The sequence below is a fragment of the Crassostrea angulata genome, chromosome 1, assembly GCF_025612915.1.
Source record: "Crassostrea angulata isolate pt1a10 chromosome 1, ASM2561291v2, whole genome shotgun sequence".
Taxonomy (NCBI): Eukaryota; Metazoa; Mollusca; class Bivalvia; order Ostreida; family Ostreidae; genus Magallana; species Magallana angulata.
The window spans coordinates 42340557-42484735 of NC_069111.1; the positions used below are offsets into that span (position 1 = coordinate 42340557).

Consider the following 144179-nt stretch of genomic DNA (forward strand, 5'->3'; position numbering starts at 1 on the left):
GTTCTGAGTCAAGTTACACGTATAAAGTTCATCAAATAGCTGTCTTTTGCAAGGTTACCGAGATTGGATGTTGATTTGAAATGAGTCGGTCTTCCAATGCTTGACTGAACTGCTTCTGTATAAGACTCCAATACCTTACATTTCTTAAAGCTGACATGAATTCATTAAAGCACTTGGTCGCCATAATACTTTCGATAGCTCCTGAACTGCCACTGGGGTATATATACCGGTTGAGAAAGTTGCGGTCTGTTGCTTTCCGAGCGAGGCATTCAGGTTGCACGGACTTCTAAATTCATGAACTACACATAGCAGTAAATTGTCTGTAATAAAGAATAAAGGAAACAACAATTAATAAAATACAAAATATATTTATTCTGTGAAAGTATTTTCCAAGGTACTATAGTATCCGTATTATTTTGCACAGATAGTGCTGCCTTACTTCACATGCACATCGAACACGTGTGTCGTTGATAGAGTGCACAACGTCCGTATCTTTTTGAAAACCCCGTCGGCACTACATCCAACCTAGTAGCTAAATGATAGTAAATCCAAGAAAGTAACAACGTAACAGCGACCCTTTTCCATCGGTTCTATAAAAACACTCCGTTTCCATGCAATCACTGTCATTGCTCGATCACTCACAGTGTGTGGTTGCGCATGTGCAATGTTATAAGATAAACAGGAAATGGGTCTACAATTATCGAGGATTTTTTAAGTTTATGTGCCTGGATTTCAGTCTGTCTTGTTTCGTCGTTCATTGGATATATTCCTTGTCAATGCAGTAGTTGTCATATTATTTTTGTTCAAAACGCGATTCTACACGTATTTTCGTCCAAGGTAACGTGTTCGGGTGTATGAAATTCCTGAATGCGGTGAAGCATGAATTGTGCTCTCGGCCTTATATAGGGGGTGTGAAGCGATGAGCAGAACAATAGAAATAGACAACTAATATGGCGGTAGTCGGAGATAATAGGAAAATAATACGCATTTATGAATTCATGTCAGCTTTAAGGTCTGGTGCAGACACTCTAGCCTTTTGAGAGAAGGTTTTGTGTCAGATTCAGTACAGACACTTAAAGGTGCATGGTCACGATTTTGGTCAAACTTCTTTTTCCGATTAAAATATTTACAATACTTCAGAAAGGCATCTTTAATAGGCAACCAAAATTTGATTGCTATTTGTTGAGTTATAAGCGAGTTACAGAGCTTGAAATTCTTCGCTATGTAAACAAAGCGTTTGTTTACATTTTGAACGTTGAAGTAATAATTTCAGTTTTAAGACTTAAACGAATGTTTTAAACGTTAGGAACTGTTTAATTATGCTTAAAATAAATAAAAGGATAGACAAATAAGCTTAAAAAAGAATTTTTGCAGGTAAATTGAACCTATGTAAACAAAAACAGGACACGAGCCTTGTTTACGGGACAAAGAATTGTGAGCCCTGGATCTTGCTTATAACTCTACGAATGACTCTCAAATTTTATTTGATCATTAGAAATGTATTTCCAAAGCATTGTAAAAAATAAAAATATAAAAATAGAATTGGACCAAAATCGTGACCATGCCCCTTAAAACATTGGGCAAGAACGTGAGGCCCATGGGGCCACATTGCTCACCTGAGCAACAATGACTTTATATGGGCGTTCAAAGGATATTACAAAAAATTACAAAATACAGGCGATAGTTCCCCAGGTAACAAAGCATAAATAATACGAAAATTAACGAAAATCAAAACAAGCTACCATAACACAACCGTCAAATGTGAAAATTGTTAACGCATTGTTATTTAACCCAAATTTACTTCATAAATTCGGCACCAATGTTACATTGCATGTTTCAAAGATTCCCTTTGCACGCGAACTGTTGCACAACATTTCTCAGACCCGTAATTCATGCAACATGGCTGATTTAAACAAAGAACCTACTTTTACACCGTCTCGTTTTAGAAGTATGGAATACCAAACCTGAAGTTATAATCTGATCGAAACACGCATTTCCTTTATTATTTTGTTCGTAATAACTCAGATTTGAAGCAGAATTAGCCTATTATTTTTGCAATTTATATTTTCCTTTCCACAAGGAATATTTATGCAAAATAACGTTGAATTTGACTCAGAAGTTCTTAAGAAGAAGATTTTTAAAAATGCACACCCACCCCTTTTTCTTCATTTTCGAGGTTTTCTCCGCTTTGAATGGAGATCGGCTTTCATTTCTGCAATTTATATTTGCCTTACCATAGGGATGTTTTGTGCCAAATTTGGTTGAAATTAGTCAAGAGGTTTTAAGAAGAAGTTCAAAATGTAAAATGTTTACAGACGGACGGACGGACACACAGACAGACGGACGACGGACAAAAGGTGATCAGAATAGCCCACGAGCTTTCAGCTCAGGTGAGCTGAAAACCAAAAGTTACAATTTACCTCGTCCGTTGTTGAAATTGCTTTCTGTACAAAGCTTCTTGAGATGGGATTAATCGGGTTCTATATAAGCATATTTTAATGATTTATTTATTTTTGAAATACAAGCATACCCACAACCCCCCCCCCCCCCAAAAAAAAACAAAAAAACCCAACACACAAACAGATCAATTCACACGCACGCATGCATCTTTTAAATAACTATTAGCAAATTCTATGAAGATGTAGTTTTATAATGCTAAGCAGTGGTTACTTGCCTCAAATAATACATGATAAGTTAAAAGATGTATAACTAAAACATAAATGAATATAAGTGAAATACATCTTTCCAATTATTACCCAATTGCTTTCCATATTTATGTACTTTAAATTGCAGCAGATCTTTCAACATTAGTTTTACATTTAAATGACCAAAAAATCAATCAGAGTTGGTGTCTTATTCAATATAAAACAAGAAAATGAGCATTTTCCAGATAAAAAAATGCAATTAACAACTTTGTTATGACATACCAATAGAAGTTTACCAAGTATAATATTTAACACCTTTAATCTGGTCCTTTCAGATGTCTTTCTGTAATCATGAAGAAAATTAGTTTGCTCCACAAAGTAATTTTTTATCAGAAGAATAAGATATGACAATGGTGTCTTTCAAAACCCACAGTTGTCAAAAGAAATAATATTATTTTTTAAGATAATGCCAAACTGGAAGAATTCTCTGTAAAACTCTAAACTCTATAACCACTGAACAGAAGGATTATTGGTTTTTTTAAAACAATTAAAGCTGCTTTAAAAACACCTTTTACTGAATAACATCAATTTGTTACCTTATGGTGAAAATTGATGTTGTAATGATGTTATACTGCATAATACATATAGCATTGCGGTTATTCATGCGTTTTAATACAGCAAAAATTAAAAGATTACAATCCTCACCCCCCAAAAAAATCGTTCACTACCTTTACCCATTTTTATATCAGGATTTATAGTTTATGATTTTATTGATAACAGTCCTGCTCTAAAATTCTAAGTATTTCCTGTGTATTGTTCGCTGGCAATTATGACTTCTCATGTTCAAAGTATAATAATGAAAAATTGGGTTTGGATTTGGCCTCATTTATCCGTCAGAGAGATTCACAAAATTGCACAAAATGAAGTTACTGAAGGCTAGCGTTTCCTAATAAATTTCCTCTCTCAAATATATATTTACCAACTTCTAAGTTAATTTGAATTTGAATAACCATGCAACCTTTGTAAAAATTTTTCAAAAATCCTTGAAAATTTGACCTTGCTTTCAAGTTCCGATAAATCGCTTACGAAATCTAATTATAGTGAAAAAGAAACAAACCAAAGACCGTATTATTATCATACCACCAGAATCAGTGCAATATCCGAGATTAGAGAAATGTCTGTCTTTAATTAAATAGAGAGATTTTTAAGTATTTTAAAACAGCATTTAAGGGTCTCAATCATTTACTTATAAAAACATTATCTGGCTGTTTACTACTTGCACTCCTTCTCCCTATAACACCAAATGACCTAAGTTGTTGAATTTATGGGGAATGTAAGAGGTATCGTATTGTATTACAAGGTAGAAAGGGTGATAATGGAGGTCTGGTAGTGGATTTTTATTTCTTTTTATGTGACAGAGAGCCTGGGAAAATCTTACTGCTTATATAATCTTACGTTGTTGACAAAATTTGATCCCTTTTGCGCATGAGCCAAGACTGGGTTTCTAGATCAAGTCCCGATAGCAATCTATCGGCAATGAAATGAAGCACCCTCTGTCGCTATAAGGACAAGTGGCCTAAATGTTGAATAAGAAATGGTATTGTTGTCTTACAATTATTGGACAGGTTCTCATACACAAAGTATAGAACTTGAGTACAGTTTTATTCTTCTTTTAGGTGTAAGGAAGGGTGATAGAATCATGCAACCACTTTTTGAATAGTGCATGCATTTGATTAATACGAAAGAAAGGAACACTTGTATATAATAAAAGACTTGACCTATAGGGCAGGTATTGGTTTCTGTCTTTACAAAAAGCATATCGATTTCTGTTCCACTTCTTGGTTACAGGTCATACACAGTAAACTCTTAGGTTCTAGTTCTCATACTTTATAGTGATTGACAAAAAGTCTTTCTCCGAGCAGTATGAGTTATGAACGTTTTTTTTAGATTTTGTTTTCAGTTTACATTCTATATTGTTTTATTTGGTTTTATTTACAACCAAGGACATATTAGTACCTATCATAATCTCGCATAACGCGTTTCAAATGTCGCAAACCCTTTTACTCTGCAAGACAAATAATGCACGTCGCCTTAGTTTTTTCAAACAGAAACAACAGGAAGAGTGATGTTTGTAGATGTAGAAGGATGTTTACTAGGCATTCGAACACCATCATCATTCACTGTACATTTAACTGAACTCTTTGCGTATTAACAGCTGCATCTTTTGTATAAGGGGATGTACCTGATGCTGGAATGGCAAGGGGATGGAAAACTTTTACCGACCAACTCCCATTTTTGTCTTAAAATGTCACCAATGCACGAATTCTTTGCAAAGAATGAACTGCATATACTTTGCAGAACTTTTCCTACAATTGTACCATTTCTATAGATGTTCTGGAAAGGCAAACGCAACAGTTTTTGCTCGGTGTGATTTTTAGACGGGGTCACGTGACCCCGTCTATTGGTTTACTGTCAGCCGAAGGCACGCGTAGAACACATGAATTGAGTCTACGCGTAAGGAAATAGTGCAGAAAGTTTTCATGCATTTCAGTCAATATGTATTATAAAAACACGCATTAAATCTTTTTAAGTCCTCTGTGTATACACAAAATTCTATTTAGAAAATAAACATAGTTTTATTGATCAAAATATTCTTGCTTGGGTTTTAATGTGGAATGAGTTACGTAACTGAATGCACAGCGCCGTTGACGATTCAGTTGGTATACGAGATAATTAATCAATAGAAGAGGTTGATGATGGAATCGAAATTAAAGTTCCCAAACGCAATGTGCCATTTTTTAAAAGTTGTAAATTTTATTTTGACAATCTCTCACTTTAATACTACCAAACTCCATGCGCAAGCCGAAGTTAAAATAATAGATTATACATTTTGGAAGACTTATACATCATATAATATATACAATCTTATCGATTGAAGAACCAAGTTAAATGTTAATGTTCATGTTTTCCGGCTTAGTTGGAATCAGGCTTGGGGTGAATTACATTGTAAAATAATGCATTACATTACCATTACTTCATGAATTAGGGCATTAAATTACCATTACTATTATTTAATTTTCTTGAAGTAATGCATTACATTACCATTACATGAGTAAATGCATTACCATTACTTTGTGAAAAGTCAATAAGTTTTAAAAAAGTAATTTAAAAACTGAATAAAGAGTTTTTGCAAATATTTCATAAATAAAACATGCTTTAAATATTAACAGGTTCATGTTCATGTTTACTATCAGGTTCAAATTTAATGACTTATACAAGATTGCTGTTTGCATTTGGTTGGTCCCGTAACATTTACACGCTAATGGTGGAGTTGACAGTATCTGTTATTTATGTCTCTGATTTTCGGAGTATGGTTTTTAATGAAAGGAACGGTTGTATCGTAATTCGTGTAGGTGATGCACGAGTTTACACAAAAAAGTAGCAAGTAGTGAACGGATTTATTTTTAACCTATTAATTTTGCATGAATCGCAAATGAAGAAAATCGTATCAGATAAGTCGGTCTTAAAAATCAAAATGGCGACCGTGACATATCTTTTTATTGTCAAAGTTCTTGGAATCTTATTGTAAAAAAATTATTTCTAATATCAGGTGCCTGTGTTTGTTACCGGTATACAAATGTTCACTTTGTTTGTTAATTCAGCAGTTTTTGAGTTTTCTGGGTTTTCATAAAACTTTTATTACAGATACCGTCCAAGTTGTGGATTTTCCCTTGGGTCACAAAATTGAATAAATCTAATGATTAAAATCATCTACTTTGATATAGTTGTTTGATTTTCCTGGTTAGTAGTAATTTAAAAAAAATTTCCTTGGGGTCTTATTTTATATAATATACCATCGTGTCAATTTTCTACAATTATGAAGGCCGGGATAGAATAAAATTTAGATAAAGTATCAGAAAATTGCAAAAAAACCCGAATTAACATAGATTGTAACAAATAATTCAAACTCATAAATTTTGGAGGCATATTTGAGGAAATCCAGGACAATTACAAATTAAAACTTTCAAGACCCCGTCTTTCAGCACTCTCAGTACTTTGATTTTAAGTGGCACTTGTCTCGAGTAACACAGAGTAAATGGTTCTTGTCCTTAAGCAAAGCGTGCTCACACTAGGGTATAGTTCTGGTTGTTTGCTTTTACATGTAGTGAAGTACTGTATATACCTTTTCAATCAATATCTTTAACTCAAAGAGCAAATATGCATTTAAGGAATTCTGCATAAAAAATATAGGGTGTTAATAAATGCCGTTAATTTTATAAAAGAAAAGGTATTCCCACAGATTGAATCGAACCATGGCACAAAAATCATCACGTGTGACATATCTTGTCTTAAATCTTCTGAGCTATCCAGGCCTCAGGATCATGAAGAATTTCAACCTGTCATAAAATAATGGTTTATCATACAATGACTATGGAAATTTGTAATTGACAACATTATATCAAGACACTTTTAATAGCATTTCAATTTTGTCAGTGTTTTCATTCAAAAGACATCAGGACAGTTTACAACTTTTGACGTCAGTCTAAGTTTGCTACATGATCCTGGGGCCTTGACTTACATTTTAGGATGTAAATATCCACCAATATGATAAAAATCAGTTTCCGAAATTTTTGTCGGTCTTTTGCAAAATTCAACCTCGGGGTGCTCCTTATAAAATTCTATCTTCCGGTCCTGAAGGATATTTAGGCCAAAAACCATGCAGCAATATACATTATACTCAGAAAATGCTGTTTTGGTCAACTTTGGAGATTAATAATAAACTTGCAAGAGCAATATGATAGGTTCAAAATGCAAATTTGAAAAATTTAGAAATATGTACGAGAGAAAAAAAAATAACAAAAATGAAAAATTTGATTTTCAGAAGTGATTTTCCCGGAAAATCCATTTCCCCTGTAGGTCAATTCTTTCGGTCTTTGCAATACACCCTTTGCTCTTTTTACAGCACTAATTTATACTTGATTTTTTCTAGAAGAGAAAATATCTGATAGCAAAATATTCATAAAATAGTCTATTGATACTTGTCTAATTATACAAGTCATGATCTTTAGTTGAACGGGGGTATGAAAGTATAAACTTAACATATTTGGAATCGTAATTTGTAACTAATCCGTATCAATTCATAGCAATTTATCTGAATCATCAATGCTTAGTCATTGCATAATTATGTTGCATATTGTCACTTTGCGTGCAAAAGGGATTAGATAAGTAAAAACATAAAAGGTGTCTAAGCACGACAGGAACAGATGCCAAGATAATGTTCCCGATTTAGTCATCACCCAGTAATCAGATCTACCTTCTTTGTCATACATTTTTTAAGATTTGTTTGGAAGCCCTGGAAGGACATTTGCATTCGTCTTTAATTGTTTACCCATTTTCAGGACTTATTATTTGTAAACTGTCATGTTCATCGTCTTCAAAATATAAACGTCGTGTACATGATGGAGGATAAGAGTATTTTTATTCAAGTTGTGTTTTGTGTATGCAAGGGTACGTGTTATTTCTCGATTAGTAGAATATGAACCGTTGCAAACTACATCATATACTGGACAGCAACTGAAACGTCGCATTACTTGAATTTCGAGAAAACAATTTGTAATGTTCAAAATAAAATTACCTAATGGTTGGAATTTCAAAATTAAGCATGCTTATTATATCAACGTTTTTCTGAGTACCTACTACATTCAAGAAACAAGCTACACCTGTTTATGATCACATAGGTTGCGTTTTTAGCTCACCTGAGCCGAAGGTATCCGTTGTCTGTCGTCGTTGTTGTTGTTGTCGCTGGCGTCGTCCTAAACTTTTCACATTTTCATCTTCTCAAGAACCACTGGGCCGATTTCAACCAAACTTGGCACAAAGCATCACTGCGTAAATGGAATTCAATGTGTTTTAAATGACGGGCCATACATTCGTTAACGGAGATATAACAAAGAACTTTCAAAAAAAATTATTATTTTTCAAATATTTTCTTTTCAGATACAATATGGTAAAAAAAAAAGACTGGAGCTTGTGTGGAAGCACATCCTCAGGTAGTGTGAACTCACATTTGTTAAAATTATGATCCCCGGAGGTAGGTTGGGGCGACAATGGGGGATCAAATTTTACATACGAATTAAATGCATAGATAAAATCTTTAAAAATCTTCTTTTTAAAAACTATTATGCTTGAAAAGTTGAAACTTGTATGGAAGCTTCAGATAGTGTAAATTCAGTTTTGTTTAAATCATGGTCCCCGGGGAGAGGCTGGGGTCACAATTGGGGGGGGGGGCAAATTTTTACATAAGAATATATAGGGAAAATCTTTAGTCAATGAAGAAATATATAATGAATATAAAAATGTCAGAATAAATCTCAAATCGACCAATTATATCTGAGTTTGCTTTGTTTCCAATTGATTGAAATAAACATTTTGAATTTATATTTTGAACTGAATTATGTCCACAGACCGACAAACAGGCGGTCGGGGGGACAGAAAGACAAACAGACAGACGGACATACGGACGGACAGACAGACAGACAGACAGACATAATTAATCAGATTGATACACACTGAGTTTGTTTTAACCCATACGGGAATTATGTCAAGTTTTTAAGGTTAACCTTAAAGGGGCATGGTCACGATTTTGGTCAAATTTTATTTTTCTGTTTTTATTATTTGCAATGCTTTAGGAATGCATTTTTAATGATCAAATGAAATTTGGATGCCAGTCGTTGAGTTTTAAGCAAGATACATGGCTCACAATTCTTCGTCATGTAAACAAGGCTCGTGCCCTGTATTTGTTTACATAGGTTCAATATACCAGTAAAAAATCTTTTTTAAGGTGGTTTGTCTATCTTATTATTCATTTAAAGCATAAATAAACAGTTCCAAACGATTAAACATTTATTTTAGGTCTAAAACTGGAGTTTTCCCTTCAACATTCGAAATGTACAAACAAACGCTTTTTTTACGTAGCGAAGAATTGTAAGCTCTGTAACTCGCTTATAACTCATCAAATGACACTCAAATTTTGGTTGCCTTTTAAAAATGCCTTACTAAAGCATTGTAAACATTAAAATCGAAAAAGTAATTTTTGACCAAAATCGTGACCATGCCCCTTTAAGACACGCCAAACCTAGTTATGATACAAAAAATAAGCAGCTAAAAATAACTCTCGAGATGTATTTAAATGTCTAGTCGAGAAAATCGACACACTTGAAGGAAACCCTGCAACATGGTAAGACTTTTGCATTTTCTTAACATTGAGTTAATCACAATCGGCTGCTTTTAAGGTTGTTGATTGTATGTAAGAAAAAAATTGCTTTACTGTTAAATTCTGCTTTATGTTGCATTCCGGGTAAGTGTTTATAAACCTTATCTTACCAAAAATTTTGAAATAAACTTCACTGAAGAATCGATTATAAAATTGAAAAAAAACCTAATAAATTGTATGGAAATTTGTAATGGACAAATTAATTTAAAATCTAATGTTCGAATAAAATTGAAAAAAGAAGTGATGAATTTTCCCGTCATTTTATTGTGAGATATTTCTCGTTTCTTTGATCTTCAATTTGTTAGAGTTGGTAAATAAGCTACGTATGTAGCAAACATGTGATAAACAAAGTGTAGGAGTATGTATTCCAACTTCTTTTCATGAATAACAAATGCTTCATATAAGGATTTCTTTAAAGACATAAGTCATAGATCTAATCAAGAAATAAAAATAGGCTTATTTATTCTGTTTGTTTGATTACTTTGAATGTTATATTTCCATAGAATGGGTCGCATCCTGATTATGTAGAACTCTCAGATTCTACATATGAAAAATTGCCAGAGGTAGGTGTGTAAGGACTAAATTCATTTACATTTACTTTGTCTGTAGTCATCGTCAATTTTCTTTAATTACACATATTATATCAATACCTTTACAACACCAAAGACTTTATGCTCCATTCACATATCGAATGTAATTGCCACCTATAAAAGATTAAACATTGCATTGCCTATATCAACATTACAATTTAATTGTTATTGGTATATTGTAATTACATTATTTTTATCATGCAAACACGGATTGTGCCCGGACAACGTACGTCATAAGACACTGAATTTTTTTCAGTTTTAACAGCATGACTATAACTTTTTTGATGAATTTTCCATCAAAAATTCATTTAAATATGAATTCAAAATTTGACTTGTATTTTTATTACAGAAAAAATCAGTAGTTAAGGTAAAATTTAAGAAAATAAGAAATCATTCTTTGAGTATTATGAGGTGATAATTTTAGTCGGGGCATGATTAAACAAATATAGCCCAAAGGGCTTTATGATAGATTTGATTACGCCCCGACCGAAATTAAATATTATCACTTCATAATATTCAAAGAATGATTCCTTATTACTTATATTTAAATGATTTTAAGCCATCGTACGATTAAATTAAAAAAATAATTAAGCAAACCCCGCTGGCGTCTCAATTTTGGCGTTATTTGAAGTTATGGGTTATATAGTACAAAAACGATATATACGTTGTGTTATCACTGACAAAGACACTAGAAAATGTAAATATAGAAACTTACGCTTGAAGCCACTAGATCTGTGAAATAGAACCGTCGTTCGTGTTTGACGTACCTGAATGTTCATTTCAATATGTCGAATATTTTGTCTTAAAAGTTTTCAAACAAAGTGTATCGTTTTGATATATTGCTTTTCAATGTCATCACCAACATCACAGTCGCACGAAATCCAAAATTAGACCCCAGGCCAGACCCATGAGGCAGGCTGAAACAACAGTTTACTTTTTTATAATGCAAAGCTCAGTGTAAGAGTGAACTTTGGAGATCTTCACACGTTTAGCCATTGATTCAATTTGACAGGTGCATAATAATATATCTTACTCCTGCTAAATTGTAAGAAAATCATTGGCTTACAGCAGTCACGTAGAGACTATTTATATTCCATACATAGTCAGTAGAAAATAGTACCCCCTTCGAGCATCATGACGTCATTTTAGAGCATTATGACGTCAGGTTTTGTATTCAAATTGAAACTTGTAATATCATTATAAAAGCTTGATTTCCATAGTTTTATTTACTTTTCATTAAAAAAGACAGTTGGTAAGATATAATCGTTACATGGTTTGAGGTTGACCTAATATAGTTTATACATGGTCAGAAAATTCCACATGAACTTTACTGACCATGTATAAACTATATTAGGTCAACTACAAACCATGTAACTAATAATATTGTTATGGAGACCTATACACACTTTGTAAATGGTGCAGACGAACCAGAGTACTCACAAACTCAATTCAATATAAGGCCAACGTGTAATATTATCCTTAAGGTATTAACAATGGTGTTTGTTTTCATGTTGACAGAATACACAAGGAACGATCACCGGTGTTTCTCAGAATTCTAATGAATGTGACAACCCTGGAAATTCTGACCGAGTGCAGAAATCGGTACTTTATAGCAAAACATTTTAAAAAATTCACTTTGGCAGTTCAGAATATCTCCGTTTTATTAAACGACGCTTTTGTTATATGCTTTTTATTGCAGTAGGGTTCTTGGTATGGTAATGTTTAGAAAATGCAAGGCAGTGGCGTTCATATTAGACTTAAAACTTTAAGCCACATTAATTTTTTGAATTTTCATAAAAGAATTCACCTTGTTATCGTATTATTTAGAATAGTTATTTACTTCAACTAAAAACAAATTGGAATTAATTACATGGGCATTATATCAACTTGTTTAAAGACAAAATCTCTTTTATGTCAATATTTCGTTTGGAAACCATTCCATAAACGATTTATAGAATTTAATTTTTGCTTCAATGTAGTTTATAAAAATTGAAACTTTAATTTAAGATTTAGAAATGATTTACAATATTTCTCAATAACTATAGTTTAAAGAATCTATAGGACAGCCAAGCTGTTTTGTCCGTCATGAAAATCGATTGGCAAGATTCCATTTTTATGGAAAATTATTCAATTTAAACTTTAATTTAACAAAAAACTATTTGCAAAGTAATTCCTCTCTTAATTTCTGAACTTTATTCGTGCATTTCTTAATGCCATTTTACATTGTAGCATAGCAGTACCTTTCTTCCACAACCAGTGAGTGTATTCAAGCTTTAATCTTGAAGTGTATTATATGTTATAAATAAATCTGAAATGAAGCGTGTATGATTTTTTTTATTTTTTTTTGCAAACTGAATGTTTATTTATTTTCTGTTCGTAGGTTACACCTTTAGTATTTTTATCTCAAATACAAAAAAATCAATGTAGATCAATGTGAGTTTATGTTATATTCTTATCTTAATAAATACTTATATTTTCCTTTTTGTAGAATATTTTAGAAAAAGGAGACTCTAGCTTATCCAATCATTACGGACCTTCGGTAACCACAAAGCAATTGGTAATGTTTTTTTATTACACTTATTATAGTTATAAGTACTGATAATTGATGATGTATCTTGCGGTAAATTTGCCGATAACTCCGAAAATTTGTTCCTTGTAGAATACTTCATACGTTTTTGTAGGGAGCGTGCAAGAAACATCACGAGAAGTCAAGGTGAGGTTTTTTTCATTCATGATATGCTGAATTATACGTAACGATATTTCTTTTACTCTGCATATCAGAAATATTGACACACATCTTCGTGTTTGAGTTTAGGGAAGGGACAAACACAGACATGCCTGAAGTAATTTCTATTAAAAACACCATATCCCCAATCTTTGAAAATTTTAATCCATAAGGAGAGGGTATGAAGCGTGGAAAGTGATAACCGAATGCACAAATATTTAAAGAAAGTTTTTCTTCTGTAAACTTGAAATTCCTAGCCGTTGGAGAGAGAAGGTGTGGGACTTATAACTCTTATTATAGTAATTTCATTCTCGGCATATTAGAAATATAGACTCGTAGCACTTTTTATAAATTCTAACACGCCTTTATATTTCTATAAGTACCAAATCTGGAAGTCTTAAAGCATTTAATTTTCTTTACGTTAATGTAATATAATGTCTGTTTTTAAAATTTTGCCCCCTTCCGATGCAACGTGCCTCAAAAAGAGGGCGAGTTTCTTAATCTTGTTTGATTTCGAACCATTTAGTTTAAATTATATAATTGAGACAAAATTTCTCCAATAAAAACTGAATTTAAGTGTTTCAACCTCTTTTTCTGGGGTGTTTTTATCAGACATATGTATGTGTCAGTGATACAAGTACGTCTACATTGGACAATTAATTTACAAACTGTTTATTTTAATTAATTAACATTCTAAATTAAATACACCGACCTGATTTGATTTATCTTTAATTAAAACTTCAAGTTTAGATTTAAATTTGTAAATTTTTCTTAATTAATATTATAACTTATTTTTTTTATTTGTAATTTAAATTTTCGCTCTGTACGTAACTTCAAACTTTTCTCAAATGTGGTATTAAATAAGCGTGAATTTTCTTAGTTTATGAACGAATTTATATCAAAGTATAAACTAGTACATAACGTGATCGATAGCCATCAAGGGAAAATGATACAGAATGTGTTTTTTAATTAAAAAAAAATTAAAAGGTACATTCATAAAATGTACATTATGGTCGTAAACAAAATGCATAAAAATACCGACAACTTTCACTTTTGAAATGAGTATTTACTTTGATTACAGTTACCCCCTACACCTTACTCGAGTCTGACAGATGACACTAGCCAATATTCTTTGGACGTAAAGGATTATAAGCCTTTAAATTTTCGCTCTGTACGTAACTTCAAACCTTTCTCAAATGTGGTATTAAATAAGCGTGAATTTTCTTAGTTTATGAAGGAATTTATATCAAAGTATAAACTAGTACATAACATGATCGATTGCTATCAAGGGAAAATGATACAGAATGTGTAAAATTTAAAAAAAAATTAAAAGGTACATTCGTAAAATGTACATTATGGTCGTAAACAAAATGCATAAAAATACCGACAACTTTCACTTTTGAAATGAGTATTTACTTTGATTACAGTTACCCCCCACACCTTCCTCGGGTCTGACAGATGACACTAGCCAATATTCTTTAGCCACAAAAGATTATAAGCCCAGATCAAAAGTAAGTTTTTTCTCGTTCATAGAAAATTTTCAAAAGCTTCTTTTTGGAATGTCAACGGTAAAAAAGAGAGATAAAATATATTTCTTTCCTAGCTAAAATAGAAACCTTGTTCTTTGAAGAAAATATGCAAGTACCTTCTCTGGATACTCATCATTCTCGGTATCTCGGCTGTCATAGCGATATCCACTGTTTATTACCAAAATAGCCAGCTTAACCAGATTACCAATAGTATGGAAGCACAGAGAGATGGTAAAAACATATTTACTTTAATTATCCTACAATGTCTCGATTCCAGTTTTTAACATATATTCATACACAATGAAACATGTATAGATGAGTTTTGTTGACGTTTTAGTTGCAGGTCTAAAATTGTGCGTAAAACTTAAATGCATTTTTTGCTGATATATTTAACATCGATGAACATCAAAATCTTTTTGATAAAAATAGATAAAAATATTACACAATTCAAGCCAGCATTTAGAGATTTTTGTAATTGACCCACAATATAATTTAATGGAATATTATTTTGTATATTTAATTTTTTTTTATCAAAGCTGAATACGATTCATAAATAGGCACCAACACACGGGTATAACATCCCTTCAGTTTCTTTTTATCGAATTGCACACCTTGAAATTATGGCCGGTGCCTTACGTTCATATATTTCGCTTTTTAAGTGCATTTTCTGTTTGTTTGCAAAAACTTGACTTACATATTTGATGTTTCTTTTCTCCTAGCTTAAAAAACTGCTTAAAATAAAGAATTGAATCATTAATGTGTAACATGACCATGTAAGCAGTACTTTTACACAATTGAGACTTGTACAGTGAAAGACTTCAAACTGTTAAAAAGACAGTGGTTCTTATCAGAAGTTTGTAGTGATAGCGGCGGGAAAAGAGGAACAACCCGGTGAACTCCGACAACGACTTGTGTTCAGCTTTTAGAAATAAATTAACACCCACCTAAATTTTCATGCAACAATTCATATTCATATATATAACTCAGAACAGTCATATCTAAGAACAACCCCCTCCTAAATTGTATTTGAAAAATCCCCCAAATTTTAAATGCTAGTCTACATTGTACCGTTTTTTAGTGTATTACCATATTAAAAGGGCATGGTTACAATTTTGATAAAAATGTATTTTTCCGGTTGTGATATTTTTTCAATGCTTCAGAAAGGCATTTTTAACCCTCAACCAAAATCTGAACGTCAGTTGTCGAGTTATACGTTGGATACAGAGATCACAATTCTTTGTTATTTAAACACGGCCCGTGCCATGTTTTTGTTTTAATTCGTTCAATAAACCGTTCCTTGGAATTGTCACATTCATCTTAGGTCTAAGCCTAGAAAATTCAAAATGTAAAGAAATAACACAACTTAGGCTTTTTTATATAACAAAGAATTGTGAGCTCTGCATCCAACAATAACTTAACAACTGACCTTCAAATTTTGATTGACCATAAGAAATACGTTACTGAAGCATTGGACACATTAAAACAGAAAAATTAAATTTTGACAAAAATCAGGACCATCCCTCTTGAAACGATTATATCGTATTTTGAAAATAAACGACCAATTAATTTTGAATTAAGGTTGCTCACTACACCGTGAAATATTTTCTCAAATCAGCAGAAAATTATTTGATTATGATAGATATCATAATGGATAAAAAATATTTAAGACTAATAGGCAAAAAAATGTTTAATTTTGGGTGAAATTTATATTTTCAAAATAATAATTCAGTTAACATGAACAAAAGCTCCATGCAGATTCGAACTCATGATCTGCGGCTCAGAAGCCAAATACTTTAACCACTGAGCTACGACGATATAAAACCCAATAGAACGATATAACAGTGTAACAAAACATTTAAATCGCTATCTTGTGACGTAGTGTCTTAAAAAATATAAGTGTAGGTGTTGTGAGGTACCGTAATTTTAGTTTTAGTTTAATTTAAACGGTGAAAAAAACTGACCTAGTGACTTATACCCCCGATTTTAATCTTAAACTGGTTATTCAAAAATTTAGGAAAACATGTTTACTCAAATTTGAATGTTTACATTTAGTATATATATATATATATATATATATATATATATATATATATATATATATATATATATATATATATATATATATATATATATAATTATTTTTTTTCAGGTAACAATGAAATTAACAAAACCCTCGGTATTGTATTAGACAAGCTTAATTCAATTAAACAGTCGATAGAGTCCATGAAGTCACCAATGAAAGAAACCAACAATAATGTTAACATGAAAAATGATTTCACAACCCAGAGGTCCCCAGGTATGTTCATATTATTGAGAGAGAGAGAGAGAGAGAGAGAGAGAGAGAGAGAGAGAGAGAGAGAGAGAGAGAGAGAGAGAGAGAGTGTGTGTGTGTGTGTGTGTGTGTGTGTGAACTTTTTGTTTTATCCTTAGCGTTCATTTTAATCAGTTGTAATAATAAATATTAACTTCTTTAGCTTACACAAGTAGTGAATATTCATCGAATTCAGGACAGTGCCGGAACGCTACAAATGGTGAATGTGTAAAGGACTGTACTTTCATGTGTCGTGGGGACTATCAGTCCTGTGAGACATGTAAAGGTTATGTCAGTTGTGAATATGGATATTTATCAAAAAGAATCTGTATTAATCCCAGATTAAATATAACTCTTTTTTGGGATGACAAACTCAAAGGATGTGAATTTGAAAGCAGTACGTGTTACTATAAGTGACAAAATACGAAATTTTATTAAGATAATAGAAACGTTGTAATATCCTCATGTATTAAAAGGTTTCACGCTGTATATATCATATAAATATAGAATTTAATTTCTTTTTTGCAACTGAAGATTTTTCTATCATATCATAAATTATTGATATTTTAAATTAAAAGAAGCTTCCTGTCCTAGTTGAGACGGTGGTTTCTTGCAATTGTTGGTCGAACATTCTTTCTTCTACAGTATATTCATAAATACACCATTTTTTCATAAGTTAACTTTAAATAATAGGAAATGTTAATGTGACCAGATGATAATACAAAATGAACAGTGTAGATGTACATGTATTTAATCATACAAATGAGTTGTTTTCAATGTTTCTGTTCGTAAATTTGTGTCTCCAAAGAATATGATATATGCTTAGTGCATTTCTAATATGAATGTGTACATGTATATATGCATCTTGTTGTAGGCTCGTATTTAACACACTAGGAACAATATGAAAATTAGCGAATCCTTGATTTTGAAAGATGTCTTCTTTCAGTCAAATATTCATATGATTTTTAATATTTGTTTTATATTATTTTTTGATATCAAAATTCGTTTAAGTTACATCGAAAATGGTACATATAAATCAGTAATTTGTATGTCGACAACGTATTGCTAATACGATGTTTTATTTTATATTTTTAGTAATTAACAAACACTGTAGATGTGTGTTTTAACAAAACATATAATGAAAAATAAATACTTCTTATTCAACTCTATATTCCATTTTTTTAAAACCATAAACAAAAAGTTATCATAGCTTAAACAGCTTTGTAGCAACCTCTAATGATACAACGTCCACTAATGATATAATGTTGCATTAGTGCTCAGGATGTTGACCACTAATGATATAATTTTATCATTAACGAACAACCTAACCGTCCGCTAATGATATAATTTAAGATTTATATCATTAGCGGTAAAAAACCGTAACCTCTAATGATATGGAAAAAAGTGAGAAATAAGGACTACCTCATCTTCGCTAGCCAAGGGTTTTCGGTCCACTTTGCTCCCCATAAACCCTTGGCGGATTTCATTACGAAAACTCGGTGACAAGCTCCGTTTTATGATTGGCTGCAGCTGTGAGTAGCAGATCCAATCGCAGGGCTTGTAAATATAAACTTTAAAAGAAAAGACATGTGTGATCTATGGTAAAACATTCGGTGCTTTTAACAAGTTGAGACACAAGTTCTCGAGTACAATGCCTCCCCAACGATGGTCTAACCAGATCGCTTTAAAAACCTATATATTTTATTGCGATTGAACATAGTTATACAAACTTGTCAAGGCTCGAGTGACAGCATGGGAAGTAAACATGGCGAATGTAGAAGTTGCATATATCGTTAGTATATACGTTCCTGCTTCTGGTTATTGCTTTTAAGGGTTCAATGAGCTGAGTTTTATTTAATTTCTTTGGTCCGCAATATTCACGACAACGATACCTGGTTTTATGGCATGAAAGCTTTCATATAAATCGACTTTTTCACTCCCGATACAGGTCCTTACAAAACACTATGAACAAAACATCCCGTACTTTCCCTAGATTATAACTTAATTCGTATTTAATAAAATCGTTAATTATGCTCCGACATTCGGTAGTCAACATGTTTTCAAGTTGTATTAATGTCATGATGAGTATATAACCCATTGTTTAATTCGATTAAAATGTTAATATGCAAGGGGCGCAACTCAAGTTTCTCGCTAGATAGCGCCACCACATCACCGAGTTTTCGTAATGAAATCCGCCAAGGGTTTATGGGGAGCTAAACGGACCGAAAACCCTTGGCTAGCGAAGATGGGACTACCTTGACCACTAATGATACACATTTGCACACATTTTCAATTGCATTAGTGGATGGATTTGCAACCTTTAATGATATAATATGATATATCTATCTATCTATCTATCTATCTATCTATCTATCTATCTATCTACATTCGAAATTTTAAATCATACTTGATTATACCTGAGCTATATACTTACAAAAGCAAAGTATCAAGGAAAAATGACGATATTTACATTTGGAAAAAAATACTTAAGTGACGTCATCGATGGAGAGGTCATGGACAATGGTGGCTAATGTTGAGTCTTATATGTTAAACAACCTCTGTATAACGTTGGATAAAGATTTGATTTTCATACGATACTGCATAAGAATTGGTTAAAATTGGGGGGGGGGGGCAGTTATTTGATCATATACATGTATATAGTCCTTTATTGTAAAATACACCATTCTGACATTGCCCCTGATATTTTGTCTTTTTACTTGAACTGAAATAGTCGTATACAGACAAAATAAATACAATTTATGACTTCGTCTGTTTACTTGAAGATCCAAATTGATTATCATTAATCAAAGAGGAGTAGTGCTAAATATTTTTAGTTGAAGAAAGTTTGAAGAAAAGCAATTTTACGATATTAAAAAATTATTGCAAACTTTTAGCGGGATTTTATTAACATAAAAAGAGGTCCAATTCATAAGACTTATTCTGCCTGGTGCAGGCAGATAGCTAACCTTGCACAACGCAAACAAAAGTCACACGGGTTTCAGATTTTATTTTGTGTGGAAACGTTGCCGTCATGAATAATATTGGTAAAAAACTACAACAAATAGAAATAACAAATTACTAAATAGGAAAATATAGAATCTTACTTTATAACTTTAAACTGTAAATTACTTTTACGACCATAATGGTGTGCCATACTTTTAAGAATGTTTTATCTGTAAAATAAATTTCCATCTGTAACTATACTTCAAAAATACAATTTAATACTAAAAAATTTGAGCAATTACTTCAATAAAACAGACTTACTTAGTGGTTCGAGGCACGCATCTAACAAGATTGAAGACGATTGACAAAGTGAGACCGGACTGGTCAGTAAGGCTGACAGGAAGTGAGTGATTGACCAGATATAGTTAACTTGTACCAAAAATGATTACCGGGTATATTAAACTCAAAGTGATTAGCTTCTAAAAAAATATTTCTGAAGAATTTTAAAATTAAGCCATAGACAACACAAGACTATTTGCTATTATGGTCTGTAGCACAATTGAAACACTAATTTGTTGTTAAGTTGAATATGTTGGTTTGTTAATTATACATTAGAACAACAAAGAATATGAATTAATGTTGGTTGAATTACAACTACTTCAACAATGGTGATTATGTCGGTGTAACAAAAGATGTTAACCAGGGTTGAAAATTGACCCGGGTTTGATAAAATTATATCATTAGTGGTCAACATTCTGTCCACTAATGCAACATTATGTCGTTAGTGGACGGTGTATCATCATATAAATAGTGCCTGTTTTGGAGAGTTGAAATTGACATCCCGAGAAATTGACATCCCGAGAAAACCATTGTCAACCGACGCGAAGCGGAGGTTGACAATGGTTTTCGAGGGTTGTCAATTTCAACTGTTATCCTCCCAAATAGGCACTATTTATTTTATTATACTGAATGTCTTAATTTTAGAGAAATTTTTACTGCTTTTGTATAGAAAGACGTGAATTCTACCGCAAACTGTACGCGCATAATTTACGCGCATGTAACAATTCGTTGTGTTACCCGTCGCCAAGTGTGTTGCTAACGCTGAGGGTAATAGAACAAATTAGCAGCTGCGTCTAAACCAATCAGATTTCAGTATTCAACATGAAAGTATAATAATAGAGGTTGCTACATACCATGTTTTCAGTCAAATGAAATATTAAATGATTTAAGTCAGAAAAATCAACCTTTGAAATGTCAAATTACCCAAGACAGGAAATATAGCGGATAGTATGAAAGAGTTAAAGTTTTGAAACCGAAACTTTTAAGTACACACATGTACAATTAAACTGTGAAGAGCAAGTTACACTTCTGTTCAAAGACAGTTCAAAACTCGGAAGTCGGAGTCAATTTTCAACAGGGTCAGTTTTCAACGTGTCGATGTCATTAGAAGTTTGAAAAATATTTTTCAAGCTGTTGAAAACTGACCCCAGGTATAATTTCACGACTTTTGGTATCAATTTTTCAACGTTGAAAAATGATATCCGGGTCAAATTTCAACCCTGGTCAAGATTCCTCGTTACGCCGGCGAATGCGTCATAAATGTCCAATACTCCCTAAACACACCCACGAAAAAGTTTCTGTGTAGTGTTTGTATCTGTATTGAACACAATATTTTTTTCTGTCAAATCAAGATCAGTAGCTTATTATTCATAATTTTGTTAATGTTGCAAGTTTAAGAAAAGTTATTGTTAAGTTGAATTAATTAAATAATCACTGATCGCGACTTGTCTGATAAACATATGAAAACTGCTCATTATTGTGCTGTTAGTTAATTATCATGACTTCTCAAAATAAATTAAAGTTGAAGCCATTTACCGGAAATATTACATAAACGGCCGGTATTGGTTTGACAATCTTAGCAAACCACGGTCAACATGAACGATCATGGTGGAGAGAGATATATAAAAACGGACACCGGACCATGGCTTGAGACGATGTTGTTTGACATATATTCCTTTTAGCTCTATCTACACAGTTTAACAACAAGAGATAGAGTTCTTAGTCTTAATAACAAACTGTTGCTATCGGGAAAAAAACCCAAACAAAAACAAACAAAAACAAAAATCCATATCGGCATGAATATCGGACAATATTAGGAATTAAAACCATGGAGCTGAAATTTTTTATCAGATACAAAATACAACGTGTGAGGTCATCAGAGATTAGAAAAAAACCTTTTTTGAGCTGTTGAAAAATGACGTTTGGTCGCAGTTTTAACGTTAGAAAAGCCCCCCCCCCCCCGCCCCCCAATATCCCAAATCAATAATCAATATTGAAAAATGAAATCCGGGTATACATTTCACGACTTTTGGTCTCAGTTTTCAACGTTAAAATGCCCCCCAACCCCTCCCCGAATCAATAATCAATGTTGAAAAATGAAATGCAGGCCAATTTTTAACTTGGGCTAATATTCTTTGTTACAACGACATGATCCCTTTTGTTTAAGTAGTTTTAATTCAACCAACTTTAATTGATATTCCTTGTTGTTCTAATCTATAATTAACAAACCCATATATATATATATATATATATATATATATATATATATATATATATATATATATATATATATATATATATATATATATATATATATATATATATATATAGCTATTCTTATTATCAAAAACGGCGAGAATATCATTACTGATTTATTTAGCAAAGAAACAGATTCCCATCAATACTTGGATTTTCATTCATGGCATCCGTCTCACACAAAAAGGAATATTCCATACAACATGGCACGGCGTGTATATACTATTGTGACTCATCCTTCTCTTCGCCTACAAAGGCTTCAAGAGTTAAAACAACACCTTAGACGACAGAATTACCCCGTGGAACTTATTAATGACGGAATTAACCGGGCTATGGATATTCCTTTAGCACAACTTAGAAGGACCCGCCTTAAGGAGGAGAAACAAGATGAGAAAATTCCGTTTGTAACTACACATAATCCGTGTAACCATAATATTTTAAATCAGCAAAACGTTTTTTTCCAATATTAGAACAATCAGAAAATATGAAAAAACTGTTAAACCAATCATCTATCAAAAACAGCAGAAGACAAGCGCCGAATCTGAGGAAAATTCTCTCCAAAGCAAAGTTCTCGTCCAGCAATACTATTTCCATCAAAAAGTGCGGCGACCCCCGATGTGGAACATGTGACCTTATACAGGAGGGAGAAGGAATAATATTAAAAAGCGGCCAAATTTTAAAACCTAATGCCCCAATGAACTGCAAACCGTCTAATTTGATATATTGTGCGATTTGTCCAACATGTGGAGAAAATTATATTGGCCAGACTAACCAGCTCAACGCCCGAGTGAGAGTCCACAAACAATAAATAAAGGACGAAACAGTGAGAAACACTCCATGTTCGGAACATTTTGCGAAGTGCGGAAAGGGAACATTTAAAATATTTCCGTTTTACAAAATGTGGAATTCAAATGAAATCGCCCGAACGACAAAAGAGGACTATTTTATTAAAATATTTAACCCGAAACTTAATCGAAAATAGATTTATCATATATATAATTTTTTATATGTATTGTATTATATGGGTGCTTTCCATTTAAACGGCATCGCCGGATTTGCCGGTGTTGCCTTCGTCGCCGATTGCTGGAACGCGCGTCGCCGGCGAGCGATTGTGGCAACGCAATATACCGTTGCTGATTAGGAAACAATATGGCGTCGATGTTATCATATTCTACAAAACTAGTATTTCTAAAACTACAATTTGTCGTACTACATTGAAATACATTAAAACTGCAAATAGCCAACATTTTTGGATCAAATTTTAAGATAGGTATCAGTTTTAAGCTGTAATAGTCATCGTTGGATCATTGTGACGTTGGCAACCGTTCCATTAACGTCGCCGTTTCCCGATAACGTCGCCGGCGAGGCAACGTAAATGGAAAGCGCCCTAAGTCTATGCATTGCTTAACGGCGTTGATAAAGTTCACGCCATCGCTACCTTGATGTACATTGTGACGTCATAATGAACTTTAAAAACACGACGTCATTGACAACGTTACAAACAACGTTTTTAATTTTGTATAACTGTCTGAAGAGCCGACATGGCTGAAAGCGCTAACAGTAAACAATTTATTTAATTTGGACTGTCGCATTCTGTTTTATTTATTTAAGTATTTTTTGCCGTACCAAGGCTTTATTTATCTACATATCTTAGATATATATATATATATATATATATACAAATCTGAAATTATATCATTAGCGGACGGTTAGGTTGTTCGTTAATGATAAAATTATATCATTAGTGGTCAACATCCTGACCACTAATGAAACATTGTATCATTAGTGGACGTTGTATCATTAGAGGTTGCTACACAGCTTCTTATTGTCAATATCCTTTCAATTTATTAAAACTTTATATTTTTTTAAAAAATAGGTAAATTCAAACATTTCAAAAAGTAAATTATCACGGAGTTGCCTCCCCAATTTTTGGGAGCATGTAAAGGAAGGAAATTAACAGAGAAATTAAAGTTATTCTACGCTATCCTTACCCCCCCCCCCCCGAATTAGAATTACGATTTTCATGACTTTTGGAAGATTTTTTTTGTCTGAGCCCCCCCCCCCCCTACCAGTTAAAAAACGTATGTGGCATTTCTACTGTCATATTTGTATTATTATATGATATTAATACTGGTATTCTATTTCTCAATTTGCTTTTTCTGTACTGTTAATTTTTTAAAGGGTCTTCCTATTTCCGCAGGTTTAAATTATATTCTTTATAATGTTAAAAATCAGGGATTGAATAACTGATATCGAAAACAGTTTCGTTTTCTTACTTTACTATTTTAAAAGGATAAATATTTATTTTTCATTGCAGCGCGATAACTTGACCCCAAGCATCCTGTTTTCGTTTTTAATTAAACAATAAAAATGTCTACCTTACATTTTCTAATATTTTGATATAAAATGATTAAGCAATGTTATCTTAAAAACAAAAAAATGTTATACTAGCTTACCAATCACATCTCAAATATTTCACATCTTACATAGTTAACTAATAAAACAAAAGACATAAACCGTATTTTTTTTTCATTGTTATTTAAGAGAATATGTAAAGATATAATTTTTGGAATTCAAAAGCTTTTTTGGACTAAATATTTTATGTTCAGTGCACATTTGAGACCAATTAATATAAAGACGTACATTTTATGAACTTTTTATAGGTGTACATGTTTATGTTTGTTATAAGCTTACATGAGATAAAAGTAAACAATTCTACTTACGTTGTCAATGCGTTTGCACAGTTATCATTTGGAATACTTCTGAAAAACTGCAAGCCCGATATCAGCGAATCAAAATAATCCAAATAAACATTTAAATGTATTTATTCTTCGAAAATACGTTAGATAAAAGTACTTGCACTTAAGCAGAGTCGTTTAAACCTCTTAATTTATATATGGAAATATTTTTTTTTTATTTTTGGGCTATTTTACTTATCTCGCCTATTATTTAACCATTGTTTTAACTTTGATTGTTTAATGACTCTCTCTTTAAAGTTCATATAGATGGTAAAGATTTATAAAACACAACAACAGAACATATAGTACACCAATTGGCTTATTTATTTTACAAATTTACTAATAGTTTAACAACCGACCTGCAACCCACTTGGTGAGCAGGTATATGGGTGTACAGTAAACGAAATCAAGTGTTCAAACAATGTCAATCAATCATGATAATTAATGCAAACAAATGTTCAAGCAATATCATATCAACAATAATGAATGCAATCATTCGTTAACGTCAATTATTGAAAATAGTCAATGTAATCAAACGCATAAACAATAATGTATCATATATGTATATGACTAAGACGGGTTAATGGTTAGGTTAGGCGGACCCTGGGAACAGATGACCACCTAATCCCAAGCTTTGAGCAGGCTCTGGGAACAGTTGCCCACGTCAAAGACGTGACAAATCCTGCTATGGTGCAAATTTCGCTTACAGATAGTTCATTCCCATTCAATTTACCAACACTGAGTCCAATCCACTGTTGAAGCACAAGCTGAAGATGAAATAAGCCATGGCGAGTTCTTGAATCTTTGATGTGCCATACCTAGTTTATTTTAAAAGTACTTATAGTAAACTGAAAATACAGTAGTAAACAACAGTAGTATCTATAACCAACATACAATCATATCATTAATACAAATTACAAGTTAACATTTGAATTATTGCAAATACTAACCACAAATATATGATTGTAAGACAATTGTTAAAAAGAAATTTTTGACTTAAGAATACCATTGCAACAATTATGCAAATGAATTTCAAAAAGGAAACTGTTCCAAAAAATATATAAAATAAAATTTAATGTTATTAAATCAAAAACAAAACGTATGCATCTGCAATGTCTTAGAGTGAGAACCAGAGCAAGACAAACATGTGTGGGCATAAAATCATGACTGGCGAGCGCAAAGGCTCTTATAATTGTAATCATAGCACCTCGATTGTGAAGTAAGTTTGTTAAATGTTGGGGCCATGTAAATAAGCCATAATTCAGGCCTTCCGAAGTCTAAATTGTTTGTCGTAATACATCCAACCTTGGCTGTTGGGATTGCGTGATGCACCTGTTCAAATAGTATTAATGTATTTTAACAAATGTGGGGCTTGATCGATGTGTCAGGAAATATGAATGCTAGCCAACACCAGCAAAGCATCAGTCCACTTCTCTATGGATTTGAATTTATGTGTTTTAGGTGTGTTTGGTACAATAGACAATTGACCATCCTTAATTGAAAATTTGTGTCGCTCGGCCTCTGAAGCTGGTGCTTGACTGCAACAATGTTGACAAATCTACAAATTCTCCTTTCATATTCTTATCTTTAACTGTCTTAGGTACATGAGTATCAAGTGATGCACCCACACTAATTAATGGCTGTGGAAAAGATGGAATTGCTGTTGTACCTGACATATTTGTTTGTTCGGCTGGGGACACTGGGGGATGTTGAGGACCATGTGATTACTATACACTTCGCAGGATATTAGTAGTTGCGTTCAGCAAACCCGTCGGAGTTGCAATCATGGTTTCGAGGGATCTCCGTGCATGCGTCCTTTTACTTACAGATGGAGGCCTGGCGGGGGTGCTACGGAATTTTATCTTTGGCATTGTACTACAATGTTGTATAACATACTAGCCTGGCTTGTAACATACATTTACCTTTATTGTATAATAGTGAACCTTGTTTGATAAATTGTACTTTTATAAGTGAATCTTATTCAAAGGTTTATTTATTATAATAACATATTCTTGATATATAATAGTAAAAGTAGGTATTATTATGCTCCGTCCCATGATTTAGCCTCCATCGTATTGCAAATTATCTTGGTAATCAAAAAAAAAAATTAAATACCTTTGAACAAAACTACCACTATTCCCAGAATGAAAAGAAAAGGGAGAAAGGAAAATTATTATCCGGGTAAACAAATTGTTGAGGATTAATAAGATTTCTTCTTCAAAATTCTACAGTTGATGCTTGTATTTTAACCAATTGGAATAAAAAGGATGCTGAACCGGATAATATTTGATTTAACAAACCCAATTAAAAATAACCGAACCGGATTAAAAACAAATTTAATCGTGTTTGCGTTTGAATTTAGTACAATTTGATTTTTGAACGTCAATTGATCGTTTAATCTTCAATAAATAACAGGAATTATGTAACTGTTTACTATGACCTTAACTATGCACAAATGAACTTGTATAAAGATCATAACACATTCTCAGGTCATAAATAATCTTTATGATAAGTAAGAACTTATGATGTTTCTTTCTAAGAAAGGAATTGAGCGGACACATGTTATGCGCTTTTTCTTCCAGTGATCTTGTACATGCATTTGCACAAATGACCTTTGGTCAAAATCATGACACATCCAAACTTTTTCGGAAGTAGATCATAATATTTCTCCATAATAAAGAAGTGAACCGGACATGGCTGTACAGACAAAATGCCAAGACGATTCTTAAACTTTCTTTGCAGGGGTTTTATAACGTAATTTATATGTTGTAATTATGGTACAAAATTAATGAAAAAAAAATACAGTCCTGATCCATTCAGTATAGGAAAACAACGTAAATCAGACGAAACTTCAAATGTACGTTTGATACAAATTTCGACGGACTGCGTATGAACTGTTTGATATCTGCTATTGTGTCAAAATTCAAATTATTTTTATTTAATAGTATATTTATGTAATTTTTTCCATTATTATAACAAAACCAAGTCAAAGATAAAATGTTTGCATGATATAATTTAGCTTGAACTCCTATTATTCTTTAACAATATCGATATTTCTTTAAAGTTCCGTCGACAACAAAATTTGATTGTGTCGACGAAATTCAATTCTCAAATGTGTCACCAACATATAAACGTTTGAATGTTTTGATGTACCTAAACAATCACCGTTTGAAAAATGGTACAGTATCTGGTTGAATAAAACAAGTTTTTGTTTACTTCGTATTCTTTGTAATTCTCTGAAGAAATTTTTTAAGCTTGGGATTTCCCGTTTGAATTTACCCGGAAGGTTTAAATATGCATTATTTTCAATGCATGATTTTAAGAGCCAGTCTTCGGCCTGTTTGTGCAATGACTTTGAAACTGGTCATCATTTTATGTTACGTAACTATTCAATTTTATTTTATTTTTATGTCTCTTACATTATTTGATATCATGAATTATTATATAATTTTAAAAGAATATAAAAAAACCTCTTGCCTTGTAAAATCAAATTCCAACAAAATATTTAAAAATCGGTTCGACTAAGTTTGTCTTGGTTCAAACATATATTTTACTTATGATCAATTTGCAGTGTGCGTTTTGTTTTAAATTTTACACTTTTTACTTATAAGTCAAATGTTTATATTAAACATAATATACGAGAGCTGACCAAAATCTGCGAGGACTATCGCGTTTTTAGATGGATGTAATATATACATAATACAAACCAAAATGTTTTTCATAAAATTTTAAATCGAACTAGAGTGGTTTTAATGTTTTTAATAGAATTGAACTCAAATATTAATATATTAAAGGGTCGCGGAAATACACAAGGATCAGTATAAGAATTGATCAATTTTGGTGATTCAGCTTTTAGATATACATATTTAAAATATTTTTTTTCAAAATGGCAAAACATCATAATATTCAATTTTAACGTAGCAACAGTGTAGTATTGTGTAAGTTATTTTCCTTCGTCATTTAAAGCTGCTTTTGAGCAAGCAGAAGTCTTTTAAAAGATTCGACGACAAGAGCCTGTCTTTAAACACCAGAAAAAGCGACGTCGGCTGACACACGGAACAGTGCACCACCATAAAAGTCTGTGTCTACTGTAGTTAAACATCGATAGAAGTGAAACAAATAATGCAGGAAACAGGAAACATCAAAGTCATATCGAGATGACTTGTCCACAAGTGGTACAGGAGATTTTTTAAGGAGTGTGCGATTGTACCCTCAATGACACACCATACTCTGGGAAACAAAGGACTACGACGGTATAAAAACACCGTTAAAATTCAACGTTAACTGGACCATACGACCTGTATAGACAATGTACAGATAATTCCGGTGTAAGAATTTACATTGCTCTGGTTTTATTATAGTATAATTATATTAAAATATTTTAATACTTTTCTTAAAATTGCGTCGTTATTCAGAATGAAAAAGCTTGTGTCCACAGACTTTTTAGACAACCCTGGTACAGATCGTATTTCATTAATATGTCTCGCTGCTCATTTATTAGATTAATTTAACATATTTAAGTGTATAATGGCAGGTTTGTTAAGAACAATGAGGAGGGACGTCATCATTTAAACTAGAACAAAAACTATAGGCGCGAAAGAATGAGGTTAATCTGACATACACACGAGAGCACTACAGGCTGTATGAATTTGGCAATTAAAAGTGAGATTTTAAGTGCATTAGCGTTATCTTTATTTACACGAAATATTTGCTGTTATTTAATTTATTGGTATAATGACTATAATCGAAAACAGAAGTACTACTCTTGATATGTTTTGATTTTGTGAATCCATGACAATTATAAAAAAATCTGAAATACTTGTTGGTATTTACATGGAAAATAGTTTTAGTAACAAAATGTTTCTGAATGTATTCGAAAAACAAGATGTAGGCTAGTTCATACAAAATACATTTCAGAAAACTAACCTACAACCCTATATTCCAATGAAAAGACAGATTTTTTTTCTTTTGTTTTTTATAAACATGGTAACCGCATTAGCCACGTTAGTATTTTTAATCAAAATATTTTCAATTTTGAAAACACTTTTTCATTTTATTTGGTAATTTAAAATACTCTCGAGAAGCATCATATGTACAACTTCATTTACATGTACCCCTTCCCCTACTTCCTATTTTTTAATAATAAAAACCTACCCTTCCACATTTTGTTAAAGGCATCCATTTAAACTTGACATTAACCATTGATTTTTATCTTCAACAGATGACAATGTTCACATAGTTTATTTAACCAATTGACGTTAAGCTTTTATAAAGAATATATGTTGCATAAAGAGGTACTAAAATGACACAAGTAAGACAGACACTCATATTTAAATTGTGCTTCTTTGGCCGACTGATGTCTCCCCTATCATTCTGGAGGGGATAAAATATCAAAACCTAAGCATTACTATTTAAACCTTCTTGAACAATTATTATGCTATAATTGAAAATTATTTGTGTATCAAAAAATAAGTTGTAATGAAAAGATTGGTTTTGTCAAAAGGATCAAATCTATTTATATTCGCAAAAATCTTATTTTGATTGTTTTGCAGCACACTTACAGTGGAAATAAATTGGTTGCATTTTTTCGTCGTCAGGATTTGGTATTAGAAATGAGGGTGTTGGTCTTCTGAACAAAGACTTTTTAAATAAATGCTCTGAACAGTTTACTACCAGCATGGCCCAATACTTCAATTGCTGATATGTTTTGGTTTAAGATTTGTTGCTCAACTTCACAGGCGGCTCTTTAGAAAGTACCTTTAAAGACGCATTTTACAAAATACTGTTTACATAAAGTTGAGTCAAATATGAATGTATACAAACAAAAGACAACAAGGAACTAAGTATGCCAATGAAAAAAATCGAATGTAAAAAACCGTTATTGAAATAATGGTCAACAGAACAATTTTGAACAAAATATGCTGTGGATTGGACGTGCACGTCATAATATATACAAGGAAGTAAAACTGTACACAGAAGACCTTGCAATCATTGATTGATTGCATAATCTCAATATATAAACTGTGTCAATGTTAAGTAAATTTAATTTGTGGTCTTGGTCGATCTTTTTTTCGAGAGAGGGGGTATCAACTAACATTCTATTAAAGCTCTAAAATCAATTCATACCACGCTTACCCCCAAAACCCATTTTACCTAAGACATCCAATTTTGTTTTTGTCTTTTACATTACTATGTTTCAAATCAATTGCATAGATGAAAAAATTCTAATTGTTGTATTAGATTTCTTTCTCTTGTTAATCACGTTTTAGCAAATTGTTAAAATATCAGCTACCTATACAAAAGTCTCAAGAAAAGTAAGACGCAGAAAGAGAAAAAAAAACCGAATTACTGAGTTCAATCTTTAATTGGTTTTTTATGTCAATTTGAATTAAAGTGCATCATGAATCTATCAAAGTTTATGTTGACATCGAGATAAATGGGAACTTACTGCATATGAAAATCAAATTGATATGCATATAGACTGGTTTAGTTTATTGTATTAGATAAAGGAAGACTTGTTAGCAACTTGAGTTAAAGTTCAGATCAACGGTGTGGGTCAAAGGGGTTTTGTTTATTTTTGTGTTCACAAATGTCTACAAAGAGGGGCCTAAATAGACGTTGTAAAAGTTGACCTGGATATGAGGAATATTATAAATAATTATTATTTGAATGTTTGAAATAACATCCGTAGTGATAAATAATAACTTAGCATTGTTGATCTCGGAGGTTTTTGGTAGACAGAGAATATTTTTTTCTTTATTATTAATGATTGTTAGGTACGTAACAGGAATTGCTTCCAATGAACATTGAAATAGAACAATTTTGCAGTAAGCATTGAAAGACAACCCCTTAACGAATGCAGAGCTGAAATCACGATTGGCTGTCAAGTATGAATATTAATCAATTTGTTCTATCAAGATACAGAGTAAGGTAAAAAAAAAAAAAAAAAAAAGAAGGACTCGATCTGGAAAAACTTTGTAGTTAACAGATGTGTGTGCTATTGCTTACATGTATTTGTCAAAGAACTTTTAAAAGTTATGAACAATCAGTTTTTCCGATGTTACTGGGTTCAAACTGAGAAAAAAAAACCATTTAAGAAACCCCTAAAATACAGTAATTTAAAGTTATTTAAAGTAATTTGCTGTTTTAGTTGGTCAATGAAGAAATATTTGATGTACAAGTAAACACAGGGTATTGGTCTCGTAAATCAAAATGTCAGACGAATTCTCAAATTGAGCAATTACATCTGAGTTGCTTTGTCTCAAATTGATAGAGATATAACTGTTTACATTTTGAACTGAATTATGTCAACAGACAGACAAAAAGACGGTCGGAGGGACAAACAGACAGACAGATGGACGGACAGAGAGACAGACATATTTAATAAGATTGATACACCCTGAGTTTTTATAATCCTTAAATGAATTATGTCAAATTTATAAGATTAACCTTGAAACACAACAAATGTAGTTATGGTCCAAAAAATAAAAAGCTAAAAATATCTTTCCAGATGTATTTAAATGTCTAGTCGAAAGAATTGACACACTTTAAGGGTACCCTGCAACATGGTAAGACTTTAGTATTTTCTAAACATTGAGTTAATCACAGTTATGTTGCACCCCGGTTAAGTGTTTATTAACTTTTTTAAACTAAAACTTTTGAAATTTACTTCACTAAAGAATTGAATGCTAAAATTAATAAAAGAAAAATCGAACAAACTGTATGTAAATTTGTAATGAATAAATTGGTATGAAATTAAATGTTCGAATAACATAGAAAAAACAAAGTATTGTATTACTTCAATAAATTTTTATGAGGGATTTTTCTCGATTATTTGATCTTCAATTGTTAGAGTTGGTAAGATAGCTAGCAAGAAAGTCAAACAAAGGGTAGGAGTATGTATACAAACTTCCTTTCATAATATCAAATGCTTCATTAAAGGAATCCTTTGTTTGACTTTTATTGGGTGATCATTACAGTCTGACGGATATCTAAATCCAATAAAAACCCCTAATACTTTACTATATACTTACGTATCGACTTTATTTGTCACCCCATATAAAATCTAAAATGGTATTACTTATATATATCAGTATATATCAATATATACAATATATCAAATTGTTAATGGTATTTATTACATTACTCTTATCATAAAAAAAACACACATTGTGCCCGAACACTGTACGTCATTAGACACATGGGGTTTTTAAAGTTTAAACAACACGACTACAACGTGTTTGATAAATGTTTTACTGATAAATTCTAATTTGAAATATAAATACAAAATTTGACTTGTATTTTTATTACAATAAAACCACCAAATAATGTACATTTAGAAACTTTTGCCTTACGCCCGTTAATCTGTGTTATAGAACCGCCGTTCGTGAAGGATGAACCTGAATGTTTATTTCAATATGTTGAATATTCTATCTGCAAAGTTTCAAACAAAGTATATCGCTCTGATCTATTGCTTTTCAATGTCATCACCAACATCACACTCGCACAAAAACAAAAAATAACACCCCTGCTCGGACCTACAAGGCAGGCTGACTCAATAGGTGAATTATTCCAGTTAAGTTAATTCAATCGATTCTTTTGTTTTACATACATTGTCTTTGGACTATTTTAAAGCATTGTCGAAAAGTTGGATTTTGGTTCGTTATTTTTAATTCTTATAATGCAAAGTTACAATGTTAGAAAGAACTTTAGAAGTCATTTCATGTTTAACCAAAGATTCAATTAAACAGATGCATAATACTATATTGTTTAAGGGAATTATACACATTTTGTAAATGGTGCAGACTAGCCAGCGTACTCACAAATTCAATTAGAAATAAGCCTTACGTGCAACATTGTCCTTAAGATATTTAAAATGGTGTTTCCTTCATATCGACAGAATGCACAAGTAACGATCTCCGGTATTTCTCAGAATTCTAATGAATGTGACAACCCTGGGAATTCTGACCGGATGCAGAAATCGGTACATTTTAGCATTAACATTTTTAAAAATATACTTTGGTAGTTCAGAATATTTATCAGTTTAACGGCTTTTTCATTATAGACTTTTTATCGTAAACTTTGTATTGAAACTACTTTGTTCGTGCATTATTAAGAAAAAAATATTTACTTCAAACAAAAATAAATATGATATTTTTCTCATTGGAGTCATTATGCACTTCGGAAAAAAGGTATATTTCGGTCAATTACATAGACAGATATCAATTTATTTAAAGACAAAATGTTTTCGATGTTAATATTTTGTTTTTAAACCATTCTATAAACAATTCGTGCAAGTAAAATTTGTACTTACATTTAAATGTAATTTTAAAAAAAAAGTAAAACTTTAAACTAAAGATTTACAAATGTTTCACAATATTTCGACATAATTATAGCTTAAAGAATCTGATGGACAGCCAGACTGTTTTGTCACTCACGGAAAGCGATTGGTAAGATTCCATTTTAATGAAAATATATTAAAATTTAAACTTAAACAAAAAATCTATTTGAAAAGTAACTCCTCTTTTAATATCTGGGCTTCAATCGTGTATTATCGCCATTTTACATTGTAGCACAACAGTACCTTTCGTCCACAACCAGTGAGTATATTCAGGCTATTTCTTTGAAGTGAATTAAATATTATAAATAAAGTTGAAACTACTTGCATGATTTTTATTGTTTAGAAATAGAAAACTTTTGATATCATTAAACTATTTTATCAAATTGCAAACTGAGTGTGTATTTTCTGTTTGTAGGTAACATCTTTAATATCTTTATCTCAAATACAAAAAAATATTTTGGTAAGTAGTCTGAATTTATACAGGGTGCAAGTACGTATATCATAACAGTTTTGTTGTTGTGTTTTTAGTATCAAACTTAATGATATATTAGGACAAATATTTGACATAATATCATGATTTATTTATAAATTTACAGTCTTTAAACACAATAACAGCTTAATTATAAAAAAAAATAGGTATGTTGAGTATGATTTCAAGGTGATCAACGTTTTATACGCTATATAGGTTGTCATAGGTGTTTTAATAATAAATAAAATAAATGAAATATAAACAAATGTTATGTTTTTTTCTAATGTTGCAGTCACATTCTGATAGAAAAAGAAGGCGGTTACAGTATGATAATGCATGGGTAGGTTTTCTATTTAATATTCATACTTTTAACCTATATACATAATTCTTAAGGTTAAGTATGTTATTTGAATTAACTGATTTTTTCGTTTTCAATTCACTTTTTATAGAGTTCGCTATAAATACACTTTATCCTGTAGAACTATTGCGATGCTCAGTGGCCTTAATCCCGATGAAATTTAAACTTTTTGATGTACATGATCGTGAAAGAAATATTTCCTTAGATTATATTCGATATAGATTGACTTGATGCAATAAAATAAAATTAGAAAAGATGTATGGTAATACTAAACGGGAAAGAAATTATAGCATGTCAAATATTTTTAATTTTTGTCGAACGGATAATGAAATTTGAAAATGCAATATGTTCTGGAAACCATTATAAAAGGTAGATCAGTGTGACTTTATTTTATATTCTTACATTGATAATATCGTTATAAACACTTATATTTTCATTTTTGCAGAATATTTTAGAAAAGGGAGATGCTAGACTATCCAATCATAACAAACCTTCCGTAACAACAAAGCAATTGGTAAATTATATATATTACAGTAACAATAGCTATTAGTACTTATAATTGATGATGTATCTTGCAGTTAATTTGTTGATAACTTTGAAAATTTGTTCCTTGTAGAATACTTCATACGTTTTTGTAGGGAGCGTGCAAGAAACATCACGAGAGGTTAAGGTGAGATCCTTTTCATTCATGATATGCTTAATGATGTGTAATGATTTTTTACTCGGCATATTAGAAATATAGACACGAATCATCATTTTTGAAGGGGGGGGGGGGGGGGGGGAGAAGCCAACACAGACTAGCCTGAAGTTCTGACAAGCTAAATTTTCTAAAAACAAAACCCAATCTTCGAAATCCTTATCCATAGGGAGGGTGTGTGAAGCGTGCAAAATTATAACCGAATGCACAAATATTTCAAAGACATTTTTTCTTCTGCTAATATTCTTATTTGTTCGATAGAGAGAAAAGGGGGGTACATATAACTTTTATTATAGTGGTTTATAAGTATCGATATATTTCTTGGCGTATTTTAAAATACTCGTAGCATCGTCTTTTAAAGTATGGGGAGGGGGGACGGGACAGGCCTTACCAAAATTCTGACAAGCCCAAATATTCTTATAAGTACTAAAGTTGGAGGTCTTTCAAAATTTTATTCTCTGTACATTGGTGTAAAAATGTATGTTTTTAAAAATGTGCTTCCTTCCGATGCAACGTGCCTTTAATAGGGGGCGAGTTTCGTAATCTTATTTGATTTTGAACCATTTAGTTTAAATTAATTGAGACAAAATTTCTCCAAAAAACTTTGAATTTACATGTAAGTTTTTCAATTTTTTTCTGGAGTGTTTTTATCAGACATATATTTTTCAGTGATACAAGTATGTCTACATTGGAAAATTAATTTACATACTGTTTATTACTATTAATTAACATTCTAAAGCAAATACTTTGAACCTTATTTAATTTTTCCTTAATTATAACTTCAGTTTTCGTTTAAAATTTGTTAAATTTTCTTAAGTAATATTTAAGTTTCATTTGATATGTGACTAAAACTCTCTTTTGTAACTTCAAACTTTTTTAAAAGACGTAATAAATAAATGGGACCTTTTCTAGTTGGTAACAGAATTATTAAAATATAAATTAAAAGGCACAACCACAAAACTATACACTACGGTCGTAGACAAAATGCATAAAAAATGTCGACAACTTTCACTTTTGAAATGATTGTTTGTATGGATTACAGGCACCCCCTACACATTCATCGGGTCTAACAGATGACTCTAGCCGATATTCTGGAGACACAGAGGATTACAAGTCCAGATCAAAAGTAATTTTTTTCTTGTTTATAGAAAAGTTTTAAAAAAATTTTTGTAATGTCAGCGGTTAACATGAAAGGATAAATACAATTTAAACCCTTCTTCTTTCCTTTTTTAAAATAGGTTTGTTCTATGAAGAAGATATGCAAGTACGTTCTCTGGATACTCATAATTCTCAGTATAACGGCTGTCGTAGCGATATCCGCTATCAATTACCAAAATAGCCAGGCTAAAAAGCTTACCAATAGTATGGAAGCACAGATTGATGGTAAAACATATTTACTTTAATCATCCTACATTGCATGACTTCCTACCTTTAACATATATGAAACATGTAAATAAGAGTCCTGTTGACAGTTTTAGTTATTGATAAAAAAATTGTGCATAAAACTAAAATGCATTTTTTACTAATATATTTAACATCGATGAATGACCATTAAAATCTTTTTCGCAAAAATGGATTAAATGTAACACAAAACAAGGCAATGTTAAGAAATTTTTGTATTCACCAACAAGATAATCTAAATGGAATACTTTTTGTCGTATTTTTAATTGTTGTTCTTATCAAAGCTGAATACGGCTCGAATAAGGCACCAACACACGGATATAAAATCTCTTCAACTTCTCCATATCGAATTCACACTATAAACGTATGGTTGGTGCCTTATGTTCACACATATTTTAATTTTTATGCGCAATTTTGTTTGTTTACAATAAGTTGAATTGTATATTTTATGTTTCTTTTCTCCTGGCTTAAAAATGCTAAAGATTAAAAATTTGAATCACTAATGTGTAACATGACCATGTAAACAGTACTTTTACAAGGCTGAGACTTGTACAGTGAAAGACTTCAAATTGTTAATAAGACAGCGGTTTATATCAGGAGTTTGTAGTGATAACGGGGGGGGGGGGGGGGGGGAGAAACAACGCGGGGAATTCCTTTAACGACTGGTGTTCAGCTTTAAGAAATGAAGGAACACTAACCTAATTTTTTCATGCATAAGTTAATATTCATAAATATATAACTCAAAATTTTAAAATCTAAGAGCAACCCCTCCATTGTATTTGGAAACCCCTCAAATTTGAATTGCGCCATTGTGCCCATTTTAGTTTATAACCAAATTTAAGAGGCATGGTCATGATTTTGGTAAAAAATTATTTTTTCGGTGTTAATACTTCCAATGCGTCAGTAAGGCATTTCTATTACTCAACCAAAATCTGCACGTCAGTTGTCGTGTTAAACATTGGATATAGAGCACACAAATCTTTACTATGTAAACAATACTCATGCCATGTTTTTGTTTATATTAGTTCAATATACAAAGTTCTTTTTCAAGTTAATTTTTCTATCTGCTGATTAATTTTAAACATCAATAAACATTTTCTAGCATTTGTCACATTTAAGGTCTAAGCCTGGAAAATTCAAAATGTAAACAAAAACACAACTTAGGCTTTGTTTACATAACAAAGAATATTTGAGCTCTGTATCTTACGTATTACTTGACAACTGACTTTCAAATTTGAGTTAACTATTAAAAACACCTTACTGAAGCATTGGGCACATTAAAACCGAAAAAATAAATTTTGATCAAACTCGTGACCATTCCTCTTTAAACGATCGTATCATAATTTTGAATATAAACGCCTTAAAAATTAATTTATTATCGTCGTTTAAATGTAACGGTGAATAAAAACTGACTTATTGATTTTGTATAATCTAAAAATAATGGTTAAATAAGAATTTAAGAATATAGGTTTACTCAGATTCCAATGTTTACATTTGATATAGATAATTTAATTTTCTCTGCAGATAACAATGAAATTAACAAGACACTCGGTATTGTATTGGACAAGTTTGATGCAATTAAAAAGTCGATCGAGTCTATGAAGTCACTTGTGGAAGAGACCAACAATAACGTTAAATCGAGAAATGATTTGACAAACCAGAGGTCTCCAGGTACAAGAATGTTCCTATTAGAGAGAGAGAGAGAGAGAGAGAGAGAGAGAGAGAGAGCGAGAGCGAGAGCGAGAGAGAGAGAGAGAGAGAAAGGGTGTGTGTGTGACTTATTGTTTTATTCTTAGCCTTAATTGTACTCCGTTGTAATAATGAATATATGAACTTCTTTAGTTTATTCAAGTGGTGGATCCGTATCGGATTCATCGGATTCAGGAGGACAATGCAAGCACACTACAAATGATGGATGTGTGAAAGATTGTCGCCTAATGTGTAATGGGGACTACCAGTCCTGTGAAACATGTGAGGGTTACGTCTCTTGTAATTCTGAATATCTAACAAAACGAAAATGTTCAAATACCGATATAATTCTTTTTTGGGATGACAAACTCAAAGCATGTGAACATAGAAGTAGTACATGTATTGTTTAGTGACAAAACACGCAATGTTTTGAAGATGTTAAGTGGTCAATTATATTTGTGTACTTCAAACAACAGAAATGTTGTTATATCCTCATGTATTGGATAATTTTACACTGTAGATATCATATATAAATTTCATTCATTTTTGTAACTGAATAATTTTCCTCATACCATAACTAATCGATACTTCTAACTTAAAGAAAATTTCTGCTATAATTAAGACGCTTATTTCTTTTTTGTCCAACTGTCTTTCTTCTGCAGCACGTTTATAAATAATGAATTTTTCATGAATAAATTTCTTATAATACGAGATGTTGTTAAAATGCCCAGACAATAATAACGTGTGTACTGTGCATGAGTTGTTTTAACGTTTCTGGTTGTAAAATTGTTTCTCCGAAGCATGCGATATATGTTTAGTTCTTTTCTAATATAAATTGTATATACGCCATTTGATGTAGGATTCGTATGTAACCATCCTTAATTTTGATGCATGACTTCTTTAAATCAAATATTTATACGATACTCAAAATTGTTTTATTTTTATGATGGATATCAAAATAACTGCGATCGATAGCATTGTATAGTCGCCCAACAAGTCATTTTTTGATAATTGTCAAATTTAATTTATTTTTAAAATAATGTTAACATTTATATTTTTATTAGATATAAATGATTCAGTCAAACGAAGAAAAATAACTTTGCATTCTGGGTTAAAATAGCTCATTTTAAAATAGAAACTAACAGAAAACGGAATTTTAAAAAAATCTCCCCTCCTGTTAAACAAAAACTCTTTTAGATGTGTTTAATAATTCTTATTTAGCATATTTAAACCAAAGAGTTTGTTGTTTCATTGGGGGGGGGGATATGTCTACAGACCAAAATACATTTCAAAAAACATTTTGCTTCGTAACGTTTCAAAAAATAATTAACAAATATTAATCAAAATGAAAATTTAAGTTTATATCCAACGTATACATGTGATTTTTGGGAGTTGATTTGAATCAACTCTCGAGTCCTATGCAGTTACTCTGGCAAACCGAAAGTGAAACAGTGTTTTGGACCTAAGCATAAATCATCACCGCTGACAAGTCTTAGTTCTTGAATATAATAGAAAAATTCGATGTAATGTATGCTGAAGCATTGTTTTTCAAGGAAACTTATCTATAAACACTTTGTAATTAGTCAGATTTTATATACATGTAATACGAACAATTTAGATATTTTTGTAGTTTCATGTATTCCTACGCCAGAGTTTAATATAGTCTCGTGCAACCAAACGCATGGCTCTCTGCGCAAGTCTCCGACAAACAGAGAGGCTCTTTTGCTTGTCGGAGATTAATGGAGACAGCTGAGCGTCTGGTTGAACGAGACTGGAGTTCAATATCAATAGTGCTTGGATCCATATATTTACATTCTACTGTGTTTTTCCATTAAATTCTGTGATCTTCAAATGCCTCTAAATGCAACAAGTAGTCAAAGGTCAAATTGACGATTTTAATTATGACGTCACAAACGTTGAACGCTGTAACTGCAACGTCACAAGCGAAAATCAAAGTTCACGCTTGTGGCTGTTACTGTGGCTCTTCCATTAATATTAACTTACCCTTAGGATAAGATAGGAATTTTAAGGTATGAATCACAATTGCAGACAAGGCAAGAAGTTAAAAAATGTAAATATAAGCATCAAATCATGATTTTTTGAAGTATACACTCTCATAACTGCAGCGGTGCGTGCATACAAATTTTCATAACGCGCTAACGCGCATTACTCAATTTGTATGCACACACCGCTGCAGTTATGAGAGTGTATACTTCAAAAAATCATGATTCAATGCTATAATATTACACAACATGATTCATATGGAGTTTCTCCAAATTCTTGTCTGAAAAGTCTAATTCAAATTCATATTATAAAAAGTGCGTAATTTAAATACAGACTAGAAACTAATTGCCACGCAAGATAAGTTGATTTTAAAATAAATGATAATCGATAAAATCAACTCCTGTCAGTATCTCAGTACTTTGATTAAGTTTTATGCACACATCGGTCGGTAAATAATTATATTTACATTCTACTGTGTTTTTTCTAATTAAATTCCGTGATGTTTAAATGCCTCTAAATGCAACAAGTAGTCAAAGGTCAAATTGACGAGTTTTATTATGACGTCACAAACGTTGAACGCTGTAAACTGCAACGTCACAAGCGAAAATCAAAGTTCACGCTTGTGGCTGTTACTGTGGCTCTTCCATTAATATTAACTTACCCTTAGGATAAGATAGGAATTTTAAGGTGTGAATCACATTTGCAGACAAAGCAAGAAGTTAAAAAAATGTAAATATAAGCATTAAATCATGATTTTTTGAAGTATACACTCTCATAACTGCAGCGGTGTGTGCATACAAATTTTCATAACGCGCTAACGCGCGTTACTCAATTTGTATGCTCACACCGCTGCAGTTATGAGAGTGTATACATCAAAAAATCATGATTTAATGCTATAATATTTTCCTCACTCATAGAGACCGAATAGCAAAACCCTATGCAAAATGTTTGTTTAAATATCAATGTTTTGACTAAAAAAATTAATTTGATATAAATCAATTAGAGATTGATTATACTTTTAAGTATAATCACGTTGTTTTTTAATTTATGTCAGAAATTCCGAAATACTTGGATCTTAAAAGTAGGCGGGAAACGGGTGTTAGCGTTCGCAGTTCTACGTGATTGTTTGTGTAAAATTAAAAGGAAAATGCTAAATCAGTAAATTAAATGTCGGTAACATTGCTAATGCGATATTTCATTTTATGTTGTCGTCAGTAATTAACAAACACTGTACATGTGTGTTTTGACAACATATATATAAAATGTATATTTCCATAGTCAACTCTTCATTTTAATTTTTTTTCAATAAACAAAACGTAATTATTACTGGAACAGTTTTGTATTGTCATTATCCTTTCTATTTATTCAAAACTTAATATATCCAAAAGAATTGGTTAGTAAAAACCTGTACATGGCAACAGAAGGAAATCTTTAAAAAATATGTTTTTTTCCCAGAAGGTGCATTAGGTACACATTACACACTAATGCCCTCCACAAAATTTTTATACATAAATATAGTTTAAATATAAAGGGTTTTTTCCATTACACACAGCCAATAAAGCGCTAGAACATAAAAGGAACATTATTAGATATTAAAATATTTAAATATTGTTTCGTTAGAAAAGTAAAAGACAAGCAATACGGGATGCATTCTGTGTGGTGTTTCCAAAAGTCACATTATGTTGCTGTTTGAAGTGTGCAGAGTAACTCAGATGCCAAACTATTTGCTGATGATTGCCTGGTGTATCGACAGATCAGAAACCAGAGAGATGCAGCCGCACTACAGGAAGTTCTCGCTGGAAGGATGGGAACACAGGTGGCAGATGAGTTTCCACCCGGAAAGGTGCACGTTATCCAGATCTCGAACAAGAGACAGCCACTGCAAACATCCTATACTCTGCATGGACACCAGTTGCAAGTTGTTGAGAGTGAAAAGTACCTTGGCGTAATTATCTCCCCGGATCTTCAGTGGACGAACCACATCCATACCACCATAGGCAAAGCTACAAGAAAACTAAGCTTTCTGAGAGGTAACTTGGGCCAATGCACACCATCAGCGAAAGACAACAGCATACTGTACATTGATCAGCCCAGCGATCGAGTATGCTTCTTCCGTGTGGGACTCCCAACAAGCCACTTTTACCAAAGAAGTTGAGCAGGTACAACGAAGAGCTGCCAGGTTCGTATACAACAACTATATAGTGACACCTCCCCCCGTTGAGTAACCAGATTCCTGCACCAATTTGAATAGGATTCCCCAAGCATGGGAGAACTATTATATCAAATAAACAACATTTGCAAATGCATGTGCAAATAATTCATTTAAAAATATGACTTCAATCCGCTTCTCAGTCTTCAATTACAATAAAAAACAAAATGTCCTCACTGTGTACATTTGCAAATAGTGTTCCGATGTAGAAGTTAGAACAGTTGCATAGTTTTTATTTTTTGTTTTTACAAATTGCAATCCCATCTTGTCTTTATTTTGTTTTCTAGACATCGTATATAAAGAATCAGTCATGAAATGCAACTTCGGTGAATTAGATTGCGTCAACCATAAAGTGAATACATGTAAAACAATAATGAAGGAAAATTCTGACCATTGATATAAAAAAGAGGTAATATAGCTTGGACATACCCTGATTTGAAGTACAAACTTTATGAAACAAGGAAGTTGGTAAAACCAATCCTTATTGTCATATAATCTATTTCTCAGAGGTTCAACAAACGAAAATTGACAACGTTTTGCAGATTTCCGACATGAGAGACGTTTCTTGGTTCAAACTAGAAACTTTTGACTTTGAATGTCATGAATGAGAAAAAGAAAAAAATCAAACAGAGAAGTAAAACGTTCACACAAAGTCGCCCGCTTGTTCCATTGCAATTGGCTGAAGGTGCAAAAATTCTTACATCAGGCGAGCATGTTCCAATCTTTCAAAATAGAGATTGGTTCAGAGTTATTGCTCTTTGCATATGTATGATTCGTACACATTTCATCAATACTTTCACATGTGTACACTTTAGAGGTTAAGACGTAAAAGAAAAATTGTGTGTTAGCATTTGCGTTCATTATAATGTAAATCAATCATTCTTTATTTTCTCTATTCTATTTCTTATTTATATATAGAGATATGACACCGTGCAACTTAAACATGATTATATGCAATTTACATAAAATAAAGAAACAAAACAAAAACCGGAAATAGAGAATGTCAAGTGTAAAATATTTCTCACACATGTATTGTATTTTGTTCATAGTCCATGATACATTTGTACAAACATTTTTAAGGATAAAAATCTTTAAAGAATTTACAAAAAAAGATATATATATATAGAATCTTACATAATTAACTTTTTGAAAGATCAATTTTAGTTGTCTGCAGGTCTGTAATATAAAAATACTTTTAATTATTTTAGTATATGTTGTTTTCGTATTGAATCACTGTAAACCTCATTTTATACTATACTATTAAAGAAAGGCAACGGTATCTTATCAAATTCAATTTAGGGAAACACTCAAAATAAACACGGATGATGTGAGCGATAGTGACCAATCTAGACAGTATTGGGACACACTTGCTGTGGTTGTACATCATTATTGTCCTCACCATTGTAAATGCCGCTTAGAGTCATGTACACAAACATCGCTTGTTGCTTATGTAAATAAAGAACCTCTATTGAGCCTAACCTGGGCATTTGTCATTACTGTTTAATTCAAATGACTTTTTAAGATGTTATTATGAATGACACCTTAAATATAAAAGATGAAACTGATCCATTCAAAGAGAGACCAAGAACTTGAAAGTCTTTTCAAAATAACTAAAACACGATCAAAATTTGTAATCAAAGGCAAAGTTATTGATTGTAACAATATACATATATATGATTAAATCATGTTATGACTACCTCCTTTGGGGACTCAATTAGTGATTGTAGGGACAAAAGTCCCTTAAATTATGACATTTAATTAAATTTGTCTAAAGAGAAGACATATCTTCTTAAATACTGTGGAAAAGATTTTTTTGTAATGTTTGTTTGAATCGATACTGCCAATCAAAACGCCAACAACTGTACCTATTCAGGACACACATAACCGGCCCCTAAAAGTCAATCTCTTGTATCTAGAAAAAGAACGACAGTGTTAGATATGTGTAAAAAATATTCACTATTTTTTAATCCTTTCATATGATATCCAAAAATTGGAACTGATTCCTTAAATATGGGGTCAAGAAGTTCGTAAAATCTTTCAAAAAATAACTTTAAAACGATCAAGATTCTGTTATGAATTACAGTTGTCATATTTTGGATACTTCATTCAAAAAACTGATCAGATTAAAAACAAACTTTTAAAAAATTCTGAAATACAAAACAAATCTATTCATCATCTTTGATATTTGATCTCTCACAGCTTAGTTGGAAAATTCTTATTTTATGTAAGGGACAGATTTTTTTCATTTATATTTATCTACTATATTTTTCAAATTCTTACTCTAATTTCTATTGTTTATTTGTCCCTTCAATGAAATGTTATAAATGAGGACAATGTGTAAAAAAAAAAAACTGCTGGTTTGTATGACGTCACATACATGTATCTTATAAATTTAAATGTAGGTATCTTTTAATATTTTAATTCAAATCTTAAAAAGGAAATACGCTTTGTTTAAACATTCTTAAAATAACGTGATTTATACTTTGTGCTTATAGCACAGTGTATGTAAAATCTAGTTTGATCCGGCATACTTTATCATTCATGTAAGAAGATGAAAATTGTATCTGAAAGTAAATTTAAAGGAACGTTGAGTATACAGTTTAATATAGTGTGTGTGAAATATAAGGTATTTGTTGTTTTAAGTTTGTAATTGTTTTATGGAATAGTGTATTCATGGGAGGTTTTTTTTGTTATTGAAATGAAAACATGTCTGAGGTAAACTCTTCTGCATCACATGCTTTTGCTTGAGCTGTTTATATTCACTCAAGTTACCTATATTTCTTTAAAAGTTCGTCGACAAAAAAAAATGACTGTTTTATTTCATTTGTTAGCAAGCTACAAATCTTTGAATAGGTTGATAGATTCATTCAACCAACGTCAGAAAATTGGGCATCTGGGTAAATCTAAACTATTTTTGTCTATTTAGTATTCTTTGTAGTTCTCAGATTTTGTTGGATTAGGGGATTTTCGTTTGAACTACCCGGAAGTTTTGAACATGCATTATTTTTAAATGCATGATTTTTAGAACCAGTTTAGGTCTGTAAAAGCAATGACTTTAAAGTTGTTTATTATCTAATGCTTCGTAGCTATTCGAAATATTTTTTTTCTTATGACAATTACAATAAAAAGATCATGAATGATTAAATACTTTTAAAAAATTGTAATATATATTAAGTTATATATCAAATTAAATGTTAAAATATATAAACAATAAATAAGACAAAGTTTGTCATGAGGTGTTCAGCCAACGTATATACTAGTTCCTTTACACTAAGAAGTCAAATGTATTCATAAAACACAACATACAAATCAATGCCATCGATTTCATTTGCTGCACGTTTAACAGATTAATTAAACATATTTATTGATCATTGAAAACGAAGTTGGTGGTACCAAAGAAATCACAAAATCAATAGGAAACTAAAGTTCAGTGAAAACATGTAAACAAATGTTCAGTATGCATCTTTTTTCTTTACAAATTAATTTCAGGAAACACATACATATTATGTTCCATATTTGATATGCAGTTTGTTAATTTTTACTTTTTGACACAAAAAAAATTTCAATAAATATTGTCATTCAATAATGACGAATCATAAAAGAGTACATGAGATATATAAAATGGATATATTTACGCACAGGAGTACTATGTATCATCGACTGTTCTTATTTGCAACTTACTTTTTCTGCATTGATTGGTAAATAAGAAGTGTTCATACGGCAATGTTTGTAAGGAGTGTGTATATATAAAAGCCTAAAATGTCTATAATAGAATTTAAAAAGCATCGTTATCTTTAAAAAAAAAAATTATTTGTTAAGAAAAGTTGAATAACAATATAGTATATAACAGTTGACAGTGTTTACAAGCGCTTAGCATTAAGCTTGATGGAACTACAATTAACGCGTTGTAAACTATGTGTAGTGCAGTTTATTCAACAGATTATTTAACAGATAATTAACACCAACATGTGTTGGCGCAACTTCTCTTTTATCTTGAAAAAGGTTTATCGAACTGACCCTATCACTACATACATAACATTTGGGTGCATTTAACACATTATTAAAATTAGATAGTTCATAACAAACTTCAGAACACAGGTGAACACATACATGCAATGTAGTCATCACAGGACAGACCTTACTAAGACTTATTTTGGTTTATTGTGCCCCTTAATACAAGATGATCTGCATTTCATTGTTTTCACATTTCAAAGTTCTTGAATCTGCTTGGTAGGCGTCTGGTACGTTGGAGACGGGTAGATATAGGTAACTGGCTTGTAGAGCATGGAAAGTTTCCTAGTGGACCCAAAAAAGCTTTTGAAAGCCCAGGGTCTACGCTGATGCATTTATTTGAGTAATTGTGAGGGAGAGGGGACATGGTCTCTAATGAGGTTGGTAGTATATTATCGGGATAAGATGGAAGTTCTTTTGGTGGGCTGTTCTGGTGATGTGACACTTCAATGAGCTCTTCCTTTTCCGACTCGGTGTCACTGGTATACGGTAAGTTGAGCATAGTAGGGGGAACAAATTAGCATTCTGATCTTTTCACTTTGTATTAAGACTGTCGTAGCTGATTACCGACAAATTTTCTTATTTGGCACCACTCTCCATCAGCTAATACAAAGAGATATCGGTTCCTAGCTTTTGACTTATTTATATCGCAATCTAGGTACACCATGTCTCCGACCTACACTGAAGGGTAAGATAAGTATTTTAGGTGAAGGGCTTTAGATCCTCACTGCTGGTGTAATTGGCTTTGCGAGTCTGGTGTGTCTGTAGTAGGAGCTCCCGGTCTGATATAGGCAATTGTCGATTTGTAAACTGGTCCCTTTGAGTAAGCATCTCCCTTGCAAACAAACCCCTTTATTAAATCGAACTGTTACGGTTGCAACACCAAGCGATAACAGCAGAGAGAATACCGCTCTTGCGATGGGATCAATTCTCGGTATATGTTCCCGTCTTCTTGGACTGCACGTTCTGTGACTGGGTTTTTTGCCATTCTTGAGGCGTCCGAGCTCAATTGAGATCCGATGAAACTTTAAAATTAGATCATTGGCCAATGCTTGAAATCCAGGGGATGGATCAGTACGAACAACAGCAAAGGGGCCATCCCTGGGTCTTAGCTCTATACAGAATTGGATGATTGCGAGACGGAGTGTCTCGGCTTTCTCGTCCTCAATAATTAGGGCAGTAGTGTAAGAGGAACAGCATTCCCGCATAATAAATATGAGCTGTGTTTCTCGCTTCATAACGTCAGCAGCAAATGTGCTGCCAATGATCTCAGGTGGATCAGAATTTTATCTGTTGAGTAGCAAAGTGTAAGACTTTCTTGAGTGCTGAGCATTGAGAACAAGCCGCTGTAATACTATCAATGGCTTTGTCCATATCCAAAGCAAAGACGAATCCTTTCATCACAATTCTCATCTGGTGCACTGGGATGAAAGAGTTGTAAATGAATTGATGTAAGAATTCTGTGAAGTACTGATCTTGATGATAATGATGAGCTCTTTTGCTGACACAAATGGTTCATTTTGCTGACAACAAGCACTAATTATAAATAGGTTAATTCTAACATATGCTTTGGCGTAGTATGATATTTTCTTTACAAATATGATTCGCATAGCATCGATGAACATGCCTGGTTCTATACGAAAGTACTTACTCTGACATAAAAAAAAGTAACAAATAGGAAAATTCACTATTAAACACGCTAGTCTTGAATTAAAAAAAAAGTGAGAAGCTGTCAATGTGACAGCAAACCGGGTTTTCTTTTATGTGAACTGTATCCATAATCCATGTCAACCCATATCCAGTGAAATGGAGTACCCTATATGCAATATTTTGCCAAAAACTAAAAAATCAGAAGTCAAACTCCTAGCAATATGCACACCTCCGATATATGTACAATTAATCTGCATAAGAACAACTTCCTATCTTGAAAACTGTAGGAGGAGTTATCCGTGCAATAAGGGTACCCTATATGCAATATTTTGCCAAAAAATGGCCAAGTTCAAAAGCTGGTATTTTTTCATAAATTATCGGAAATCAAAATCCTAGCAATATGCACACCTCTGATATATGTACAATTTATCTGCAAAAGAACAACAAATTCCTATCTTGAAAACTGTAGGAGGAGTTATCCGTACAATTAGGGTACTCTATATGCAATATTTTGCCAAAAAATGGCTAAGTTCAAAAGCTGGTATTTTTTTCATTAATTATAGGAAATCAAAATCTTAGCAAGTTGCACATTTCTGATATATGTACAATTGATCTGCAAAAGAACAACTTCCTATCTTGAAAACTGTAGGAGGAGTTATCCGTACAATGAGGGTACCCTTTTGGCAGCCGCCCGCCCGCCATTTTCACCATTTTAATAACCGGATTTTTCCGATGGAAAACCCGGTTTATAAAACTGTGTCATACAAATTGTCTTTTTTGGTTTGCTATAAGGTTCAAAATGGCGTTTATATCAAATATATAGCTTTTGTTAAATGTTAATGAATGATAAAGAGGGAAGCAAATTGACATTTAATTCTAGAACCAAAACTCAAGGCACAAAAGAAAGTTGATCTGACATACAATCTGTCTGAATGTTGTCTATTTTAATCAAGAACGTGCATTAGCATGATCATTTTTATACATTCTTTACACAAAATCTTTGCTGGAAATTCAATTGGTGACTTTATAATTAAAATCGAAAAGGACTTCGACTCTTGATATGTTTTTGTTGTTCTTTTGTGAATCCGTGACAAGTTGAAAAGCTGTAATCCTTCTTTATATCATATACCTGGTGGTGTATCAGCCCTGATAGACATGTTTTGGACTAGGTGAGACAGCAACCAATAGCTAGGGCTGTATCGCCCTTGGGGCTGATATTTCTTTGTCTCAGCCCGTCGTCAAGGGGGTGTATTGCCCTCAAATTTATGTTTGAAATATATCTGCTTTGATTTCAACTAGTTTGTGAAATAACGATAGAATAACAAATAAATTAATAATATGTATTTCGTACACATGTAAATTGATTTCAGCAACAAAATGATTCTAAATATTTCCAATAAAGAATATGTAGGCCAATGCAAAGCGAAAGTCTAACAATTAACATACAACCCATTGTTCCTATAAGATGACATCTCTATTTTGAATTTCATTGATTTTTTTTATAGTTTCCTATTCGTCGAAAGATATTCACATTTGGGTATATGACAAAATGCATCGCAAGCTGTAACTGCATTACCCACATTGTGTATTTTTTTTTACAAACACAACAATTTTGATTTTGAAAAGACTTCTTAATTTTTCTTTTCTTACTCTTGAAATAATTAACGTGTACCTATGTACAATCCCCTCTCCCCCAAGTATTTTAACGATAAATCCTACTTTTTACACATTATTTTCGAGCAGTTCATTGACAAAACTTGACATTGATCAACAAACATTTTTCAAATAAATTATCAATTCAACGTAATAAATTAAACATTTCACGTAAATATATGTTGCAAAACTTTTCCAAAAGTAAGACTCTTGAAAATACACAAGTAAGACAAAGACTCATGCTGAAATTATGCTTAGTTTGTCAATTTGGTAATGTATGTATTATTCTTAAGGGGATAAAACACTATAGCCTCCTTGCTTATGGTAACACATTTCTGATCAATGATCATGCTATATAAGAGACATGTTGTATCATAAAAAAGTTGTAATGAAAAGATTGATTTTATCAAAATAATCGAATCTAGTTACATTAATAGGATTCTGTATAATATTTTGCTCTTTTGAGGCCAGTACACTATCATACTGGGAAAACAAAGCCGCAACTATATGTATTTATTTGTCAGAATTCGGTATTAGAAATGAGCTTCTCGGTCTTCCGACAGAAACTTTTTTAACCAAATACCCCATACAATGTAATACAATGCTGACACAAATAAGGATTAATCGCTGTTTCTTTTTGGTTTAAAATTTGTTTTCAACTTCATATATGACTCTTTAGCAAGTACCTTTCTCAACGCGATATATTAAATATTGTCTGTATAATTTTGATTGCATGTGTACTCAAATAAAATGAGCAAGAGACTAAGAACGTCAATAAGAAAGCGATTGTAACTTAAACCTTATTCATATAATGGTCGACAAAACAATTATGAACAAAATATGCTGTGGATACGTCTTGCACATGGTACTACAACCAAGGAAGTAGAACTTTACAAAAGAGAACCCGCAATCAATAATTGAATGCAGAATTTAAATATATATAAATGGTGTCAATGCCACGTGCATTTAACATGTTGTCTTGGTAGATCTTGTATTCGGCAAAAGATATATCAACAAACATTCAACAAATCTATAGAGAGAAGTCCTTGTAATCAATCCTTTTTTACCAACAAAAACCCTTTAAAGTAGGACACCCCTATCGGTTTGTTTCTTTTATATTACTATGATTTAAACCAGTAGTATAAATGAAAATAATCTAATTTTTGTTCTAACTTTTGTTATTCACGTTTTAGCAAATGTTAAAATATTAGTCACCTATAAAACAAAGTCTTAAGAAAAGTAAGACACGGAGAAAACGCATTACGTTAAACATTTTTTCAATTGTGTTTTATGTCTATTTTAATTTAAATGTATCATACATATATCAAAATTTTTGTCGACATCAAGATAAATGGGAACTTATTGTATATGATAAATCAAACTGATATGCTTATAGACTGTTTTGATTTATTGTAATAGAAAAAAGATAGCTTGTTAGAAACTTGAGTCTAACTTGAGTTCTAAACAGTTTTCCATAAAAGCAATGTGGGCCGAGGGTGTTTTGTTTATTTATGTTGAATCACCAATGTCAACAAAGAGGGGACCTAAGTCGCCAGTATGTCAGTTGTCCTGGGTATATAGAAATAACATAAAAATACTTTTGTTTGTTTGTGTGAAATAACATCCGTAATGATAAGCAATAAATAAACATCTTTGAATTCAACGGTCTTTGCTAGGCAGAGCTTTTTATTCATTCACCATTGATGATTGTTGTGTAACAGAAAGTGCATTCAATCAACATTGAATTAGAGCCCCTTAACAACTGCAGACCTGAAATCATGTGTGGCTGAAAAATATGAATATTAATTACTTTGTGAAACAAGATACAAACTAAGGTACATAATGTATCTTCGAAAAAAAATTGTGTAGTAAACAAATTTTTGTGCCATTACCTACATGTACCTGTCAAAAAACGTCAGAAAGTTATGAACAATTTAGTTTTTCCTTTAGTGACAACAAAGTTTTAGAATTCTATTGAGAAAAAGACATAAAAAAACCTAAATTGCAGTACTTAAAAACTATCTAAAGTATTTTCTTTTAAATGTTTTATATATTCAATGAAGAAATATGTAATATAAATTAAACTGTCCAAAGAATTCTCAAATCGATTATTTAAATCTGGGTTTGCTTTGTATCTCATTGATAGAGAAATAACTGTTTACTTTTAAACTGAATTGTGACCAAAGACAGACAAACAGACGGTCGGAAGGACAGACAGACAGACATAATTGATTAAATTAATACAGACTGAGTTTTTTTAACCCAGCTAAGAATTATGTCAAATTTAAAAAGCTAACAACAAGACACAACAAACGTAGTTATGGTACAAAAAGTAAACAGCTAAAAATATCTCTCAAGATGTATTTAAATGTCGTGTCGATGGAATCAACACACTTTAAGGGAACCATACAACATGGTAAGACTTTCTTTTTCTAAAGCCACTGAGTTAATCACAATCGGCTGCATTTCAGATTGTTGATTGTATGTAGGAAAAAAATTGCTTGACTATTGAATTCTGCATTATGTTGCATTCGGGGTAAGTGTTTATTCAATTTACTTAACTAAAACTGTCAAAATTTATTTCATTGAAGAATCGAATGAAAAAATGTTTTTAAAAAACTGTATGGTATTTGAAATGATAAAAATTATAAAATTTAATGTTTGAATAAAATTGGCAAAAATTAGTGTTGATCGATTTTTTGAGATCTTTACTGTTATAGTTTGGGAGTAGGCTAACAAGAATATGAAACAAAGGGTAGGAGTATGTACAACAATTTCTTTTCATGAATATCAAATTCTTTATTAAGGAATAAAGAACCATTCTTTAGCTTTTATTTGGTGATCATTACAGTCGGTCAGATGATTAATCCAATGAATCCCAAATGCCTTTATCATAGATTCACGTATCGACTGTAAATGTTTTAAAATGGTATTACTTATATTTCCAATATTTAGAATTAGTGTAAAATTTAAGTTATCGATATTTTATTACATTATCTTTATAATGCTAACACGGATTGTGCCCAAACAATGTACGTCATCAAACATATCGAATGTTTGAAGTTTTAACAACGTGACTACAACGTTACTTATTAATGTTTCACCGATGAATTTATTGAAATATAAATAAAACATTTGACTTCTTGTTTTTATTACAGAATAACTGCAATATATAAACATAATTTTTTGACACTATGTGTTAAAGAACAGTCCTTAGTGATGGACGAAACTGTTTCTTTATTTCATTATGCTGATTGTACTCTCAGAAATGTTTTTAAACAAAGTGTATCGTTTGATCTGTTGCTTTTCAATGGCATCACTAACATTACACTCGCCAAAATCCAAAACAAAATTCCTTTACAAACGCACAGGAGAGGATAAATCAACAGTTAAAGTTCGGCTTTTCCGTCGATCCTTTGTTTTACATTCCTAGATACATGTATATCCAACAAAATCTTAGGAAAACATTTTATTAATTGCCTAAGAATTGTTGGTGTTTTTGTTTCATTTTCATTTCTTATAATGCAAAGTTAAGAAAGAACTTATTAGTGAAAGATTATTTCACTAATAGCTATTGATTGGACAGATACATAATAATATATTTTTATGGAAATTATTTCACACTTTGTACAGTACCGATCAGACCCAATTGCAACCTAACAGAAAGTAAACACCAACTAAACCCTGGGTTTACTTTCTGAGTTTACTCCGGGTTTACTAGAGTGGACCCAGAGTAAACCCAAAGAAAACCCAGAGTGGACACAAAGATAAAACCCAGTCAGAAGTATACCCCTGAAAACAGACGCTAACTGTACATGTGTATTTGGAATAAACAAGGGGCAGGAATAACAGGCAGTAGGTTGTTAAGATAAAAGACGGGTCTGCTTCACACTTCAGTGCGTACAGTTGACCTCAAAAGCAATTTCCAAGTAAATCCAAAGTTAACCCCGAGTAAACCCAAAGTAAATCCCGAGTGGACCCAAATTTTCAAAAAGTAAACCCAGAGTAAACCCAAAGTAAACCCCAAAAGTGAACCTGGGTTTAGTTGGGGTTAACTCTGGTGTTAGGTTGGGTCTGATCGGTACTCTAGATGGTGCTTTGTAAAAGGCTAACATGTAATATTATCCTGAAGATATTTACAATAGTGTTTGCTTTCATATTGACAGAATGTACATGAAACGATTGCGAATGTTTCTGAAAATTCCAATGAATGTGACAACCCTGAGCGAATGCAGAAATCGGTACTTTTTAGTATAAAAATATATGTTATAATAATATAATATTATATTTTACTTTAAACATTTTTTTTAAAAACATTCAACTGCATGGGATGGTAGCTCAGAATATTTATCATTTTGTTTTTTTTATAAAACAGTTTTTGTCATAAGCTTTTTATCGCTGTAGGATGCTTGGTATGGTCATGTTCAGAAAATGCAAGACAGTGGTGTTCAGGTAGGACTTAAAATTTTAAACCCCATTAATTGATTAATTTTTCATGCATAAATTTACCTTGTTTGTGCATTATTAGGAATATTATTAAATTCCACCAAAAGCATTATATTTTTTCTCATTAGAGTCATTTGGAAATATATTTTGGGTCATTTGATTACACAGTATATTAACTTGTCGAAAAAAAAATCTATTTCAATTTTTGGTACCGTTCAATAAATAATTTAAAGAAACTTATTTCGTTTTTAAATTTAATTTTAAAAATTAAAAATTTTAAAACTAAATAAATTTAAACGTTTTACAATATTTTGTAATAATTATAGCTTAAAGAATCCATAGGACAGTCAAGCTGTTTTGTCCCTCATGGAAAGCGTTTGGTAAGATTCCATTTTAATGAAAATTTAATTTAAACTTTAATTTAACAAAGAATTAACTTACAAACTTATTCCTGTTTTAATTTTTGAAATTCAATCGCGTTATTTTGCATTGTAGCACAACAGTACTTTTAATTCACAACCAGTGAGTATAGTTGGTCGTTTACAGTGAAGTTTATTATACATGTACATGTATTTGTTAAAAATAAACTTGAAAAGAAGGTTCTTTAAATATCGAAAACTTTTAATATCATTCAACTATTTTATCAAATTGCAAAGTGAATGTTTATTTTCAAACTGCTTCAAGGTAACACCATTAGTATCCTTATCTCAGATACAAGAACATATTTTGGTAAGTAATCTTAAATTAAACATGGTACAAGTACCAATGTAATGTATAGATAACAATGTCGTTTTTTAAAAATATCAAACTCTGTAATATCTTCAGACATATACAGTGGGACCTCAGTTATCCGGACGCTTTCGTTCCCAAGTCAAATCGTCCGGATAGGTGAAGCGTCCGGATATCTAAAATGTTTATATTATTGTCACAAATGACTGAGTACTGTAGACGTATTTTTTTCCACAGGGTCATAATTCCGCGGAATCACAATATCAATTTAATCCGCGGGTAAAAATTTACGCGGATTCTTTGAACGAAAAAAAAATCATTTGAATAACTATTATTAAATATAGTTCTGAGCGATTTTCATTACCTAGAATTTGTCAAACTTTGGACTTAAATTGTAAGAACTGTTCACAGTGAACAGTAATTATCGGTTGTGCACTGGTCGGTTGTCATAAGTCAGCCGTTAAGATGTTACGACGCTGGCTAAAATCGTCTGAAACACCATTTAATCTTTATCAACTGTCAATTTATGGGTTCTCATGTCGTTTGAATTATGAGTTGATCAGTTTAATCAATTAAAAATCAGAGCACAAAGGGGTCTAAAAATTGCAGTAAAAACACGGGTCTTGGCGTGTAGTTAATTGGGTCATTGAAAGACAGACCCGCTTGGGGCTATTTGTCGTCTGACACGTGCCGTTATCTCAAGCTTGGAGAAGTTTAAATTTCATGTAAGTAAATTTAAAGAAAATTCAAATCTTTAGGAGATTAAATTATTTATTATGTGAATTCTCAATACAAATTTGTTTGACAGTTTGCATAGATAAAAACGATATACATTGGGTACATGTATATGCAAGTGTTCTATAATGTAGTAACTTCCGATTACTAGTATCCTTATTCATGTAATGCAATTCCAAAATGCACTTTAAGTACACTGAGAAAAAATTCCGCGGAAAATTTGTGCCCGCGTTCATAGCGTAAATAAATACCACGCGGACAAAAGTACTTCTACAGTATTTGTTTATAATGAGTGTTAATACTGTTTTCTTTGCCTAAAGTTATCTGTTGAAACTCGCATTTTAATAAAACTATGGAACACCGCTTTATATCGTTATTTCGTAAAAAAAAAAAAAAAAAATTAACCGGACTATAATAAGATGCTTCTTTACATTACATTTAATTTGCTTTACATTTCACTACATGCCAATTTCCACAATAATTGATGATTTATTTTTTAAATTTATTTTTATTCTTCAAAAACGTTTATTTGATTAATAACATTGTTTGTTACCAGCTGAAAAATTGCAAGATCCCCCGTTGCACTTACGATAAGTTAACATGCTTTCATTTTGTTTTCCTAGTCTACTTCCGGTTTTGACTTAATCTAACAAGACATTCATGAGACAATTCGTTTTAGATACCTTCTTTAAATAGATTAAACACAAAGATATTATGTAAAACTTTCCAATTTTTTAAAATCAATTTTGCACATTCTTCTTTCAAAATAAAAAGATGTTTTAAAAAGCGATGACACTTGACAAGTGTGCAGGTAAAGATACCCAAGCAACGTGCAGTGATGCGTGACTAATCCTGTCTAACTATAAGCACTGTCGAGTTTGAAAGTGATTTGGTACTTTAGAGTGATTATACATGCCATTCGTTAGGGACTAACACCTCAAAAAAGGTGTGAAACTCAAGTGACAGACGTAAACTTTCTGTAGTTTTGAGTGGGGTATCGTCAAAATTTACCGTCCGGTTTAATAAAGCAAAATAGATAGTTGAACTGTGTTTTGTGGTAAAAACAGGCCGCCCAGATCCGGAACGCGGAATTTCGGATAAATGAGACAAAATAGCGTATAAAGATCCAAATAAAATCGTCCGTAAACTAAATCGCCCGGATATCTGGGGTCCGTATAATTGAGGTCCGACTGTATTTGAAAAATATGTTTAATATTTAAATATAACGGTCTTTAAACACAATAACAGTTTATAGAGAATAAGAGTATTTTATGTAGTGTTTCTTAGAAATCAACAATTCATACGCTATGGTGTGTTATTGTATTGGCGTGTTAGATATATAATAATGCTATAATTTTGTGTTAAATATTGCAGTCACATTCTGATATAGAAAGAAGGCGGTTACAGTATGATAATGCATGGGTAGGTAGTATACATGATTCTTAAAGCTTATAATGTTATGTTGATTAAAAAAACAAGTACGAACATGTCATTTATATTTATTATATCCTAATTTACATGCATAAATATGAAACAAGTATACGTGTTATATTGTAAACAAGGACAGGGTTTCAAAATACTTAATAACTACTATTACATTAAATGTATTTTTTTTGCTTATCACGGTAGATTACATGTCATTATATACTTTTATATCTAGCAAAATATGGATTATGTATTAGAGTTGTAGGATTTGACAATCATTTTGATTTCTTTTGCATTCAGTTCACCTATTCATAGATTTCGTACATGTAGGTTTATTATGCATATAACTAGTAGCTATAAATACTTGATCAGGTCGGGTACACTACCTTATATGGATAGCATTATTTAACACGTGACAGTATTTTCGTCAAACAGATTCTCCAATGCAGTGAATGAGTTGCAATGGATGACGGTCTACAACGTGTTTACGATTCAACAGACGCACGTGGTTTTTGTCTGTTTTATTCACGATATTTAATTGCTTGCCGGAATGTTTGTACATCTTGATTTTTACTTTAAAAGGTAAAAAAGGAAAGATTACGTACCATTAACTTTGTTCCATGCTCATATTGAAAAATACTGTTGTTTTAGTTGATCAATTGTTGCTTCAAAAATGATCAGTATCAAACGACTGACAAACATACGCATACAAGTACAAACAGGTTTTGATAAGAAAAAACTGCACAGTTGTGTATTCGTGACTTTATCATTGTGTTCTAGAAATAAATACAGGTAACGTTACATTTTTAACATACGTGAATAGCCACGGTAGTAGAAATGCACATATATACAAATGCAGAAGCGCAAGCTGTGCAGCATAAAGTATTTTGCCCGTTAAGCATTCTGATGAATGTCCCTGAAGAAAATATCAACGCGGATTCTAGTAATGTTGTCTTAGATATGGGATATCACGTGAAAAAAACGGTACTTACTGCTTCTAATTCTATAGGACGTACCTCTCTTTTGAACATTGACAATGGGGTATTTAAATAGTTTGATATAAGTTCTCATATGCAATATTTTTTAAATGTGAGCGTAGAAATTGAAGTTCAGACATAATTGTCCATATTAATTTCATAAATTCTGAAAAATCATTCAAAATGAGTTTCCAAAGGACAATTAAAAATGGTATATATTTTCAATACGCTTTGTATACACTGAAACTTCTAGTAGCCCACAATGCCTTGCAACTCATTCACTTGATTGGTTTGTCGATAAAAGTAAACAGATGTAATGCAAATTTATGCCGACGTCACAAAATATAATGGTCTCGACCTGTTGATCTTATTCTGTATGATATTGCAAATTAATCACATCGATGTTCATTGGTCTTTAGCACCGATAAAAATTGAAGTGTTTTGATGCAAATGGTTTTAAGAGAAATCTCTCCTTAAAATATATTCATTAAATTGAATAATTGTTACAAAACAAAGTAAAGCATATCAAAGATGCTGTAATATCTTTAAAAGTGATTAAATTACAGTATGTCAGATATTGCAACATTTTGTTGATCGGATCATTAACTTAAAAATTGCAATGTATTCAACATATAGAATACAAAACAAAAAATAACATAAGAACAAATTAAATGTAATTTAATGTGATTTATTATCATATTTTTATCAACGAAAATATCATAAATATTGTAAATACTTAAATTTTCATTTTTCCAGGATATTCTAGAAAACGAAGATTCTAGGTTATCAAATCATTACAAACCTTCCGTAACAACAAAGAAATCGGTAAATTTTGTATATTACACTAATACTACTTATAAGTGCTCACAATTGATGAAATATTTTGTAATTACATGTTATTTTTTCCTTGTAGAATACTTCATACGTTTTTGTAGGGAGTGTTCAAAAGGCATCACGAGAAGTTAAGGTAAGGTCTTTTTCACTTATGATACATGTATGATGCATAATAATTAACGATGTTTTTACTTGGCATATAAAAAATATAGCCACAAAGCATCGGTTTTAAAAATCCAAAATTCTGACAAGCTAAATTTCCGAAAGCAAATTCCCCATCCTGTAAATCCTAATCCATAGGTAGGGGTTGTAGCGTTGCATAGTGGTAATCGAATGCACAAATAAAAAAAATGCCTTAAGATTTAAAATATCAAACCGTTGGAGGGAGGAGGAACTATAACTGCTTACATCTTTAGTATAGTGAGTTGAAGTCCGCAAACTATAAATGCTTCTCACTTGATAAGTAATTATTGAGAAATAAATTTAAAACCTACTTTATTTTGATAAACCGATCCGAAATAGCACAAATGAGAGTAAAATGGTAGAAATGCTTTGGCGGATCCAAGTCAGTTGGAATTTGCATCAAAACATATGTATACAACATATTATATGAATAAATACAAAAATAGTGAATATGTTTACTAGGGACTTATTTAGGATATATATAGCAATTAAAATATGACAAATATTTAATAAGTAAAATGAGCCAATTTGTTTCTTGAATGTGCAATTTTAGTTTTAATGAAATTTCCAGAATGGGGTAACCATCGACAATGGTTGACTAATAAACGTACTGTTGGAAAATTGTAAAGCGAGTTAATCATCGAGCCGTTACCTTGGATCTGCCGACTTAGGTTTAATAATGCAATAAATATGTATATACATGTACTAGCGATTACTAACATTTGCATTATACTGCAGATTGGTAGAACCTTATACATTATTTTGTGAACAATTAACATATTGTGATAACAACTCTTCTTCTGTATGAAGAGATGATGTATGCATAAAACGAGGAAGTTGAATTGGGTGAAGGGGTAGTCTTTTATTTAAAGTTTCTATTTGAAACAGTGATAATAGTGAATTTGACCAAAAAAACAAAATTCAGATAAGAAAAACGACGCACTATACACCCACTCATTGGTGTGAAATAAAATAAAACAGTTTGTAATTTATTCCAGTCAGATGCAGCAAAAAGAATAAAAGGCATATACATGAAGCATCGTATCATACTAATGTATAAAGTGGTAACTACTGCGCTTGCTCGGGGATATCATTTAGGTTAAAAAAAATGACTGCTTTTAAAAATTGGCCTCTTTTCGATTCAACTTGCCTGAAATAGGGAGACGACTTTCTTTATCCTTAAAGATTATAAATCATTTAGTTTAAATTGACAACATTTATCAAGTAAAAACTTTGAATCGATTTTTTTCAATCCATGATTTAATAATAATACGAGTAAGTCTACATTGGACAATCAACTTACATATTTTATTTATTTAGTTATCATCTAGATACACTGTAGCTTATTTAACTTATGTTTAATGAAAACTTAGTTTTAGATTACCATTTGTTAAATTTTCTTAATAATTATTTAAGTTTTGTTTAATCTTTAGCCTAAATTGTCTTTCTGTAGATTTTTTTTTTAAAAATTCAAAAGGGTTTTAAATAAGCATAAAATGTTCTTTTTAGTTCTTTTTGGTTGATAAAGGATGTATCTAAATATAAACTTAAATATAACATGACCAATGATCATTCAGGGAAAATGATATTAGATACCAGGTATGTAAAATAAAAAATAAAGATATAAATGAATAAAAAAAAATGTACTCTACAGTCGTAGACAAAATGCATTAAGATATCGACAGCTTTCATGTTTTTGTGAATGTTTGCATTCATACAGTTACCACCTACACCTTTCTCGGGTCAGACAGATGACACTAGCCGGTATTCTGGAGACTCGGAGGATTACAAGTCAAAATCGAAAGTAATGTTTTTTTCTCGTTTATAGAAAAGTTCTTTTAAAAATATGTATTTTAGAACCTTAATGGTTAAAAAGGTGATAGATACAATTAAAACTTTATTTTCTTTCCTTTTCAAAATAGAGACTTTGTTCTATGAAGAAAATTTGCAAGTACGTTCTTTGGATACTTATATTTCTCGGTGTCTCGGCTGTCGTAGCGATGATCACTGTTAATAACCAGAATAGCCAGCCAAACCCGAGTGTTAATAGTATGGAAGCACTTGCAGGTAATATAGCGCGTTAACTTTACTCCTCCTACAATATTTATACAGAATGAAACATGTGAAGATGAATCATGTTGACGTTATAGATATTGTTCTAAAATTGTACGTAAAACTAAAATGGATTTTGGCTGATGAACATCAGAATCTTGTACAGCGATAAAATATATAAACAAAACCAGACAATATCAAAATTTTGTTGTGACAAAGAAGGTTTAAATAATATTTTTTGGGGGGTATTCAAATTTTTGTTTTCATCAAAGCTAAATACGACTGATAAATAGGCGCCAAAGCACGGCTAAAAAATCCCTTCGATTTCTTTATATCCGATGGTAACACCTTACACTTACACCATTGCCTTATTTTAACCTATAATCTGATTTTTTATGCGCATTTTCTGTTTGTTTGTAATTATTTGGCTTTCATATTTGATGTTTCCTTCTTCTTGGCTTGGAAAAAGTGCATAAAATTTCAAAAAATTAACTCATTAATGTGTAACATGACCATGTAAAGAATGCGTTCACCTAGGTATGACTTTCGCCGTGAAAGGCAGCGGCTTATATTTGGCGCTTACTGTGATAGCGCCAATAATAGAAACAACACGGTAAATAACTTTAACGACTCGTAATGGGCTTTAAGAAATAAACTAACACCAATCTAAACTTTTAAAACCTGCCTCAAAATTCATAAATATAAATCAGAACTTTCGATCTTTAAAAAAACACCCCTCCCTCCATTCATTAAAAAATAAAATTACTACATTCAACAGTATACATGTTTTAATACCCTTTGTTAGCCTATAAAAAAATTAAACAATGATATCGTATTTTGAAAATAAACGCTCAAAAACTTGATGAATCGTTTTCTTATATATATATATATATATATATATATATATATATATATATATATATATATATATATATATATATATATATATAACGGTGAATTTAAACCGAATTTTAGACGTCTAATCTCAATTCTAATCCAAAAGCATGGTTAAAGGGAATTTAAAAAAAACAACTCAAATTGTACTCAAATTTTAATGTCACATCCACTGTTCATAATTAGAATTTTTTCTGCAGGTAACAACGAAATCAACAAGATGCTCACTAGCATATTAGATTCAATTAAAAAGTCGATGGAGCTTTTAAAAACACTTTCTGAAGAAACCACCACGCCAAGTATGTTTATAATAATTACTCTCAGAGAGAGAGGGAGAGAGAGAGAGAGAGAGAGAGATTCCTTGTTTTATTTCAGCGTTCATTTTTACTCAGTTGTACTGATGAATTTTTTTTAGAAAACGCAGGTGTTGGATCTGGAACAGATTCTGTAGGACCTTGCTACAATAGTACAACTTATGGCTGTGTAGATCAGTGCTATAACATTTGTAATGGGGACTACCACTCCTGTTTGACTTGTAAGAGTTACGTCACTTGCGCAAATCGTCACTTATGGCCAAGAAACTGTTCAGACGATGCAAACAGTAATCTCGTTTGGGATGATACAAAAAAGTGGTGTGACTCTACAAGTGATACTTGCAAAAACATAACAAAAAATTAAGTCTCATATGAAAATCAATCGAAGTAAAACTGGTGATTTTGCCATGACAGTCATATGATATGTGGAACAGTTGAACTTCTCTTCACCGAGCATCTATGTTACGTTGTTGCAGTGCAATGCTACAATTGTAAATTTGAATGACAAAATGGTGTTATTTAATGCTACGGTTTATTTATACGGTGTAGTCTCACAAAATATCGCCTTTAAAGCTACACATGCGATACAAAAAAACACGTACAAAATATTTATATTGTGTGTAGCTGTATAGATTAAACTAAGATTCTGTCTCTCTTGCCGTTTTTCCAGCTATTTTGTTGTACGTGTATCATGCATACTTCAAATCAGGTTATCCCGTTTACTTTAGCATTGAATCATTATTTTTTGAAAGATGTGGTCTCATAACTTCAACGGTGTGTGCATACAAATTGAATAACGCACCCTAGCGCGTTATGACAATTTGTTTGCACACACCGTTGCAGTTATGTTATGCTGCAGTTATTGTGTGGACCCTGAGGTCCACGCAGAAAATATATAAGCGAGGTTAAACCGGGTGCTATGGGGAAAATTCAGCCTGCACATGAGCTAGCCTGGTTCCTGTGCGTAATGGGTAGCTCAGGGAACCAGGCTAGCAGACGTTTATCTGAATCGGGATCGGGATTCCGTGCCATATGCACACATAAGTTCAAAGGCGCTGTAATTGTAAAGTTGTCGGTAAACAGTACAGAAACACAGTATTCCTTTCAAAGAAATGATCGGCATGTGATATGAACTGTCAGTATTATGAAATAAATTAATGTTAAGCCGAAACTACAACATGCATCAAGTAGCATAATTTGCAATGTTTTGTTGTTTTCCGAATACACATGTAACTTAACTTTACATTTATAGTAGGCGAGGCTAGAGAACTTCCCGATTAGATTTTTTTAAGCATTTAAGTATGATTGAATAATTATGGCACTATAAAAGTTTAAATCGCAAGAAAAATGCATCAAAATATGAAATTTTTAATCTACACAAAGCTGTCACTGCATAGTTAACAAAGTTGTGCGAATCGTAATGTGTGCGCAAATAGTAGAATTCACCGAATGCCTGATATTATACTTGCAAACTTCATTCATAGATATATCATAATTATTTCAGAAGTATGAATCCTTTAAATTCTGAGATAAAAAGTCAGGGATATACATACATGTATACGTAATACAACGTACAAATTTAGTGGTTAAAAGCAGAGGGCTAGAGTCGGTGGAATCTCTGATAATCTTAAGGCTTTCACGTTTTCGTTGGAAACACATGCAAATGGTCCACGTATTGTAGTCCTTTTTTAAAGGACAGCAACTTGTCTTATCTTATATCTATAACGAATGTCATAGTCATAATACAATTATAGCCTCTTCGACGTTGGGGGAGAATCTTAATATGGGCCGATATAAAGCAGTACCCTTTTATGTAAAGTTTGGGGTTTAAACAAATTGTGTACATCATATTCTTATAGAAATATGGCTTAATTGACTAGGGAAAAGTACTGCAATACCAGTAAATACAGAAAATGCTAAGCAAAACCATCTTTCATAAGCGTACATAATTTTTCATATTTAATCGGACCAAGCCGCTTAAATGTTATGATGAATTGTGATTCTAAAGTTATCTATTAAAGATGTACAGTAAAATGCTGAAAACTTGTGATTTTAATGTGTTGTAACTTTATTTACCTCTTGTGCATGCTTTATCAATAGTGAACCTTTACTTTTATGGTAAATCAAAACAAACCTTGACAATGAGCATACGGCGGGTGGGACCGATCGGCAGGGGATGCTTATATTACTCCTCCTAGGCACATCACATTTTAGAGGTCCGTGTCGCTCTGCTTTGAATTTGTATTCTGCTTTATGGATTTTTTATATTGTTGGCGGTTTGTTATTGTCATTTTTCATGAACAACATTTTCTTTGCAAATAATTCATTTAAGAAAGTGTCTTCAATTCGCTTTTTACGCGGGTATGATAAGGCAACTCACAGCGATCAAATTCCTCTGATCGATATGACGTCACAATAAGCAGCATGATGTCATATTTTACTCAGAAACATGTCGATTTTAACTTTAACTCTGGTTTAAATTATAAAAACTACAGACATAAAATATCACTAGAAACTCTTCTAACTGAATATATCTTCGATTTCTCTCTATTATGTATAATTATCATTGATGACGTCACAAGCATGTTGAAAAGAGAAGATCATGTCGGGAGACAAATTATCGGAATGCAGTGTAAACAATGCCGAAATAAGACTTATTTAATACAGATACCTAAGATTTAGATGAGTGTCAGTTAGAATATAATCAGGATAATACAGGCATGGGTATTTTGTTTAATCAGCGAGTGTTATAAGGTAAGCGGATCGACATTTATATGGCTTGACCAGCCTTTCCTCTGTCAGTGTGTACAAAAAATGGCAAAAGTGTAACACTACCCCGGATATTAAGAAAGATGATTTTGGTAAATATCAACGGAATATGACCTAAACTAACTGAAAAGTGCTGCTAGAATCCTGTGCTTTGTTGTTTTAAACGAAAAATACGTAGTATGAAATGAAATTTTAGAAGTTGAGAGGGTTTCCGATAAATATTTACAATATTTATTTTATGCGATGTACAATAGGATTCTAGCAGTAATACTAATAAACATGAACTAATTGCAAATCGAATTATTGTAGCAAACATACAAATGAACTTCGGGGTAGTGTTACACTTTTTGATTTTTTGTTAAGGTAAAAAAGTGATCTATCTTTAACTGTCACGTGATACCATGGCACGGAAGCTTCAAAGATTGAGTCGACTCCGAAGTAGAAAAATAATATCTTGGTGAACTCTTTCACTTGGTATTAATATCCCGCGCTGTTTTCATAAAAATAAACATTTTTTAAATTGATCATAATTTTGACGGTCATTAAACTCGGAGTTGCCTTAACCTACCCGCGTAGTTTTCAAATGTACAATGAATATCGTAATGACGTCATTTTGCTTATTTGCAAATTGCAATATAGAGGTTTGTTTCACTTGCATAGTTTTTGTTTTCCACAAGTACAATCCTACCGTGTCTTTATTTTGTATTACTACGATACATATAATACACAAAACAAAACAAGGTTCAGTAAATTCCGAGAAATTAGAGTCATGACAACGTATATAGAACATAAGTTTTCATTGGATTAGATTGCATCGTTCTTAAAGTGGATACATGTATCTAAAGCAAAGATGAGTAAGCACTCCTACCGTTGATGTGAAAAAGGGTAATATAACTTAAATACATATTAAAGTACTCTGATTTGATTTACACATTTTGTGGAAAAAGGAAGTTGGCGAAACCAATTCTAATCATCATATAATTCAGATGTTCTCAGATGTACAAGAAACAAAAAAAGACAACGTTTTGCAGATTTCTTACAATAAAGATATTTTCTAGTTCCAACTAGAAACTTTGACTTTGAATGTCATGATTTTGATATAAGAATAAGTCAACCAGAGGGAAAGTAAGAATATTGCATGAAGCAGCCTGGCCTGGTCCATTACAATTGGTTAAAATGCCAAAAATCTTATTTCAAGGAAAACATCAGTATATTAGGTTCCAATCTATCAAAATAAAGATTTCGTTCTGAGTTATTGTTCTTTGCATAAGAACAATCCGTAAATATTTCATGAATAACTACTTACCTTACAGATTAAGATTTTGCTTTTATTGAAACTATAAATCAATTATTCTTTATTTTCTCTATATAGTGATATAACAACGTGCAATTTAAACATATTTATATGCAACCTACATTAAAAAAAAAAAAAAAGAAAAAAAAAGAAAAAAATGTTACATATAAAATATTTCCCACATAGAATACATGTTTAGTTTATTTGCCATGATACATTTGTATAAACTTTTCTAAGGATGAAAATTTACATTTTAAAACATAAAGATATATTTTTAATTATATATATTTTTTGAAAGAGTTAAGTTTTTCTGTAGGCCTGTTATACTTAAATACTTTGAATTATTTCAGTATATGTTGTTTTGATAATGATTCACTTTTAGTCTCATTAAATAAACTTCTGACAAAGAAAGACAACAATTCTTTATCAGGTTCAATTCAGAGAAACACTTGAAATAAACACTGTGACAATATTCACATTGTTTGGGGCATTCATTGGTCTATCTAATTTTTTGCAATACCCTGTTTTCATTTGAAACGTTAAATCGTCACAATTGAGACCAGAAACCCATTCAATTTGCAGTGCTACATTTGATTAATTTTTCTTGAGAAATTACGACTGAATCGTGTTCATGTGGATCACTATTTACGCTTTGTAACCTATTTTGAACCACTGTTTTCACACGTTAATAACTGTTTTTATAAATTACTAAAAATACAATGTCACATTCTGATTTTTTTTGTGGGCGATAGTGACTAATCTAGACAGTATTCATTGTGTATTTTAAGCTGATTTGTGTTGTGGTTGTACATCATTCATTGACCTCATCTTTGCAATTGCCGCTTAAGGCCATACTCACAAACGTCGCTTTTTGCTTATGTGAATAAAAAATCTTTATTGAGCTTAACCTGGGCATTAGTCAATACTGTTTAATTCAAATTACTGATAAAAGTTAGTTAATATTTCACTCCATTAGGAGGTAGTTTCCGTTAGAATTGAATATTTTTTAAAAAAAAATAAAACTATTCTAAAGGAAGAATCAATATTCATAACGAATAAAGATAAAGTAAATGCCATAAGATTATCAAAAGGAATTTTATTTATTGAAGAAAAACAATTTTTACCACAGAAGATAATGAAACAAAGTAATTTTCCTGTTTAGAATTATTTCCCTTTTTCCAATCCATATTTTTTTTTTGAAATTGGAAATTCGATTCAACGTTATTCAATATTGTTAGGAAATTCTTCATAACCTATTGGTAACTGTTTTTCCATTTACTATTATTATTATCATTTTTAGCTAAAACCATTTACGTTAAATGTCTCTTTTTAAAGGTGTCATACACCAATAGCAATAGAGTATAATTATACTATCTGAGGAATAGCCTTTCTCATGACATTCCGAGATCTTTTGGTTAACTTACCTTTAAGCTATGCACAAATGTAACACTTGGTCTTGGCATGATTATAGAGCAGTGTTTCATTATGTTTTGTTTCATTGGCATGGTTTGTTAGCCAATGAAACAAAACATAATGAAACGCTGCAATATTTACATTTGGGTCACATAGATCCTTATGTATGTAACAAGCAGATCTTATTTTAATCAGATTAGATATGATACAATGAACAAATGAACAATATATATGTGTGACCCATCCAAATATGTAAATTAACAATTATTATCTATGTGACCCAAATGTAAGTCATTTATCAGCGACATGAAAACAAAATGTCTGATTTTTAGCTCAGAAGAAAACAAATACAATTGTTTGATGTTATACTTTGATAATAAAAAGATTGACTATTCTTTCGTAAACATATGTTTTTAAGAGCTAAAACAATTTTTAACTTTCGTTGTCACATGCAACATTCACATACCCGAGAACGTAACTATGGTAGTGCTATATATATATATATATATATATATATATATATATATATATATATATATATATATATATATATATATATATATATATATATCAAAGTTCATTACAAGTAATTATCTTTAAACTGAGTACTGAGTTTTAAATGTATATAACACCTCTTTTAAAAAATATTTACATGTATTTGATTGTACAATATTGTGCAATTTGTAAAATGGAACAGTGGTTATGTTTAGAATATAATGTACTTTTAACCACGTCAATATCTGAAGGTTTTAATGTCACCACAACTTCGTTAATGAGAGAGCGTAAAACGGTTTAAAATTTACACACATCTTTTATGGTTCAAATGGTCTATCTTCACCTTTTAATCAACATTAAATCTAGATGCTTGCATTCGATCCTCACATAACTACAATCACAGCATTGTAGTTATAGAGTAGATATTAAAAACGTTATTCCTTTATATCTTTTAACGCCGACTGTGGCTTTATATGAAACATATGATAAAACAGGGTTTAGCATCTGGTATAGGTACAGTTGTACATATAGGTGTGCAGATATGAAAAATATGAAACAATATTTACATTCCATATTATTTTGCTTGTAAAGTGTATTGAAAGCTACGGCAGTTATAATACTGTAAAACACACAGGGTACTCAAAGGTTGCAATGGCGAGTTTTATTATGACGTCCCAAACGTTGAACGCTGTAAACTGCAACGTCACAAGCGGAAATCAAAGTTCACGCTTGCAGCTTTTACAGTAGCTATTCCATTGATAACATAATTAACTTACCCTTGGGATAAAATAGGAATTTTAAGGTATAAATCGCTTTTGCAGACAGGGCAAAAAGTTAAACAAATGTATATATAAGCATTAAATCATGTTTTTTTGAAAGATACAGTCTCATAACTGCAGCAATGCAATGTGTGCATACAAATTGAGTAACGCGCGTTGTCAATTTTTGCACATACCGCTGCTGTTATGAGACTACATCTTTCAATAAAATAATGATTCAATTCTTAATTAAAATAAGGTTTATTTTACCAGAACTTAGGATTTGTCCATGACAAATCGTCCAATTTTACGATAGTCAAATGCATTATCCCGCCTTAAAATCCTTTCTTTGTTCACATCTAGGTGTCTATGTGCATACAAATATTGCTTATTTTAAGCAATAAACGCTTAAAAACACTTGCTGGTCAAGCTTTCTTTGTCGTGACATCAAATAAGCGACATACGTTTAGTCAACATCAGTTTATTTCATTTATTTATTGTCAAAAAATTCGGCATGATGCATTGTCTTATTTGCCTGTAAGTAGTTGCATGTTTTCGTAAAACATATACATATACCTAACTCTACCTTTCCGCACTGCTAAAGAAAGCTTAACATCCTTTGTACATTACATGATCGTAAATACTATGTCATTGCTTTGAAATGGTATATTTTGGTCTTGTTTCTGTACATTTAACAAGTATATACCTCTCTCCAGCCTTTTCTTGAAGAATTTCCTTTGGTAATGTATGTATCATATACTTCTTATGGTCTTGATTATGCCCTTTGTATGTTTTACATACCTCTCCATGTTCATTACAAAAAAATGTGTTACTTTTGCTGTGGTAGGTTAAATAATGTCCATCTTCCAGTTTTATTCGTTGTTTTGGTTTATTGGACACACTTTCATTTTTCCTTATATATTGGATTTGTAGATCAATTTAACATTAGATTAGATTTACTATTCTACAAGTGATCCTTCTGTATTGTCGTAGTAAGTTTATTCATATATCTATACAAAGTTCTTAAACGCCTTTTGTTTACTCTTCTCTGACCAGTATTCTTTTTATTGCCTATGTGCGTTTTACACACAAGTGTATCCATCTCCAGTCTTTGTCATTGGCATTGTAAGTTTACAATATTTAATCTGGTACTAGTATTCATGACCTTTGTTCATTTTGTTCACTAGCTCATAATTGCAGTAATCAAAGATGACATTTTCAAATTCGATAAAATACTTTTCTTTTAATGTTGAATTCAAACATACTTAAATGCTTTCTTGCCATTTGATTAATTATATAAGGCATATATTCAAATCTTTTTGTTTATACGATGCATTATCTTCAAACAATCTTCATGGCACACCAAAGTTTGATCAATGGAACTTAAGTGTCACTAAACACGACACAATGACATTAAAATGTAAGTTTTTCTGTGTTCTGATCATTTTCTGTAACCTCTTTTTATACAAAAAGTCGGTTATGTACCAAATAAACTTGTATTTATCAGAAAATCAAATACCTAAGTACTTTCCCTAAAAATAACTTTAATTTACTTAAATTACTTAAGATATTGACGTGTAGTGATTTTTAAAACTTTTTTAATTTCGAATTCTATTTTTACTAGTTCATTACAAAATATTGTGTTACTTTTTTGGTCAATGTCCTTTCTTTTTAAGGCTAGTATTACACCAGAAGCTATATAAAGCGGGTAATTATATTTTCTGTTGCACGTCTACGTAATCACTGTAATTAAGCAACAAACTACATCTATAACAATTTAAAAATCACTTCTCTTAAACCGATTTTTGTACCACCGTGAAGGAGACGACACATTTTGCTTGTCTGAATAATAGCTCGCATACATAATTGATCTCGTGGGACACCGATATCCTTGAGAAATTGTGAGAGCGTTCGAAAAGATTTATCGCGAGGAACAAATAATAAGATTACAGATCTAATAGGCAAAGAGAAATTATTTGAATAATTGTGGCTCCCCCGCGTTTGATTTTTCATGATATAATTAGAAAATTAAGAATATCCCATTGACAAATTAGACTGATTTACACAAGAATTATAAAAGCTACGGAAAAATACTTAGGTGTAATTGTTTCCTGGGTTCGAAAAACATAGGCTGACGTCATTTGAAATGTTCTGATAATCAGTTTACTTTTGCTGGGCTTTTGTCTGGCAGGTAGTTATTAATGCTGTAATGATATTGTATCTGCTGCCCTTCCATCACCTGATTTACTCTTTGTAGACTTCAAAAGCATTTGTTGTGTTTACAGGATGTGCTCTAGCTCCGCGGTAAAACTGCGCGTAATGATGCGCGTAATGAAGCGTATAATGAGGTTATGATATAGAAATAGCCATGGCTAAAATAACATGTTATGAATATGTTTACAATTTTAGCGATTTCTTTGAAAGTAGTGTAGTTTTGTTTTCTATCGTATGATAATGGTTTTTATTTCAACGTTCTATTTTGAACAAAGGAAAAGAGTATCTTCTCTTTATGAAATCATTGAGTTATTTTTAAGAAAAATTTTTAAACAAGGTGCGAAAAAGCTAACTTCAATCCAAGATCCTATCTTAAATCCGCTTCGTTGTGGGTTTTTTGTGGGGTTTTTTTTGTTTTGTTTTTCTTTCAACGAGGGTGTCAAGTCAACAAACTTTTGCAAACCTTCTTCATTTTAATTTCTATTTCTGAAATTCATGCTAGAAAATATGATTTTTTTTACAGACATGTAATTGTTGATATTCACTCAAATAGATGTTTTTAATTTTTTCTTGGTTTTTAACTTAAGTTTACCATTCTTTTTTCTTTGTTTACATCAATTAATTAAAATATAGAGCATTCATGGAGTTATCTTTGAGAAATATGAAAGTTCTAAACTTAAATAATAAACAACACACCCCATCTATGTTGGCATACTACATGTACCATTTGAAAAAAAAATGAAATAAAGTACTTTTCGAACACCAGTTTAGATACGAACTTTAAAGAAGTTAAAAGTACACGGTGTCGATTTCTAAAGCAAATGAAAATGAGTTCGGTTTTTTACCTATACATACGCTATTTGTGAATTTCAAGTGTCAAATCAATCAAAGTACTGACAAGGCTTGTTTCAATGTCGTCACAGTGTAATATATCAGAATATCCATTAATAAACCCGACAGTCCCTAGTAATATTTAATCAAAAATCTTTTCACATGCTGACCTAGCAATTTGAAATTAAATGGAGGTGAACAACAAAAAGATCACGAAAAAATGGCGATAAAGGAGTTTGTAATTGATATAATGGAATTTGTGAAAAACAGAAAATACAGAAATCAGGGAGATTAAATGTAATATTCAAAAGAGATCGGAAAGAGAAATTTTGATGGTGAGTAGCACGAAAGAAGAAAACACTGACCAAAAGGTAATTCATACTTTTATTTTAGAATACCTGCTGTAAATATCAGACATCGAACTCATTCGATTTCATCTTATGAAAGGCATATTGCCGCTAAGTTTGTCGTGAAAAAGGTTTGAGATTAGATGTAGAATGTACTTTTCGACTAAAATCCAGAACGGATGATCAGATTCCCAAAGAAACATCAAAAGGAGGAAAGCAACTATGTCCATATTCCAAGAGGGTTCATTATTTTAGAGGGCAGTGGACTCTGTTTGAATGTAAACTGCAACTGCTGCAAAATAAATGTCTTTGTTATGTCAGTAAACATATCACACTTCAGTAAATTTTGAAATAATTTCTAGATACATAATTATACCTATCTTAGTGTCACTTTAACGACATCATATGCATGAAGTATGAATTAGATGTACATTGTGTTTAGAAGAGTGCCTTCTTTCCGTTCGCCTCTGGCAGACACATTGGTCAGAATGGGTCATTATTTCCCTTAGACGATCTCCAATGTTCTAGATAGTTTCCCCAGGTTGTGGGGAGAGTGCTTGTAATTGAATCCCGCAGGTTGGTGAGATCTAATTAAACTCCTTTAACCGGGAACTGACGCTGTTTTATTCAGAAAGAAATGCAATGCTCGGAGTCGACGTCGTACCGTAATGAGAAAAACGTCAAATAATTACGATTTGCTCGTTTTGAAACCATTATACTAAGCCCCTATTCAAGAGAAGAATGCAGTAGTGACGATTAATTCTGTCAATTAAAGTAGCCAACGGGCAAGAAACTTTAACGGCGGGGAGGAACCTCTAACAGATTATATCCTATACTTGTATTATATTGACGGACTCTTACACAAATACTGATGGAAAGAGATGAACCTTATTGCTATAAAATCTGTATCAAAATAATTGTGTGATGTATGGATAGACGCTTTCTTTATTTGTATGCTTTTAAAGAAGACTTTTTCTGCCAGATTTAAAGGGGCACGGTCACAATTTTAGTCAAATTCTATTTTATTATTTTTTTAGTATTTACAATGCTTTAAAAATGCCTTTCTAATGAACAAATGAAATTTGAGAGTCAATCGTAGAGTTGTAAGAAAGATACAGGGCTCACAGTTCTCTGTCTTGTAAACAAGGCCCGTGTCCTGTTTTTGTTTACATGGGTTCAATATACCACTAAAATCTTTTTCAAGCTGATTTGTCTATCCTCGTATTCATGTTAAGCATAAAGAAACAGTTTCTAACGTTTAACACATTCATTTAAGGTCATAAATTGGAATTTTCACTTTAACAATCAAATTTAAACAAATGCTTTGTTTACATAGCAGAGAATTGTAAGCTCTGTAACTCGCTTATACCTCAACAAATGACACTCAAATGGTTGCCTATTGAAAATTCAATACTACAGCATTGTAAACAATAAAATCGCAAAAATAATTTTTGACCGAAATCGTGACCATGCCCCTTTAACAATTTATGTTAGCAACAGATTTCAGAGTCGTCGCAATTTGTCTAATGATAAAAAAGAAGATATTTCACGTGGGTTTTAAAACATATTTTTCAACCATCGTACTTGCAATCTATTGGATAAGGGCGCTCTGCAAATTAATCCTTAAAATATCTTATTCGTGATAAAAAAAAAAATGGAGATATACAAGAAAACAAAGTCAATACTTCAACAAAACAGGCATTATGATAAGAGTCTACATCCATTCCTTATGAACATCAATGTATGTTTAGATTTTTTTTGGAATGAAAGCGGAAGCAGACGATCTCCAATACTGCAAATGATTTAAAGAGATCACACAGAATTGCAAATAAATTTGTACTTTGTGTCTAATCAATTTCATGTTGTAGTGTAGATTTCACACAATCAAATTCTTTTCTTGTGCAAGCTAACAGTTGCTGGAGTGTACTGTTACATATAAGATTGCGTCTGTACCCCTTACTTAACTTCAGTACTTTATTTTTACAGTGTATCGGGTTTCAACTTTAAAGCAGTGCTATTTCGCAACCTCACGTTAGATAGCACCGATGATGTCGCCAATATCTTTAATATAACATTTCACAAGATTAAAAAGGGGGAAACCTACCCTAGATAAACTTAATTTAATCGTTTCATGTTGATATCTGGAATCAATTTGCTTGATTTAACTTACACGTGAGTATGATGATGGCGATTTTCTGTAAGTTACTGAATTAGAATGCTCATGATAGCACGCGTCCATTAAGTGTTATGCAACACAAATCGTTCACGTCTTTATATCTTCATTGCTCCAAGCTTTCGTGATAAAATGAATGACTGCTCTCCTCCCTACATTACTGCTTACTGTATTCAGTGGGTCACATTTTTGTTACAAATTGCAGGATATTCTGCAAGAGAGCTATTTGGGAACTTTAGAAGGTAGCTCCTTTCCTCAAAAGAGACTTTTTAGCGAGATGATCATACATTTATCAATTAGACTATCGCGCTCAATGTTTAATATCATCTCTTATCTACTATTTTCTCGTCTTCTCATTAGAGCGCTCTGTTTAACACGGATAATTAATCCAATACATGTTATAGATGCTATTAATGCATGCTTTCACATCTCTCTATGAAAATCGATACAAACTCAATTTTACATTATATATTGCACTTCCCTTTCCTCGCGATGATATCAGTTATCAGATGTATGCATCTCTTTAGCGCAATGAAAATTGACACGGTCTCTGGGAAAAAGACGCTCAACAAATGCTTCAACGTGATCCCAAAATTTAATTTCAGCGCCCCAGAGAGCCAACAAATAATTTAATTCGCGAAAATATTTCCCCACGGACAGATCTATGTTTTTGGTTTCTAGAGAAGTTATGAAAATATGATTCTCCTTGGGGAATCCTGGCTCTTGGTAAAAATATCAAAGGAATTTATTCTTAGCTTCCTGACGACAGGAAAATCCCCAAGTATCAAAAGCGGTTATTCACTAATACATTTTTCCGTCGTCGAGATACGTAATGAAATAGAACATGTAATGCTAACAGATATTGCATTGTCAGACGATGATTTCATGACGGTTCCCCGAGCGCTTAATTGTACTTTGACAATTATCGGGTATGTAAACACCATAAGAAATTTTGAACGTTGTAGGACTTAAACTTATGATGCCTCTTAGATTCGAAAAGGGCGTCGGCTCCCTTCAGGCGGTGGTCTTCATGCATCTCAAACTTTAAAGTACATAACTGTACTTTTCACGAGATCGATACACGGAATATGTGAATGTGTCAACGTCAGAATTTGATATCGTAAACACGGTTCTTTTTTCACATTTTTGGTTGCTTGTTTACACTGTTGTAATGGTAACATGTATCTAAAATTAATGAACTTCTTCCATTGTGAGTTTGTGGGTTACTAAGGTCGAAGATTTCCGTACTTTTTATGAAAATGGCATGTTACAAAATTTATAGAAAAAACAATGTAATATTTCACAATCAATGTGTCAGGATGAGAAATAATTTCCTATGAAACAAGGGCAGTTCAAAGAGAGACCAGTGTGCGATTTATGGTCGATCGGCCAATAGGGCGACAATAAAACAATTTTTTATGCTAAAATAGAAATTTCACTCCATTATATTTGGTATTTTAAATATCAAACACGAAATGAGTTCGGGCAGATGCTTATGCTATAGATCTATTTAAAGCAGTGGTGTTTTGAATGTCTGAACATTTTAAATCATAGTTTGGCGTCAATAAAAAAAAAAGAGAAAAAAAAGTGCAAAGATATAGAAACAATGCGTTGCATAATCGGAAAGGTCGTATATATCTTTTTTGCATATGTTCATACATTTTTAATGATGAAATATATTAAGCGACCGATACAATGAAAACAGTCTACTCTTTTTCTGAAAAGTAATGCCGCCATGATGTCAACATGGTAGCTACGTTCGCTGATGAAACCATGCTTTATTCATGATGAGCACCTCGTACGTGACTCAAGCAACAAACCAATTAATTTCAAAACCAGGTCAGTGATGGACACTCGTAACTCTTTTTGCACACGCAAACAACTTAAAATATCTCTGAATGTTAATGAACAATTATTGCTAAAAAATGTAACGTCATGTCCGGTAGCATATTGACATAATTCTGGGTAATACAAAGTTGATTAACATTCAAATGGGTCAGGGTACATTAGATTTTCTCAGAATTTCTTCTCTTGGTAAATGACTATTATATATAAGCATGAGAATTGGTTTATTCCAGCAAAAAAATATGACACAAGCACTCTAAAATTAAACTCAGGTATGGCATGCTGTTGATCACAAGCTTTTACATTACGAACTGATTTCCGGGGCTCGTTAGTACATGTATGCAAAACAAGCCTTATAAAAAATCTTGAAAAAGTGTTCATGATTAATAATCGATCGGTTCGTGTAAAGTGACATAAAATTGCGATCAGTTAGGAATTTATAGAAGATTCTGAACGATGCCAATAAAGAAATTTTAGACACAGTGTGTGATAAATGCACGATCACTGCCGGTCCTCCCGTTAAGCCGGAAATGAATTTCATAACTCATTCAAACTTTCTCTCATTGTATCATATCTGCCAGTGTGGTGTGATTTATGAGCATGCAAGCACCCATCGGAAGCAAATCCAGGCTTAAGAAGGATGAAAGAAATAAATGATAAACCAACCTTCGCGTTTGTTTAAAATATCGAACAGCTTTTCTACCATTATCAATTCTGCTTCGTCACTCCTGCACAGTTGTTCTTTTTTCGTGTTTCTTCGTGTAATGCAACACCTATTAGGATGATTTTAATCGGTTGCTTTGTCCGGCACTACTTTTTGTAAATTTGTCTGCTAATTTTACATGCAGCCAAACCAATGAATAATAGACTAAATATTATTATTCACACTTACTAGTAAATAACATTTCATTGTATGTTATAACAATCATCATAAAACTGTAATTTGTAATAAACCATTACTTTGCATTACAATTATTTCCAATATATATATGAATGTGAAGGAGAAACATGGTCCATTACCGGTACTCTATAGTACATGTACATGTAGTTATATCATATAACTATTTATATGTATATATATGTAATTTTTCAAACGCCTCTCAAAAATTCAAGGAACTATTTTATTGACACCATTAATTATATTGTACAATCCTGTACGATCCCTCCACTTCTCTATAAATGTATGAAATAAAAATAAATGAGACCACAAGCTAATTTAAATCTAAATTAAAAGACTGTAGATATATTCGTTGACCCATGAAGTTAGCATTTGTTATTTTGCCGATAACGTTTGGGCGTATTTTTTTAGCTTTTCATTTTTTTTTGGGGGGGGGGGGGGGGCAAGTACAAGTATAAGCATGCTCCCCCACCGCATCTATATGAAATAGAAGCTACGTAAGTGTCTACAAATACCAGTTCATGTATCTGTTCAACTAGATAGTTTTCAAGAAGATCAGGCCCTATCCTGGTGCTTTTTGTGCTATTTTGTCTTTTCTGACACGATGACTTTGGCTTAGGGCCTATTTTGTTCATTTGGTCACACAACCTCTCTCTCTCTCTCTCTCTCTCTCTCTTTTTCTCTCTCTCTCTCTCTCTCTCTCTCTCTCATAATAATTTACCTAGTTCGTAGAATGGAGACTCATTTGATTTCATACAACGGTTTATATAAAATTCAAGCTAACATATATATAAGTATCTCGCTATCTGTCAATGGTTTTACTGTTTAGAAAAAAATCAAAAATGTTTATGTGCATCTGTCCGAAATTAAATCTAAGTTATTTTAGATTTAAAAAAAACTCCTCGATGCCTTCCTTGTATATGAGAACATTTGTCATATGAAAACTTACCATTTAAAAAAAAATGATGTCACTTCCGGTTCTACTTCGTTACTCTTATCAGAAACTATAAACCAACTCCTGTCAGTTCTAAAATAACGACCTTGTCTATTAACAATATTAAGTCTATCTATCAAGGCTTGTTCTACTTGTCTGATAGCATCATGTTATCTTATTCACTGGGTGTCTGACCGATAGGACCAAACCCGTTTATTGTGCTTCAGCAATTTTCTAAGTAAAGGCTTGTGGGAGACCGATATTGTTTCTACACCCTAGATAATCGTTATAGAATCACATTTATCCCTCATAAAATTGACCGGCGTCTGAGTTTTCCCTGCGTTTTATTGTCTTTTGCTTTTAATATGTCATTTTTAGAAAATACTCTTGGGTAACCATGACAAAGCCGTAAATTTACAATAGGTCTACACAATACCATGGTTTGCAAAAAAGTTGTAATGACGTAAAATAAAAACGCGAAATACATGAAGGTTACATTAAAGAGTTTGGAATTAATCTTGCATTAACTTGATCTGCTGTGCAAATTTGGTTTGTGGACAATGTTTATTCAGAAGCTGTAACACTGTGATTAAGAAATCTTACAATGCAGATCGAGGTAAAGTGTTATGGGATATTTCAGATGTCGAATGAATATTAGATCCGTTTCAATGTGCATCATAGACTTTACGTAATGAAGTTTCGCTTCCTAAACTGATTTAAACTTGTTTTGGTTGGTTTTCTATACATCTACCACATCAACTTGGTTGAAAAGATGAACAAAAAACAAGGAGATAAGGAATTGTTCATAATCTAATTGATTAAGATTTACCAATGTAGATATATATTATTCCCTATTCATATTTAATTTAGTTATTAACAATTTCATTACTTTCGGTACCTGGATTAGATAGACATCTCGAAATGAACTCAATATCATCGGTTTTTGGCGTAAAACAATGTACAAATGTACTGTAAATCAAATCAATAAATAATCGTCTTATCATTTCCCTGATATATGAAGCATTACATATTTCCCAAATGATAAAAATATTTCCAAATTTTTAAGATAATTTTCTAAGGGTAAACATATGCATCAGAAAAATAAGCGAATCAACGCATACTTCAAAGGACAGCTTCTGCCTGCATTTTCGCAACAACAAATAAAAAATAAAAAAATGAAATTGACGATCATTGAATAACGTTGATTTTATTTTGGCTGCTAATTGCTTCCGTTGTTTTAGGAACAGCATTGTTTTACCAGGGAAGGACAAGTCTATAATTTCAATGAATCCAATAGGGGGTATCAGATAAGGAAACTTCATGTAAAATGAATGGGGTAATAATGTCGCCGTACAGCAAAAACATTTCTCACAAATCTATAGATTATTCTCACTGATATCACGTGGCTTTCAGATATTGCACATATTTATGGCATTCTGGGAATTTTGCAGATCCGGTAAAAGTATGTATTTATGAAATATTCTCGATATTTGCTCGAGTCTCAGCTAACACGGTTGACTATTGGCAATCTTTGTAAATATCTCAAAGGTTAATTAGTGTTGATTTTAGCGCAGTAGCGCAGTTCTGAGCGCGAGAAAGTTTCGAGCTGGTTTCAAATTCAGAAATGTGGTAGTGTGAACTGATCACTTGTTTGTTGGTGTATTGAATTTCCATAATGACTTGCCAGTATTTTTCTTTAGCAAAAATAAACTTAACTGAAGGGTGTTCGAAATATGATATATAAATGTACGTCACTAATTATGAAATGAAATGGAGAATCAATGCCACTGGGATCAAGTGCATGCTTATTTGATGAATAGACGCAGGTATCAAATTGAGTACATTTTCTATAATTACACGAAAAACGCCCAGTTTTCAATGCACCCACTTGCACTATTTAAGATGTTTATGCAGTTGAAAGCAAGGTCTATTGAAATATGCTTTTCAAAGCAGTATGAAGCTGTTGGTTTCTTCTTACTTTAATCTAATTCTAATATTTTTCCCTCTTTTTATTGCATTACAATCAATTTCAGTTCATAAATTATACACAGAAGTATTTGATGATTCATGCAGCACACTAATTAGATATGATAGTTTTATGTTCTATTCGATTAAACTATTTTTCTCTCACAAACATCCCCGAAATATAGCTATAGGCTTGATTTGTTTTATTGTGTTTTTATTGTTCAATTCTAGAATTCTTAATTGCGTTGGAATGAAAAGAAAAATAGGTTATGATATTAGGTTATGTTTTACTAATGGTTGTTAAAAAAATTTCAATACTACATACATCAGTACTGTTTCATTCGCTGCAGGTCTGTAGCTCCCGGTCTGAAAAAAAATCGGATGGACGAACTGGGAGCTACAGTGCCACCCATGGGAAAAAATGTGCGCTAGTTTTGGACTGATTAACCTTATTTATGCGCAAATTATGTAAAAACAATTAGTACCATTAAATTTTTCGTGCAGTTAACTATTGATATCGTCTCGTTACTTGCCTGTGATAGTCTTTTAAACACAATCACCACCCTTGTAAATTGAAGTGGTGCAGTTTGTTTTCATGTAAAAATGGGAACTCTCGATCTTGATGTAAATTTAATAAAACTTGATTTCTTAGGTCGGTAGCGTGTTCCGCAGAAGGTCTGGGACACAGTAGCTCCCAGGTCGTCCATCCGAATTTTTCCAGTTCGGGAGCTACAGACCTGCAGCTACTGTTTCCTGTGATTTTTTTTAAAAAGTATGGAAGTTAATTTTTATTCTACTGCTGTGTGCACAATTTCTTAAGAAACCCGATTGTTTACTTACAGCTACTGACAAAACCGAACACGATCTAACCAGTTTAAGTTTTGTCCGGTTTTTAGTATTTAAACTCGGTAGCATGTGACAACTAAGGAGAGAAACTTTGGCTTATGATCGATCGAACATTATTTACATGTACATAGAAGCACGGAATCCCTGGGCTTTGAAGGCAAAGCAATCATTCCAGAAAATTAATCTGCTTATCTCAGATTTTTTTCTGCAATCTTTGCTCCCTTCATAGCCGCATGAACCACCTACAAGCATTTTATTTTTTAATTAAACACTAGATACATACTCTCTATATTCAAGTGCCTTTGGCTCCAATCAAGGTGTATCTACCACCAACGTTGATCATACAATACGCTCTCGGGTTTGATTTTTCTAACGCAAAAAATATCCAGGAGATTAATGCCATTTACGTCGAAGTTTTAAAAGGGTAAATGGGATATTTTTTAGTTTTGCAGAAACCTCTTCCTAAGAAAATCCAATGCATATGGATATAAATTTTAGACAAAAATTTCATATTCATCGCTTGCCTAGCCCAATAATAGAGAAGTTAATCCAAGTGTCGCAAGTTCAAATCATATATGTGCTTCACCTAAAATAGGAGCTTACCTACAGGAAAATTTGGTTTGACATGCCGTAGAGCTACAATGCCTTGCACACTAAAGAAACCTCTCAAATTACGGCGCATTAAAAAATGAGCTAGTGTTTAACTTTACATACTTTCTAAAAATATTGAATCCAAAATTTTCCGTCAGACATTTTAATACAAATATCGTATTATAGTTACTTGCCGCTGAAATTCTTTTTAATGCCATCACCAGCCCCGTAAAGTAAGGTACTTAGGTTTGTTTACATACATGTAATAACGGCGACTTATTTATTGACATTTTTTCGTTATTTTCAATTTTGATAATTATGCAAACTCCGCTTGCGCCCGCAACAGTGCGTTTTTGTGTCATTGGTGAAATGTACTGAACAATAAGTTACAAATTTGATTCGTAGTGTTAACATAGTAAAAAACACTAGAAAATATAAATATTTGTTTGTGATAAAGATAGGTCTCATTCTGATAGCAATGACTGCGGGGTTTGTTTTTTTGTGTGTATACACGGTTACGTCTTGTGAGAACTTCATTTACTTATTGCTATCAAACTGTGCCCATGGATTCTATCTGCGGATATTTTTATTCAAAATATGATAAGAAGCTATTTCATATGCAATCAAAAATGTATATCAACATTTGGATTTTTTTTTGTTGTTGGTTGAAGTTAATTTATCAAAATACGCCGACATTCAATTTGTTGAGAGTGAAACAGTAATGAATTATATCTCGTTCAGCTCCGTATTATGACGCATCAGCATGCTTGTCAAATTCATCATTTATTATCTTACAAAAACATACTGAAGGTTTACATCTAATTTTCAAGTGATAACATTTCCAAGACAAATTAAATGATAAGTGCTAATGTTATGACATCGAGATGGAATTACGACTACTATATTTATTTTCTATGGACCAATTTATATGAACATTTTTTCTGGGTTGTATTCGACCGGTGACATTTTACGAATTATTTCTCGAAATCTATATCAGTTCCCTGAATGTATGCTTCAAGCTATGATTTAATATTGGGTATTATTTCTATTCGATAAGTGGTTTGTTAGTTTACATCATGGTGCACTGAAATATTATCCTATTTTGGTTCAAGTAACTGCAACAAAATTGCATTTCATCAATAAAGATGTTGCCCTGTCCAACTTTATTCTTCCAGATAATGGGATAGAGAATACATGATATGATATATAGCTAGGTAGCACAAAAGAGTATCAGCTTATATAATCTAATGCCTGGTAACATGTACAACTGGTGACATTTTTGAAAATTTATGTTGGAAACATTTTAACAATATTCAGCTGTAAAATCGATCATATATTAAGGCTATTTAACTTTTTCCCTTAAATGTTAGCATTTCAGATATCATAGTAGTTTGTTTGCGAAACACCTGATCATTTAGTGTTTTTAAAGAATTGATATGAGTGTCAATATTGTGTCTCGTATTCTGGTAAATAACCACCCTTTCAGAGTAAGGCGTATTAGTTTACATCCACAAGGATATTCACCTCCTGAAACAGTGATCTTTCAAAAAGAAAAAAAATATGAAACACAACCCAGAATAGGGCTCCCAGTGCAGGGTAGAGTAACTGTTCCATCATCTTGCCTCATCAATCACCACTTTTATGATGGCATTTGAAAGATTGGATAATTGTTTTCAAAATCACTCTGGTCTGATTTCATTGCCAGCTGCCTCGTCATGTAAATCTGATAAGCCTGGGTGGATATAGGCATCGTCTATTAATGAAACCATAAAGTACATGTAATTGTATAAAACAGCAGAGAAATTTCACTGCAATCAACTGGAGAATTCCGAGGGGTTTACAAAAAGACGAAACAAAAACTTTGAAATCAAAATAATAATACAGCACTACCCAGCAAAAATAATCAAAATAGGTTGCAGAATATTACAGCTAGCATCCATTCTCTTTTAGATTCGTTTGTTTATGTCTGTATTTCACATCTAACATTTCAAAAGAGCGTCGATGCAGGAAAAGGCAAGTTAAGAGCGGATTTCAAAGGTCTTTGTCTATTCGATGCAGGTGTTAGAAATCGACGATTTCTGTTGGATTAAGAACAAAGTTAAAACATGGTCTGCAAATGCCGTCTGAGGTACTGTAGCTGATGCATTATATTTGTGTGCAATTAAGTAAAAGACAAAAAACAGCACATTGTTTGACCGATATTTATTTTGCAGAACAAAATTTCTTTGTTGGTTTTTAACGTAAATCTGGTTTATCTAGTAAATCAGCTATTGGTTCTGTTCTCACTGATTCTCTGCACGAAGCTATCCACCACCCAAAACGCTCTGCTTATTTTAAGAATTGTTTTAAGCTATCCTGGTCGTCTGAATGGCGCATAAAAATAACTATCGGTGGGTTATCTATATCAGTTTTTTCCCTTATCAAAGATAGACAAAAAATATCTTTGTCTGCCTTGGAGTATTCACGAAGTACTGTGGTGTAAATGAACATGCATTTTCTTCGTAAAAAAAAACAAAAAAATAACAAAACGAACATTCATTTGATTTAAACTGAAATAAAATGTTTTGTGCGAGAGAAATATATGCAATTGTAAGCCGATCTGGGTTTTTTATTTACTAACTTTTAATCTTATTCATCTTGTATGATGTTGAACTTGTCGCAATTGCAAAATATGTATATTGTCCTAAAACTTAATGAACTTTTCTTGCTTCTCATGGTATGATTAAGTGCATTTGCACTTGAGAATATTGTTGACAGAGTTGTGAGAAGAAATTTCCTTTTGAACAGAGACATTGTTTGCAGACCGAGATGGGAACAAATTAGCAAACATGATAATCACTGGTGGATCGAGGCACCAGAAACAATGAGTCCATCGACGTCCTATGACCAAGGTCACTGTGATGATAGATCACAGTAATAATCTACTTCACAGTACAAAAGGAAGCTGACAGGGCTGCATTTCCGAGGTGTAAAGTGTATTAATCTCAAAGCATTAATGGGAAAGGCAGTCTAGGCAAACGATGGAAGGACGGTGTACGGAGCAGTAAGAATGGACACAGAAATAGATACAACGAGCAACGGCTTTTTTGATTGCAGTTCACACTTTTATGAACGGAAAAATTTAAAATGTATTGGTGTGCCAATTACGTCTCTCGTAATAGTATATTTTTGCAATGATTGTGGGTCATTTTCTAGTTTATTTAACAGGATACATTCAATAAGAAAGAGGAAAAAAACGTTGTTTTGTTTGTTTCTTTAGTTTGAAAGTATTCTGGTAAACTTATTGAAATAACTTATTATATTTCACGTCTTTTCTTGCCTTACGATTTTTCATTACCAGAAGATAACAATGAAGAAGTGCATGGGGTATCATGGGAAGGCATTCAAAGGAACCAAAGAGTAAACAAACCAAAGCAATTTACATTTGACGAGTGTCCAGACATGCAATTTACTTGATTCTCCTAAGCCAGAATAGCTAGAAAACAAAGTGAGCTCCTCGAGCCAGATACTAACTGATCGACAAACGATTATTTTGACAGAATGATGGACATTTTCGATTTGTAGGGGTAAACAGCGCTAAAAAAGTATGAGAGAACTTAAGATAAGCAAAAGAAGGTTTGTACTGAATTGAACTTGAATTATTTTAACAGGAAACTTGACTTGTTTCACTTGGTTCGAAATTACATATAGTTTACAATTTTTTTTCTAATTTAAACAAAGAAAAGCGATACATTTAATATTATGCCCGAAATTAATTAACCTAGGTCTACATTGTTTCTGGACATACAATTATTTATCTAAAGTACGTACGTGTAAATTTAATATATTTTCATTTGTTTTGTAAACTAATTATATGTACACTATGATAATTATCGTATGTTTAAATTTGTGTTGATTTTCATCTCGAATACGTCAATATTTTTCATTGTTAATTATCTATCCTTCTTGCATAATTTATTTCTATTAATGTATTTTAAATTTATGCGAGTTCTTAATTCAACAAGCGCACTACAATTTGCATAACCATGTATATATCAACAAGATTGGTGAAATTCTTTGAATTGAAAAAGTTTCAAAAAGAAACAACGTTGAACGTGTCATATGTATTTAAACGATTTCAAATGTATGCTTTTTGTAACTTACTATTTTGTTTGTAAATAAAATTTTCAAAATTAAAGGGAACATATTCCATGAATTGGATTAAATGTTACTGTTTCTATTCGTTAGTTGGAGAAATCCAAACCAAATGACCGCATAGTCTCTTAAGGTGAAAATAAACAACAGACTGGGGATTTCGTGTGGCTACTAGTATCCCTGACCAGTTTTAGTGGGAATATTTACATGACAGATGATCTATTAGAAAAATTCTCACGTTTAGGGCCACTCATTCAACACACGTCATACTGTCCATAACGCCGTTTGTATCGCTGTTGATCATCTTAAAAATCCCTAGCACGTGGACAGTCGGCAATAACCTCAAAGGGTAATCTAAAAAATAAAAGATTTATTTCATGACTGGTCGCTGAACTGCCAACAATGTATTTAATTACCGAAAGTTGCAAGTTTTTTCTTTGATATTTATTGTCAGAAATGAAAAAAGCTAACAAACTTCTATGTAAAAAAAACTTTTGTTAATATATTGCTGTTTTTCTTCTAGATGAAAAAACTAATGTAGTGTACTATTTGATATACTTTTATAGTTATTGAAAATGAACAGTGAAAGTTTTGATCAAACTCCCAAAAAGTCTCGTCTTTTGAATTGTTCCCCAAAGACCTTAAAAAACGTTGCTACGTCAGCGCCTTATCTCGTAAATTACGCGTAATTTTCCCGTTATAGACAAGTTTTTCGCTAAACGCAAACGAAGCCTGCGTAAATGTGATAAATCCGAGCGGTCTATACACAGTCACTTAAAACAATTGACTTTTATTTGCCTGTATATCAATAGAGGTTTTCTTCAAATTTACTTAATGCACTGTCAAACGGTCCTTGGTTGTATCCATTTTGCCAATGATTTATGTAGAGTTGATGTCATCAAGACCGAACAACATCAAGAACCTGTAAACAACAATAGCAAATTCAACTTTTATAGCTATCATTTCATTTGAAGAAATATAGTATTATTTTGCAGAAAATTTCACATTAACGGGGAATTTAGCATCCGTGTTTACCAAACGGCATGCCCACATAATTTGTTTACAAAGAATTTGTTTTTCTTTGAAATTATTGGTGATAATGATATAGACGAAATACGTTAACATTCATTTTATTATTTACATGTAAACCAGCTTGCTCTTCGAGTCCAATTGAATGTAATTATATCATGATCATATCCAACTCAATCACCTAAGTGGAAAGTTTGAGTATCTTGGAGGGAGACGTGCTACATTTTACATATTGTAGATCTGGGACAATACTCGGCGGCGCAGTAATGGTATACATTAGCGTTAATAACAATAATTCTGTTGAAATTAGCAAATGTTTCGAAATGTAGGCTATTAGACCATAGTAAACCCTGAATGATTTATACATGAATTCAACAGCTGTCCAAGGAACGTACCAAAACATGCAGAGAACTTTCCAGATATTCAGGAAGGTCAGTGACCAGAAACTAAATGATATACATGTATTAATAAAAAAGCATCTCAGGAATGATTGTGGGTGACTTTTGGCTCATTTTATTATGTACACCAATATTAAAAAGAAGAAAAAAACCATGATACACATTATTGCCTTAACAGATTTTATATTGAACAAAAACTTGTTATTCATAAAATAAAAATATGATGAACGATGACAAAGCTGTTATTGAATTTCACAAGTAAGACCATTGAAAAATACGATGGAGTCACCACAGGGAGGTCTTTGTGACTCCCACTTCCTGTTATGTATGTTATACATGTAATGGAACAAACCAACCATCGACAAGATATTTGTTTACCAAAGACGTCTTTCAGTGTTGGCATTCCTTATATGTATGAAAACGCAGAGGAAACAGTTGTTCTACATGTACGTATGTACGTCAGAAATCGTAAATATGATAATTTGATTTTCTTGTCGTGACGATAGAGCATGATTTCTTTCCAGTCTTCAACTTAATTTCAGGTTTTTATGTCACTTATGAATGGCACTATTTCTTTTACTTATATAACCTAGTTTAATCTTAATTTTCAGAACATATATGTGCATAAAGATATACCAAAATTCGTAAAATAAGTCTGTATACAACTTTAAATACCATGAATTATTTTTTAAGAAAACAATTTAGAATAAATCTAACTATGATGTACATAGATCAATACATGTGAATTGGGTGACTTGGAGAGTTTGAACCATGCAACCACGTAGTACAAGTCATCTGGGTTACTCTGACAGTTGGATTGATGGTACATACTATTTCACACTTCATGAATCTGTTGAGCACTGGTAAAAATCCCTTCCTTGGAATTACCGGTAATATAAAATTATGGCTTTTTCTGTTAAAGCGGATAAATTCTCAATCTTTTGTACAGAAATATCTTCTTTCTAATCAATTTCTTTATCTTAACGACAAAAATTCCACAATGAGCCGTTTAATGAACGGTATTGACTATAAACATTGCAGGGTTAATTCCATGCAAAGCAGCCTATGAAAAGTAATTAGCTTCAGATTTTTATCTAGATATAATTCCAATTATTTTCGTAGGACCCACTCTCTCCAAAACTATTCCCAACACCGGGCTTTATGACTGCATTGTTTTGAAATGCCAGTTGTTCCCTAGAAGTAATAATAAATAGCTTATCGATATGAAGAAGTTTCACTGATTACGCTTTTATATCGGCCAGGGACCCTGTAGCGGAATCAATTCGGAATTCGCAGTTGCCTCAACAGGTTCTCGTCTCTCGGATGGTGTGTGCTAGGTGATATCTGTGGAGAATATTAACTTTCCCTCGTTTTTTTTTTATTAATTCTTTTTTTATTCGAATTCAACACCATATTGAGAATCACGTTGCATTGCATTAAAGATCAATATTTTTGGAGAATATCTTCTATGTATAAGGTAGGTTTTATTCCCGTTTTTACAATTTGATATGATTGTAAATACCGGTAATTATTTGTATATCGATTTTTTTCCCAAATGAGAAGTGATCTCAATATCGTAAATGTCAACGCTTTAATTTTTAAACGTTGTAAAATTGCATCATATTAGAGTTCTATTTCACTAATTCCATCAAGAGATTCTCAGTGATAATAAACCACTTACATATGCATTTTCATTGGCTATTCGGCGTCTTCTTGACGAAAGTTTAGACATGCTATCAACTAAATGAGTTTTGAATTCATGTCCGATTGATTCTTTTCTCCTAATGAAAAAAGAGTGACTTCTAGATAGATAATTTTAAAGGAAAGTACGCATACTATTATATAATATCGCGATTCGGATAAATATAGTCCAAGATGTCATATTGCGACCATTGTTAAACTTGATGATAATTTAATTTGACATTTTCGTCATGAATAGAATGCCGAATTAAAATGCTATTGTACGTTTAAGTAGATAATGGTTGTATAAGTTTCACTATCATATCTGTGAAAATGAAAACTGCCAAAATCCGACACTTTAAAGTATTCCACTTATTTCAAGTGATCCGTGTAATTTAAATAATAATAATGCATCACGAGAATTTTTTTTTCAAAGGATGGTTGTCAACGATCATAAGCAATGTAATATTCCTAAGCAATGTAATATTCCTCATATGCAATCATGCATAAACAATGCAGGAGGACTATCGTGAGATCGGTTTGATCAAATATCTGCGAATCAAAAGTACTTTACCCTTGATTTGAAAACGAAACTGTTGAAGAGGTTCAGTGTTCTACAGAGAGCAGTTTGCAGTGAATAGGAGAGCCGGCGCAGTCATTTATTTATGAATAGTACTCACACGGCTTGGTTTACAATTTGTAATGCATATGATAGACAACACAGCAAGAGACTTGTTTTTTGCATTCACTCATGCATTCTCTATCTCTCTCTAGATTTGCGTTGAATTAATGCACCACGATCCCTAATTCGCGACACATCTTGATTTTGTCAAAAGGTGTTCTCAAGCTATTTTATGACCTTGTATCTTAATGCATATGAAAGGTGATTAATTTAGATCCATCAAACAAAGGAAATGTACCACACCATAAAGTTACGATATCTTGGCTTTGTATCCTAGAAGAACAAATTCTAAGTTTTTCGAGCTTGTTAAAGTAAACTGGTTCTTTTTTTTTTCTTAGTTCACCTTTAAAGAACCATGAAGCTTGATAAAACAGCAACATAATTTTATGGTACTTTTTTCTTATCATTTTAATCTATAAGTATTAAAGTTCCAAAAACCCAATTTTGTCATACCTTTGAAGCAATTTGTCAAGAAGGGTTAAGGAAAATGCAAAAAAAAAAAAAAAGAAATTCAGCCAACAAACATAGAGTTTGAAAAGCAGGGGTCTATCTGTCACTCTATTTAATGCATAAGATATGGTAATATAGTTGCCAAAGATCGAGGGTTCGACACTCCTTGGGCCCCTCCCCCTGGGTTGTTTTTTTTTGCACGTTGTGCGGGCTGACCTTGAGTTATATAAATTATCATTGAATTTTGTTTCAAATCAATTCGCACCACGAGCGCTTCATCGGAGCAGAAAAAACCGATTGATCTGTGATTAATTTGAATTGATAATTTTTTCATCATTTACATAAGACATGTAGATACAGATTTCTTCAAAGCTTGAAGTGTAAATGGTGTTGTTTATCGTATAAATCGCGATATTTAGGCGACAGCTGCAACAAGAAAACCTTCGCAACAGGGGATTTATTTGGATAGGAGATGAATATCATAAGCTCAAAAGATAAACACTAGAGAGTACATGTCATTAAAATCGAAATAAAAACATATGCCTTTTTTTTATTAACATCAAATTTCAATTATATAAAACGAATTATCAAAATTCGCTTCCGGAGCAAATGAAGTGTTATTTTGCAAAGCCATTGTCGCTACCGGGTTTTAGGGCAATGAAAAGGGTTTTTTTTATTACTTAATTACTCATATAACGAATTAGTGTTTATTAAATGTCGCATCATTCTTCTTTTTTATTGTCATCTTTTTAAGTCGGGTATATTCTAAATGATCTCACAAAGCACTGAGAGTGGCCAGTAATAAGTAATCTGACAGTTGCTACATTGCAAGTTCGTTTTACTTTTTCAACATGAGATCATCGGGGTAAGGCCTATAACTTTTTAATTTAGAGGGATCAGAAAAGATGGAAAATCTTGAAGTGTTTCTGAACAAATTCCTCAGGCTTGAAAGCACAATGATGCACTTGTATATCGTGCGTCCAAGAACAAATATTTCGTTTTGTATAAATCCCAAAATAAATAAACGATATAGCTGATTATCCTGGAACTTAATAACTTTGACAACTAAAGAAACCAAATGCCACATCAAAATGCCAAATGGAACAGAGTGAGATCACTTTCGTTAAACCATAAAGGTCAACCAATGACATTGAAATCAAGAAACTAAGAACAAAAGCAAAGGTGGGGTGGGGTATTAGGTCGAATTGCTTGACGTAGACCTGTTGAACAGCTGGTCTTGAGCAATGAAAACATTGAGAGACCAAGTAACATTTGTGGTACATAACCCTGACAAGTGCATGCTTTTGTAGAGCGATAGAACTGCACTGGAATTCCTTGACCAGCTTGTAAATATCGACAAACCTTTGTATGTGTTACATGAATAAGTTATCAGAATAGATTAAATATTTCTCAAGTTGTTTATCATCATGATAATTGTGCTATGGTGCATGATTTAAAGATACTGCACATGTGCACGATCTTATTTTTGGAGTGGAAATTACCTTCATATTATATTTCCTTATCAAATTATGTCTGGACGATTTCTTTCGAGGAAAAAAGTCCTTAGGTGTATGACCATGTCATATTTGATTATGTTAACGTATCACGTCACATGAACAGCACACAAACTGCTGACGTGAATACCAGTGGATTGAAGTTACTACGGCCATAACTCGGCAATTGGAGTTGATTAAGAATTCCTAGTATGTTATTTACCTGTCGTTGGCCCATACAGGTACCTCGCTTTATGATAGTATAACATACCCAACCCTGGCCATTAATTTATTGCGTGACGTAAGTGGACATTTCTTGTTTTGACGGGATATGGATGGCAATAAGACAAATAATGCATAAATGTTTAATAAAGCCGTGGACCAAATGAAGTGGCCATTACTACTCTTAAGGTTTCCAAGTTAAGGATAGTTCATTACAAGCCTATCCTATAACTTCTTTGGCATAATAAGTTTTAACGCTTGGCCTAAGCTGTTAAATTGGGTGACTCTAGAAGTCATTTATTGCAAAACTTGTCCTATACGACCACCAATAGAGGGGAGGTGGAGGATCAATGCATTTCTTTGCCAAATAGCTCGACCATGATTAGTCAGACGGTCCATAGATTCTGGAATATTGAGTTCACTTGAGGACAATCCCGAGGCTAATATGACGAAGCCAGTCTTCCACTGTTTATTCTTTACGCAAACTTTCGCTGATCCTTTTTGCAATAATGCCCATCGTAAGTAAATTCCTCGTTACAGGAGCGCGCAATTAATGGGAAAGCAACGGAACTGTCGGGATCACTTTCGCTTTTACACTTTGTTAATTTGCTATGCAAATGATGCACAGCATTGTCAATCATAGCTGGAAGCCGCACTTCGGACAACAGTTCTTTATATTTTGGTGGAAAAATATACTAAAGTGGCCAATTATTTTAAGTTTTGCCTGTATTGTTTTCTATGATTTGCATAGTAGTACATTTCGTCACTGCCAGGTGATAATCATCCATCCATTCTAGGTGGAGTAAACACATTTAAGTCAGTCACTAACTTATTCCTGTTCTGTTGTACAAGTGAGCTAGGCGAACATTAAGAAGTTAGCACACAAGTATCGATTTTTTCCTCAGTATATTGTTTTATACATAATTGATATACCTTGCAAACTTCGATAGTGTGCCGTTACGGACTGAACGATGTTGTGGACTGATTTCTAATTCGGGTAATGTCGGCTTTGTTCACACCTGCTTCTACTGTATACAAGTATGTAAGTTTTGTCTTCAATTTTTGAAAATATTCAATAAGGTTGTCATTTCTATTTTAGGCATTTTCAATTATTATTTTAAACTTTTATGAATGTTTTCTATCTTTAAGAAATATCATTTATCAAAAAACGTCATCTTTTAAAATCACATGAGACGAATTTCAATGAAATGCATTTAAAATCAAAGTACCGAAAGTATTGATAATGAGAATTTTATACTTGTTTTCAACACACTTTAAATTGACAGTTTGTCTGAAATCGCTTTGCGAGACAAAGTAAACATTTGTATTGTAAAACATTCATGCGCGCATGAAAAATGTATGTACACTATCAAAGTATTCGATAGTACACTATAGGTCAATGCCCGGTATACTTGTTTGATTATATCAACTTTGAAATATTTATTGAAACTCGAAATATTCCAAAAAACCATAAACTGTATGAATTGTATAATAATTAATTTAAACATATTGCATTTTAATTTGCAACATAACAAAAAAAACTGTAATATAAGGATTTTATTACTTTAAAAAAAATTTGTAAGAAAAAACCTAAGATATGGTTTAACTGTATCTTAAGTCATTGCCCTACATCTTAAGGCATATAATGGTCAATTTAACGTATGTTTGATTTCCAATATACGAAATATTCCATACTTCATTTCCATACATGCCTTTAGAAATTTTTGAATGATTACAAATGAGACAAAAACTAGCAATGACCCCCAGGTCATGATTATTGAAATAAGAAAAAACAAGGTCAGGAAATTTACATTTATCATTGCCTTATCTCCATCTTTTGGACCAATTTTGATTTCGATCGTAGCTTCAAAAGTGGGAATATTGGCGTTTTCATCCGGAAAGCGTTACATATGCATCTAATCAACGTATGGCATTTGATGTCTTATATATATACAAAGGATTTGAAAGATCACATTTGGACCTACACAGTAGTTTAATATGAAGAAACCGATGATTACGCCACCAACGCTATGCTATTTGATCAAACAAACACATTCAATACACCATGACACTTGAAAGATTTTCCCTGCAAGGGTTTCTTTTTGTAAACTGTGTTCTTAATTAAACATCGTTTTTGCAGTATAAAATGTGTCGTAAGCTAACTTAGATAGCTAAACGGTCTTTCATACTGTAAATGTACAATATATCAGAATGTGTTCATCATTATAGTAAGGTAAGTGCGTTCTACATTATTTTGATAGAAATATCATGATTCTCTCTCAATAAATTAATCTTACAATTTTATTGCACTTAAAACAATATAATGACGCAACTATACCAAACGTGCAGTATACAAATAGTAAAGGTGTGACATTTAACTTTTTAAAAAAGTTTTAATGGACTTTGATTCACGTCATAAACCCAAACATCCTGGGTATTTTAAGAGGTTTGTTGTGAAGAGTTTTACTTCTAGCTCTCATCATACAAGAAAGAGCAGAAATCAAGATGTAAACATCGATTCATGTTTAGCGAAAATGGCGGAGAAGATGTGTGATTCTTTGATCAGATCAAATGATCTCTGGGATTAGTCTTTGGGTGTTTATAGAAGTCGCAAAATATTTATTCAATTTACGGTCTACAGAACAACGGAATCCTGTAATTAGTGTAAGGATTTCCCTGAAATCGTGAGAGGATGTAGGCTGTAGGTGATTTAGTTAAACATTCTTTGTCCAGAATATAAAGATCTATCATTGGACTGCTAGGGGGATATTTGTATGTCCAAGTTGTTTGCTTTTTTTTGTTTTTGTTTTTGTTTTAATTTTGTCTCGATCTCTATGAAATATGTTGTAGCTGTGAAGTTTTTTTTTTAAAATGTTTTATATCTTGCTTTAAAAAACTTTAAACTTTCAAATATGGAAAGTTTGAAGTGTTATTTGTTTTTAAATATCTATATAAATATAATAATTCTATAACAATGACTAAAGTCATCAGGTATTCCTGACACAAAACATATTAATATATTACGACATTATTTGTGCCAATCCTCAAATCGACTCAGCGAATGAGACGCGCACGAGCTATGAAACGTATTACACTAGAGTGACAACAAAAGTAATGATGTAGCTAACACCATTAACTTTCGCGCGAAAACTGAAACACATTGCCACACTCACATATGAATTTCTATAAAAGGGTGTAAATGGGATTATTTTTTTCAGTAACTGCCATCTGGTGCGGGTGCCATAGTCACAATAAGACCTAACTAGCAGCGTCAAAATAATCAACTTTTTGTTATGTTTCTCATTTATTCTCCTGTCATTGAAAATCATTTTTTTAAAATTTCTTTGAACCGGGCTGCTCTTCAAACTGATGATTCACAAAATTGATTTGGAGAAAGAAAATGCAAATTTTATTTACAAACATTATTTAATTACTTTATTGGGAACTGGCCAAATTAAATGCTGTAATGTATGTATCGCTCTAACATGTAACAGCTTCAAGAGACATTGAAGAACTAGCCATAGAGTGATAACATGAATTTGACTAAGTTGAACAATTAATATGAAAAATGAGAAACTTTGACTAAAAGGTAGTATGTACATATATGTCCAATAACATTATACATTGCTCTATGGTGGGGTGGGGTTAATTACATATAATGTTATTTTATTTGCTGCTATCCAGATAATTAGATGTCATTAAGTCTATTTGATTTGAAATTTGTTCTGAACATTGATTGTTTAAACTATTTCATGGTTAACATATAATCTAGTACAATTAAACTACAATGATGATATATCAAATTTCCTTTATAAAAAAAAACTCAATTCATTAATCATCGCCAATTCAACAATACTTTTTTGTCTGAAACTAATATAATCATATTTATTTAGTAGAAAATAGGGGCAAATCTCCCATGTCGATTTGATTTATTATACCTTAGTTTGCTAATGTGTTAGTCTCGTTATGGATCACACTTTTTAATACAAATAGTTTCAAAACACCGGCACGCATGTCTCTACCGGAAGTCAACTTCCGGCCAAAAGAATAACACTTTACATCCGATCAAAGAAAACGATTTTACGAGCCCTAACGTTTATTGAATCTAAATTTCACGGCGAAAAAGTATTGGGTATCACATATATAGAGTTTCATAACTGTGCCTAAGACCTTGTGATCAATAGATAGTGGCTCAATTACGGTTAGCTATTCTAGATTGATCGAGTCATTGGTTTTAAAAAATCCATCGACAATTATTCGCATCTGCAAAACCTTTGCTTGGATCAAATAGAAGGATGATGCGAGACACAGGGAATGTGCTCGCTGATAACGCAGCAATATACAATGTAATATTTGAAGGTCGGAGTGTACCATGCACCGTTTTTGTTGGGGTTTTCTCTCCCTCTTTCTCACTCTCTTTGATATCACTTGAATCGGGAACCATTAAGATGAAAATTATTTGTGTCTGTCATGTTTATTGATTTTAATCACTGAAAACAAGATGTATTCACATGCCCAATCTTTTTTCCCCACCAGATCATCTTTCATTGGAGAAAGTGTGAAGAGAGTGAAGATTTAGGTACCGTAGTCCACCACTGAGCAGCAGGTACCGTTATGTTTTTATTGATTTAATACCCTCTTTGTTTTGAAACTGGCATAGAATCCCTTGATCCAAATGTTGTCATTTGTTTTAAATTGTACCCAAAATATCTGTATTATTTATATATTTTTTGTTCCCGATTACAAGTATATGAGCTTACATATTGATAATATATACATATAAGAGATATTGAAATTTTGATTCCGTAGATATTTGAATTACTTAACACTTGAGATGAAATGATATTCAAGAAAACTAGCTTCTCCATGCTGGGAAGCTTTTGTCTATTGAATGCGATTCCAATTATTGATGTTTTTGAGAACAGTGTGAAGGTGTTATATGACTTTGATTCGGTTTTCTTTTGGTCCCGTCTTATTGTCATCGATTAATTAACTTCACTTACCATCAACCTTGTCCTGGTTTTACTTTCAATAGTGCACAACTCGCTGGAGAGGAGATTGACCTACTATCAATAAATAACTGTCTTTGTAAAACTGTCACATTGTTCCAAAACACCTTTCACTTTGACAAGATATGAATATATTGGCCGTTCCCTAATTGATATGAATTTTTGATGGGCTTAAATGCCATCATATTTTTCGACAACAGTCCTTTTATATGCATGCGTCGTTTACCCTGAAAAAACTAATTGTCAACAATATACTTTTCGGACAAGCTTTTGCGTCGTTTAGCATAGTAGTACCTGCATTAAAATTCCCGTAGGATAAACCCAATCTCGTATTTTTCCTCTTTGAACCATTTTTTTATTTAACAAAGTTGGTTTCTGTAGGATTGAAAGAAGGAATTCGTCATGAAAATTGAGCTCTTTTTGCACCTATTTTCAAAATATGATTTGATTCCAAATTGTTCTATTTTTCGGAGAAGTTTATAGAATTCTCTCTTAATAGAACATTAATGTCGCTTGTGTCATATCACAAAGACTTCATTTCGGGTACCTAACTGACCGGTTGAGCAATTTCCGCCCATTCTCTGTTTCTTTGACAGCATCACACGAAAAGTTTTGTCAGACATCCTCGATCTTATCTGAAGAGCGGCTCTGTAAAAGGTTGATTGTATGACATGAATTAGATGATATTCACTTCCTGTGGACAAGGACCTTTATTTAGACCAACTTTTCACAATCTCTGCCTCTGCAATACAATAGATAATCAGAACAAAAATTCTGACACTGCTTTATGTACAATAAGTTCTGTTTAGAATCACCGGATCGCTTGTGAGTAGCCCAGCTATTACCATAGCTTTCCACCTATCGTAACCATGGCCTCTCTCTCTCTCTCTCTCTCTCTCTCTCTCTCTCTCTCTCTCTCTCTCTCTCTCAGATGTTGATTACATAACTTGTACAATATTATGCTATTTTTTTACATCCTTTTTGGAGTATTTCGAAACATCTCTTCCAAAAATGTGTCTTTTATTTCCCGGTTTTAAATTGAAATTCACGCTTTAGACCAGACCAAAGGCTCATGAAAGCATTTGAGGCTTTGGTGTGCAACAAAATTTTATGCATTACTCAGCCATCATGTTAATCTTTTATAGACAATTTTGTAACATCGCATGCATGTTCAGTTTCTTCATCATATTGGACGGTGTGTTTTTGTCACCGCCTGCATTACTTTTCTCATTGAGCGTTACGCAATTTTCGTGTTATTTTTATTCCAACTAAAGTATTTCCTTTAGATTTTTGAGCGACATTTAATTTGGTTTTCTGCGAGCAATTTCCGCGCAAGATAGAACAATTTCCTTTATTTTACATTCAGTAACTGTTTATATGGGTAATTCATTAATTTTAACAAATCAAAACGCAGCAAGTAGTCATCAAAATGAATTTATTACCAAGGTCTTCATGGCAAGGGGCATTAAATATATCTGCTTGATGAACATAAATATAGTGCAGCACCAATGGAAAGAGTAATAGAAAAAATAATTCATGATGAATGAACGTCTGATTGATATCAATATACCAAAACCGATAGCGTCATTTGTTAATGAAACGAATGTTTAAAAATTAATTTAACCATTAATTTGTTTTTCTCGGTTTTGAATAAACAAAATTAAAACAGGACGGTTTTTTTTTCAAATGTACGTCAACGGTGACCAAAAAATTAGAAACAAGAAAGGAAATTTAATCGTCAAACACCGAATGATGAATTTATTTTTTACATTAACCTCTGGCTTGTAGCCCATACAACCGCTCTCACTACAGCACCAGATTTGGCGATTACATGGATATAACTGGATCAATGATTGGAACGAGAGGGCGTCCAATCAGGCTTCGCAATTTTTCATCATTCGGAAGTTGCCATAATAGAAGTTTACACTTACTAGTGCCATAAATGAGATAAAATGCCGAGACCTTATCTTATATGACCCGGAGACTAACTCCTTCAAATGAGAAATTATGAACCTTTCGCAAGGGCTTCATTGCTAACAATACTGAAATAAGAGCCTTGATAATTAGAAAAAACGATGATGGTAGATGGACATCGTGCTAGATGAGCTATTAACTGGACTTATAAATAGCCATCAACTACTTTTCGATGTGTTCTTTACAGGTCTACTTTAATACGTATTCACAAGTTGTAAGCTGAAAAGTACATTATACTTAAAGGGACTTGACAATTGAAGCTATCTGTCTCGGTGCCTGAAGATCGTTGCAATATTGTAATAGCGAAGAACAATTCTAGAAACAGCAATAAAAAAAGCAACTATTTTGTATATGGAACCTTCTTTTGTTGAGATGATATTGATTCAATTTGCTCGTTACTATTAAAGTACGGAGAGAGAGAGAGAGAGAGAGATAGAGAGAGAAAGAGAGAGAGAGAGAGTGTGTTTTAGTTTTACTGAAACCATTTTGTTCCCTTATACAGTTTCTGGATATTTCCGCGAGTGCTGTGCAATCCTCTGGACTATTCATGTTAGAGCTCGACATTTTTTATTCTGTGTTAGGTTATGGCCCTAATGGTTGTTTGTGACAAGTACACGTAATTGGTGGTGAGCATGAATTGTTGAGCATTCCCTATCGATGTATAGGTTTACTGAACCAAAGTAGGATGCAAGGATAAGATTTTTCATGCAATAAGCACCGGAAATTGATGAAAGCTTTTTGCAGGAAGTTCTATTGCGGTTCTTAGGACACCATCGATTTGATGTTTGCTGTAGTTGTCATTTGTTAATTTCTTGGAAGATCAAATGAACCAACAAAGTAATGATACCATATTGGAGATATGGAACTCAAGCTCAAAAGGCTAATTGCAGCCATGTACACTGATGGTTGTAAGAGACGAGGGATCCGACAGCCATTTTGATTGTTATCTGGTTGACTGTCATTCCTGTACGAATTATGTCAACATTAAGACTGATCCTCACTTTCCGAGACGTATCCTAAGAATGATACGGCAGGGAGAGAGAGAGAGGGGGGGGGGGGGTCTGAATCTTATGGACTAGGTTCTAGTATCTTACTTTGTACGATCCTTTAAGTTAGGAAGACATGGCTGTTTATTTTTAACATGTAGGCGAAACATGTTTTTATATATGCATTAGATTATCTTTCGCTACCTGAGCAGAGTTTTTTTTTACCGGTAGCTATATAGAATGAAAATATTGAAATAAATATACAAAAATACATGTATAAATGATATTTGTAAATGCTTAATTTGTCTGAACTTTGTTTAGTTATCAAATGAACTATAGCAACCTATAGCAACAACCGTCTAGCTTCATAAGGATTATAAAAAATCTAAAAATTGCACTTGTTTAGATTCATGGTTTATGTAAAGAAAAACCATGGTCCTAATATTCAGTAAAACCTACAATGCAATTAATATTAATGTTTTGATGCCTCTTTCGTAAAACATCTCCTACGTGTCGTGTTGACTTAAACGTTGCGAAATTTTTACTTGCAGTTTTAATAAAACATATTATGCAACATGCACTTGCTCTTTAAGCATACACTATCAAAATTAAATGCAATATTGAAGCATGATAATAAAGTTTTCAAGATCTCACGATTATGACTCAGTTCATATCAGCACTTTTCGTTGATTAGATATTTTTGTAAAAAAAAAAAAACGGGGGGGGGGGGGGGGATTGCGACATTTGTGAACTACTGTAGAAGCTTTTACAGTAAATCTATTACAAAATGGCTTCTTTTTCAAAAACAAATTCATCTAGGTTTTGTAATTAAAGGTATGCCAAAAATTAATATGTAAAGTCTTTTGTTAATCTTTGCTATTAATGAGCGTGACTTCAGAGCCCAGGAAAGAGATAAAATAAAAAAAGGTGCTCCTTAACACACAATTTCACGAGATTATTCATTTACGCAAGATGTGCTACTACATAATGTAATAGCGAGCGCCTGATTTCTCGGCATTAACTCAACACGCTATATATTTCTGATACCGTAACATTCCATCTAAAATACTTAATTCCCAGTCATGAGCTTACAGACAATGGCTACACTATCTGTTGAATTCAATGAAGATTAATATATTTAATAACTATTATATGTTGTTTTTTACACAATTTTTAAGTCATAGAGTTCTCCATGTATGTGTACCACACACAGCGGACACTTTGTCAAGTTATTACTTTATTTTGAAAAACCCACTGCTGTATGAAACTAAGCGCTATCGATTATTATTCAAATGTATGAACAAATATCTGATATCGTATTTACACATTTAAAAAATAAAACACTTTTTTACCATAAACTTGTCAATACCATCTGTTTTTGATTCTTTACACAACAACCTAAATATCTTTAAACGCCATTTAACAGTTTATATCCAAAATCATTTTTGTACAACCAATGTGTACAACAATGCCTCTCTGTTCCCCAGCGAGGCTTTATTGTGACGGGATTAAAGGATACTAGTATTACAAATGTAGTAACTTAAAAATGTACAGTCAATGTCCTTTGCGGACGAGCTTTGAAAGAACTCGTGGCTCTTTAAGTTAATATAGAATTTAGAATTAATGTTGAGTCTATGTCCAATCCCTACATGCACACTTGTACGTTTATTAAGAGACAAAAGCATAGATAAGTGCAAAAAAGCTTATTAATGTACTATAGTAGTTTATGCTTCGCACTATAGATAATTATAGCATATTTACAGAATGAAATCGTGTTTCCATTCTTTGATGAAGAACAAAATAGATAAAATAGACGAACTTAAGGCAGAATTTTATCGACGATCATGTTATATTTCTGTAATTCCTATAAATGGTATCCTTACTGCGTTATTGGCGCTGTCTATTTGGCTGAGGGAGAACTTGGAACTTGTCCAGTATTGTCGGTACGAAACTCCATCAGACTTCACCATCTTGTTGCCATGATTGGCCCAATCTTTGATGGTCAATATTGCCATGAAGTACTAGGGCTTCTGTATATGAACTGTGATATTGCTTACATTTATGATAACCTAAAGGGGGGGGGGCATTCTAAATCTTTGATTTATTGTAATTTCTACAGATTTGCGACACACCAAGTACCCGACAAGTCGTTGCGATCAATCTTACGGGATACTTATATGTAAATATTACCAAATAATTCGTACAAATAGTTACGCTTGCTGTAATATTTTGATGAGTACTACGTGAATCTTGAGACAAGAGAACTTATTTTCTAGCAGAGCTCGAGAGGAATCCTTGGACACAATTAAAAGACAAAACTCTCCTTTGTAGAACAGTGAAAGTCGTCACGTCCCTTCATGGTTGATTGACCATAGTGCCGATCAAGTCAATACTTGTGTGATGAAAACATCTCCTGATAAGACGTTCAACAATCAATATAATCATCATTTCTAAGAAACATCCCTATCATGGGCTCCGGGCTTTGGACAGACTTTGGTGTGGGGACGAGGTGCAAAATTGGTACAAATCACAATTGACAATTTGCACTGAATCCCTTTTAATTACATGTATAAAATAGAATTTGCAATATACTTTACATTTTTCCTTCGACGGGGAAGAAAAAATTCTATTAAATGACCACGAACTTTAAGCATCCTTTATCAATCTGTTAAATTTTTATTGAGCATCAGAGTAGATAAGCATCAGATTCGATAAGGGATCGAAAAGTCTTTTAGAATTATTTTCGATAACCCAATAGAATGTAATATGAATCCCCAAAAGTTAAACCCATCTTCCGATAGCAGGTAATGAATAAATTCATTGTTTTTCTGTCTCCGTCATCTCCTGATGTTACCCAGAGCTGGAGTCGAAAAGATTATTAAAACAATAATTAACCTATTGTAAGTGAAGGGATATACGAGGTTTTCGATCGGATAGCTCCGATATTGCTTTCAAAAGGATAAACGAAAATAATGACGATATTGAAAATCCTGGCCATTTATTACCGACTTTTTGACATTTGTCTATAACAGACAATGACGGATTTCCGCGAACAGTGGCAGGGGTCCCGGTTTAATGATATTCCATCAAAAACTCTCTAATATTGCTAAGAGACAATTTTCAATATCAGTCAAACTATCTTTATTTTTTTTATTCCACGTAAGAGCTTTAATGAGGTAGTTGTCCCTTTGTAGTGAAGGTTGACGTATGAACTTAAATACATTCAGCAAAAAAACATTATAAAACATTTATTTATTTTGAAACAATATTGAAGATTTAGAAGATATGGCCAATTTTGTCAGTCATTTTGTTGCCCTATTTTTGGATGCATGTTTGTAGGTCTACAACACTCATTACACTGATAAATAAACTCGATACATCTTGAGATAATGTTTCTAATTTCCGAAATTTATTTGAAGTTTTGATTATCTGACAAAGGACAAACATGCATCATGGTTTACACGAATTACGAATTTTCTAAAACTAATTTCATCTTTGATAACAAATCTCTGTCTGTTGTGTAGCTTTTCGGCGAAAACAAGCTTAATTTTTGATCAGCCCTGTACCCAAGGTTATCGAGACCTTCGACAAATAATGTTTAAGCGTGTAGTTCACAGAAACATTAAGAAGTTAACCGAGCTATATTTTTAAAGTACATTTTCAGACGAAATATTCAGGCAATAAACAGTATCGTATAAGAAAATCTTATATCTATGAGAATGTTTTAAAGATAATCGCAACCTCTCGTTATATAGGTCTTATACCATAAGTAACCGTGATCATAGCCTAATTAAAGATTGATTTGTCTTGCTACACTTGCCAAAATTACTGCTGAGAAGTAATATTCGAGATTTATGCCAGATCTAATTCTTATTTAATCACCTCATTTTATTATTATAGTGTATGTTATATGTGATATATAGGTCTTTGAGATGGATCATTTTCGGAAATATTCATGTTGGGTTACATTATGAAATATATATCTTCGGACATTAATGATGTACTTTTACCATATTACCTACTATCATATCTATGGCAAAATATAGTAGGTGAATAACTTGATGTTTCTTAAAATAAAGTGTTGTCCATTTTCAGCAAAACTTGCATTATTTATTGCATTACTTATCAAGACAGTCGACATAAAGTCTAGTACAGCAGCCTCTAAGATTGGGTTATCAGATAATCAATTCGAAATTGAAGATAACCTCAAAATGGGTCAAATGTCAAAGTCTCTTGACTGTATGACAAAGAGTTGTTTTAGTTTTCTAACTTTTTAATCTTTATATTATATGTGTGGAAGCTTGGATTTAAAGTGGAATTGTTGGAGATACACCCCAAAAGTATATAATAACGTATATTTTGCTCATTATGTTTAAGAACCAGTATTCAAATGGAAAGGTTGAATTAATTTAAAACAGCATAAGTTGGTATAACTTGGCTAGTGAGCATTTTTGTAAGAATAATTTTTAATCGGACAGCAACTTATCGTAATGAAGACTCGTCAACTCAAGCTTCTTAGCTTTACCCATCGTGTATAGCTGTCAAAATCCAAACGACGTCACAGAGATCCATGAAATTGTGTTATTGATGGAAGATCCTCTGCATGATCCAGATTTGTCATTACCAATAACGCGAATGATATTGGTTTCTCGCCTTCATACAAAAAACGGACGAACGATTTGCATAATCCAGAACTGCTATTGGCATTTAGCATAGTTAAAACGTCTTGAATCTGTTAACACACGCTATTGAAATATGAGTTAATTTCAAGCAATATTCATAAACAAACTCAGTGATAAAATATTGAAAACTGACGGATTTATTAAATCCAGAACAAGTAATGTTTGTGTCTCATAAGCAATAATTTTAAATTCTTAGCAAAAAATTAAGGATATGACCACTACAGTTAAGTTCTATCTATTACACTCAATGTTCTATAACGATTACCTTGACTGTCAAGAATTATCTCATATGCATAAAAACAAGTTTAACTACCCTTTTTTCTTCTCTTTTTTAACGATTTTCAATCTCTTGACATACAAATCTGTTTAATGTATCAACTTTACGAGATAAAAATAGCATTGCGTTTTCAGAAAAGATTCCGTTGAATTTTTTCAACAGTTGTTGAATGGTTTCCTATAATCTTGTCGGCGTTCCCCTTTGAATTGTCGGTAGAGGGCACTGTATTACATTTGAGTGTCTGACTTCTCACTTTGAAGAAGACCAGCAATCTGATCCATTTCCCTTCCTGACGTCAGTCTCCATTAAAACTGAAATTCTAAATCTCAAGAAATCAGAGGGGAACACTATTCCTTAGGAAAACTCTTTGTTGCATCATGGACGATAACGTCAGAGGCTGTCCTCGATATTCGATTAATTCTGATCTAAAAATCAATAATTAGATCTTTTCAAATAAATGCGACTTTCAGAAGATTTTCCTTACTAATATCTTTCAATTACAGCCCTACTCGTGGCGAGTCTTTTGGTCAAAATATGAAGTTGAAAGTTAAATCCTTGACAATGATCAGGCGTTTTCAGGGTGAGTGACGGCCAATTGATTAGCTTGTGAAGCATCCGTGAAGTACAAACTTAATCAATGCATTGTCCAATCGATGCTTAGTTTAGCGACTTCGCGGTTCTGCCACAAGAAGCATGGGCTTCACAACCTCTTTCAGGACTTTTTCCTACAACTCTTACACGGCCTTCCAGTTCTGAGCTTGGCTCCCTTTAGATATGATGACGAGGCGTAGTTTAATAGCTCTATTATTTGAATGCGAATTTGTCTTACTGAATGATAAGTTGGGATATTTCTCAGTGTTTCTAAGGTAAGAGTATTTTCAGACGCTTTCTATTTTTGTTTTTATCATACATGTATTTTGTGACAAATCATGAATGATTTAATGCCTTATAACAATCATACAAAAGTATTTACCTCTTATCTGCGCTGCGTTGCAAATATCGTTATAGCTGTACTTATTTGCGTTAAAAAAAAGCAGCCTATATTTAAAAAATTGATAGAGGTTAAATATTATGCACATTACTTACTGCTTAATCAATATATTTCTTATATGACGAACGTTATGTATTCTTCTATCTTTCATATTCAGTAAACCATTCATTCAAGGCGCATGAAAATTCAATATCTTTTAAGATTTGTATCAACCTTGATCAACATGAACGTTGGACTACTCTTTGCATATTCTTTTTTATCAACTAGTTTGTTTCAATAGTAACGTGAATTTAAATATCTAATTTCTCTTATAAACAAATGATATGTAGTATTGAAAATTCCTACTTTTTTCAACAGAATGTCAAATAACTTTTCATCAAGGTAGAATGCATAATAGATCATACTTCTTAAAACACCCCCTTTTACTGTGTGTCGGTTCACGCACTTTCTTTATTATACAGTATTATATTTTTTTCGTTCCCTTTTCATCAGCATTTCATCAATAATTTACATGTAAAATAAAACAAAACCCTTTAGAGATCGCCTACAAAATAACTAACTCTCTATTGGCCTTTCTACTGGCACCTGTCTTTTGATTTTTTTTTTCGGTCAGAATACAAAATGTCCTTTAAAGTCGAAATATTCAAACGCAGTGCCTGTGTAAGGTAATTTTAGTACCAGAACCGATCGATTTCTGTTTGTTTTTTCAGGGCGGAGAAGTGACACAAGATATTACAATAATTACATAAACTAGAGCAGAGCTCGTGGCAAAGCCACGAGTAGGTCTTCCGTTGTTGCTGCGAGTTGAAAATTTATATGATTTGGCGTCAAACGATTATAATGACTAATGACTAAAATTTCACTTCTGCTTTTGTTATAAAAACGTGCTGTGAGTGAAAGCCTGTATAAAGACAGGAAGAACATGTTTTAGGAAAACTATTTGTCGAACACAGTTTGTGTAATTGTTTTGAAAACTCTTTAAAGCCCTGTCACACCAAGTTGCGTTCCCAGGGCGTGTTCACGGCATTGTAAAATTCATGGAATTCGTAGATAACGTAACATTTACAATTGAAAATGTCACGGCATCCTGATGGCGACTGAGGCGTCCTTACAGAGCTCCCAACTACGTTTTCACAGAGTTCTACTTAGCGATTGACTGCGCTCTCGCTTGGTATCCGCCGAGTGCTCATGACGTGCTAGGAGTTTTTACCACACGTCCACAGCGTGCCCTGCGTGCTCATGCGCTGTCACGGCGTTCTAAAATGTTCTAGGATATCCCACCGCGGCAAACGAAGATGTCGTTGCATTGTCACGGCGCTGTAGGAGACTCTAGTTCGTTTACCATTGCGTTTTATATTATTCAATGACGCAGCGGGATCGCCGTGAGGACGCAGCTCCAGTGTGACAGGGGTTTAAACAATGAGAAGTTTAATGGCAAGTTAAATCTTTAAGGGTAGCAAGGATTGTTATATATACATGTATTCATGATTCGTGTAAGGAAATGCACGCAAAAACGTGCATACAAAACACGTAACTTCTGTAATTAAATCTTTCTTATTTTTTGAAGATTATGTGCAAGATTGAAATTGTTGCGTGCTGTCAAAATTTGGTAAACAGCCAAAATTGATGGCATCTCTGAAAATTTGTTCAGGGCTGATATTATTTGATAATACGAGTAGACTTGAACATTTAAAATAATAATCAGCTATGAAAGATCATCGGGAGAGTTTATGCATAAGTGAGCGTCTAAATTTTACATCTGATATAGAGACACATCTTCGCTAGCCAAGGGTTTTCGGTCCACTTTGTTCCCCATAAACCCTTGGCGGATTTCATTACGAAAACTCGGTGATGTGATGGCGCTATCTAGCGAGCAACTTGAGTTGCGCCGCTTGCATATTTTCATTTTAATCGAATTTAACAACAGGTTATATACACACTACGGGATTAATACAACTTGAAAACATGTTCACTACCGAATATCGGACAGTAATTAACGATGCTATTAAATACGACTTAAGTTATAACCTAGGGAAAACACGGAATGTTTTATTCATAGTGTTTTGTAAGGACCTGTACCGGGAGTGAAAAAGTCGCCGATTTATTAATATGAAAGCTTTCATGCCATAAAATCAGGTATCGTTGTCGTGAATATTGCGGACCAAAGAAATTAAATAAAACAGAGCTAACTGAACCTTTAAAAGCAATAACCATAAGCAGGAACGTATATACTAACGGGATAGGCAACTTCTACATTCGCCATGTTTACTTCCCATGCTATCACGCGAGCCTTGACAAGTTTGTAGAACTATGGTCAATCCCAGTAAAATATATAGGTTTTTAAAGCGATCTGGTTAAACCATCGTTGGGGAGGCACTGTACTCGAATACTTGAGTCTCAACTTGTTAAAAGCACCGAATGTTTTACCAAAGATCACACATGTGTTTTCTTTTAAAGTTTATATTATCAAGCACTGCGATTGGATCAGCTACTCGCAGCTGCAGCCAATCATAAAACGGAGCTTGTCACCGAGTTTTCGTAATGAAATCCGCCAAGGGTTTATGGGGAGCAAAGAGGACCGAAAACCCTTGGCTAGCGAAGATGATAGAGACACCGAATTCAAATGTAACTTAAAATTAAATGACATTATTTACAGAAATGAATATTACTTCTCTCGACGATGCAATAATATGCAAAATACCTATTTTTAAGTCAGTTTTTTCTCCTTTATCGGATCATAAGTAATTCTCTCGGAGAAAGTTACGTATGTATTTTGAAAAAACCCCGGTAAACTTCAATAAAAATAAGCGAAAAATTTAGTTGTTACGGTTTTTATTTTCAGTCACGTAAATTAAATGTGACAAAGGGGCATATTCGGTCGGAATTTTGGGGCAACATGTACATGAAGTAAATTTTATGCAAGTTCCCTGTTTGTTTTTTTTGTTTGTTTTTGTTTTTTGCTTTTCTCTGTTTTATCATAAAGATATATATAAAAAATTACGTACGTCACAAGCAATATTTGCTTTCTCTATTTCTCTGGTATTTTAATAGATTGTGTATTCATTGTTGACCTAAAATTATAGTATTCCACTGGCTGTAGCTAACCTTGTAAGTAAATTAAGTTGCATGACAACCTCATACCACACAACTTCAATAAAACTTTTTTTTAAATCAATTTTCATATAATTAGCAATAAAGAAAATCCCCAAGAACACATGTCCATCTCACTGATGTGTATCTTTGAGAAGCGCATATATTTTTTGGAGGCAGATGCATGTATGTCACTATATTATAGTCTGTAAGTCAAGTGAACTAATCTGTCCACACTTGCAATACTTTGATGATTTCTATGGCGACCGCCTGCATAGCATAATGTAGTCGTATTTCATAACATCTAATCCAAAGAACAAATTACCTTTGACTTAAAACGTTTTATTATAATGTATATAATTCTGTTCATAACTATATATAATAGAAGTTTAGCGTGTTCAACAGGTCAATTTATTATAGCCACATTCTCAGATTATGAACTCGCACCTTTAATGTGAAAATGAAAGTCTTATTGTTTGATAATTGACCACTTTGAAGAAAGCACCCTGCGAACTGTTGATTAATTAGATAACAATTGATGATTTGCAGCCATAAATAACCTGGGGTTATAAATGTTCTGAGCTGTGTGCGCTGAAGCGACACAAGATTTTCGGTAGCACGTGGCGATTGAATTTACGCAATAAAGAAAGTTGAAATTTACAAAGACTGACCGAATAAAAAAACGGGTGGGAAAGAGAAACACGTTCAGGAGAAAATGTTAAACGTAAGAAGTCACTATCAAATGATTTTCGACAGATCTGGATTTTAAAAAAAAAGAGCACTTGGCAGCGGGGCGGTGGGAGGGCAACACGGAAATAAGTTCGTTTTCACAATGAAATGATCGAACGACCATGTAGAAACACTACAGAAGTTATTTATATGTGACCGATAGAATCTAAACAAAACTTGTTTCAAAACTCAAGTGAATATTCTTTAAAATAATCACCGAATGCCTCAATTTAGGGCATTCTTTTATCGTGCCAGCACCTACTGCAAACATGTAACATGGAACTTTGATCATAATTTGATTTGATTTTTAAATTACCTTGTACGCTGTCGTATAAATCAATGCTAAATCAACTGTACGAGTAACATAAATTCATCTGTTTACCTTAAACCAATATAATAGTTGAAAACATAATAAAAATAGTTGCGTTCATACAAAATACCAAACATGCACGCGTGATGGAGTTGTAAATGTAGAAGATGTCACTTGCGCGGGATCTCCTCGGCCATGTGCGAGGGATGATCATTATTTAAAGGTTTTAATATTTGTGTGTGTGTGTTTTTTTTTTTGATTGAAAACATTATTTGTACAGTTTTTAAAACATTTAAGACTTTCAAACGAACCATTCTAATATGTCTGACGAGTATTTCCGATTCGGAGTAATATCGCTTTTATTAATTTTCAGAACGACTTTTTAATTTACTCTCCAATGTTTAATTTAAACAGATACAAAATGAACAAACTTTTATAACATATAATTAAAACAGTGTACAGTGTATTTACGGCTATATAAACTCAAACAAGTTCATATTCATGTAAGTGTGCGGGTGCGAATCTTGTGTATTTAATTAGATAACTGTTTACCGCTAGGTAGTGTAGCCGCGGATGATTTCCTCGGCCGCGGGCGAACGATTGATTACGTAAAGATCGATTGAACGCATACACACGCACAGCTCAGAACCTAGGAAGATTTGAAAAGTTTGCAATTTAATGACTAAAATCTATCAAATAGAAACTTTTGTTTTACTTTAAACCCACAATTGATCTATATGTCTGATATTGCATTAGATTGAGAATGGCATTTCTTTTAATAATTAACTGAACGATTTTTTAATTGACACCCTATCGTTTAATTCAATTGAAGAATAAACCTTTATGTGTACGTAATCAAAACTGAAACAATTCTTCAGTTCGAAGCTAAATTAACTCATATATGAGAGACGCAACGCTCGTGTATTGGATAACGGCAGACCGCTAGGTAGTCCAGCCGCGACCATGGTGACCGATTTTCTCGGCCGCGGGCGAGGGATAGCTTACGTAATAATACGCACACAGCTCTGATTCCAGGTGGATTTTAAATGCATGTAGTATGATAACTAAAATGTAATGCATAGTATTTTTTTCAATACGTATTTTGTGTTTTACTAGAAAAGAAAAAGAATGTTTTGTTTTCCGATTCTCGTCTTTAAGGACTGTGCACCATAAGAAATAAGCAACAAGGACTTAAACTTTGGAATTCTTTAAAAAGAAAATAAAAAACAGCACGTGTTCTAATTTTTTTTCTCATGAATTAAAGCCTCCTGTATAAACCAGTACTTTCTGTGGTCACTTTATGCAAGTTTTAAGCACAAAGACTTTCGTTAAGTTGCCAAATGAAAACAGGTACATGTTAACATGTAAAGCTTTTTACACTCATACTACACAAATCACTTACAAAATAACATTGTAACGACCTTTATAAGATCCCAACAAATAACTTTTCCAGCGACAGCCATATCGAAATCCTAACCGTTTTTGAGTTATTCAGCAAAATCTTTTAAGGGCTACTGGCCCTTAATTTCAGGGTCCAGCCCTTTTTCATTGGTGTCAAATAAAAGCCCTTAACATTTTGCACAATTTTTGTTCTATATGTATTTGGGAAATATTTCAAACTAAAAAAATACGAAGCTAAAACATGAGAAAATTTTTGCTATTTTTAAAACATAGATTTCGATTGATTAATTCGAGTGGAATAATTGGAAAAAACTAAAATACAAAAATCAGAGGACAATATTCAAAGTGTCAATAATAAAGATTTTTAACTGTAAATTATTTGCTACGGACCATTTCGGAGCCTTTGTCTGGAAACTAATGCCCCTAAAATTTTAGAAAAAGGGAAATAACTCAAAACCGGAAGTTGCAATTCCAATTCTTTTTGTGCTCTAGCAACCTTATTTAATTTACAATATACCGTGAAAATTTGAACGAAATCGGATGACAAACAAATAAGTTATTGAGGATTTAAAAACGTCTAGAAGAAGAAAAATAATAATGAAGAAGAACCATCAGAATCAGTACAAGGTCTTCCGTTGGAAACGGAAGACCTCAATAAATTAGTTTATGGATATATTATTTTGGAGGGGTGTTAGTGTCGTACGCAACGTTATTTTGAATTTATCTGTGCAGGACTTTGGATCAAGTTTTAGTCAAATGAGGAAGTAGCATATTTTGCCCTGTGAATACTTAGTCTAATGTAATTCGCAATACAGGACAAAAGGACCGTGGCAATCATTTTAAATGTATAAAAATGTTCATGTTTTGTTGCAGCAGTTCATCAATTTTGACTCACGTAAGCATTTTTTCATGCTATACGCCTTTCCCTTTTTTATCGCCGAGTTACAGTTCAAGAAATGTTATTCGCCTGATTAGATTTGCATATGACCCAGGCATGCTTTGATTTTATGTATCTTGACAGAAAAATCTTTGCGTTTCGGTTCCAAGATAGGTACGAGGATTTTAATCAATAAAAGCCCCACTGTCTGTACTCTTTCATTTCCTCTATGTCCAGGCTCGACATTTATTGTGCCCTAAAATTAGCCATTGAAATACTGATGAAAATGTGTAATTAACAAACCCAAGTCTCTTTTATTTTACTAAAGCTTTGGAAAAAGTTATTACGTCCATGTTTTTGAAGAAATGAAATTTCCAAAGTTAAGAATGGGGAAGGGGGGATATATCTTTGCTCTGTTTTAGACTGTTCAGGTAATAGGGAAGGGGGCGTCTTGATTCTGGTTTTGGCTGTGTAAGGAAAACTATGTGTTAATAAATTTTTGTAGGATAATGACATCTCTTTACATTATGTCTATGTGCACTGTAAAGCGCTTTCATCAGTTTGATGCGGACTTGGGTGCTCGAAGGTATCATTGCACTTAACAATTTTCTCTAATCGCATGTACGGTCAACAAAATTAAAGCAGTGTTTGCTATCTTAACATAGCGAACCGTTAACTGTTTTGAGGTTATTTCCGTGACAATGAAGTAAATTGTGTGTTCTCCAACTATTCTAAAAGACTATAATTATATGTTCAAAAGACATATAGGTAGCTATTTAACTCAGTAAATGTGACATTGACATAATACGGTGACATTTGGGCAACATCTGTCGTTCAGTCTCTTTAAAGTGCAATCCTCCCTTTATTGGTGCCAGTTTTAGACTCGGAAGCTGCTTGATATGAACAATGATAGACACAACTTATTCATGCCTAGCGTGATTCGATCCACAGGATTTACTTAAGAGACAGAAATGAGCTAGGATTTGGTCAACATATGAATGTAAAGATAAAATCCCCGATTGCAAACTCAAATATTGAGTTTGCACTTAAACAAACAGTGAATTCATTAGCGACAATTGATTGTCAAGCACTAAAATATATATGACCATTGGAGGAATGATGGATCGATTTACAATTCCCGCGGTTGCTTGGTGTGTCGTCTGCCACGCTCGGGGAATCCTCACGAGAATTCGGGGTACCTAAACTTGAAACGCATCGTTCGTGACCGTAAATTGCGAGGGTGGCGTGTCCGCGTTGATTGTAACTTGTCTTGGAGGTGATAATTCACTGTAAATATTAAGGACCCGCAATTGGTGATGACGTATGGCACATCGCAATTACCCATCGCTGCATGGTTTGTAATGAAAACTAGACTGGACAGTACCTTAAGTAGAGTAGCCACTTTCGTCATAGACTTCCTCAGAGAAACTGTATCTATAAACAGTTTGCAAAGAGATAATGCTAAGATTAAACGGTATTGATGAACGTTTTTTCTTATTTAAATGTAGAAAATAATAGTGTATGCAATCTGCCTGGTTTCATTGAGAGGAAAGCCTTTGATTTTGGACAAGAGACTGAAATATTAATGCTCGAATTGGCTGCGTTTAATTTATATGATGATAGAACTCGTTTGTTATCAACTGAAAACAAAGCATCAAACGAGAGGTCGGGTTATACATTATCAGGCAATACAGTTTTTAATCGGGAAATGTTTCTTCCTGGAAGGAAACTTAAAAGGTTTGAGAGTTTCTGTCATATACATGTAATATAATATTGATGGAAGTGATATGTTTATTCTTTAGAAATTGGTTTATCTATGAAACATTTCATGCGGTTTGCATATTCATTTTATAATTATTACTTTTAAGTTTTTATGCACGTAGGAGTTCAAAGTTTTTACTCGTGGGCGGGCTTTCATCCAGCTAGTAATATTTTCTTTTAAACTTTCCGACTTAATATGAGGTGCCTTTTAAGTATTTTAAATTAGTGATGTTTTCATTAAGAATTGAAAATTGTAACTGAGTGAAAGTAACTGGTATCAACTGTATTGATAATACATGTATTATCATAGATGAGACCTCTCTAAAGAGTTCGGATTCTTTCGTTCTACATCAATGACGATTCCATGAGATTATATTAAACTAACTGTCACATCCAGAAACAGAGAGTCATGATAAAAGTTGGGTATTTTTTATAGGCAAGGGAATTAAAGGCGCTGACATTAATATCAAAATGAGAAAAAAAACTCTCTGAAGACCGCTGCTAAGTTTTGTATGATGATGTAAGGAAACCCAGCTCCGGAACGAAAGCGCAAGGGATTGTCCGTAATCATCATTTTCCCAACAATACAGTTTCTTTTTTTCCATTGATTTTTGGCCCGGTGCTTCGGGTGTTGGTTCTGATTTTTATTTAATGATAAAGAAAAATAATCATGCAGTTCCCTTTGAAAAGCGGAAGTGTATCTCGAAATAATGGCAGTTTGCTTTAAGCTAAATTTTCCAAGAAAGAAACGAAAAGGCATAATGACTGCATGAAACACAACGCTGACGCTCTGTCAAATGGGAAGCAATGCAATGAATAATGGAAGACACAGTTGGTGCGCCGATGTTCTTTGTACAATGTTTAATCATTTATGGCGTTATCCAAAACAACTTAGTTCTCTTTTTATAAAGCATGTTGGATAAGCATTTTCAGAAAATATTTGCATTAATTTGAATATTTTAACTATAGTATAAATTTTAAATAAAGATGTAGAGAAAATGTTTCCTCGAGGATAAAAGGGTTTTTTTTTAATAAAGAGGAATTGCTCAAAATAAAGTTTATACATTCATTACCTATTGATGAAATTTAATTTATTTTTTTTATAATTTAGATGCATGGTATTAGCTTTTATTAACACTTGAATAAATTGAGTAATCTTTATGGCAACGATATAGATTGATGCTCTTTCATCAAAGGACCTTGTGGACATAAAATATGTAAATATATTCATTTATATAACTTTAAACAGATTTTTTTCCGAAGCAAAATCGAAATGATAGCAAATGCTTAAAACAATACCAGTGCCTTTCTAAAGAATCTTCAGTTGATAATGCATTTTTTTTTTTAAAACAAACACAATAACTTCCAATGGATATGATCACGGCAATCATATTCCTTAATCAATGTTTTTGAATAGAATAATGTTGAATTTCCAGAGAAGAAATCTGGATTCCTAGAAGTGTGAAATCTCTTACAGAGAACCAACGGGGACCCTGTTACTTTTATTATCCCTTCTTTTGTATCTAATGGTTTTCTTACACGAAACAACAAGAGAACACTGTATTATATCTGTTGGGTCTATAAAAGTTATAATTCTGTTTGATAGAACGCTCTAAAGGCTGTAATTATAACCCGTCTCAGAGGACTCATTTACATTCTCCTTTTTCGTGCATCTTTCATCAATTTTTGAGGATTATACAAAGTTGCATAGTTCTTGGTGGGTCCATGAAATATTCACAACTGTGTGATGCGCAGATGTTTGCTCAAACAGGTCATAAAACAAATTCTCTCTCTCTCTCTCTCTCTCTCTCTCTCTCTCTCTCTCTCTCTCTCTCTCTCTCTCATCAATTACGCGTTATTACTCGTTGCAATGCAGTATGCAAATAAGATGAGTGTTTTTTGATCTGCAGATCAACAGAAATTTAACAATATGGTTGTGTGAATCAAAGAAAAGTTTGCTGTGTAGTAGTATAATTCCGTGGATCAATTATTTACATAATACTGAGCGCACAGTTTAAAAGAAGAGTTTGAATTGAAGTTTTTACCATTAAACCTAGGTTCATTGTTCCTGCTGACAATCTTTCGCTTTGATACATCAGTTCGCACTCGAGATTCCAGCGAGTGATTTTTCATTCCATTACATAGAAATGACGATTATCTTCCAGTTGATTGATCCATGTCCACAGTATTGATCCCTCAAATAATAATCACAGTATAGAATGCCTTCTGTGTATCCAAGTTATTAAGCTAAAATCTACTTTGTATTTTGCAGATGAACAGACGATGACCAGTTGAACCCGATCACACTTTGGCATTTCCACTCGATCAAAAATGTGTATCCATTTTCCGATTGAAGAAACGGCGCTAAGCTGATACAATCATGACACCGGACTGCTTTGTCACTGCTCGGACCTTTCTTGGGAGTGTATTATAAATCATCATGGCTGGACTATTGACCACAGCTCCAGTCTCAGATATTTCCACTTCAGTCGTGGATATGAACTCGACTGAGAACTGTACGACCAGTGGTGTGACGGTAGCAGCGGACATCCCCCCACCCCACGAATTATGGCTGACCATTATACTAGGTGTTTTAGTGGCATTCATTGTAGTTGTGACGGTTGCTGGAAATGTTCTTGTACTGCTGTCATTCGCATTAGAAAGAACAATTCGTCAACCTACAAATTACTTCATAGCTTCCCTTGCTGTTTCCGATTTGCTCATCGGATCATTTTCCATGCCATGTTTTACTCTGTATCTGCTTCTGGGATACTGGCCTCTCGGTGAATTGGTGTGTGACCTGTGGTTAGCGTTGGATTGGACCGTCTGTCTTGCCTCTCAATATACTGTCTTCTTCATTACGGTGGACAGATTTTTCTCCGTCAAAATTCCAGCCAAATACCGACATTGGCGGACAGAGAAAAAAGTGGTAACTATGGTATCGCTGACATGGATTTTTCCTACATTGATCTTCTTCACTTCCATCGTTGGATGGCAGTACTTCGTTGGTAAGAGAACTGTTAAACCCTTACAGTGTGAAGTACAATTCATGAGTGACCCCTTGTTTACATTTTTGCTGACGATTGGGTACTACTGGATCCCACTTTGTGTTATGATTGGACTCTATGGGGGTATTTATTATGTAGCTCTGACACTACAAAGGAAAGCAGAGGCAAAGCATAAGAAGATGACAACAGCTATGGAATTGTCGAAAAACAAGCAGTCCTCCAAATCTAACCGTAACGCATCAGGGGCTGACAACAACACTCTGGGCACTGAAAACAACAATGGGAGATCAATGCGGCCTGATGAGTCCACGAGCTTTACGAAAGCCCCCGAAGAAGAGCGTTCTAGCTCCCCCGTCTTTGAGTCTGATGAGGAAAACAATAGCAGCCAGGGAGCTTGTGGTTCCTCCAAGACCCATTTCAGACACGCCGATGTTGATGACGATGAACAAACTTGCTTCGTTAACAGTGCGGTTCAAACCGACACGACATACCGGCCATCTTTGAAAGGAATGCTGGGTATGTCATTTAATCATGTATCGAAAATAGCCCTTACTATAACCGGAACATCAGGCTCGGAAACCGAAACAGACGGAAACGAGGATATGAATGCCACGAAAGCCCTTATAAAAGAAGCTCCCCCACCGTATAATCATGTAGTCCCAAACACCTACGAAAAGGCATCGAAGCAGACCGATAAACTACTTGAGAACGATGTATTAGAAGGTTGCAAGTATATCGAGGAGGATAGTCTGAAAACTCTAACATCAAACGATAATTTGAAGATATATCCCGATGGAAGTATCTCATTTGACGCAACAACAGACGAAAGTTGCTCACCGGTTTGGAAACGGCGAGAGGGAAGGTATCTACCCATCCCAATTGCAGAGGACTCGAGCAATACTATCTCCACAACTCTCGAAGGGGATTCTAGCATTCGTCATGCAAGCAACGATGATGAAATGTCGAAGAGAATACCATCCAACGGAACCTCTGCAGTGCACTCACGTGACAGAAATGAGGATGAAGACGTTGATAGCGATGCTAATAGAGAGAAACCAAGCATAATGGCTCCTCTACAGAATCTTGTTCAAAATATGAGAGCTAAGAGGAAGAAAAGCAAACGAACTCGCCAAAAGGTGAACTCTAAAACAGAAAATCGGGCCCGGAAAGCTTTGAGGACTATAACATTCATTCTTGGAGCTTACATTCTGTGCTGGACTCCTTATCATATAATGGTGTTAATCATTGGAGTTTGCGACGGCGGTTGGAATTGTGTGAACATGAAATTGTACCAATTTACATACTGGTTATGTTACCTCAACAGCCCAATTAATCCGTTCTGTTACGCACTAGCCAATCAACAATTTAAGAAAACTTTCCTTAGAATTTTGAGATTGGACTGTCATAAGACATAACGAACAGCAAAGAAATATTTCGACTTCCATAGAATGTGATGGCCCATGGTCAAATGGACAATTATCCATCAAAAACGCCTAAAGCGGAGTCAGTTCATCTATCTGTCAGTCGCAAAGAAATGTCGATATTCATTTTCAAGCTTCAATGCCTTATTCCTCTGAAAGAAATAACCTATATCCTTTTTTTGTTTCGTCCCCCCTCTGCACCACATACAGATTACACAAGGCACGTTGTCTGTAGCACAAGTCCCAGATGATGTGCGCTGTCTTTTATATGTAAATTGGTAAGCTGTGTATTATAGTCCATACCATACGGGCATGTCCTTACTTAGGCATCGACCCCTACGCAATATCATTAAACATAACATTATTTAATTGTGAGACAGAAATTAATATGATTTATCGTGTAGGTAAACATATATATATATATACATCTTACATGTACGTGTTTGTGTAACGATTTTTCTATAGTGTTTGATAACGGCTGTTTTTACTGAGAAATTATATTTTTTGTTAAGAACATATTAAATTGGTGTGAGGAAATTTATAGATACGAGATGTCGATGTTTTCAATGTAATTGATCATACATTGCCAGAGAACGTCAGTGTAATAAAGTTTATCTTACGCTTTGCACGTTCATTTTACGTCAAACATTAGTGTGAAATCAGATCATTCTTGTCCCCACGAGGACCATAAATACTCTATTTATAGTCAGATATATTTTTCATGATAGAAGAATATGTAATTATACTCATTTCTCATCGCAGTATGTATGAGGTTTATAGTTAATTGTTTTATTATTCTGTCCATGCTACCATATGTCAGTCCGAATTTTGTGACCTGTCTTTTTTTTTTTGTTATGACTATTGTGTACAGATGTGTGAGGAAATGTTGGACAAAGTTATACAATAAATGTTTATATCCAAAAGGTTTTGAGATATTTTCTTTTCATGGTCATGCAAATTGTTCATGCACATTTAGAGTATAATTCAAACAATGTCCTTGCTTTGCTGTGGTTGCCAATGTTAATGATTGCAATTCCAGTGACGCAGTACTTGTATAAGATGAACACGTTATTGTCAAGTCCATTTGTGACCGCTACGCTTATGTGACTGGGGTTTATAAAAACTTACATAGTTTGAGAATATTTTCACGAGGAAAATTTTTATCGGAAATATCTATCTCGTATTTCGGTATCTCGTATTTCATGGTTCTTTGATCTATTTATTATATATGATATGTTGTTGTGTCAATCAGTTCATACACATTTCTTAGTTAATTGGTGTTATTGAACACCCCGTCGAGATCACGATATCAAAGTCACGAAGGTTTTGTTACTGCCCGTAAAATTATTCAACCTTTAGCGTTCACAGCCAATGAAAACAATGGATCTTAGCTACATGTATCTTTTTTACTCTGTCTGAGGCAGGACACCATTTATTCTAACCGTAACGCCTCTTTTCATTGTATATAATACCAGAACTAAATCTTTACTTTTTTGCATTCACAGTCGTATAGAAAGTAATACGGTAGCCCTTACTTAAAGAAGTTAGGTCTTAATGCTTCAGTTAGAAGTCGAGAAAAACGAAGCATTTTACTTGTATGTCACGGCCGTTATTGAATCTCGTGAGACATACCGTCAATCTCTGATAGTTCTTTACTTTCCTTTTACTCGAGTATCAAATGAAGCTCTCGATATCGCAACAACAGAGAGTTTGGCGTTAAATAGCGGAGGAAAAGGCATTAATGCGCAAAGGGATTTCATTTTGTTAATGAACTATATGTCAGGATGTGCATTATTAAAGATCCGGACTGTAATTAAAAACCAAGGTTAATGAACTCTTTTATGGGCAATTGTTAAAAATAGTCTCTCTTTGATTAATTACACAAGATACGAAGTAAGCAGAATTCCACACATACCGTCTGAAGAAAGGAGGATTGGCTTAAACCACCGTTATATGTCTCGCGTAAAGACTTGCCCATATATACATGTACATGTAAATACCCTCTTTTCCAAACATTCGTTTATATATAAAATATTGTTGCAGTTGCCATAAATATAGTACAAATAATATCTGATTTCTAGGCCAGCTACCATAAAACAACAATTATTCTTTCGCCAGAATTTGTCATCGTCATTCTTGACAGGGTACATACTTCGATATTTGACTGGTTTGCATCGGGGTCGACATGAATATAAGTTGAAAATGCGATAACCCGGTTAAAATGATAATATAAACGTTAAAGAATTAAAACAAATTCATTATAAAACTTCTTTCTTTATGATGCTGCATGCTTTGGAGGACTGACCTTTTAATGAAATTTGAAATTATAGTCTTCGGCGGACATCATTTGTAAAGATCAATTTCAAGGGATATAATCGGTTCCCTTTTAATTTAGAAGAATGAATTCTCTTTTAATTTAGAGGAATGGATTCCCATAAAAAAATAAGATTAAACCAAAAAAGTGTGTAATAGAGAGATTTACCAAATATTTTTTGTATCAAAAGATTAAATAATGATGTTGAATTACTCAAAAACGTTTACTGTGTATGTTTTTAATAATAATCAAACAGAAACTATTGTTCATCTTTCAAGTTAGTTCGGAGGAAAATAAACGCTTGCCATTGTAAAATTTTCTTCGTGTCGAAACTGGTATTTATTGTCGATGCATTGTTGTGTAATATGGAGAATGACAATCATCATTTATTAAACAAGTATAGTTTTGTTTGTTTCCCTCAGCACTGTTTAGGTATATGATGATGTAAAAAGCTTTACGTGACAGCAAATGTTGCTCATGACTCACAAAGCGGCCGTGAATGATTAAGCATTTACTTGAATGCAATGAAAATAGATTTATTTTATAAACCAATCGTCAAATTGGTATCTAATTTTTTTCATCACTTTTAAAATACGCTTTCTATGTGTGTCTGTGCGAGAGATATGAAAATCTAGTAATATCCTAACTATGTTAAGATATTTTGAATTCAAGAATTTAAGAGACAAATTTCACATAAAAATTAAGCAATCAGAAATTAAAAAAAGAAAAGAAAATGGGTCCTGGATTTTAATTTGAATTATATTTCTCTTTAACTTCTTTAAAACATCGTTTGATGATCGAAGGAAGATTTGCAGCTCTATCATAAAAAGACCTGATTCAGCATTACAAATACCTGAAGGCTTTGGCATTAAGCATCTGTAATAACCTGCACAGACACAGTAAAAGAAAAGAAAAATAATTAAAATGATCTCTTCTTATCATTCCGCCCAGTTTTATTTGTCTCTCTCTCGAGAAAATGTTTTCAAAGCTTACCCTTGAAGCCAAATGAATGGTTAAACCACATAGCACAAGTCATTCTGTCCACTGATCATGCAAATGACAATAGTTTGATACCGTTAACAGTTAGGAATGTTACAAGACTGGGGAATAATGCTCAAAATTTAATTCTGCTTTCTGGAATGTCACTTTTACAGTAAAATCACCATATTAACATCATCACTCTTTAAGCTGCTTGGTCCATTGTTTTGGCCATTACTTTCCATACAATCAAATTGTCTTAGAAAGTTATGGACCTTCACCTATTTACATCAACAGAACCGGCGTCAGTTCAGAGAGAAATATTCAGAGTATTATTAAAAATAATTCTAGTATTGAAACACAAAGGTGAGTAATTTAAAAGCGTACTTAAAAGTTGATATAAAATCGGATCAAGCAGTTTTAAGAATGTTCCATATAAGAAGCCTGGAGTTTGGGAAGTTGCATGTGTCAGCAATGTGACGTAGGCCTGTCCATTTCATTGCTGACCACTCAGCCATGACTTTGAAATCGACAAGTTTTGTCCGGCTTTTGAGCTAAAACTACGCAAGCTATGCATATTTCAATCGAAAGCAGTATCATTGCGTGGACCCTGAGGTCCACGCAAAAAATATATATAAGCGAGGTTAAACCGGATGCTAGGGGGAAAATTCAGCCTGCGCATGAGCTAGACAGTCTGGTTCCTGTGGGTAATGGGTAGCTCAGGGAACCAGGCTAGCACACGTTTATCTGAATCGGGATCGGGATTCCGTGCCATATGCACACATAAGTTCAAAGGCGCTGTAATTGTAAAGTTGTCGGTAAACAGTACAGAAACAAAGTATTCCTTTTAAAGAAATGATTGGCATGTGATATGAACAATCAGTATTATGAAATAAGGTTATGTTATGCCAAAACTACAACATGCATCAAATAGCATAATTTGCAATGTTTTGTTGTTTTCCGAATACACATGTAACTTAACTTTACATTTATAGTAGGCGAGGCTAGAGAACTTCCCGATTAAATTCATCAAAATATGAAATTTTTAATTTACACAAAGCTGTCACTGCATAGTTAACAAAGTAGTGCGAATCGTAATGTGTGCGCAAATAGTAGAATTCACCAAATGCCTGATACTATACATGCAAACTTCATTCATAGATAGATCATAATTATTTCAGAAGTATGAATCCTTTAAATTCTGAGATTAAAAGTCAGGGCTATACATACATGTATACGTAATACAACGTACAAATTTAGTGGTTAAAAGCAGAGGGCTAGAGTCGGTGGAATCTCTGATAATCTTAAGACTTTCACGTTTTCGTTGAAAACACATGTAAATGGTCCACGTATTGTAGTCCTTTTTTAAAGGACAGCAACTTGTTTTTAACTTGTTTTAATGCAAGAAATAGATATAGTTGCGTCCTATCGAAGGTCCAAGCACTTGTTAAAATGGTTCTATTATTCTCAAAATTGCATAGACATGTAAAGCAAAAGATTTCTTATTCCTGATTCTTTTAACATCCATATTTAAAAAAAAAATGCTTTTAACACCAAAAGGAAAAACAAATCCGTACAAAGTGCAAGGACATTTGAGGGTTATAGTAAAAAATAAACTATAAACAAAGGCACCGTATACGTTATCACAAGATGCATGTGTCAATGATCATGTGAATTAAATAGTTACAAAATTCCCCCAAAAATGTTCAAAGATTTCAATTAGATATTCATGTTAATTTGGATTTTCATTCTCAATCTGAACATATTTACATAATAGGTTATACAAAAAATTCTCGTCCTAAGTTACTGTTTGGCTTTTTTAACCTTAAAACGAAATCATCTGCTGTATCTTATCTTGTACATGTATGCCGATAGCGTTTGACAATGACCTTGTATAGTGAATGCCACAGCCAGACAGTTTTGCGTAATATTCCACGCATGAGGAACCCTGAAAGGGTACCACTAATCAAAGACAGATGGGATGCCGATTTCTTTTGTAATCTTGATTTTGCAAAGGTTACGTTTCATGTTACATGTAGTGCAATAATATTTCTCCAAGTGTAAAAAGGCAAAAGAAGACTATTCTATGTTAGCTGTTCCGTGATGTAAACATTATGGTACGGATAACCAAGCTAATACTAAGAGCGATATACTGAAAAAATATAATCAAAATGTATTCATACACAATGAGAATATATAATGCAAAATGATTTTTACTTTTTAACAATTCATATCTTAATTTTTTTTATTGCCTAAAAGTGATTTTAATGACGATAAGATTTAGAATATTCATATTTCAGTTTTTGAATTATTCTCGTGGCTACACTTTTTCAAACAGCTTTTTTTTAACTATCCTTTTATTTCTTTTTTATAATAATTAACGACTGATGCAGTAATAGTAAAAAAATAAGCATGAATGATACTACTTTGACTTTGCCTCAGTTACCAAGATATGAATTTACGTCGGCCAAGTGAAAAAAAAAAGTCGATATGTTGCTTTGATATGCATAATGAATGATGATCGCTGGCATAAGTGATATATTGTTCAGCAATTTGACGTCACCAATGCAGTTATTTACATAAGAAAAATCTCTCTCTCTCTCTCTCTCTCTCTCTCTCTCTCTCTCTCTCTCTCTCTCTCTCTCTCTCTCTCTCCAATAGAGTTATTTTTCTCAAATTTCATGATTCGTTTGAACAGCACGTGTCCGACCCCTTTGAAAGAGAACACAAAATCTATTTTGAATGTGATTGCATAATTCTGTGACACGCCGTAGGCAAATCGATAATGTAACTTCTGCAATTTACTTCTTAATGTCAATTTCTTAGACAATAATAGTGTAAAATGCAATGTGAATCCAACTGTTCGTGGCCTGAAGCAAATCCTAGATTTCAGGAAAAACAAAATTGAATTTGTTTCATCGACTATTATCCTACATGATCTTCAGATATCGGATACCATGCGATGCCAGATTTGAGTGTCAAACAATTATTCTTCCAAATCAATAAGTAAAAACCTCTTCAAATAGAATTTAATTAAGAAAATTTTCTGTATATTGTTTCATTTCACTGAAAAAAATACCATTCGTCTGGCTTTTTTAATACATCGTTGATGTTTAAAATACAAAACGTACATTTTTCCGTTTCATCCACGACCCACATGAATTACTAGTGAATTTCAGATTTTTTTTCTCAAAATTTCTCAATTCTTAAACACCAGAGGGTGAAAAAATTAATTTAAAGTCCTTTTTGTTCAGAAAATCTATCATAACGCGGTGCATGATAAAATCAACATTTAGTCAAGCGCTTGTTAAGAACACAATAGAGAAAAATATATTCAATAGTCACATAAATATTAGGTCACTTAGAAACTGGGATATCTATCCCATTCAGTTTTTGTTCTCTTCATCCATCGAGCTTAAATATTGTGAATAGTTTTTAAAGGGACTTGGACACGATATGACTTAAAATTTTCAAATTTTATTTTCCCATTTTCAATGTTTATACTGATAAATATAGAAGTTTACAATGCTATGTCAAAATTTGAAAGTCAATTATCAAGTTATAAGCAAGATACAGAGATTATAATTCTTTGTTTTGTAAACAAAGCTCGAAAATGTCATTTTTTACGAATGTGTTGTATTGGTGTAAGTTTCAATCAAGTGCATCTTTCTTTTGTTGAAAATAGTATTTATGAAGATATTGCATTAGTTTAAATTGTTTTTTGCATGTCATTTGTCTACAAAATGGTAATTCTCTACATTACATTTTTGTAAACAACTATAAGACTCGAGCTTTGTTTACATAACAACCAATTCTTACCTCTGTATCTCGCTTGTAACTTGACTTTAACATTCAATATTTTGGTCAATCATTTAGAATGCACCAGTTAACCATTTTATACATAAAAAATAAAAATAAAATTTTTGAACTCAAATCGTGTCCAAGTCCCTTTAATACCTCAAAATTTCTACGAAATGTGACAGGTTGTTGCATTGTCATTAATTGATCAAAATGTTTCTTCTCTACTACCGAACATCAAGTAGAAAAATAAGTATATAAGAATGATGGACAGGGGAAACTCGACCCAGGGCGGGGCTTTATTAGTTATAAATGAAGGGATAAGTGACACATACTCGGTACATGTAAATACAAAAGACTTGACAATGTTGAAGGGTCACAGCATAAAAAAGAATCTTTACTTATAATATTGCAAGAGCGACAATACCCTTATAGCACTGACCAATACGGTTGAAGCATTGATTGTAACGATGAACAAACGATATGTGATATGTGTGAATGTACTAACGACTGTGCTATATATCATTGTGTCAACTGCAACACCGCAACACTGTGGTGTTAAACCTATCATTGCACTTCATTCATCTTCTACTGCCGTGTACATATCCTCGGGCTAGGTCTCGGGTTCCGAACAGTGCTGATCAGCCTATTCTTGTTTTACCGGATTTGCTTTCGTTGTTGTTGGTGCTGAATATCTCCAGGTCTTTTTCCGTGGCGCTTTTTTTGTTTGCCTTAAATACAAATATATCGACATAATAAACCTGTGGGTCAGTGATGTCAAATTTTAGATATATGGCTTCAAAGGTAAAATTCTCGCAAAATTTGGCTTTCAAAAATTCAGACATGTTCTGTATATGTACATGATATTATGCTAAACGTCTATCACTCTCTCAAAATTAAGTTTTGTACATATAAAACATGTCACACAGTGGCGTCGGAAGCAAACTGAAAGTGGGGGGGGGGGGCTAGACTAATCATCAGAAATCTTGACCAGAATTCCAAAAATCATGAAAATACAAATAACTCCAATCTTACCTGCCAAAATTTTTTTCCAAAGTCATGAATTTCCTAATCGGGGTGGGGGGGGGGGGGGGGGCTGGTATACCTATCACTAAAACTCCACTCTTACTCGCCAAAAAAGATTTCCCAAATCATGAAATTCCTAATCCAGGTGGGGGGGGGGGGGGGGGCTACTATATCTATGACTCCAATTTTCAATATCACTATTAATATTTTAATCTTTTGAAGGTAAATTTACTTACTGCGAAAAAAGTGGGAGAGGCCGAACCCTCCATGATGCTATACTCCTAATGGTTAGGTCTTACTTTGCCAAAAAAAAGTGGGGGGGGGGGGGCTTATGTAAATTGGATGTGACTTGCATTTTCATGTAAGATTTTGGATGCTTCAAAAAATTTCAAAATGTGACCAAAATAGTCAGGATATTTAATATTCTAGATTTTTCATTTCTCTGGAATATTTTAAAGTGTATTTTTTTCAGTGTTAGTCAGTATATTCTTTAATAAAAACCAAAACACAGAAACATAAAAGTACGAACCGAGTTTTAAATAATTAATTTGTACCAAAATCATTCATTGAAAAGAGTTACGCTTCACGGCTTCCTGATCAAACAGTTCTTTAATCGTGTTTCAATTTTTAATTTCTGAGTAAAGGAGTGGAGGGGGGATATGCATTTGCTGTGATGATAAGCCTTTTTTTACAAATATATGTCAGATTGCGTCTTTTTCTTTCATAGTGATTTTTCCATATCTTTTCCTAACGATACTTGCAAGGGTCATACAATAAAAAATTTCAAATACATGTTCACATAACTATGTAGCATTTTGAACTCAGCTAGACCATGAACAAGCGAGAATATGTAACATCAATATAATGATACATGTTTCGTGCATGATATTGAATTTTAAATTTTGTTTTAGTGTACCTGTCTGTAAGGATATTGTCCTTTTCTGTCTTAGGGTCTGAGTGACATCTACAAGCAAATGCAGTGGGACTAACAGAAAGACAACGATATAAGCAAGAATCAATATGGCTAGAACGTTTCTTCAGTGACAGTATGCAATCGTCTGTTTCTGATTATAAATACTTGTATATTCCATAAATTGCAATTTTCAATTTTGTTCCTGCCCCTTAAGGTATTTTAAAAAAGTTTTACTTATTCCTTTTTTATAATTGCAACACATGTCAATATGATAAAGAACTTACTAACACATCATTTCATGTTCCAAAATTTTAGCAGTTGCCCTTCTTAAACAATAATCAAAACTATAATAACCCCCGAGAGAAGTGCATTTTATAAAGATATAATAAACTATTCAAATTTTAAGGTAGCATAGATCTGACCGGCGATTTGTGCACTATTCAGCCTCGTTAAGTACAAAGTGTAGACAGACTAAGATGGTATTTTAGAAGCGAGAAAATATAGTCTAGACAATTTCAAAATTACAGTGCATCATTCAGTCTGGCTGTTCTGCACGTTAAATTTTCCCGTAAATCTTTCACTTTTCACAGGTTGGCGACGAAAATTTCCTTGGCTCTTTGCCTTGATATATGCAAATTCTTTCAACATATAACAGTTTTACGAAAATCATTTTTTTCACTCAGTCAGTCGTTGTGTTCAATAGCAGTAATCAATTAATAATCTTGGGGGTTTTTTTAATCTTTTACCGGTAGAATGTGAAAATGAATTTTCTGTATTAATTGTATCAACTTTCAGGGAAAGTGTAAACCGGTAAGTATACATCAATACAAATGAGTACAAACGAAATCTGCATCTAAGGACCGAGGTTAAAAATGACAATCGAAAGAGCTTATACTTGTTTTCAGTACTATAATAAAACAAAAGTGTTTCTCAGAGTTCATTCTTGTGTTTTGCTCTTATATAATAGAATTGTTGGCACAACAAAAGTTTGCATATTCATATATTTATCACCATTGACATTAACTCGTTTTATAAGCCATAACCTATCATGGGAGTTGTCATATGTAGAAATTTAGTAAATGATAAGAGAACGTGGATTTTAATGCGTTTCAATCTGATTAAAAAATCCTAACATTAAGACGTCCTAACGTAAGACTCATTAGAAGTAAACGGGTAAATACGTGGTCTACAATCTATTATAACATATATTACCATGTGTAACCCGCGAATTAGAAGGGCACCACTAAATTCATGATATTGAAACTCGGTGGAAGTTCTTGTTAGAAACTTTACAGAGATCGATGCAGTGGCGGAATCGGCAGTTTCCATTTGAAAAAAAAAATTAATGCATCCCTGGAGTCAAAATAATGGGAAATGCACCCATATACTTGGGATGGATTGCGTTAATAACGTTGATATATTTTTTTCTTTGGTAAATAATTTGCTGAAAGATATCTTAATCTGCTTTTGAAAGTATGGTCCCTTGGGAAATTACTGCGCCGAATTTGCCCTGGGATTTGTTTGTACAAATCATTTGCTTTTAAGTAAAATTCAGCAGCATTACGGGATAGTGTAAAGTAATTGTGCGTGTGGATTGTAATTGCCGCATGCGCGAAGAAAGAAGAGCTTGTTACCAAAGTAATTAAAACACAAGAATTTTTCTTTGGTTAGCTTTTCCGATAAATAAACGTGTTTTCATGATGAGGGACTACTATTCAAACAGTGCTAATCAAGTGGACTACTTTGGCTTCCGGACGAATCTTCATCAATTTCAACCATTGTCCATCTGTGAAATTGATGTTTCCCCCAACATCATATGCCTTTAATAATCTTAAAAATGTTCCTTCACTTAATTACGCCCCTACCCTGCCTCTCGACACATTACACCATAATAATTTCTCAAACTTACTGAGACGTTCAGTTGAATTCTAAATGAACACGGATTTGTGTTTGGGGTTATCTCTGCTGCGATTCAGCTTGATTTGATTGCAATGTAATTCATTTTTTGCCATCGCAAAATTAGATGTAACATTACTAAATTGATTAACACTCATTGTGTTGTGTGACTATAAAAAATTATGAAGATATCTACTAATTTCAGAAAGTTAGGAGCGATTTGTTAACACCACGGTGTACACTGTGGCCACCGATTTATGAAAATATGATCAAAGTTATACTGTATGCATTTACATGGTGTTTTTGTTTTCATATTCAGTGGTTTTTTGTTTTTAAATTGACATGTAATGTATGAAATTGTATTAAATAACGCAAATTAATTAATATCGTGTGGACCCCAGAAATTATGTCTGCAAAAAATCCGATGACTCTTCCTCGGGCGGGGGGGGGGGGGGGGGGGGACGGGGGGTAGTAGAGAAACGCCATGATTATTTCATACAATTTATAAAAATAGTGAGAACCTTTGTTCTAATCTTATTTACGTGATTGATACATCTCAGCTGTTTTCCGCTTTTATATCAATATTTCTCAATTTTGGACATAATTTGAACATTTCGTATTGTAACACAAGAGCCTAAACAACCGATTTTCTTTGAAATTCACATCCCGTAGAAGATTTTTATTGTTTATGACGATGAATACTACATCGTATTTTATCTGCTGAAAATCTTAGACAGCCCGATCTATTATAAACGGGTCAAACGCATGAGAAAAGAACCAATGTTGACAAGTCCAGTAAGTGTGACGTCACACGAAAATGGCAATGACCGCTGTTTGAGATCGAAATGTGCAGAAATTTATTTAAAATGATTTTGAAGGATAATTTTAGGGAAAGAAATGCAAGGAATTGAAAAAATAACACCACGGAGTTGATGTCTGGTGTTAAATATCGGTTGAATAGCGAAATAAAGAAAATCTACAAATCTCGTTGCCATCCTGTCGCTACGCTCGCGAAGCTCACTGGTAGGATTTTGCCTGGTTCTCATTTATTTACAACAAATTGATAAAATCGCCGACTCCTGTGGCAGAACATTACAGAGGAAATCTGGGCTAATTTTGTATGCATCATTAAAAACAAAATTAGCGTGCTGCTGGCTACAAAACCCTCTTTTTTGTCATTTTTCGTCTAAACACACTGATTCAACATCTAAAACACAAATAAAACAATTATTATATTTGTAACACAGCAAACCTGTTTTTTCTGAAGGTACCAGTGCAGTTTTAAATTTTACTACCTATTCTTATCAAAATTGCACAACTTTAGATACAGATTAAAAATTCAAAACGAACTTCTGGAAAAAATTCTCTTGATATCTTTTTAAACAACGCTTCATTTACAATTTTCTAGCAAAAACACACGTGCATCCAGCAAGGCGTGAGACTTTGTTTACCTCGAAGTTACACATGTGCTTGAAAATCAAGCCCGGGACTTTTCACACCTCCCTCCGGAAACAACACGCATCAAAAATTCAAACGACCTCGTATTATTACAAAACAGGGATAGTTAGACCTCTTACACATTGTTTTTCATCTCATAAAAAACCAGCTCCTGTCGCGTGCGGAAACGCCCAAATTCAAAGGGGAATTCGGGAATTATTTTGCCTCAGCCATGTTTTGACGTGAATCTTCAGTGAAATACTGTTATGACACCTTCAAGTACATATCACCGTGCAAAATTCACTGTTTAATTATAACTTTATTTTGGACTTTACTTTTAAAATCCAACATCTGGTTCGTAATACTCTCACAGTTTATTTCTTACAAAGTTACTTATTTATTTAGTGATTGACACTTTCCGGACTATTAATGTGATTTCAAAGAGACAGAGTGCCATGTCTCAAGGACTGTTAATCTCTTAAAACAACATTGTGCAATTATCAGTTTTTCATTTCTTGGACATCAAAGACTCATTGAGTTTATTTAATTATTTTATAACTCAGCTCACTATTGTCATCACCTGTCATTTTATACTCATTATTCAGATTCTTGTATATAGTTATGTACAATTGTTAATCGTCAGTCTGGAATACGGCGGCCAGCCTCGGCCACGTCCGACTCACCCAGAGTCTTGAGTCCGGAGGCCACTACTGGCCATATCCGACTTGTTTGTAACATGTCTGTCTGTTAAATTGTTATAATGTTGCCATCGTTGAGTCTCGTTCAATAAATGTGGAATCCTGCATCAATTGCCCGTTTATTTCTCTGGAACTGTATACTGGTGGACCTTCGGGAATACGGCAAACCTACCCTTCGTTTTAGCTTACGGCCCACAGCGCGCCTCAACCTTATACTACTTATACCTTCGACGCCAACATTCCCTCACCCCGTCCGTACTGCACACGGCGGATACAGCTCCAGAAGAATTCCCTAGCACCGTAAAATCTACGCGGTCACATACATATGGGCTAACTTCTCCAAATTGCGGGTCACCTCCTGGAAAATCGACCCATACTCCGGTGGCATTCAGTGGTTCGTCCATGTTGGGGTATCCATGTGTCTTGTTTATTTCAACTGCTGTACAATCTGAAATTTTCATTGTTTTCCCTAACATTTATGTATTCTCCAAGTGAATTGGTTTTCATTTTGTGTCCAAAAAGTGTGTTTCTGTGTATAACAAACAAATTATTAAAAAAAATGTTTGTCTAAATAGTGCGATATACATGTCATACACTGTAAACGTATATGATATATCATATTTCACACAGCAAATTGCACATTTAAATCCTATTAAGCCATACTGAAAAAATATTTATATTACATGTATTTAATTTCACATGATTAACAAGCACTAGAAATACACACACAAAAATAAACATAGCATAAGAAATATACATTACATACATCTTTTCTCACATCTATAAGGATTATTATTTTGTTTATTTTTGGCATTCGAAAACAAATATTCTAAAACGTAACTTAGCCTATCAGACAACCAAACCTTTTAAGTCAAAGCAATTCTAATACTAGTATGTACATTTACATTCTCAATAAATCTTTCAATTGACATTGGCGCGTTAGAATGTAATGGAATTTTGGATAAATTTAGGTTTCTGATTACCAGCTTTAGCTTTGATTTCATCACTCCCTTTGTTTGTTGAAATATCAAGTAGGAAGTTTCTGTTTAAGTTTTTTAAACAGAATGATTTATTAATGACTGACATAGTTTCTTTAGTTTGAACATATTTTTTTCTGTACATGTAGATATAACAAACGGTTCAGAATTATTTTGAAGGTATTCACTACAGTATAGAATCCATCTAAATCACACTTGGGTGTAAATTTGGTAAGTTATTCATTAACAACAATACGACTACATAAAACTGATCCTATGAGTCAACTGGACTACAAAATCAAACAGCTAATCTGAAATCAGAGAACCGTTTATACTTATATGCAAAAATTCTTTTATTTACAGAATACAACTACATAATTACAAAGATAGAATTTTGAACCATTTGGCTTTCCATACTTATCGACAAGAAATAAGCAATATGAAATCCCGTAAAGATACACAATTTCTAAAGTATGATTAACATCAGTGGTTACTTTTGACGTAATTAAACCACAAAATCAGGAACGATAAGCGGATACCAATTTTTGGAGTTGCTGGATTCTTAGAAATGCAGACGCTAGAAATGTTTATTTGTCTACAAGTATTTTAACTTTTTTTAACATAAAACATAATGTTTATGAAAATTATTGTGTGAATATTTGTTTTATATAACCATGTACATCGGGAAAATCACTGAATTATCAGCACCAGGCTGTGGCTTAAGCAAGGAAACCTTCAACTTAAGTAAGTGCACATGCCCTTGTAAATGGGCGCGCAACTGGTCTATTTTTTGCCTGATTAAGTCAAATCAATCATTGGTCCCCATTATCTGGATTCATTATTTACTTTCCAGCGGGGGATATGCATCAATAGAAAGGTTTTAAAAAAACTTTGGTTGCTATCAGAATCCATCACTGTAATTGGATCTCAAATACAGAGCCAGGTGAGCTTGAATTGGGTGAAAATGTGGTGCTGAAAAGTGTATAAATATTTGATGAAAAGAGTATCATATTCTCTTTGTCCCCAGACTTTACGAGGGTATTGACAGATGCAAGCAAGAAACATGTCATCTGCGAATGAATGAGAAACTTTACATTTATTATACCCTCAAATGTCATATTTTGTTAGCTTTTCCCGTTTTAGATTTTCTAAACTTGCAGAAATTTAAAATTCTGTTTTTTGATTCCATTCCGATTTCCCTATTAGAGAGACTCTCTCTTCTCTCTCTCTCTCTCTCTCTCTCTCTCTCTCTCTCTCTCTCTCTCTCTCTCTCATTCACACATATATATTTAAAATTATTATTTTTTCTTACCCTATCCCTACAGTTACTTTAAAGCAACATCTGGTATAGTGTATATGGATGCAACTCTTGCTTTTCTCCAGGGATTGTTGTTTGTTAATTGTTGACCAGCTGATATGTTTTTCGTTTTAATAACAACATTGTTTACAAACGGACTATTCATCAAACGCTTTTTTATCGAAAACATTTACTCTGATGTTGTAATTAACCTTCGACAAAAGCCTCTGGCCTCATTCCTTACACCAATGCTTTGGGAAAAGGCAACTTAATTGTGCTCTATGAGAGATTGCAACTGTAAACAAATCCTACATTTTTCTCTCTGAGAATCGGTAAATTTCCTTGATATTTCAGTCTACAGCTCTGACCGATTTTTGTCTCCTCAATCTCGGTCGTGCAGCCGCCCCCGATCAGAAAAGAATTGTCATGGGTACCACCCTAAAATATAACATTTTATTCAATAATTAATGAGCGGTGTCCTCATATAGTACAGGCATTCTACGGATGTTTAGTACATAGTATCTACAGAGTTTCTGTTTCGGTAACTGAACCATTGCGTGTAACCACATGTGCGGATCCAGAATTTTTTTTCCAGGGAGGGATGTTCGAGGGATATCTATGTTTTCCAGTGAGAGGGTGTGGTCCGAGACCTATTTTCAATAATTTTACTATGTACGATTAAGAAATTTGAATTTTTGGAGGGGTCCAGACATCCCACCTACCACCCCCTCCTCCCATCCGCTCTATATCCGCGCATGAACTACAATACACAACTAATAATTGTAAGCGAAATTTCACAATAGGCTTAGTACGAAGATACGAATGCCCAAGGGAGTGGGGGGGGGGGGGGCAAGAATTAACAGAAACTTAACAGAAACACTGTAATTGTTTCTGTGTCTTAAGCTTCCAGTCGGATGACCTCATTGACCAGTGGTAGGCCCCAGCTCGATAAAGGCCCCCTTTTACTGAGTAGCCCAGCATAAAAGGCCGCACTTTAACATGCATCAGCATATGAGGACGTCACGATATGAGTGAAATAATCTCGACGGAATCTAATCGACTTACAATCAGATCAATCAATCTAACACTATATGTTGTACAAATGAATATTATTTCAACAGTGAAATAGTTATACTCTCTATTTGTGGTCTAGCTGGGTGTAACGTTTGCTGGTCTTACAAAAAAAAAATAAACCCTCATCAGTGGTTTTATATCTGCAGTAAGTAAATAAATTCTCGTGTCTTTGATCATTGCGATATGGAGATAGAGGAACCCCCAAAAAATAATCTTAATCTTCCTTATATTGATGTTACATACTAGCTTACAAGTTTGATGCTTTTAACCTATGATTAATACAATTTATCCTATAATTGTTGTTGAATAAACGCGGAACATCTTCAAGAAAACATATTTTGATGGCGTTTGTAAAGAAATTTCAAAACTAGATTTCAAAACGAAGCTCGTGGAATGCACAGATTCAAACGCAGGTAAATCGCCATAAAATAGTAGACAAAAATTATTTTAAACTATTATACCCTCTTGCAAATGGATTATATGGTGTTCTTCACATTTCACTTTAACAAATTGCTACTCTATTTAATTATTAATTATAAGGCACTGGTTTAAGAATTCCCCAATTATATAATAAAAATGACATAAATATATGGGTATAGTCCACTAATGCATTTTCCATAGGCGGTAATGTTAACGTTAGGGTTCATAGCTCCGGCCCTAATTTTCGTTCAGCAATGAGGGACCTCTTAATTGAAAGCCCATCAAATTGTCTCTTTCCTGTTAAAATTTCGTGGTTTGAAGTTAGATTTGTTATCCGGCAAAATGCGTCTGTATTTAGAAACTCTGAAAATGGAAGTAAAAGTAGGGAATTTCACATTTTTGGAAAGGGTGTACATCAAACAATTTCAATTCCTTTCTTCAAATGATAATTCAATGCAAATCCTCTTTTCTGACATATATCAAGAATTCTGATTTAAAATGTCCCAATAAATGTATATACACTCTGCAAATATAGGAACTATATGGCTTAAAGGCACTACTTTGTTGTCCTACCCATTCTAAAGGGATATACCCATATAAAGGTTAATTAGTAGCTATCAATTTTATGAGCAATTAATGGAACTAAAATTTATCCAAAAAATCGAAATTGTCAATAATATCTACTCAGAAAATAAGTTGTTAAGTTATGGTTTAATCAGATTTCATGTGCAAATTTGCTGATTATATAGATTTGTAAGAGAGGTTTTGGGTCTCTGTCGTTTATTCTTAGAGAAACCATGATTGTATAATACGATAGAGCTTATCAAAATAACATTATGTTCAATAATAGACCACTGAAAAAAATAAATTTGTTAATACCTTTTACGATTTTTTTTATATTTTCTCTCTTTATTTGTGTTTGTGTGTTTTTGCTTTTTGTGGTTTTATTAGTGGGGTTTTTTGTGTGTGTTTTCTCTTGTTGGTATTTTGATCAATAGTTGGGTTAATTCGTTTAAAACTGTCAATGCCAATACTTTGATTCATGACTTTTCTATGGATTTTCTTTGACCCTTTTTGATGTAATAACAGAATAAATCCGAGGCAAAACCGCGATACTAGCATCGATTTGATACAAAAAGTCCGACTTATTAATCAAGCACAATCTCCGAAATAATACGACTGATTTCCGGGGATAAACAATGTAATCTGCAAAATCCATAAAGTGGGCTATTTTGTTATTTGATGTTTTCTTTTGAAACAATTAGATTAGTTCTATTTTCCTGTACCCCTGTTCTAAGGAAGTTTAGTTCCATAAGATCTGCAAGACATAATTTGTGTAGCAAAACAATAGTTAAACGACAATGATTATGCTTTTAACATCCGGGTAAGAGACGATTAATTTAAACAGTTTTCCGGGAAAGGTTTAGCGACAAATTGCAGGAAATCTCGGCGGATTTATGGTCTGTTGAATTAATAAGATGTTTCGTCATAAATATTCCATATCAGGTTTAGTTTAATTTGTGTTGAGGAAGATAATTGATCAACTTTACTACTCTAGAAACTTCATGTCATTCATGTTAAAAGCCTGCATTAAAGTAAATAAGGTATTAATTGCTGGAAGTTTTTTCCTTCCCTTTGTGCCAATTTTTAATTACACATTTGCTTGCGATTCTTTTCTACTTACATGTTATAATTTAATGAAATTCCACGAGAAATTTCGCATACTATCAAATTGGTTCTCTACAGACGATTAATTACTTGTGGTATGTATGTATGTACGTATTTATGTAAAAAGTTTGTAAAAAATTAAAATTTGACAGAAATACTTCACTAATGTGCATGTTTCGTGTTTTTATTTTGTAGTTATAATTCTTATAAATAAATTTAAAACAAAACACTTAATCAAAAATAAAATCATTTAAGATTAGATTTGTTTTTATAAAAATATTTTCGCTATCAGCGTGGTTTGATTTAAAGTACATGTATTCAACAAAAAAGGTATAATCCTCTCCAACGAATCTTTTGAAATGTCATCTGTGCATATGTTATCTGACAAATCAAAGAATTCAGATGTCTTATTGTATATCTCAAAATACTCTATACCGCAATATAGTATAGACAATGTACTACAACGACGAAGTAGTAAACAAGATAATCTTTTATTTTGTTTTATGAATACGTGTGATGAACCTTTGTTGATATACATGTACCATTTCAGTTTGAGATGAAGAAACGATTCAGGATCAGTAAAGAGAGGATAAGTCCCAAAATGTCGACGCAATCTTACCATCTGGCGTGCTGATACATAGAACAGAAAACTTAAGCTCATCAAGGAACAATTTCCCTTCTATGGTACCATTGGTAATGAAATGAGCAGACCTTCAAAGATAATCGATACCATGTCAGTGTATTGAATACTACCTTAATTTAAGCGGGGCTATCTCATATCCTCTCATCAAAGTGAATTTAATTTGATGCTAATAACAAAGAAAAAATGAAATTCTGGAAGATATCATCTAAAAATTTAAATTATGTATTAGAAGGATGGCGGGCGAACCCTTTATGTTCTACGGAATATGGGGTACGATCGATGGAACTAAATATGCTACTAAAGGAAACTCCGGCTATCATGATGTTCCTATCAAACACAGTGCATATAACCGGAAAGTTTGCTTTTACTCTACTACGGTTTTTCAAAACGTTGTATAAATCCCGCCATTACTGTGAGTGACCTCATCACTGATGACTACCTAGGGTGACGCCAGGCCCAGAAGTCATCAAATAAAAGAATTACGCTTAGTTTTCATTAATGAAAAATACCAGCGGGGAAATATCAGCATGATAACTCATCAACTTGTTTTTAAGTTTTATATTAGGTCTGTTTAGAGTTGCTCTAGGCTACCAAAACATTAAATCCGGATGAGTAAGGTTTTAAAATGTCACGTGATTTTGTTTTACTGCTAAAAACATTGTATAAACTTCATAATCATATCGTCATTTTCGACAAGTAAAAAGCCTAAATCATGTAAAAGCGAGCAGAAAACATTGGTAATAGCAAAGCATGAAACTATTATGAATCTTATAAAAATATTTCTCAATATGAAGATCATAGGCATATTTAATAAAGAAATAATTATCATATTTACAGATAAATGACTTATTGAACAACGTTGCTTACATGCATGTTTCTTGATCATCGTGACATCAGTGATATTCCTCTTGACCTGTTTTAAAAAGTTCAAAAATGAAAGTTTTTCTTCATCGGAATTAGAACCATTTTAACAAGAGCTTGGACTTTGGGTAGTTGTGTCAAACAGCATTGTGACGTAGGCCTGTCTATTTTATTGCTGGCCATTCAGTCACGGCTCTTTGAAATCAACACAATTTGTCTAGCTTTTGAGTAAAGACTACACAATCGGTGTTTATTTTGCTAGAAACCAACGTCATTTTTAAATTGTTTTGACGCAAGAAATAGGTTTTTACATCCTACTGAAAGTCCAAGGCCTTGTTTAAATGGTTCTATATAAGATAGATAATTTCAACTGTAGAGATAGAACAATGAATGCATTTGCTTCATGTTGTGTGTGTCATTATTGCCATGGTTAAAAAATGGGAAGGTGAATTCTTTAATTGTGATATCATACATGTACATGTAAGTTTGGTGATAAAATATCCCTAATAGTGAGATACATGTATTCTTAAAAAATACAAATAGGAAAATTTAGTGCGATTTTTAGCCTAAACGACTGGGGAAAATATAATTGATATGCATTTCGCCATTGTGAGAACGATTTAATCTCCAAGTGATAACGACCAGTAGAAAAAAGCAGAGCTTGTAATGAGAAACTGGTCTCGTTTATTTAAGGCACGGCATGCATACACACTCTATCCTAATGGACATCAAATGACTTAATGTGAGGGATTATATTCTGTAATGGATGTTGGAAATTGAATGAACTGTTTATCTAAATCAAGAAAACTCATTTTTCCCGCAGGATCAGCCATTTTCTCTCTATATTCGACAAGAGAGGCGAATATATATAGGAAAGCTGATACCTTATTTACATGGAGAAGTTTGAATAATCAGTGCCTGGAAAGGGATAAAAGCTTCTAGGCTGAAAAGAGCTTCATGCTTTTATCGCCACAAGTTGCTTTCTTATATATATGATGTCGTGATTTTTTATGTTTCGCTACCATGGTCTTCTTTCATTTGTTTTTAAGCCTTTTTTTCCTAGGGTTTGTTTCAATGATTTGCTTGGTTTAGTGTGCAGTATCTGTGTACAGTGGTAAAGCCTTCGGCACTATCATTCTTTTGGGAATCAATTTAATCAATAGTACAAATTCTGAGAAGACTAAGTGTAAAATTGTGCCATAACAAACTCGAATGTCTCCCAACTTGCACCTTAAGCGATAACTTTTAGCTGCAATTCCGTGCAATGAGACAGGGAATTTAAAGAAAAATATTCCTGACCCATGTCATGTGTTTCTCACTATATATCTTTTTTACGCATTTTCAACTCGGAAAAATATCTTATTCTATTTTATTTTTGGGGGGGGGGGTATCTGTCGGAAAGTTGCCAACAAGTTGCGATATATTCTCTTTTGAGAAGTGGACAGGCATAGCCTACATCCACTTCTCTTCGCAAGCCCTCATATTTTGATTCTGGAAAACGTGTAAATGTCAGAACCAAAGACGGTTTACGCTTCGACCCATGTTTCGACTCCAGTTTCCCTGAAGTTTCGTAACAGACCTACTATTTCTACATTTTAAACATTATTGCATCCATATATCACAAAAAAATCATCACTAACCCGCTTTCAAATCATTTTCGCAACTTCTACATCCCGGGTGTATATTTTGTGTATCACATTGTTTATCTAGGTCAGCGCAGATTAAATGTTTGTGTTTCGTATAAAATTGGAATTCTATCAAAGACAATAATGTCGAAAACGTTACTTGATCAACGAATCTTACATGTACTATGTTCAAATCAATACTGAGTCACAAAATTACAAAGTTGTATTTCTTCCCTTTTTAAGCATCTCTTATTGTGACAAATTTTGCTCTACAACTCTTTTTAAACATTGAAACGATTTTGATTAATATAGCATACAAGAAAGATTAAAATAAAGGGTTTTATTGTTTTATGTGACATAATTATTTATTTAATCGTATGAATTTTGTCAATTTGTCTTAGATTGTAAAACCATTCTTTACACCTCTTTAAATCAAAATAAAAACACCTTTAATCTAAAGTCTACAAACAGAACAATATTTTCCGTTTTTTCCGACTCTAAATTTTCTATTTTTTAAACCTCCTATAGCAAGCGATCACACAATTTAAAACCGGAATGCAGAAGTTGAGAAAAATATTTGACAGTGGGTGAGTGTTGATTTGTATGCGATATATGGATGCATTATTGTTTAAAATGTAGAAATAATAGGTTTGTTACGAAAATTGAGGGAAACTGGAGTCGAAACATCGGTCGAAGCGTAAACCGTCTTTGGTTCCGACATTTACACGTTTTCCAGAATCAAAATATGAGGGCTTGCGAAGAGAAGTGGATGTAGGCTATGCCTGTCCACTTCTCAAAAGAGAGTACTTGCGATATATAGAAGACATCATATTTGGAATATTATATTATTCGATTTTTGTTGGGGGGGGGTGACGACTGTTACCAAAAAGTTGCTAAAATAATAGGACAATACAGTAGCCAAAAGATCTTTTTTATTTTGAAACACACGGAGTCGACCCTTGGTACCAAATAAGGAGGCCACCTGACCACAGCCTCAAGGGAGGGTCTTCTTGTAGCCTCCATGTCATTTTGATGTTGTATTGTGCCTGCATTTTAACAGTTATTGTTTTTACATAAAACATTGTCTTTGGTCATTGTCATTATTAATTATTGATAGATACCTGTATTTTTGCATGTACTTTTGCCTTGTCTTCTATGGACTTATCAGAATACGTCATATTTTCACGCATGGTAAGTTCCTTCTATAGTCTGGCCCAAAATATTATGCAGCACATTTGGGCGATTTTTTAATGAAAATGTACATAGCTGTGAAAGAAATGCGATTGAAATCGATAAAAGGGAAAATTTCCAAGATATCTTCATTGACACAATTTCATTCTTCACATGAAAAAAAAATCACAGGAACGAAAACAGATTTCTTACGGAGATTTATATAGTGGGGAATGTTTACATCTTTTCTCCACTCGGAATACCTCGCGCAATTTTTCAACGTTATCATCCGGGCTTGCTGCAATACAAAATCCCCGTAAACATAACATTTTTCAGCCGTGTATTGAAACCTGGTAAGCCTACTGAAGCGTCTCACCTAAGAAATCTTAGGATATTTCATAATTTTGAATGAACATCATTTGAACCCTGAGGTATTTATGAATATGGGGTAATTAAGCAAAATGTTAATCGAGCATATCTTGGGACAGAGTAGCTTATATGTAACATTTTAGGCCAGAGTTGCGGTACAAAACTTTGTAATTTTAATTCCTTGCGATGCATATTTATAATGTCGTATAGCTTAAAAAACATTTACACAAAGAATTAATCAGTATATAAAAAACCGAACACTTTATCAACACGATTTTTATGTGATAACTCTGTGCTTGTTTTCTCGTCTTTATGTCATTCAGCCATGCATAATCTGAGATTTCTCTGACTCTAACCCACGCTTTTATATTGTGACGTGCGTCACGTCCTACGTCACAATATAAATGCGGGGATTAGAGTCAGAGGAATCTCGGATTAAACCATGTACAGTGAATGAATGTTTATTCATTAGAGGTCAAAACTTGTTCACACGTATTGGCATTTGCTCACAATGTTGAGATAGAACTTCGTTTCTTTAAATTTTTATAACATTCAATGCAAAGACCCCTGCTCATCAAAAGTTTTAATCTCTATTTTATATTTTCATAGGTTCAGTGTGGAAAAAATCTTAAACCTTATGTCCTAAAATAAACATACTTGCAACATGTGTTACACACAATTATTTACAGCTGGAAGTTATCAAACTTTGATTCATGCAGTTAATACCTGTTCGTCTATTTTTTTTATGCTAGGAAGGAAAACTGTAAATGGTAAAAAGAAATTATTATCATTATTTAAAATAAGCGTACTTTAAAACTCCAGTCACTGCCGTTCGAGATCAAGAACCTAGCTTATCGGCGGCGAGTGAGACCTTGTTGAAGTGTAAGTATGCAAAGGTTTGTGCAATTATTTAGATGAGGATCGCCCATATAAAAGCATATTTTAGGTAAGGTTATAGAGATATATATATATATATATATATATATATATATATATATATATATATATATATATATATATATATATATATATATATATATATATATATATATATATATACTTCTACGCCCCAGAGAAAAAGAAAATACACCTGTTAGAACGTCCAACTATTGTATCAGAATTGCATGACTGTACAAATCTCAAGATTAATGTGATTTCTCTCTTTTTTTAAGATACAAAAACACTATGTTCTGTCATTGATGCAAGGATATATAATCATGGCACGTGAAAAATTTAAGGGTGACGAAATAAACACCAAGACCTTTTACCGCTCTCTCGGGTTTAGGTTCAGTCTATTGCAGTTTATACGTGAACACAAACATTAAACGTTATTTGTAATATGATGCATCTATTTTATTTTTGAATGTGCACATACAGAAAATCAATAAAAGCTAATACCTGAAAAGGATATGTTGTGTGAATATTATGCAATCATTATTTACTTTTTTTCTGATTTCCATAGTTAGTGGAGCTTCCCCGTCAAATGACACCCTGTAGGAAACTGCTGTGTACCTTTCTAATAATAAAATTAATTGCGAACTTTTAAAAACATCTCTTGTATAACAATCATTTTGATTAACGTTGTAAAGTAAACTTATATATTGCAGGACGTCAGATGC

The 144179-nt window shown here is 32.8% G+C and overlaps 4 protein-coding genes across 20 annotated transcripts; all 4 read left to right on the forward strand.

Annotated features, from left to right (window-relative positions):
* The first annotated feature begins 8704 nt into the window (after window positions 1-8704).
* LOC128176735 (uncharacterized) lies at window positions 8705-24235 on the forward strand. 6 transcript variants are annotated; one of them, XM_052843599.1, is made up of 11 exons: window positions 8707-9882; window positions 10422-10481; window positions 12027-12110; window positions 12738-12764; window positions 12997-13065; window positions 13168-13221; window positions 14315-14404; window positions 14661-14744; window positions 14846-14993; window positions 16912-17058; window positions 22736-24235. In XM_052843599.1, the coding sequence occupies exons 1-11, from the start codon at window positions 9880-9882 to the stop codon at window positions 22840-22842; spliced, it is 873 nt and encodes a 290-aa protein (XP_052699559.1). In that variant the 5' UTR covers window positions 8707-9879; the 3' UTR covers window positions 22843-24235. The 6 variants fall into 6 exon arrangements, with proteins under 6 accessions (XP_052699423.1, XP_052699559.1, XP_052699483.1 ...); XM_052843290.1 differs by lacking the exon at window positions 22736-24235 and adding an exon at window positions 17237-18237 and having other exon boundaries at window positions 8709-9882; XM_052843365.1 differs by lacking the exon at window positions 22736-24235 and adding an exon at window positions 17237-18237 and having other exon boundaries at window positions 8713-9882; window positions 14864-14993.
* An 8645-nt stretch (window positions 24236-32880) lies between these two features.
* Window positions 32881-41023, forward strand: LOC128177176 (uncharacterized). 2 transcript variants are annotated; one of them, XM_052843805.1, is made up of 12 exons: window positions 32881-32917; window positions 34249-34332; window positions 34745-34798; window positions 34922-34948; window positions 35105-35149; window positions 35451-35498; window positions 35962-36030; window positions 36133-36186; window positions 37256-37339; window positions 37452-37596; window positions 39139-39285; window positions 39457-41012. In XM_052843805.1, the coding sequence occupies exons 1-12, from the start codon at window positions 32915-32917 to the stop codon at window positions 39711-39713; spliced, it is 1017 nt and encodes a 338-aa protein (XP_052699765.1). In that variant the 5' UTR covers window positions 32881-32914; the 3' UTR covers window positions 39714-41012. The 2 variants fall into 2 exon arrangements, with proteins under 2 accessions (XP_052699765.1, XP_052699847.1); XM_052843887.1 differs by lacking the exon at window positions 39139-39285 and having other exon boundaries at window positions 39457-41023.
* Window positions 41024-53036: 12013 nt separating this feature from the next.
* On the forward strand, window positions 53037-65465 carry LOC128167998 (uncharacterized). 4 transcript variants are annotated; one of them, XM_052834041.1, is made up of 13 exons: window positions 53047-53246; window positions 54997-55071; window positions 55235-55282; window positions 55603-55656; window positions 55772-55798; window positions 55961-56005; window positions 58115-58162; window positions 59899-59967; window positions 60056-60109; window positions 61880-61963; window positions 62082-62226; window positions 63306-63404; window positions 63521-65465. In XM_052834041.1, exons 1-13 carry the CDS (start codon window positions 53199-53201, stop codon window positions 63781-63783), a joined length of 1059 nt encoding a protein of 352 aa, XP_052690001.1. In that variant the 5' UTR covers window positions 53047-53198; the 3' UTR covers window positions 63784-65465. The 4 variants fall into 4 exon arrangements, with proteins under 4 accessions (XP_052690006.1, XP_052690001.1, XP_052690016.1 ...); XM_052834064.1 differs by having other exon boundaries at window positions 53240-53366; XM_052834046.1 differs by lacking the exon at window positions 59899-59967 and having other exon boundaries at window positions 53037-53246.
* A 24155-nt stretch (window positions 65466-89620) lies between these two features.
* Window positions 89621-120310, forward strand: LOC128157543 (muscarinic acetylcholine receptor M2-like). 8 transcript variants are annotated; one of them, XM_052820188.1, is made up of 3 exons: window positions 89621-89830; window positions 97417-97486; window positions 117240-120310. In XM_052820188.1, the coding sequence occupies exon 3, from the start codon at window positions 117408-117410 to the stop codon at window positions 119388-119390; it is 1983 nt and encodes a 660-aa protein (XP_052676148.1). In that variant the 5' UTR covers window positions 89621-89830; window positions 97417-97486; window positions 117240-117407; the 3' UTR covers window positions 119391-120310. The 8 variants fall into 8 exon arrangements, with proteins under 8 accessions (XP_052676148.1, XP_052676162.1, XP_052676161.1 ...); XM_052820201.1 differs by lacking the exon at window positions 89621-89830 and adding an exon at window positions 93804-93922; XM_052820196.1 differs by lacking the exon at window positions 89621-89830 and adding an exon at window positions 93815-93918.
* Window positions 120311-144179: the final 23869 nt, after the last annotated feature.

Bases quoted from the DNA above. Each gene is read 5' to 3' on its own strand.
- LOC128177176 (XM_052843805.1), top strand. The intron at 34,333-34,744 runs GTACATTTTAGC...ACATAATTATAG, and splicing joins CTGACCGGATGCAGAAATCG to CTTAAAGAATCTGATGGACA. The intron at 35,150-35,450 runs GTAAGTAGTCTG...CTAATGTTGCAG, and splicing joins AAATACAAAAAAATATTTTG to TCACATTCTGATAGAAAAAG.
- LOC128176735 (XM_052843290.1), top strand. The intron at 10,482-12,026 runs GTAGGTGTGTAA...TCATGTTGACAG, and splicing joins CATATGAAAAATTGCCAGAG to AATACACAAGGAACGATCAC. The intron at 13,222-14,314 runs GTGAGGTTTTTT...CTTTGATTACAG, and splicing joins AAACATCACGAGAAGTCAAG to TTACCCCCTACACCTTACTC.
- LOC128157543 (XM_052820188.1), top strand. From the start codon at position 117,408: ATGGCTGGACTATTGACCACAGCTCCAGTCTCAGATATTTCCACTTCA.
- LOC128167998 (XM_052834041.1), top strand. From the start codon at position 53,199: ATGTCGTGTCGATGGAATCAACACACTTTAAGGGAACCATACAACATG. The intron at 53,247-54,996 runs GTAAGACTTTCT...TCATATTGACAG, and splicing joins TAAGGGAACCATACAACATG to AATGTACATGAAACGATTGC. The intron at 58,163-59,898 runs GTAGGTAGTATA...TCATTTTTCCAG, and splicing joins TACAGTATGATAATGCATGG to GATATTCTAGAAAACGAAGA.